At 42.3% G+C, this 144,179-nt stretch overlaps 4 protein-coding genes and 1 non-coding gene across 8 annotated transcripts in view; 2 read left to right on the top strand and 3 right to left on the bottom strand.

Moving 5' to 3' along the window:
- Window positions 1-31,404: 31,404 nt before the first annotated feature.
- Window positions 31,405-51,551, top strand: LOC134579100 (uncharacterized). Its single transcript, XM_063438264.1, has 7 exons — window positions 31,405-32,566; window positions 34,591-34,619; window positions 34,837-34,965; window positions 46,021-46,087; window positions 46,901-47,014; window positions 47,918-48,319; window positions 49,812-51,551. The coding sequence occupies exons 1-7, from the start codon at window positions 31,415-31,417 to the stop codon at window positions 50,778-50,780; spliced, it is 2,862 nt and encodes a 953-aa protein (XP_063294334.1). The 5' UTR covers window positions 31,405-31,414; the 3' UTR covers window positions 50,781-51,551.
- Window positions 51,552-58,986: 7,435 nt separating this feature from the next.
- Window positions 58,987-93,337, top strand: NAALADL1 (N-acetylated alpha-linked acidic dipeptidase like 1). Its single transcript, XM_063438266.1, has 19 exons — window positions 58,987-59,287; window positions 61,324-61,496; window positions 62,280-62,404; window positions 65,378-65,497; window positions 67,727-67,916; window positions 69,458-69,551; window positions 71,863-71,964; window positions 72,841-72,926; window positions 75,718-75,837; window positions 76,490-76,575; window positions 78,084-78,147; window positions 78,275-78,342; window positions 79,054-79,145; window positions 79,364-79,454; window positions 83,304-83,385; window positions 86,348-86,521; window positions 90,203-90,290; window positions 91,275-91,367; window positions 92,382-93,337. Exons 1-19 carry the CDS (start codon window positions 59,094-59,096, stop codon window positions 92,563-92,565), a joined length of 2,226 nt encoding a protein of 741 aa, XP_063294336.1. The 5' UTR covers window positions 58,987-59,093; the 3' UTR covers window positions 92,566-93,337.
- Window positions 93,338-96,466: 3,129 nt separating this feature from the next.
- Window positions 96,467-99,124, bottom strand: SAC3D1 (SAC3 domain containing 1). The gene is made up of 2 exons (XM_063438808.1): window positions 98,495-99,124; window positions 96,467-96,989 (listed from the first exon to the last, which is right to left on the bottom strand). The coding sequence occupies exons 1-2, from the start codon at window positions 99,096-99,098 to the stop codon at window positions 96,475-96,477; spliced, it is 1,119 nt and encodes a 372-aa protein (XP_063294878.1). The 5' UTR covers window positions 99,099-99,124; the 3' UTR covers window positions 96,467-96,474.
- An 11,076-nt stretch (window positions 99,125-110,200) lies between these two features.
- On the bottom strand, window positions 110,201-110,341 carry LOC134579715 (small Cajal body-specific RNA 11). Its single transcript, XR_010086255.1, has one exon. It is a non-coding gene; the product is annotated as a small Cajal body-specific RNA 11 (non-coding RNA).
- Window positions 110,342-126,697: 16,356 nt separating this feature from the next.
- The window catches only part of SNX15 (sorting nexin 15), a 25,401-nt gene continuing 7,919 nt past the window's right edge, over window positions 126,698-144,179 (bottom strand). Inside the window, exons 4-9 of one of the 4 annotated variants that reach the window (XM_063438269.1) lie at window positions 140,879-140,994; window positions 140,471-140,503; window positions 139,845-140,028; window positions 138,412-138,567; window positions 137,522-137,749; window positions 126,698-127,910 (exon numbers count right to left, since the gene is read on the bottom strand). In XM_063438269.1, coding sequence (XP_063294339.1) covers window positions 127,804-127,910; window positions 137,522-137,749; window positions 138,412-138,567; window positions 139,845-140,028; window positions 140,471-140,503; window positions 140,879-140,994 — 824 coding nt within the window. In that variant the 3' untranslated portion in view covers window positions 126,698-127,803. Of the gene's footprint in view, window positions 127,911-137,521; window positions 137,750-138,411; window positions 138,598-139,844; window positions 140,029-140,470; window positions 140,504-140,878; window positions 140,995-144,179 lie in introns of all 4 variants that reach the window. The other 3 variants (XM_063438268.1, XM_063438271.1, XM_063438270.1) reach the window with 3 other exon arrangements.

Below are 144,179 nucleotides of genomic sequence, written 5' to 3'. Positions count from 1 at the left end.
AAAGGCACAAAAAACCAAATAGCATATATAAAAAAAATTGTGTTTAGCCACTCACATTAATTAACAATAATCAACGAGGACAGGTTTTTAGCCTTTATAATAACCAAGTATGCCAAATTAGAAGTTAAAAAATGTTTGCAATAAATATGGATACTTCATGCAATAAATACGGATACTTCATAACCTAAATCTCAAACCTATGGACTAGGTTAAAGGAACACTATAGGGTCATGTACACAAACATGTATTCCTGACCCTATAGTGTTAAAACCACCATCTAGACACCCTGGCCCCAATAAATATAGCAAAATCTTACTTTTATTAAAGTCTGCAGCTGCTGGCTCTGCCTCTGATCTGCCTGCTTGGCTGACATCAGAAGTGATTCTCTGAGCCAATATCAATGTTTTCCCATAGGATTGGCTGAGCTTGTCAAGGAGACAGATCAGGGGAAGAACCAGCCCTGGAAAATCACCTAATAGAGATGCAGTGAATGAGGAAAGTTCAGTGTCTTCCTGCAGAGGGTGGAGGCACTGAATGGCAGCCCCAGGAAGCCCCTCTAACACCCGTCTGAGGAGTGGCAAGTGGAGGTATCCCTAGGCTGTAATGTAAACACTGCCTTTTATCTGGAAAAAAAACGTGTTTACGGCAAAAAGTCAGAAGGGAATGATTAAACTCACCAGAACAAATACGGATAAGCTGTAGTTGTTCTGGTGACTATAGTGTCCCTTTAAAGTTGACTATTTAAAAAGAAAAATAAATAATGCCTTTCGATAGAATAATACAAATTTTGATGTAGCCTTTGTTTTATAAAATGCAGAATAAGAAATAACTGTAAATAAAGAGCTTTAGCAATATTAAAACCACACAAAAAATATGTTTTACATATTATGCAAACACATGTGGCATACATGATAGAGACAATAGCATCATTTGACAACATAAACTTGTTTTTAACTGATATGGAGATTAAGTTCCAATTAGTCCTAAATTGTTAAGCATCGCCTTGTAACCACCTGCTGAACCACTTTTACAAATCAGTCAAACACCAACTGCATTTACACACACCAATTCTGTCCCTTGAAGAAATTTGTTCCAGAAGGAACCTTAACATCATATTACTTCTACGCTATATCAGCTGCTGTTGTCAGAGGACAAACCAACCTCCTTTAAGTTTCAATTGTTATTGGAAGTCTTGAAGTATAAGAAAACACTGTTGAGGCATTTACTAACAGCAGCCTGTTCTCTAATCCTGGCATTTTGGAGGCAACCTATCAAGATTGGCTCCAGAGAGTTGAGGAAATTGGCAGGTGGAGGAGGGAGTAGCTGAAAAAAACACAAGGAAGTCTGGAGAACATGGATGTTCTACCTGAGCATGACAGAATAGGTGGTGAGGTTGCCCGGGGCTTGTGTTGATGTGACACGGGCAGATGGAGAGCTCCTGTGTGAGGGAGATGGAGTCTGAGAGCGGTAGCAGCTCCTACTGTCTGTCTTCCCTCTACCCCTTTTATTACTTTTCCTCCTCCCTCATTTTTACCCTCACTCCCTATACACCTTCTTTTTACCGCTTTCCTCTCTTACATTTTCCCTTCTACCTCTTAGTGCTGTTGCCCATTGTGCTACATCTCCTTTTTACCTGCCTGTATAATGTGCCTGATTTAAGCTGCAGCTTCTGGAGGATGTGGGGATTTACACTGGAGCTTTTTTCCATCAACGGGTCGTTAATAGCTTACCATGTGAAGTTGTGATCTGGGATGGCCAGACCTTTGACCAAGTGATAATCATTAGAACACCATAATTCTTGAACTGGGATGAAACAATTTGAAAAGGCCATGAATGTGGGTATTGTGTTCACCTTAGATTAGAGGCTCCTTAGTATAGACAATACATATATCTACTGCTTTCCAATGGTGGAATTCTATGTTCTGTTTAATGTGTCTTTGCTACAATGGAAAGCTTATAGAACCTTACAGTAAAATTTGTGAATACCAAGGTTATTTTATTTGGTCCTTCTTATTAGTGTTATTATGGCACACCGGACCCTGAACACCTTATACCATGTACAACAAGCATGTTAAACTCAAAGTCTAGCACGGGCCAAATAAACAAGGTTTAAGTTTATTTGGGCCGCAAAAAATCAACTTACATTTTCATACAAATTTCATTGTTTTATCAGTTATCAATGCGAGGAGCCAGCAAAGCCCACGTCTGGTCCGCTCGGCAACCAGGCTCTGCACCCGCATTGATTTAATTAATGTCTGGAAATCTGATGGACATCCCATTCGTGGTTGAGGCCACAAAGTGCCCAAGTTTGTAAAGTAGAAATCATTTCTCTTTCTCTCTCTAGGTCCAAGCCCACATTTCTCAATACCCATTAACGAAAAAAATAAATAAAAGATAATTCTTCTTCTGCATATTGTGGTTTATTTAGCTATTTCAGACTTTATATTAGAGAAGTATTCTGCTAGCCTAGTTTTTATTTTTTTGCTTCGTTTGTCCCACATACTGTTTCAAACACCTACTACAGGTCAATGTATATATATATATATATATATATATATATATATATATATATATATCCTTCTGTAGAGCAGTTGGTAAAATCTCAAATTTCATATTCTTTACCTGTCACTGTTTATGTAAAATGTTACTCCTATTAACTAACCTGTCCAAACTAAAGACAGGAAATTGGTAAACTCAGGTGTTCATTCCTATTGGAATTTTCCCTTTTTTTTCATTCTCAACTAATAAGGTTATCTGATTTAATAGAACAATCTTGATCCAATAATAAGGCTCTACATTTGTATTTTGCTATTTCATACCGCTTATTTGTCAGATTGATGGAGTAACATGTTTGATGTCAACACATCAAATCTTTAGCTTATTGTTCAAAAATCTCTACTGTCCAGCAGTTTCTTCTAGGGATGTGCATGGGGAAAAAAATCGGTTCGGTTCGGCATTCCGAAATTCGGGACTTCGGATGATCTCTTGCAGCCGCATAGTAGCTAACTCCCTAATTCCCACGGTATTAGGGAGCTACCTACCAAAAGGCTGAAAGACCTAAATTGGTCTTTCAGTCAAATTTACTAATACTAAGTAAAGATTACTTAGTATTAGTCAATTCTACCCCTAATCGCTATACTGTGAGTAGGGGCATGCATAGTAAACAGTGATCAGCCTGTGGCTGCTCACTGTTAAAAAAAACAAAAACCCATGTGTCCTCCCCTCCCGAAACAATAGGTTCTTTGGAATTTCCCCACGCTGTGTAAAATGACACAGAGCACTCTGATTGGTTGTATTACAAGATAACCAATCAGAGTGCTGTGACAGGTAAATGTAGAGACTTACCTGTCAGTTTCTTCATTTACCTGTCAGAGCACTCTGATTGGATGGCTTAAACCAGCCAATCAGAGTGCTCTGAGCCTAATTGCAGGGCGGGGCAAGGCCCTGGATTTTTTTTGTGCTCTGTTTTTTTCTTTTTTTTTTTAAATTTAAAGTGCGACGGGTATTGTGGCAAACCTAGCCACTTCTGAACTATATTCATTACAGGTTGTCCGTAGGCTGACTGCATAATGTGTACCGTTAAATGTATATGTGTTGTATTATGGCCGTTCGCATGCTGGCAGCCGTATGCTGCCAGCACACAAAGCATTAGTACGACGAAACACGGCTATCCTGGCCGTTCGCCGTACGAATGCGGGCTCCCCAGGTCGACCACACATTCACAGGTCGTGTGGCACCAATTAACCGATTGCAACATTGTTGCAATCGGTAATTAAGGGCTCTCCTAGGTGGCCGTCGTTCGGCTACCGACCATGCGGCGGTCGGCCATCTTGGATCCTTTGTCTCTGCAGCGGTGTTCGGTCGTCGAGAGCCTGGAACTGAAAACGGCTACTCAATGATCCGAACACCGCTGGACTTCCAGAGCGTTCGGGAGTTCCGCGTTCGGTACATTATGTTCCCCATACTTATTCGGTACTTTTAAACTAACTTCAATGTTTAAATGTATTCTGTGCGGCGTTCGGTTAATTCAGCTGGGATCAGAGCGGTATTCTCACGAAGTATGCGCTTCGACCCCAGCTACCTACCGAACGTTCGGTTATTCCAAAGTACCGAATATTGTGTGAAATATGTATTTTAAAGTAAATTGTCAGTTTTGCTGCACGAGGGGATAATCCACTTAATCGTCCATTTTAGTGGGAGTATCCTTCTCGTGCAGCAATGCCTGCTGGGAAAGTCACATTGCATGATGGGAGAAATCCCCTGGATTTACTGTATGGAAACCCCTTGCATGGGGAACTGTATAAATATGCCAGCTGTGAATAAAGCCAGTTAGTTGACTCCCAAACTGTGTTTCGTCCGGTTATTGGGAGGATTGGGGATATTGCCGTGCTTTCTACTCTGACTGTGGATTTCCTGAAGATACCAACGGATATCGTGTACTATTATACTGCATTCCATTACAATTGGTGGCAAGCGACGGGATCCGAACCTTACAGCCGAAAAGCAGCGTTCGTGTAAACTGGAACTACCGAACAAGGAAAGCAAGGGCAATTCGTATGGAGATTGATTATACCATACTGAAACGACAGACTTTAAAAGAGCTACTGGAAGCCAGGGGTAAGATAGCCAGCAACAAATCTAAGGCTGTGCTGATCGCTGAACTGATGGAGGGAGACGGAGCCCGCAGCGCTACACCTCCACCAGCCATGGAAGAGACCCCATTCCAGAAAGAGCTACGAACCAGGTTGGCGTTTCTGCCGCAACCAGTACCTTTGGAAATATTGACCGTGCTGGTATCAGATGTACATGATTATGTGATGACGACCCGCACCCCAGAGACACCGCCTAGGGCAGAGTCTGTTACTGCCTCCACCTATGGACAGGTAAAGCCCAAAGTCCCACATCACGCATTTAAAGCGTTTTGTGAAGAAAAGGACGAGATTGATGGGTATTTACAGGATTTTGAGCGGCTGTGCGATTTGCACGATTTGGAACCCGCAGTATGGGTGCCGCTGCTGGCAGGCAAATTATCGGGTAGGGCAGCTGAAGCCTACCGTGCTGTGCCTCGAGAGGACAGCAAAGATTACCCTAAAGTAAAGAGGGCGATCTTGGAGAGGTATGCTATTACCCCAGAGGCGTACCGGCGCAAGTTCAGGGGCTTGCGCAAACCTGAGAAAGATTCTCACGCAGAGTGGGCGCACAAGCTGGATCAAGCATCACTAGGCTGGATACAGGCCAGCAACGCTACTAATATGGAGGAGTTGCGACAGTTAATGCTGCTGGAACAGTTCTTTAATGGTTTGTCCCCAGAGGCACAAGAATGGGTGAGAGACCGTAAACCACTCACCCTACCCAAGCCGCTAGATTGGCGGATCAGCATTTTGATGCCAGGAGGCATCACGGACCCCAGAATAAGACTCTCCCTCGGATTACCGGGCCACCCAATACTTTTACTCCTACCGGCCCCACCGTACCCCTGCACAGGCCAGCACTGAATTCTCCACCACCCCCCTCCCGATACAACGGCCGGGCTAACATTCAGTGTCACACATGCAAGCAGTGGGGACACATTTCTCGGGAGTGCACCCAAAACCGGAGCCGACAAGCGTGGAATCAGGTGCGACAAAATTTAGCACCAAGGGCTGCTGCGCGCCACTACCAGGTAGCACCCGCCACCCAGGAATTGCTGAGCGCTCAAATCGAGGAGCCTCTAGGGGTGCTCCACGAAGTAATGTCGGTCCGAGCCACCGACAACCGGCAACATCACCGGCAGCTAGTAACCCTGGAGGGGAAGGAGGTACAAGGGCTCCGGGATTCGGGAGCCACTCTAACTTTGATTGCACCACATTTGGTACCAGGCTCAACCCACACTGGCGGCTCAGTGGCAGTACGGGTGGCCGGAGGAGCAGTATACCGGCTACCTACCGCCAAGGTACATTTGGATTGGGGTGTGGGAGAGGGCACTGTGGAAGTGGGGCTTATGCAGAATTTACCTGCAGATGTTGTGCTGGGGAATGACTTGGGCCAGATGACTTCCGCTTTTATTCCCCAGGCTCCATACCAAGAGGCCCACCCCGTAACCACCCGGCAGCAGGCTCGCACCACGGCTACACCGATACACTCTGAGGCTCAGGTAAGAGACCATGACCCCCAACCGACCCCCATGTCCTGGGATACCCCGACTACCTTTGCGACCGAAGTCCAGAGAGACCCCACCCTCCAAATATATAGGGACCGGGCACAAGCGGACCAAGCAGGGCTAGAGGGGGAGCGGTACACGTGGGAAAAAGAGTTATTATACCGGGTCACGGCTAAAGATGTGGGGGGATCTGTCACCCTGACTAACAAACAGCTAGTGGTACCGCAGAAGTATAGGCAGGAGCTGCTTAGAATCGCTCATGATATCCCCTTGTCAGGACACCTAGGGATGACCCGTACCCGATACCGATTAACGCATGCCTTTTTCTGGCCCGGGATCTCTCAGGATGTGCGCCAGTATTGCACCTCCTGCGACGTCTGCCAGCGAGTAGGTAAACGAGGGGATCGCCACAAGGCCAAGCTATGTCCCCTACCCATTATCGCAGAACCCTTCAGCAGGGTAGCGGTGGATATCGTAGGGCCCCTGCCAAAACCCAGTCCCTCTGGCAAAAGGTACATTTTAACTGTAGTGGACTACGCCACCAGGTACCCCGAAGCTGTGGCCCTCACTAATATCCATGCGGAGACCGTAGCTGAAGCTTTAATGAAAGTGTTTTCCCGGGTAGGGTTTCCCCAAGAGATAATATCGGACCGAGGCACCCAATTTACGGCCGAAGTTACCCAACATATGTGGAAGGTATGTGGCATTAAGCCAATAGTTAATTCCGCCTACCACCCCCAGTCCAATGGACTATGTGAGAGGTTCAACGGGACGCTGAAGCAGATGCTTCGGACGTTCGGGGAGACCCACAAAGACTGGGAGAGGTTCCTACCTCACCTACTCTTTGCGTATAGAGAAGTTCCCCAGGAGTCGACAGGATTCTCACCGTTTGAGTTACTATTTGGGAGGAGGGTGCGGGGACCCTTAAACTTGATTAGGGAACACTGGGAGGGAGAGAGTACTACTAACGAAACCCCTATCGTATCATACGTACTGGAGTTCAGGGACCGTCTGGAGGCGCTAACTCAGGCTGTGCACACCAACCTCCAGGCGGCCCAGAAACGCCAGCGACGCTGGTACGATAGGGGAGCCCGAGACCGCAGCTTTCAGGTGGGACAGAAGGTTTTAATTTTAAAACCCGTCCGCACAGATAAGCTGCAGGCCGTCTGGCAAGGCCCATACCAGGTAGTGGAGCAGCGATGCGACACTACTTATGTGATTGGCCCCTGCTCAGGGGTAGGGAAGAGACGCATGCTCCACGTGAACATGCTCAAACCCTACCATGAGAGGATCGAGGATGTGACGGCAATCTGTGCCTCCTCCTTAGAGGATCAGGAGAACCTACCCTTGCCTGACCTACTAGAACCAGAGGAACCGATAGAGCCCTCCTGGGGAGTTCAGCTGGGGGAGCGGCTAAGCCCCCAGGAGCGTGCCCAAGTACAAGCGCTGATTGTAGCCAAAGGGGCTACCTTCTCCAATTTACCTGGGTACACTCCGCTAGCCACCCACCGAGTGGAAACCCCGGGACAGCTACCTATGCGGCAGGCTCCATATAGGGTTCCAGAATCAGTCCGTACCCATATGAAAGCCGAACTAGATGAAATGTTACAGCTAGGGGTTATCGAACCCTCCGATAGCCCCTTGGCATCGCCGGTAGTCCTGGTACCTAAAAAGGATGGCACCACCCGATTCTGTGTCGACTACCGGAGGCTAAATGACAAAACGGTGTCTGATGCCTACCCGATGCCCCGGATAGACGAGCTGTTAGATAAGATGGCACGGGGCCAGTATCTCACTACCATTGACTTGTGTAAGGGATACTGGCAAATTCCTCTAGCCGGTGACGCCATCCCCAAGTCGGCGTTTGTCACTCCGTTTGGCCTGTACCAGTTCAAGGTCATGCCTTTCGGAATGAAAAACGCTCCGGCTACCTTTCAGCGGATGGTAGATCGGCTACTGGACGTTTTTCAGGAATATGCCTGTGCCTATCTAGATGACATAGCCATCTTTAGCCAGACCTGGGAAGACCACCTCCACCATATAGGGGCGATCCTAGATCGTATTGGGGAGGCTGGGTTAACGTTAAAGCCTAGCAAGTGTCACATAGGTATGGCCGAGGTGCAGTATCTGGGACACCGAGTAGGGTGTGGGCAGCAGAGACCCGAGCCAGCCAAGATTGAGGCCGTAGCAAAGTGGCCTACCCCCAGGACTAAGACTCAAGTGCTGGCGTTCTTAGGGACGGCCGGCTATTACAGGAAGTTTGTTCCCGACTATAGCACACTGGCCAAACCCCTAACGGACCTGACTAAAAAGAACCTTCCCCGACTGGTTGTCTGGGCCCCAGAGTGTGAGCAGGCATTCCAACAACTCAAGACAGCTCTAACTAATGCTCCTGTGTTAACTGCTCCTGATCCAACTAAAAGATTTCTTGTTCACACAGACGCTTCAATGTTTGGATTGGGGGCAGTACTGAGCCAAGTGGGAGCCGATGGCGGAGAACACCCCGTAGCTTACTTAAGCCGCAAGTTGCTGCCTCGTGAAGTGAGCTATGCCGCCATTGAGAAAGAATGCCTGGCCGTGGTGTGGGCCCTTAAAAAGTTACAGCCATATTTGTACGGACAACCTTTTTCCCTACTCACAGATCATAACCCGTTGGTGTGGCTAAACCGTGTATCTGGAGACAATGCCAGGCTGCTGCGCTGGAGTTTGGCGCTGCAGCCCTTTGACTTTACCATCCATTATCGGCCAGGAAAACAAAACGGTAACGCTGACGGGTTATCCAGACAGACTGAACTCGAGAAGTGATCTGTGAGTACTCTCCCGGACATCCCCAAGCCGATCCGTTGGGATCAGACTGTGTATGCCGGCTTGGTTCTGGGGGAGCATTGTGGCAAACCTAGCCACTTCTGAACTATATTCATTACAGGTTGTCCGTAGGCTGACTGCATAATGTGTACCGTTAAATGTATATGTGTTGTATTATGGCCGTTCGCATGCTGGCAGCCGTACGCTGCCAGCACACAAAGCATTAGTACGACGAAACACGGCTATCCTGGCCGTTCGCCGTACGAATGCGGGCTCCCCAGGTCGACCACACATTCACAGGTCGTGTGGCACCAATTAACCGATTGCAACATTGTTGCAATCGGTAATTAAGGGCTCTCCTAGGTGGCCGTCGTTCGGCTACCGACCATGCGGCGGTCGGCCATCTTGGATCCTTTGTCTCTGCAGCGGTGTTCGGTCGTCGAGAGCCTGGAACTGAAAACGGCTACTCAATGATCCGAACACCGCTGGACTTCCAGAGCGTTCGGGAGTTCCGCGTTCGGTACATTATGTTCCCCATACTTATTCGGTACTTTTAAACTAACTTCAATGTTTAAATGTATTCTGTGCGGCGTTCGGTTAATTCAGCTGGGATCAGAGCGGTATTCTCACGAAGTATGCGCTTCGACCCCAGCTACCTACCGAACGTTCGGTTATTCCAAAGTACCGAATATTGTGTGAAATATGTATTTTAAAGTAAATTTTCAGTTTTGCTGCATGAGGGGATAATCCACTTAATCGTCCATTTTAGTGGGAGTATCCTTCTCGTGCAGCAATGCCTGCTGGGAAAGTCACATTGCATGATGGGAGAAATCCCCTGGATTTACTGTATGGAAACCCCTTGCATGGGGAACTGTATAAATATGCCAGCTGTGAATAAAGCCAGTTAGTTGACTCCCAAACTGTGTTTCGTCCGGTTATTGGGAGGATTGGGGATATTGCGTTGCTTTCTACTCTGACTGTGGATTTCCTGAAGATACCAACGGATATCGTGTACTATTATACTGCATTCCGTTACAGGTATTATGGTTTTTTATTTGGCCTTTTTTGGGGCTGAAAAAATAAGATTTTAGAAAAAAGAAGACATCAGAGTACTTGTAGAATAGGAGAAAGAAGGAGCAGAGTGCTCTTAAAAAAGGAGTAGAGTACTTTAAAAAAAAGGAGATAGAAGGAGCAGAGAATTTGTAGAATAGGAGAAAGAATGAGCAGAGTAATTGTAAAAGAGGAGAAAGAAGGAGCAGAGCACTTGTAAAAAAGGAGAAAGAAGGAGCTGAGTACTTGTAGAATAGGAAAAAAGAAGGAGCAGAGTACTTGTAGAATAGGAGAAAGAAATGTTATGGTACTTTTTAGCAGTAAACCAAAATGTTTAAATGTCTATCTGTTCCTGTCCAAATTAAGAAAATTGAATTGCGTATATACGCTGAAGTAATTAAGTCTGACACACGGAGTTCAGGTTAAAATAACTTTGAGAAAATTTATTGGCAAGTGAAGCAAAGCGGGCGCGCATGCCCTTTTAAGAGGCATTTTACGTCATCATTGATTATCAATATATTAGTGAATAAACATCATTAATTGGGTTAATTGTTAAGTGTCTGAATTAGTGTCCACCTATCAGTATAATTAATTGGCTCAAAAACTAAGTGGTTAGTCCCGTGCCCACCCACCAAGAGGTGGTATTCTTTTGGACACGGGTGGGGACAAGGGGGTCTGGAGCGTCATTTTACACGGTCAGTGATCTCAGATCTCGTGGCCAGGTGCAAGGTCTCTTATGAATAGAACATTTCATTACTACTGTGTTCTCATGGCCTTCAAATTATACTATGTTGCGAGTTAGGGGAAAGTCAGCAGTTCCTGAGTTAGTCATGTCTTTATAGAAAATACAGTCTTTGTCCATTGTTAGATGTGCTGGGAAATTCTGTCATGTAATGTAGTTTTAAAATGGAGAAGTTAGGTTATGAGGACAAAATGGAGGAATGAAGAAGTTAGGTTATGAGGACAAAATGGAGGATTTGTCACGGTATGAAGTTAAAATGGAGTTAGTACAATAATTCAATACAAGTACAATAAAGATTTTTAATAATTCTACATCAGTCCCCCCTATGAAATGTTAGATTCTAAGAGATAAAACTTTATTTGTTAGTACCAGAAGACGTGTTAACCCAAAGGCACAGAAACCCCGTGGCCGCTAGCTAGGTGTTAATGCAAAGTGCAAGTCTGTCCCTAGAGCTGACCCTAATAGGCTAACTCATCGTCAGCATGGCTCTCGAACACTTCACTCCCATGGGTGGCCCATGATGGCTTGCCCACCACTTCTCCACACGGGGTCTTTACCATTCACTGACAGATGCTGTCCCTAAGCTGGTCCCTTCCTAGAATTCTCGCACTTTATCAACAAAAGGGATAGTTTGCAGCGGTAAACAGGGTGAGTTGAGATCTTGGAAATCTTGGTCATCAACTTCGAGATGTGTGAAAGTGGGTGCCACTTGGTCAACAGTCTTCATGAGGGATTTTCTCAGGCAAGGGAGGACACAACAAAAGAGAAGAGCAAAGATAAAAAGAAAAATTAGTATTGCCATACCAATATGCATTAAAGCCTTTTGCCATCCTGTCATCCAACCAAACCATCTTTCCCAGGGATCTTTTATCCCAGAATTCCTTTTTAACTCTTCAGAAAGGTCATTTAATTTTTCTATGGCTAATGTAACTTTACCATTAGGGCCTGTGTTTTCTGGGATGTAAGTGCAACATGTCATGGTGTCTGGCAAAATTTTACATACCCCTCCTTTTTCGGCTAGGATCATATCTAGGGCCATTCTATTCTGGAAGGCCATTTGGGATGTGGCCTGCAACTGTTCGGCCAATCCCTGGAGAGCATCTCTGGTATAATTAACAAAACGCTGTTGGTTATAATATATATAATTTATCCAATTTAAATTCTTATTTGTGGTAACTATGGCAAAAAGTGATTCAAATCCTGCAGCAACTTCATCTCTTGCTTTAAATTCATTGGGCACCCCCCTAGGCACCCCAATGGCATCAATATAAACATGAGGGTCAAAACTTCCCTTCACTGGGGCTTCGCGCTTAACCTTAGTGTGTCTGGACTCATGGGTAATGAGGTGTGTGTCAGAGATGATGTGTATGGGCATAATGGCTTTAGCCAAAGTACACTCCCCCCACCACTCCTTGTCCATCCTGGATCTTAGCTGTAAATCCCCACACAACCAGTAAATATCCCCCAATGACCTAGTGTGAAACTGCAACAAGTTCATGGAGATATTTCTGTAGGTAGCACAATACCCCTTGGAGAAGTTACCTAAGAATTTACCAATTCCATCATAATTAGCATAACAAGTGTAATTACCTTTATATACTGTAATACCATCTGGGGGTTTGACATCCTTGGGGTATCAACCATTTTGATCGCATGCAATTTGGTCGCATGCATTTTGGTCGTGACAAATTGGTCGAATTACACTGTTTGTGCATTTTGATCGCATGCAATTTGATCGCATGCATTTTGGTCGTGCCAAATTTGGGTAATATAAGGTGTCAATATCTTAGGGTAAGGGTTAGGGTTAGAGGGTTAGGGTTAGGGTTAGGGTTAGAGGGTTAGGGTTAGGGTTAGGGTTAGGGTTAGGGTGAGGGTTAGGGTTAGGGTTAGGGTGTTAGGGTTAGGGTTAGGGTGTTAGGGTAAGGGTTAGGGTTAGGGTTAGGGTTAGGGGTAGGGTTAGGGTTAGGGTTACAAAACCCGTTACAAAACTACTTCCCTAACTATATTCAACCTTAAAATATGTTCAAAACCAATAAAAAAAAAATATTTTTTGTTATGGTAAAAATGGCGACAAAAATCCATGCAATCACAATGCCATGCGACCAAAATGCATGGCGACCAGATTGCCTCGACCAAAATGCATGCGACCAAAATGCATGCGACCAAAATGCCCTAAACCCATCCTTGGTTAGGAGAGGATACTCCTTTGTCCATGCTATACATATGGACCTGTTGAAATCATAGTGATAGGCAAAAAGGCTCAAAACACATGCTTCTATATCTACTGGCAGGGTTAAAGGCACAGTGCCCAGGTGAGGCTGGGCACCGCCACACACATAACATGCGGTCTTATTATGCTTATTAGCATTATACTTCATCCATTCTAACCATAGATTTACATCATTAAAACCTGTTTCTGCGGCCATGGTATCTTCAAAGGTGGGGTTAGCAATGGCCATCATATCTTGAAAAGTCTGGATGTGTGGTTTTAACGGATTAGGGACCATATGAGTGGCCCCTTGCCACTCAGAAGAGTTGCACATATCTTTAAGGTAGAAATGCCCTAACTTATGGTAGGAACCCTTTTTCCAATACATTCCCATCACATATTGGTCTGCATCTGTTGGACTTGGATGCTCAATATTAAGAATTAATTTCATTGGTGTACCTCCCCCAGGCTTTCTCAAAGTCATTCTCTGGAGAAGGGATCTACCTTGATCATCTACTTTAGATAAGGCACTTTTTGGTTTGTAACCCCAGGCAGGCCCGGCATTCCATCCCGCCGCCCCCCAATGGTCACAATTGTGCCCCCATTGTCTGTCCACTACACAAACATATGGGTCCTTTGAATGAGGGATATCTCTATAGATACTCTGAATTTGTGATGTAGGGAACGGGCATTCTACAATATCACAATAATCAAAGTTATAGGTAGCCACATGGGTACATGATGAATTATACCAAAAGGTGTACCCACTAATATCCTTAGTAATGGCTACCTGCTGGGCTTTAATTAAGCTAATTAAGGAGATTATGTACCAGAGGTACATGCTTGTGCGGTATCTGCTTCCTCTGGGGCAGGAAACTTCTTGCAGTGGGAAGCGTGGATCCAATTTGGCCTGCCGGCCACTTTGACGGAGGTTGCGGTGATCAGGAGAACTTGGAATGAACCGTCAAATCTTGGTTCCAGGGTATTTTTCCACACAAATTTCTTAACCAGAACCCAATCTCCGGGAAGCAGGCTGTGGGTACCTGTATCCAAATCGGGATCTGGAATTGAAGAGAAAACTTGGGCATGTATTTTGTTTAAGGCACTTGCAAGTTCAGTTACATAGTCTACTAAAACATCTGATTGGAGCTGTAACTGTTGCGGGAAATAACAACCTAGTCTGGGTGCTGTCCCAAATAGAATCTCATATGGGGATAGTGAGTGCTTCCCTCTAGGTGTGTGCCTAACGCTGAATAAAGCTATTGACAGGCTTTCTGGCCAGGGCATCTTTGTTTCTTGTGACATTTTTAACATTCTGGCTTTTAAGGTGCCATTCATGCGCTCTACTTTACCACTACTTTGTGGGTGGTAAGGGGTGTGGAAGGCTAGGGTCACCCCTAGAGCAGTCCAAATTTCTTTAGTCACTGTTGCTGTAAAGGCTGGGCCTTGATCACTTTCAATGACTTCTGGAAGTCCGAATCTACATACAATATCTGTAAGTAGACGTTTTGCAGTTGTTTTTGCAGTGATATTAGCCACTGGGTAGGCTTCTGGCCAGCCTGAGAACATGTCCACTATTACTAGTGCATATTCATGAGGCCCACTCTTGGGCATTTGAATATGATCAATCTGAATTCTCTGGAATGGGTACATGGGTTTCGCCAGGTGCTTTGAAGGTACTTTGATTGGTTTCCCTGGATTGCATCTTGCACAAATGACACAGGCCCTACAGAAGCTGTTGATCAATGTTGTGATTCCAGGTGCTTCATAATACTTCTGTATGAGGGCCGCCATTAAATCTTTTGACAGGTGTGCAGGCCCATGTGCCCATTGGACAACTGCTGGATATAAATTTCTTGGAAGGCAGAATTTGAAGTTGTTGTAATATATTCCGTCCTTTAGGATAGCTCCTTTCTTCTTCCATTTCTGGATTTCTTCAGGGGTGATTGCAGCTTGCTGTTCTCGCAAAATTCTTAAATCAGTAGGAAGGGTTTGCAGAGCAAAAACAGGAACTTCTTCTTCTTGTCCGGACACTTCTTCATCCACTTCCTGCAAATCTCTGGCTGCTTGCTTAGCGGCCTGATCAGCCAAATGGTTGCCCTTTGCTTCATCTGTATCCAACTTCCCATGTGCCTTAACTTTCAAAACGGCCACTTCTTCAGGGAGTAGGAGGGCATCCATTAGATCCTTAATTGCAGAGCTATGTTTAACTGGTGTACCGGCGGTGGTAAGGAATCCTCTTGTCTTCCAAATAAGGCCGAAGTCATGTGCCACACCCAGAGCATATCTTGAATCTGTATAGATGTTGGCACGTTTTCCTTCGGAAATTTTGCATGCTGAAGTCAGAGCTTGCGCAGACATTGCTGGCGGTAAAGATGATGATTTGATAACTTCATCTGTTGTGGTTACGGCATATCCTGTATGGTATCTTCCTTCTTCATCAGCATATCTTGAGCCGTCCACAAACAGGGGAAAATCTGGATCTGGTAATGGGTTCTCATGCACAGTTGGTAAGTGCACTGTCTCCATTTTCATCTGTTCAAAACAGTCATGAGGTGTTTCTGGGTCATAATCATTCACTATGACCAGATCTTGGAATTCTTTTTCCAGGAAATGGCGTGGCCATGCTTCCAGAAGGTCAGTTGTTGGGTATTTGACAATACCATTTTCCTGTAGCTGTGTTTCATCCATGGTGGCCCATAACTTTGCCATGGGCCCAAGATCATTCCATGAACTTGTTTTCAACTTGGTAACAGGAATATGTGGGATAGCAGTATCCCAATGGCGGTAGAGGTAGTTGAGTTCTTGAGGTAGTTGGATCAGAACCATGCTATTGCCTTCAGAGTCACAATAGAAATTTTGAGCAGTGAGCTTCACATCAATCCAGTGGTAAAGCTCATCTTCATGGCAAGGTTCAGGAGTAATGTTTGGCTTGTACCACATGGTACAGAAGGCGTAATCCGGGCCTTCACATAAAGGTGTTTCTTCTTCATGAAATGTTAGGTTTGGATGCATCTTCTTGATGCACCCGCAGAGAAGGTAGATGTAGGTTTCATCCAGGATAAACCCATAGTAGATACCCCCCTCAGGGAGTGGAAGAAGAGTGGATGGGTTAAGAACTTGACATCTTTGTATAGAAATGTTGTCAGGTAGAAGAAGATGACATTGCAGGCGCAAGTGTCTAGCAGGAGACACGTGCTTGAGCTGGACTTGGTTGATAATGGCAGAGATGTCATGAGGGGCCAAAACAACCAGAGGGTGGCCAAGGACCAGGTCTGAAGTTCTTTCAATGAGTTCTCTCGCAGCAAAAACAGCCCTAAGGCATGAAGGAGTCCCTCTGGCCACAATGTCCAGTTCACATGAGAAATATCCAATAGGCCTCTGGCGGCCTCTTAAGTCATTAGTTTGGGTAAGAACCCCTGTTGCATGGCCTTGTCTTTCAGAGACAAACAATTTGAAAGGTTTTGTATAGTCTGGTAGGCCCAAGGCAGGGGCAGAAGCAATTGCACGTTTAAGAGATTTGAAGTTATCCAGAGCTTCATTGGTCAGACAGAATGGGTCTGACTTGAGTGCATCATAGAGAGGTTGCATAAGCAGAGAGGCTTCTGGGATCCATGCTCTGCAGTAAGAAATGAGGCCTAAGAAGGCATGAAGAGATTTTGAAGTCCTTGGAGGTGGGATATCCAGTACTGCTCTTACCCGGTCCCGAGTAAGATGTCTGGTACCTTGGGATAGGCAATGTCCAAGGAAAATTACTGAGGGTTGGCAGAATTGCAGCTTGATAAGTGAAGCTTTGCATCCTTGTTCTGCCAAATAGCAAAGGAGACTAATTGAACACTTTTCAGTAGTGGGTATATCATCTCCACAGAGTAGTAAATCATCCACATACTGAAGCAAAACAACTTCTGGGTGGTCAGCTTGCCATGGGTCAAGGATAGTGCCCATGGCTTTAGCAAATTGACTTGGAGAATTTTGTGCCCCTTGGGGCATGACAGTCCAGGTATACTGTTGCATTTCGTGGGTGAAAGCAAACAGGTACTGACAGGATGGGTCCAGAGGGACACTGAAAAAGGCATTAGCCAGGTCAATGACTGTGAAATACTTTGCAGATGGTGGGACTCCAGAGAGCAGAGTATGAGGATTAGGTACAAGAGGGGTGTCCAGGACAGTGGCTTCATTAACGGCACGGAGATCCTGAACCATCCTGTACTTCTCTGGCTCACCTTTTGGAGTTTTCTTCTTCACAGGAAATAATGGAGTATTACACTCTGATTTACATTTCACTAGAGCACCCTTCTCCAAGAGTGCTTTGATTTGGACAGAAATGGCTGCAGCCTGTGCTGGTTTTAAAGGATATTGTGGTTTTCTTGGTAACTTAGCTCCTGGAATAAGCTTTACCACCACAGGGGGAACATTTAGGTGACCTATGTCCTCTGGGCCTGAGGACCATAATTTAGCAGGCACCTGTGATTTTAATATTTCTGGAAAATTGGATCTCGGTTCTGCTGCCTCCCCACGGGATCCCTCTAAATGCAGCATCAGAGGTAAGGAGCACAAGGCTGAGGTGTCTGATTCAGATAGAGGTGTAGACATTTCTACCTGTCCATCTGGAGTGAAGGTGATAGAGGCCTGTAGGCGTGAGAGAACATCAGCACCTAACAGGTTAATTGGGCATGTGGAGGATACCACGAAACGAGCAAGCAGGCTAGAGCCAACTCGTAGTGGAGTTGTTAAAGGGCTGTGTCTTGGCTGGCCATCCACTCCAACACAAGAGACATCAATATTGGACAGAAAAGATGGGTCTGGCAGGTCTTGTTCTCGCAGAACACTACGGGCTGCACCTGTGTCAACAAGAAATGTGGTTGGTTGGCCCTCAATGGGTAAAGTCACTGTAGCAAGTGGCCCCCCCTTATCCCCTGCAGACACTGCCATGACAGGGGTTAATGACACAGGCTTGCCAATTTCCTAATCATCTGGTTCCTCAACTATTGGAACCTGTTGAGTGGCTTTGGGAGCCGGGGCAGGCTTGGACGGCTTTCTGGGCTCTCTTGGCTCTCTTTTAGGCTCTGGGCAGTCACTTCTAAAGTGTCCCTTGGCTCCACAATTGAAGCAATGTCCATCCTCAGGTTTGGTGCCTTTTGGGACAGGGGTGGAGCGGGACACCATGAGAGGGGCTGAGGTGGGTCTTCTCGGGGTCTGGGCAGATTCCAGACCTCTAGCAACTAAAAGTAAAGTATCCAGAGGAACAACCTTATATTCAGGGCGTGCAGCAATGATTCCCTTACGTATGGAGTCTTTAACACCTTGGACAAATGCACCGGACAGCATTTGTGAATGGATTTTGTCAGTAAGATCAAACCCCAAATCTGTAAACATTTGATACAGTCTTGCATGAAACCTTTCCACTGATTCACCTTTATCTTGTATAACATCAGTAAGGCCAGCAGCCTGATCTGCAAGCTTGTCCTTAGCCCATTCTCTTAACTGGTTGCAAAAAGTCACTCCGGAGGGGTAATCAACATCACTGGAGAGCAGATCTGTACTGAGGTGGCGGGCCATGCTGGGCCAATATGCATCCCCTGCTTTAATTGCACAAATGCACAGCAAATCACGCCATGCGGCGGAATAAGTCTTTTGAATTTGAACTATCCCTCGGTAAAAAGGCATAGGCTGCTTTTCTGGGTCAGGGAGTGCCTTCATTAAAGCACTAGCTTGAGTGGGGTTAAAGGCAACATACTTAGGAGGGGCCCGTTCTCCCCGACCCTTGTGTCCGAAGGGATCATCGATAGAACGATGAGCTGAAGCTCCTACGGCTTCCGATGAGACCTGGGATACCCTGTCATCCTCTTCCTCATCTATTCCTACGATTTGGGCCCTCCTGCATGAGGGGCCCGCTTGAGGTGTCAGGACCGGGGGTTGAGAGGGAGCCCCAGACGCAGGGGTGGCTAGCGAATCATAGCCTAGGTAGTCACCGGGGAGTACCGGCATCAGGGCTGAATGACTGGGGGCCGCCATATTGGGGGCGTGAAAGGAAGCTGCATTGGGGTTAAGGGAAGAAGTGGCGGCCATGTTTGATGAAGGCACATCCGGGGCAGACTGTGCCGTACTGGGCATGACCGGAACCTGGGGAGTGGCTTGGGGAAGGTGGTGCGGATAATTTGGATAGGGCAGGGCCATGGGATACGGGAATGGGTATGGCCAGGCTGGGGAGGGCAGGAGAGTTGGGTGGGGATTTACAGTTAAGGAGGTGGGATATTGGACTGGGGTGGAGACGGTTACGGGAGGGGACGGAGAGGGATTGGTAGGGGTGGGTGCAGAAGGAGGAGCCGGAGCAAGGGTGGAGGAGGTAGTTAGCTGGGCGGATGAAGAGGGGAGGGGATTATTAACGGAGAGAGAATGCAGGGAAGAAATGGCAGATGAAATGTTAGGGTTAGGTACAGGAGGTAGCGTAGGGATGGATGTGGATGATGGGAATGTTAGAGACGGGGAAGGGGAAAAGAAAGATCCATCAGAATTCAGGACCGGGCAGACAGGGGAGGTGATGGGATGGGCTTCGGGAGGATTGGGAGTGGGGAACATAGTCAGCTGGTTATCACCTATTGCTGACTGAACCTTGGGAATGGACAATCCCTGGGCGCCATTTTGGGGCGCTGGCTGAGGAAACACCCCAGCAACACAATTATTATGATACACAAACAATTTCACACCTTTGTGATTTATTTCTTCCTCAACCCAACCTTCTTGCTGAATAGCCTTCGCTACTCTGTACCATGCTTCAGCAGTCTTTAATAAATCATTATCTGTAAGCTTGCCTTTCTTCTCTGTCAGTAATCTACGCCAGCTTTCTGGTTGTAATCTACCACATGAAGGCACAGCAATTTTACACACTTTCGCAATTCTTTCAACACCTTTAACCATTTCCTCTCCCTCTCTGTCCTCAACTAAATCACATGCGAGCCAGCCCCTACCGGGCTTACTCAATTCCTGTCCCATATTCCCCCTCCCCCCTATACCAGCGTCCTAGATATAGGGATAGAAAAGGAAAAAGGAACAAGAGCGTCTACAATGCTCGACTGCCACTCAAGGAAAAGGGTGGGGGGTCCCTCCCTCAAGTGCGTCTTCCCAAAACGTAGACTAGTCACTGAATCCGCCTACCCGAGGTGGTAGACACGGATTGGAGCGAGGTGAGAAGTGTGTGACCAATCACTTCTCTATCAAGAGAAATAGGAGTGGATAGAATAATAATATAGGAAGTGTAGAAAAGGGAAAAGGCAAGGAAAAAATCCTTAGAGACAGACACAGGAGTTTAAATAACTCCTAATTACACAAACAAGACAACAGTACAATTGAAATACAGTGCATGCATCACAGTTCAAATAAAATCAACAGTAAACCTTTCCTTTACTCGTGTGCTTACTCCAAAGTCACCTCCCTCAACCCCGTAGTGCCCCTATAAAACCCACTTATAGGTCTCACTACCACGTGGTGCGGGAGACAAGCAATGCCTGCCTGAATCCCCCCGCCACAAATAAAAGAAAATTGGAATTCCACCAGCCTCAGCGCTCGAAGCTGTGGGTTACCACCTCTCTGCAAGCAGAGTTACGTGCACAATGACGCTAGCTAGGCTATCAAGGTGACACAAGAAGGATCACAGGAAATTATGAGTCTACACAAAATCCACAGTTCCAACACTCCTCTTTTTCCTTACAGCCACAGCCACGAGGCTCCTAAAAGAGGTAAACAGGCAAAGAAGTCCCCCAGGAAAACTTCCACAGGTCAACCCCCCTTTTTCCTTACAGCCACAGACCCGTGGCCCCTAAAAGGAGTAAAACAGGCAACAGGACTCCAGGCAAATCCCCCGGGTCCACCCCCCCCTTTAACCCAAAAAGGGGGTAAGCAAGCAAACAGTCAAAACAGAGAACCCCAGGCAAGACCCCTGCAGGTCCACCCCCCTTTATCCCAAAAAGGGGAAAACAGGCAAAACAGAGAACCCCAGGCAAAACCCCCGCAGGCCCACCCCCCTTTATCTCAAAAAGGGGAAAACAGGCGAAACAGAGAACCCCAGGCAAAACCCCCGCAGGTCCACCCCCCTTTATCTCAAAAAGGGGAAACAGGCAAACAATTCAAACACACCCAGGCAACAGATAGACTAAATGCAGGTAAACAAGTGAGTAACGAGGCACCAGGCAAGATTTTACCTGTCTTTGATGTCCTCCCGGGAAGCAGTCACAGACACGTGGACGGGTCAATCAAAGGGGCCGGAACATACCGGTGGCTCTGCAGAAGTCTCTACCGTGTACCTGGAGGTGATCAATCTCCTTTCCTTCCCCCCGGATTCCTCCGTCCAACTGCGTCTTCCTTAGGACAGCTCACCGGCCGGACATAGCCCGATGCCCCACGTTGGGCGCCAAGGTTGTTATGGTACTTTTTAGCAGTAAACCAAAATGTTTAAATGTCTATCTGTTCCTGTCCAAATTAAGAAAATTGAATTGCGTATATACGCTGAAGTAATTAAGTCTGACACACGGAGTTCAGGTTAAAATAACTTCGAGAAAATGTATTGGCAAGTGAAGCAAAGCGGGCGCGCAGGCCCTTTTAAGAGGCATTTTACGTCATCATTGATTATCAATATATTAGTGAATAAACATCATTAATTGGGTTAATTGTTAAGTGTCTGAATTAGTGTCCACCTATCAGTATAATTAATTGGCTCAAAAACTAAGTGGTTAGTCCCGTGCCCACCACCAAGAGGTGGTATTCTTTTGGACACGGGTGGGGACAAGGGGGTCTGGAGTGTCATTTTACACGGTCAGTGATCTCAGATCTCGTGGCCAGGTGCAAGGTCTCTTATGAATAGAACATTTCATTACTACTGTGTTCTCATGGCCTTCAAATTATACTATGTTGCGAGTTAGGGGAAAGTCAGCAGTTCCTGAGTTAGTCATGTCTTTATAGAAAATACAGTCTTTGTCCATTGTTAGATGTGCTGGGAAATTCTGTCATGTAATGTAGTTTTAAAATGGAGAAGTTAGGTTATGAGGACAAAATGGAGGAATGAAGAAGTTAGGTTATGAGGACAAAATGGAGGATTTGTCACGGTATGAAGTTAAAATGGAGTTAGTACAATAATTCAATACAAGTACAATAAAGATTTTTAATAATTCTACATCAGAAGGAGCAGATTATTTGTAGAATAGGAGAAAGAAGGAGCAGAGTACTTGTAGAATAGGAGAAAGAAGGAAATACAAAATATAAGAAGTAAAAGAAGAGACTTGTTGTTGGCTAATAATAATAAGTGGGCTACCTAGCTCAGCCTTCCTGCTTAGTATTGATATAAGGAAGGTAAAATAAAGGAAATGGAGAAAAAGAAAGAAAAAATTGAAAAAAGGAAAAAAGAGGGGGGGGGGTTGAGGAGGGGAGCTGATGCACAAATGAGAAAGCAGGGACAGGCAGAAGCCTGGTGTGTAGAGTGGGTCATGTTTTGGCAAGCTAAGTTTTGTTTACTTATAAAATAAAAGAAAGAAGGAAAATAAATAAATAAAGGAGAAGGAGAGAATAAAGAGAACGAATCACTAGTTAAAGTTAGAAACATAGAAACATAGAATGTGACGGCAGATAAGAACCATTCGGCCCATCTAGTCTGCCCAGTTTTCTAAATACTTTCATTAGTCCCTGGCCTTATCTTATAGTTAGGATAGCCTTATGCCTATCCCATGCATGCTTAAACTCCTTCACTGTGTTAACCTCTACCACTTCAGCTGGCAGGCTATTCCATGCATCCACTACCCTCTCAGTAAAGTAATACTTCCTGATATTATTTTTAAACCTTTGCCCCTCTAATTTAAGACTGTCCTCTTGTTGTGGTAGTTTTTCCTCTTTTAAATATAGTCTCTTCCTTTACTGTGTTGATTCCCTTTATGTAATTTAATTTCAATTTACTTTATTGTTTTCTCATTAAGTTTTATAAAACTAAAAACATTATAAACATGCGTAAAGAAGAAATAAAAAGATACATTTAAGTAAAATAAATTTTAAACACCCCCTTTCTAAAAAATATTCCATACTTGCGCTAAGAATTTTTATCGAAAACTAGTGAGCAGTAAGGAAATCTTTCCACCAAGAAAGATGCATTAGTGGGCAGTAGGTATAAAAAGATTGACTAGGGGGGCGTGGCTTGGCAGCCGAAGAACATGGCCGCTTAAACTTTCCCGCCGCCCGGGTCCCGCCGCCAAAACCGCAACCTACCCGCTACACTGCCGACATGGGGAGACCAAATAGGACCCCACAGACCGGGAAGACCCCAGAGCCCAAAAAGGGACAGCTTACCTCGTCCCTGCGCCAGTTCCTGGTGACCCCTGCAGACCTCGCGACACAGCCGCATGGCGCCGACGGATCAATGGCGTCGGAGGAGTCCGCGCCGTCATCACCGGCATCAGACATGCTCACGGGCGGCACAGAACAGCCCCCGTGGTTAGACCTCCTGAGAGCACTGCCCACCAAAGAAGATCTCCGCTCGGCCACCTCAGAATTGGGAGCTACAATCCGGCAGGACATCCAGGCACTGAGAGCTGACATGCAGGGCCTGTCAGACCGCGTGAGCCACATAGAGGCAGCCTGTGACAGCCTGAGGGAAACACAGAATACACTAGCAGAGGCTGCAGACACCACCTCAGAACAGGTACGTGGCATGGCCCTACATATTGAGGATCTGGACAACAGGGGGCGACGCAATAACTTAAGACTGCGCGGCCTCCCTGAAACTGAGGACTCCCCCCAGCAGCTACAAGAAATCCTCCTGGAAATATTAAATGGGATCCTGGGCCGCGACCGCCTGACACCCATAGAATTTGTAAGAGCTCATAGAGCCCTCCGTCCTAAGGGCACGCCAGATAGCCCACCCAGGGATGTCATATGCTGCCTGGCGAATTTTGCCTTAAAGGAGACTATCCTTAAACAAGCACGAGGCCGGCAATCGCTCACCTACCGGAACCAAGACCTGCAACTCTTTCCAGATTTATCACCGGCTACCCTGACCTACCGACGCGCTCTGAAACCACTCACGAGGGTACTGGTGGCCCAACAGATTCGGCACAGATGGCAGATGCCCACGGGACTGCTTGTCGACACGCCGAGAGGTCCGTTCCTGGTCCGCACACACAGCGACTACATAGCACTGGGCACGGAGCTCCAACTGCCTGCCATCAACATGAGATGGCCTGACCCATTGGACATCTATACCACCGCAAGAAACCCCTACCCGAGACCGGCACTGCCGCAACGCACTAGAGGGGGACGCCAGGAGGCCACTAGGCCCACAGGTACCGCCCGTTAGAGGGCATGACTTTCCCCCCTTCCCCCCCCACAATGCGCCCAACACCAGCCTGACCCCCTCCAGGGCACTAATAGCCCCGTTCCAGGACATAGACACTGTCCCCAGATACGAACTTAGCCAACCTACCAATTGGACATCCCACATTGGCACCCTGTCTCTCCGCCCCACAGAACTGATCCTTATGCCGGGCGGACAGTTGCTGAGCCACACTTCACCTACAGCCAGGCCGCACAGAAGCGCCACCATGGACACGAGGGCCCTGTCTACCCCGATGGCGTTAGGTGTGGCGGTGGATATGGCCCAGGGGACCGTGGTACCTGACAATGTCCGCCAAGGTTGCCACTGGCCCGCTGGGTGCACCTACTGCCCTATGTCTCTGTGGCACACGCGCCCACGCATGCTGCAACTGCCCACCGCTTATGTGCCAGCGCATGCTATAATTATCCACGGCGCTGCATATCACCCGCACGCACAGGTCACAACTACCCCCCCCCCCCCCCGCGCTGCACACCACTGTTTCTGCGCCCGCCATCACTAAAACGGCTCACCGCAGTGCAGGCACCACGGCATAAATGCCCACACCCGCCACAATTGTCTACTGCATTACATTGACCGCTGTAAATGTGCCGGCTGGTGTATAGCCCCATATGCACGCTCGCGCATGCTCAAATCGCCCATTGCATTGTATAGCACATGAGATGTTTTTTCCTAGGAGCTGTTCGCAGGTCCCCCTACTTGTGGGGCTCCCTTTTTGACATGCCCCCCTAGTACCCTGCATTGCTTTATATCTGTACAATATGGTGTTCGCGCCTGCTACTGTTAGACTTGTATACTGCACTACATGAACCAATGTGTATATATTGTGTATTTATGTGAATGTGTATATATATGTGTAGACCTGCCAGGCAAGCTAACGGTACTCCTTGGTGCACATGCCACACTGCGTACACACCCGTACACGCTACTAGCACCATGGGACTGGGTACAACACAAGATATGCCCCTGCATGTCCCACACCTGGCTACTACTTATACCTCAGGTTCGGCGCACGTGCAAGTCCCCAGGGTATAGGGGTTCGCATGCAACATTGGGATAGGTGCCAGACCTCGCTACACCAGGGTACAGTTCTATATGCAATATAGTATGAGCATCCGCGTACACAACCCAGAGACCTGCTGCAACCAGAGCGATGCAACCCACCACCACACAGAAGGGGGAACCCACAAGGGGGTCCGTTAACCGGGATACCCTTCGGGGACACACAGGCTTCCCATACCACTTCCAGGGACGGAGGAATGGCACCACGGGACTACACTGATGCTCAGAGGGGGAATGGGTTGGGGGAGGGGGGATCCACCAATATCCTAACCACCCGCACTGTAGAAAGGAGGTCACACCCTAGGTAGGCTAGTGCATCTTCCCTTCAGATAGGACAACGTCGGGACCCGGGGGCGAGTCCCTGCAGACACACAACAGGTTACAGTTACAGCCGGGAACCCGGCCATACCCTGGGAAACTCGCCCCGGGGGCGCGACAGCAATTTTCACAGGTTTAAGTTACACCCGTTGGTGTTTGTTTTGATACACAACCGCCGCTGTTGGCGAGTTGACAAGGCGCCTTCCACTCCCCGTGAGGTCGGTGTCTACTGTATAGGGGGGCCATCCCCCACTCCGGTCTCCGGGCCGGGGGATCTCTACCCCCCTGACACCGGTGCCTCTGCTCCACTGCGCGGAGATATCCGCTCCCCTGCTCAGCCCTGCGTCCCCCGGACCGGGCTCTACCTACCTAGACCATCACCCGCCCTCACTGACCGGGGCGACTTAGACACCCGTGGGACTTGACATTATGGCGACACCCGCACCCAAATACGCACCGGCCCCACTCACCTTCTTATCCCTAAACGCAAAGGGCTTAAACTCCCCCGAAAAGAGGTCACACGCTCTACACCTCTGTCGGAAAACCAGAGCCCATGTGGTCTACCTCCAAGAAACCCACTTTAAAACCAACGCCGCCCCGAAACTCTGCAACCATATATACACCCAAGGCTTCTACAGCAATAACCCGGAGGGGAAATCTAGGGGGACGGCAATACTCCTACACAAATCCATACCCTTCGTAGCTGACTCGACCATGACTGATAACTGGGGCAGATACGTATTCGTTAGGGGCAAAATCCTGGACGAAACCTACACCTTTGCCAACATCTACGCCCCAAACACGCGACAGGACAGATTCCTCCGGGACGTACTCCGGGCCCTTCACGATTTCACGACGGGCTGTCTGGTCCTGGGTGGGGACTTCAACATCGCTCTACACCCGACGATGGACGCATCCAGGGGCCACTCATCGACACCCCCCCCCACACTGCTTAAAATTCGTAAACTTCTCCACCAGTACAGGCTTACAGATTGTTGGAGGGCGACACACCCGACAGCCAGGGACTACACCTTCTATTCGACCCCGAATGACTGCTACACACGCATCGACTACTTCTTTCTGCCATACTACTATCTACCCAGACTGCGGGACGCTGCCATAGGGGGGACAATGTGGTCCGACCACGCACCACTCACGATCCAACTCACATCGCCACTACACAAACCCAAAACCACGACATGGCGGCTCCACGAAAACCTCCTATCCAACCCACAGGTGGCCCAAGACGTACAACAAGCCCTGACAAACTACTTCGCCGAGAACCTACCACAGGACACATCCCCCCTCTTGACTTGGGAGGCCCACAAGTGTGTGATGAGAGGAATTCTCATCTCACACTCCTCTGCCCTGAAGAAGGCACGGGACCACACGATCCAAGAACTAACTGCCAGGATAGGGACCCTAACACAGGCCCACAAGCAAACACTAGACGACACACTTCTCGGGGAACTTACAGCAGCCCGTGAAGAACTAGCACGGACCCTGCGACAATCGTACACTAGGGCTCTCCAGCGCACTAAATCGTTCTTCTACACAGAGGGAGATAAGTGCGGCAGGTTGTTGGCCAGAATGATTAACAAAAAACGCTCCACGACATATATTGCACGCATGCGCGACGCCGCAGGCCAACTACACCACATGCCAGATCAAATCGCCACAGCCGTAACCCGCTTCTACACGGAACTTTACGCGATCCCCCCCCACACCCCTCGGGCGGACCCTAACGTGGGAACGACCCGCATGAACGCATACCTCTCTAAATACACCAAATCTAAACTCTCCACAGACGCAGCGGAGGCTCTGGAAGCGCCCCTGACAGAAGGGGAACTGGCCCTAGCCATTAAATCCTCAAAGACCGGCACAAGCCCAGGCCCTGACGGCCTCCCCCTCAAATACTATAAAACCTTCCTGGCCACATTGTCCCCCCAATTTATCTCGGCCTTCAACTCTATAACAGAGGGAAATACTATCCCCCAGCAAACACTAGCGGCCAATATTGTCCTGCTGCCAAAGGAGGGGGGAGATACCGAACGGTGCACGGGCTACCGACCGATATCGTTACTCAACTGCGACCTACGCCTATTCGCCAAAATACTAGCTACAAGGTTGAACCCACACATACCAGACTTAATCTCACCTGACCAAGTGGGATTCGTCCCCCACAGGGAAGCCCGGGACAACACGGTCCGGGCCCTCTCCCTGATCCACCACGCACAGCGCACCTCGGAGAGCCTTCTCCTTCTCTCTACGGACGCAGAGAAGGCCTTCGACAGGGTGGCGTGGGACTACCTGTTCTCAGTACTGGAGCATGTTGGCATGGGGACCCACATGCGCCAGTGGATAGAGGCCCTCTACTCGTCCCCCACGGCCAGGGTGTGCATAAATGGGGTCTATACAGACGCATTCCCGGTCAGGAATGGCACCAGGCAGGGCTGCCCTCTGTCGCCGCTTTTGTTCATCCTGGCCTTGGAGCCCTTCCTACAAGCGGTAAGGGACAACCCAGATATCTCGGGGGTGGCGGTGGAGGCAGACCACCACAAAATCGCAGCATATGCGGATGATATGCTATTTTTTATAACAAACCCAGAAATCTCCCTCCCAAACCTCATGGCAGAGTTTAAGACATACGGCCACATCGCCAACCTCAAGATCAATTACGCTAAATCCTCTATTCTTAACATTGGCTTCCCCCAGAAGAGGGCAGACCAAATCCGACGAAATTTCCCCTTCCAATGGCAGGACACCGCTATTAAATACCTGGGGGTGAAGCTCACGGACGACCTATCCAAACTCTACCATATGAACTTCACCCCACTGATGGCAACATTACGGAAGAACCTGACAGAATGGGCCACACCTCACTTCTCCTGGCTCGGCAGGGTGGCCATTGCCAAAATGAACATCCTCCCACGGGTACTTTACCTATTCCAGACACTGCCACTCCAACTCCCTACCACCTTCTTCTCCGCACTCCGCACCCTCCTCATTAAATTTATCTGGAAGGGTACCAAACCCAGACTCAAGTATACACAACTCACACTCCCCAAAACAGCAGGAGGCCTGGCCGTTCCTGATTTTAAACTATATTACCAAGCATGCCACATGCAACGGGCCCTGGAATGGGCAAAAGAGGGAATTAGCAAACCCTGGAAGGCCATCGAAACACACCACGCAGGCAGGCCCCTTTCAGCCCTCCTGTGGCTGGACCCATCGATTGGTAGGCGGCTAGTTCGCCAACAGCCCTTCACCACCGCCACCCTAACCGTATGGCACTCACAAGCGAGGAAACTACGCCTCTCCTCCTTCCCGTCCCCGCTACTACCTCTGGCGTACAATCCGGAGTTCGAACCGGGGGTAAGACCGGGGAGCCTCCGCTGCGTCCTCCCTCAAACCATACCCAGACTCCGAGACATGACCGCCAATGGGAAAATTGTGTCCCTACAGACGCTCACGGGCACACCCACCCAGCCTTTCATGACAACATTTAGATACACCCAAATTAGGAACTACATCACCGCTATACCACAACATCCCGACATATATAGGGACCTCACGCCATTCGAACAGCTATGCCAAGACCCGGAGCCCATGCCCCATAGTATTTCGTACCTCTACTCCATGCTACAACGGCAACAGGGACACCCCCCACCTCCCTTCATGTCCAAATGGGAGACTGCCGTAGGGGAAACACTTACCGAGACCCAGTGGCACAAGATCTGCGACCTAGTGCACCATTGCGCAATCGCTAGCAAAACCCAGGAAACGGCCTATAAGGTTCTCACACAATGGTACCTGACCCCAGAACGCTTACAGAGAATGCATTTGGACGCGGACGGCCTCTGCTGGAGGTGCAAGAGAGGGGAAGGATCCTTTCTTCACATATGGTGGGAATGCCCACTCATAGTACCGTTCTGGGAGAAAATAGCTGCCATGGTGGCCATGTTCACTGACAAGGTCCCACCCTTCCAGCCCGCCCCATACCTCCTACACCACACGACAACCTCCACATCACGTTACAAACGCTCCCTGACCATCCGAATTCTTAATGTCGCAAAACACCTAATACCTTTGTACTGGAAAAAAGACACAACCCCAACACTCTCCCTATGGTTTACCAGAATGGAGGAGTTACGAGTCACAGAGGAGATCTGGTATTCAGCCCAAGACCGAACGCAGACATACTTAGACACATGGACACCATGGTTGGCACGGGTGGGTACAGAGGCATTCCGGACTATGCACTTGACCATGGGGGGAGGAACAGACAATCCCCAGGAGAGGACGCTGGGAGACTAGCGGGACGATCCACACCTGGCCCAAACCGTGATGCCTCACTCCCGCCCCACGTCAAAAGGGGGTGGGGCGCTGTCCGGGGGACCCGGGGGGCGGTGCCTGGGCCGACCCCGCGGGGGTGTGCGGGGAAGGCTAGGCGCCTGCTGGGGTGCGACCACATGCGGAGCCCGGGGCGGCCTGCAGCCCCGCTAGCGAGGGGGGTGGAAGTGCGCCAGTTTTGTGAGCTATAGAGCTAATGAGTTTGGAAGGAGTCGTAGGATACCCCTTAGGTTATCCCCATCAGCACAACCTACACCGCTGGGCAGAACCGAACCATACTAAGGTAGGGGGCCAACACCCCACAACACTGCCATCCAGGACCATAGACACAGGGTCACTGGAGGGCTGCACGTCCTGAAGGGACCCTATACAACAGATGGCCACACGCCTCACTACTGCCTAGAGGCTACAGGGTGGGCAGGGGGAAAAGACAAACAAAACACAACAGTGGGGCATGCAAAACCACCCAACGTAGAAATGGTGCATATTGAATATAACAGAGTACGAAACACCACCGGGTAACACCGGACCTGCGAGTCCATAATACACATGCTATTTACTCAAGAAAGCGACCTGCGAGTCGCCCAGACACGTACGACATCATATGCCTTCCGATGAGTCCACGTTTCTCTTTTACATGTTGCAAAACCAACAAAAACGAAAGGTTCAATAAGAAGATATTTACAAAAAAAAAAAAAAAAAAGAGTACTAAACACCATGTAACACCGGACCTGCGAGTCCACAATACACATACTATTTACTCATGAAAGCGACCTGCGAGTTGCCCAGACACGTACGTCATGACATGCCTTACAATGTATAAGCTTCTGTGAATGACCAGAGGGACCTGCGAGTCCACGTTTCTCTCTTCCATGTTGCAAGTCCAACAAAAATGAAAAGTTTAATAAAAAGATATTTACAAAAAAATAAAAAGATTGACTACCCCAGGACTAGATAGTTTATATAAGGGCCTACATTATACAAAGAAAGTATGACTGGAAGTTCAATCATATAGAGCACGTTTGAGGCATTACATAACCAGACTGTGAACAAGTTTATGCTTTGTTGGAGGATTGATTAAATGTCACACAGGATATTCGTGGCCAGTTGCATTTCCTGTCTGTTGTGTATAGTATAATGGATTTCTTTTTTGGATTAGCTCTGCCCTGAGCTTTATTAACTGAACCAGTCAATAGTTTTCAATCTGTATCAGGGTATATATTCGATCCAATTGTCCTGATCTCATTCTCTACGTCAATGGTGTTGTATTCCCTCAACTGAAAAAAAAACCTTCCAACTGGAGGAGGAATATTTCTGGATATTTTTTGTTGTTGATGGCACAGTGAAATCAGAGGACATTCTGAGATAATGAACACACAAAGAGAATCCAGAATAATCCGACTGTCAGAAACAAAGACTTCTTGGGAGGATCAAGGTAGCTTGGAAGTAGCAGCTGGAAAGCTAGAGGTTATGGAGAAGTTCTTCACTCCTTTGCCCCACTCTGCTTCTTGTAGATTAGCCAAAGAGGAAAGAAAAGAAAGATCAAGCTGGAATGGAATGCAAGATCCATACAATGTAGAATCTTTCTCCTCTTCCTCACCTTCATCGTCTTCATCACAATGGTCATCAGAATCAAACTTTGAGGGCCAAGCAAGATTTTCAGGGTACCATTCTCGTGCTCCCCATTCCCGCTCTTGCAACGATCTCACTGTAGGCAGAATGAGGAAAAATGATTATGAAAAGAGGGATTTGGATGTGAAACAAAAAGCTTCTCTAGATTTGAAGGCACTTGAAAGAGATAATAAAGGCACGTCTTCTACAAGACTCAACAGAGTTGGGTCTTTGAAAAAGAAGAGTCATTCGGAACATGTAAAACATTTGGAGCCTACTGATAACCGGGTAAGAGAAGATAAAAAAATCTTAAAAGATGGGGGTCGACGAGCCAAATCTATGGAAACTCTGGCACAAAAAGAAACAGGGAAAAAACAAGGAAAAGAGAAAACTAAGGTTATTGAGCAGAAGAAACGGTTCTCTCGATTCCTTGATGAAATAACAATACAGGTATTGAGTCCATCAAACCTTAATTCCTTGGGGGTAAAGGAAGGGAAAGCTGCTGGTGCACGAGAGCCATGGAAGAACTCGAGCACAGACAGCTCTGGATCCAGAGGGAAAATAAGCCAGCATACTGCTGCTACAGAGCATCAAGAGTCAAGGAGGAAAGGAAAGGGAAAAGTAGAGACTTCAACTAGACCAAAGGTTGGTGTGGACACACCTAGGTCACGAAGAAGCAGGGAAATGAGTACTAGTCCTGACTCTGCCTCATCCACAGCCTGGAATAGAGTTAGGGTGGACCGAAGTCCTGCCCCATCTGCCTCAAAATCACCACCAAGAAAAAGTAAAGTCTGCGACTCACACAGAGGTTTACAGGGCAGGGAAGTAAAGAGCAAAAGTAGATTTGACCAGATGGAAAGGGAGCGTAATGAAGATTGTGCAACTGGAAAAGTAATAATACAAGGATGGGTAAGCTAAACACACCATAGGATATACGCACTGTCAGGGACGTCACTTCCCTCAACACTGCACTTCCACATAGACATGCTTCAAGTGTAGAAAGTGCATCATAAATTTGTTTTTGTCATTATCATTCCTCAGCAGTGTTCTGGCCAATTCAATAGTCAATTCAATAGTCAAACAGAATTAATTTAGTGCCTGAAACCTTGCTGTGTGTTGTGTTTTTGGCAAAGCTGTGTTGCGTGTTTGGGTCGGGTGACTGTGCCTGTAAGTGAAAATCGTGGATGTACATAGATGACTATGTTGGATGACTGTCTACAGGGGGGGTGAGTGTTTGTGCATATAGAGTGACTGAGTGAGTGAGCTAGTACACCAAAAACATTAACGGATTTATTTAACCAATCATTGTTAACAGGAGTAGTCCCAGAAGATTGGTTGGAAGTTAGCAAATGTTTTGCCCATTCACAAGAAAGGTAGTAGGGGGAGGAGTCAGGCAACTATAGGCCAGTTAGCCTTACTTCAGTAGTGGGTAAAGTAATGGAAACCAGGTTAAAGGATAGGATTGTTGAACATCTAAAATCACATGGATTTCAAGATCAGAGACAACATGGGTTTACTTCAGAGAGATTATGCCTAACTAATCTCATTGATTTTTTTGATTGGGTAACTAAAATAATAGATCAGGGTGGTGCAGTAGACATTGCTTACCTAGATTTCAGTAAGGCTTTTGACACTGTTGCACATAGAAGGCTTATCTATAAATTGCAATCTTTAAGTTTGGATTCCAATGTTGTTGAATGGGTAAGGCAGTGGCTGAGTGACAGGCAACAGAGGGTTGTAGTCAATGGAGTATATTCGAAGCATGTTCTTGTTACCAATGGGGTACCTCAGGGATCTGTACTTGGACCCATTCTCTTTCATATTTTTATAAGTGATATTAAAGTCTTGATGCTAAGGTATGTCTTTTTGCTGATGATACTAAGATATGCAACAGGGTTGATATTCAAGGAGGGATAAGTCAAATGGCAAATGATTTAGGTAAACTAGAAAAATGGTCAGAGTTGTGGCAACTGACATTTAATGTGGATAAGTGCAAGATAATGCATCTTGGACGTAAAAACCCAAGGGCAGAGTATAGAATATTTGATAGAGTCCTAACCTCAACATCTGAGGAAAGGGATTTAGGGGTGATTATTTCAGATGACTTAAAGGTAGGCAGTCATTGTAATAGAGCAGCAGAAAATGCTAGCAGAATGCTTGGTTGTATAGGGAGAGGTATTAGCAGTAGAAAGAGGGAAGTGGCGAGACCTCACTTGGAGTATTGTACACAGTACTGGAGATCGTATCTCCAGAACACTGGTGAGACCTCACTTGGAGTATTGTACGCAGTACTGGAGACCGTATCTCCAGAAGGATATTGATACTTTAGAGAGAGTTCAGGGAAGGGCTACTAAACTGGTTCATGGATTACAGGATAAAACTTATAAGGGAAGGTTAAAAGATCTTAACATGTATAGCTTGGAGGAAAGACGAGATAGGGTGGATATAATAGAAACATATAAATACATAAAGGGGATCAACACAGTAAAGGAGGAGACTATATTTAAAAGAAGAAAAACTACCACAACAAGAGGACATAGTCTTAAATTAGAGGGACAAAGGTTTAAAAATAATATCAGGAAGTATTACTTTACTGAGAGGGTAGTGGGTGCATGGAATAGCCTTCCAGCTGAAGTGGTAGAGGTTAACACAGTAAAGGAGTTTAAGCATGCGTGGGATAGGCATACCTATAAGATAAGGTCAGGGACTAATGAGAGTATTTAGAAAATTGGGCAGACTAGATGGGCATATTCTATGTTTCTATGTGTCTATGAATGTCTATCAGGGGGTGCCTGTGACAGGATGACTGTAGAAGTATATCGGTGGCAGGGTGAAAGTAGCGGTTTAACTCTGGCACGGTGACCATGACAGAGTGAGTGTGGAAAGGCTGTGTATCTGTGTCTATTAACTTGCTTTTTTATTTTTCCCCTCAGGATTCCTATGTTGATAAATCCCCAAACTGGTGAGTTATCCTATGAATCATACTATGATCATTTATTTACAATCATTTCTATGCCTTCCATTACATTGTTCCAGGTGGGTTAGTGATGGTCTATTTGTCGCTTTTCTTTTTACCTCTTCACCTATCTCTGCAAACATCCCTCACCAGGTGTTGGTATAAATTTGACACATATAATTCTGTATTCTTCTCTATATCTCTCTTCCTGGATTTTTATTAGTGAGTTGTCCAATGAAATGACTTCCCAAGCATCAATCATACCCCCTCCAGAGTGGTGGCGAGACATGGGGGAAAATGTCACAGCGTTGCCTTCAGTGAACAATGATAATGTCCCAGACAGTTCCAGAAGGTAAGAAGCTTGGTCTAATTAATAGCAATGTACTTAAAGAGGTAAGGGAACGTGTTAGACAGGGTCAGTTAACCAATGGAACAATGTGCGATCGTGAAAATATTGTGGCTATTGACTAATATGTGACTTGTCGGGAATTCAAAGTAATTTCAAACTGAATTTCAATTTTTAGACCAGTGTAGTTGAATTGGAATAATTCTCCAAGTCAACTTTGTTTTCTGTTCCCTCTAATATTGGAAATTCTGTTTGGCTATTTCCCCTTCATTTTGGAAACTCACAGATGCATTTTGGATATTTCTGCTCCTAAAGATTCCTCAGCAAATAAATTATTACATGAACACTCTAACATTATACATATATTCCTGGTGCCTTTAAATAGAGTTTAATATTATTATTTTTTTCGTTTACAAGGTAAAATAATAACATTAAACTCACTTTTCATCCAGTAGCATCCTGGTTTTGCCATGCTTGCTGCTTTCTCTTCTTCTGAGATTATCTGGATGGATGCTCTTGAGTCAGTCAAATGCTTCTCCATAGAGGTACATTAAGGGCCCTTCTGTGCATGCACGGTAATTGCCCAGCTGTACCAATAGGGTTCTCCTCCAGCGTTATAATGCTTGTCTTTGGTGATTATCAATTGCGTTCTTCGTTGTCATGACACTGAATTTAAAAGGATACATATAATGCCCTATTTGGCACTACTCATTGGGTCACCAATTAAATTTTGCAATAAAACCTGCAAACAAAAAGGTTTTTACATACCTGGAATCCAGTGCCGGGCTAAGCTCCCAGAACTGTCTTCCATGACGTCACCAAGGGCCTTGTGAGCTGCAATCCAATGCTTCTCATAGAGAAGCATTGGATTGGACTGTTTCACAAGTTCATAATGCATGCAAGGCAATGCCGCTACAAGGGAGAAGCTCATTATGCCCGTTTCCAGTATGCACTGACAACGACAATGACAGGCATAATTTTTGCACAGGATTAACATTAGGCAGCCCGGAACTAAGTCCAAGGGGTATAATTAGCTGAAGATGTATCTGCTTGTGCAGCATTTAAAGCAGACACGCAGCACATGCAGACTTGTGCCACAATAACCCCGTTTAAAGCAGACGTGGTCATGGTTGTTAGAGTAACACTTTAAAGTGTTAACATTTTTAAAGTCTTTACTAGGAAGTGCCTCGATCAGAAAGCAATTAGAGCCATTAGAGGCACACTGACTGTATAATATAAATATTGCTGTTTATCAGAACATCTAGGCTCCAAGACCACTGCATTACAGTGGAGTAGGTCTGGTGCTTAAAGTGCCCCTTTAATCATCAAAAAATAAATACCATAACCATACCATACCATAACCATAAAGTTTTTACACTCCCGGTTTGACAAAAACACAACAACTGAAGTAATGCCTGGTCTCCTTCCTAATGATTCATATATACCAAACTGCTTGAACTGCAGTGTAAAATAGTATCATTGTTTTATAGATGACTCCATGACTAGAATAAGGTGTAACACACTGTAGAAAATGGATCAATAACCTATCAGGAAACGGATTTTAAAAAAGTAGTATTGAGCGTGAGCAGATAGGGAGATTTCAGAGCAAAGTGACCTAATTACAGTGACGTGTTTAATGGGTTAGATGGGACTTTTTTGTAGGATGACATTGAGGTACAGAAAACTCTTAATTGGCTAAAGGGTATTTTGTCCAGCAGAACATGATAAAGTAATTGTGGCAAATAGCTCCGTGTATACATTGTTATCCAACAGCCCAATAAATGTACAGATTTGCAGATATTAAAAAAAAAAAATGCCTGAGATACAAAAGACGTTTCTAAATTTTGGCTAACACCGAGCTGTGTTTCAGCTGTAGTTGAGTTTGTGATTTTCCTTTCCAAATTAGTTTTTTTAACCTAAATTTTGCAGTTGGATTTTAAATTTAATATATATTTTTTTTTTTTATAATTCTTCATTTTTTTTTTACATTCTTTATTTTGTTCGTGCAGAGGTTAAACATGTGGATTTGCACTGCCACACTGGTGCAACCAGGTTTGTATTTACACTTAATCACATGGCATAATAGAAAAACATTGCACTCTTTTTTTTTTAAACAGATTAGTAAGCAGGATTATGTCTTAGGTTTTATAAAAACAAAGGTTAACAGTTGCTTGGCTCACAGATAGGCTTCACCTAGTAGTCACAATGAGAGTAACGGTCAGGCTAGGACAATACATTACGGAACTGAGCTACACCTTCCAATCCCAGTATCTGACTATACATGGTTATGCATTTAATTTAGTCTTAAATGTGCTACGCTAGGTGAGTGTAAAATCAAATGAATGTCTATGCTGGAGAACATGTTTACATTAAGTCAGAGAGACTAGCTAGGCTTGGGGGTTAAGGCACAGTAAATCGTAAAGGTGAAAGCATCGTTGAGCCTGGTATGTAGCTTAATGTAATAATGGGAGTTACATGCGCCAATAGTGAGTTGTAACACGCTGCCTTCGATCAGTAATGCAAGCCAGTTATACCACTAGATTCTGTACTACGGGATAAGAACTGCACAACATGCTAGGTCAAATCACCCATTCAGCAATGTTTGGCAAGGGAGCTAAGTAAAATTATAAGTAAATGAGCAGAAACAAAACATAATATATCCTTTCTCAACAATGAATTAAGGGTCTTTTATCAGGTATGGCTCGTTGCTCTGTATCTCCTATGGATAATAGGGAGCTCCGGTTATAGGTTTGGGGTGTCCGGTCAGCCGATCCCCAACATCAGCAGAGGTGGTATAAGTGTAGGGAAGCCCCCTCGCTCCGCCTATACCCTCCAGTTTCACAGCCGCTACCTGCATCCCAGCATGGGGCTCTGCTACCTCTAATCCCCAATTTCATGTCGGGCTCGTCTGCTCACATATTTGATGGGATACTGGTGAGTGATCTGGATGGGACCATCGTGTATCCTGAGTTGGTCTGTGGCTTGGGGAGGGCAGGTTGTGTCTCTCACACACAGCCGTTGCAGTCGCGTTGTTTTGCTTGTCGGCGGGAAGTGGCGCCTGCCGCGCCGCCATTTTCTTGCACACTTCGTTTGGTGAGGAGCTTTTCTGAGGTAAGCGTGGGACGGCAATACCAGTGGTAAGTTTACAGCCGGGTCGCGAGCAGCGGCCTGTCGTTCCTCGAGTTTCCTCCAAAAGGCCTTGAATATTTTGTCCAGCCACTTCAGGGTTTCCAACTCATGTTTAGTGTCGGATGGTCCAGTGAGGGGGGAACAGAGGCCATTGTTCGAAGTTTCTGCCAGTGATGGCGGCGGTGGAGCAGCCGTCTCCCTCGCGCCTATCATGCTAGTAGGCCGCGAGCCATGTTTCGGTTTATTTCACGGGGTATGCTGCATATTTGGTATCGGCTTGTTGATCTCGTTGTGACCGCTCCGTTGGTGACCCCTATAGTGCACTTGGGGTTCGTTGGACGTTATTTCAGGTAAAATTGGCCTCCAGGAGCAGGAGCAGGAGCAGCTCTACCTTGCGTCCGCTCAGCTCAACGGTAAGGCCCCGCCCCCGTATAATTCTTTATTTTTGTTGCGCAAGTAAGTACAAAAACATTGACAAATGCTACAACAGTGTAGTATGTATGAATTTCACATGAATTTTCCCATGCGGTGCCGGACCGGGAGATCGGCCTCCTCCCCCAGCTGGCGCGCACCAGGCCCAATGCTGTGAGGAATGCAGCCAGCGGGCTCCAAGTGGGTCTCAGACCATAATATCGATTCCCAGCCCCCTCGTGGGTCAGGTAGGTCGATTTTGGATTCCATTTGCTGGCTTTGTGTGGCTGCATTAAACCCCTTGTTTGCTGAGGAGCTCTGCTATAGCACGTCTGTCCTCCATGCTAGTCAGGCCCCGCTGCACTAAATTTAATATATTTGATAATGGATGGCTTATGAATCCATGATCAAATATATTAAGTTTAAAATCCAACTGCAAAATGTAGGTTAAAAAAACTAATTTGGGAAAGAAAATCACAAACTCAACTACAGCTGATACACAGCTTGGTTTTAGCCCAAATTTAGAAATCCAGTTTTCTCTTTGCTACAATTCTAGTATAATCAATAAGCCCTAGAGTCACATAGATGTTCCTTGCATGCTTGTTCCTTGCCCCACAATATTTCCCATAATGCTTTGGTTTCTAGATATGTCAGTATGAATGCAGGTAAGGTACACGTTTTTCCCAATGGCAACTTCTTAAAACTTGTGAGCAATCAATCGTAAGTACGTGTATTATTAACCAACCAATCTGTACATTTACCAGCCATTCCGCTGTTCACGTTCTAAATTGAATTTAATTTTTCACAACTCACAAATACATATTCGTTAAATATAGAGATAAGTAAACGTGGTATTAAAAATAGATAGCCGGATCTGCCCCCACCTTCCCCGACTCATCCACCCCGACCAGGTGGGCTTCATCCCCACAAGACAGGCAAGCGACAACACCCGGAGAACATTCGACCTCATTTGGCCTGCACAAACAAGACGCATCCCAACCCTCATACTTTCCCTTGACGCCGAAAAGGCTTTCGACAGACTGCTCTGGCAGGGCCGCCATCAGGGGGTGACAACCATGACGGTTGTCACGGGCCCGGCGGCCCTGGGGGGCCCGGACTGCTCTGGCAGTCCCGGGCCCCACTTTCCCTCCCTGCACACATAGATAGCGGATATCGCTATCTATGTGTGCAGGCGCGGGCCCCCGCCCCGGCTTCCCTGTTACCGAAGAGGGGGCCCAGGCAGCACACAGCCTCTTCTCTTCTCCTCTCTGCGAATAAATCTCGCGAGACCCGGTTGCCATGGCAACGCTCCGCGGGTCTCGCGAGATTTGTTGGAGGAGAGAAGAGAAGAAGCTGTGTGCTGCCTGGGCCCCCTCTGCGGTAACAGGGAACCCAGGGGGCCCCACCATGCCACCGGACCACCAGGGATGGAATCTCCCCCCTCCCTGGACAAAGGTAAGCAGGGAGGGGGGAGAAACTATTTAATTAAATGTAATTTATTTTTTTTAAATATGTTAAAATGCCCCTTCCTCCCTCTCCCCCTCCCCCCAGATTGCACATTTACACACACACACACTACATACACTTACACAACACACACACACTACATTCACTGACACAACACACACACACTACATTCACTGACACAACACACACACTGCATACACTGACACAACACACACTACATACACTGACACAACACACACACTGCATACACTGACACAACACACACACACTACATACACTGACACAACACACACACACTACATACACTAACACAACACACACACTACATACACTAACACAACACACACACTACATACACTGACACAACACACACACTGCATACACTGACACAACACACACACTACATACACTGACACAACACACACACTGCATACACTGACACAACACACACACTGCATACACTGACACAACACACACACACTACATACACTGACACAACACACACACTACATACACTGACACAACACACACACTACATACACTGACACAACACACACACTGCATACACTGCCACAACACACACACACACACACTAACACAACACACACACTGCATACACTGACACAACACACACACACACACACACACACACACTGTATACACTAACACAACACACACACTACATACTGACACAACACACACACTAACACAACACACACACTACATACACTGACACAACACACACACTGCATACACCAACACAACACACTCTGCATACACTGACACAACACACAGACACTGCATATATTAACACAACACACACTGCATACACTAACACACTCTGCATACACCAACACAACACACACTGCATACACTGACACAACACACACTGCATACACTAATACAACACACACACTGCATACACTAACACACACACTGCATACATTAACACAACACACACACTGCATACACTATACTGACACACACTCTGCATTCGCTACACATTAACACACTCTGCATTCACTACACTAACACACACTCTGCATCCGCTACACACTAACACACTCTCTGCATTCACTACACATTAACACTCTGCATTCACTACACTAACACACACTCTGCATCCACTACACACTAACACACACTCTGCATTCACTACACATTAACACTCTGCATTCACTACACTAACACACACTCTGCATCCACTACACACTAACACACTCTCTGCATTCACTACACATTAACACACTCTCTGCATTCACTACACTAACACACTCTCTGCATTCACTACACATTAACATACACTCTGCATTCACTACAAATTTACACACACTACATTCATTACACTGACACACTCTGCATTCACTACACCCTAACACACACTCTGCATTTATTACACACTAACACACACTCTGCATTTATTACACACTAACACACACTCTGCATTCACTAAACTATGCACACACTCTGGATTCACTATACTGACACACACTCTGCATTCACTACACTAACATACACTCTGCATCAACTGTACACACAGCATCCGCTACACAAACATCCTGTATTCACAGTACACACACTACATCCACCACAAATTGAAACACTCTGCATTCACTATACACAGACACTGTGTCTAATACACACACTACATCCACTACAGACACTGCATCCACTAAACACATTTCATCTAGTACATACAAACACTACATCCACTACACAAACACACACTACATCACTGTACACACACTACATCCACTACTCAAACACTCTCTGCATTCACTACACATTAACACTCTGCATTCACTACACTAACACACACTCTGCATCCGCTACACACTAACACACCCTCTGCATTCACTACACATTAACACACTGCATTCACTACACTAACACACACTCTGCATCCGCTACACACTAACACACTCTCTGCATTCACTACACATTTACACACACTCTGCATTCACTACACATTTACACACACTCTGCATTCACTACACATTTACACACACTCTGCATTCACTACACATTTACACACACTCTGCATTCACTACACATTTACACACACTCTGCATTCACTGCACTAACACACACTACATTCATTACACTGACACACTCTGCGTTCACTACACACTAACACACACTCTGCATTCATTACACACTAACACACACTCTGCATTCACTAAACTATGCACACACTCTGGATTCACTATACTGACACAAACTCTGCATTAACTGTACACACAGCATCCACTACACAAACATCCTGTATTCACAGTACACACACTACATCCACCACAAATTGAAACACTCTGCATTCACTATACACAGACACTGCGTCTAATACACACACTACATCCACTACAGACACTGCATCCACTAAACACATTTCATCTAGTACATACAAACACTACATCCACTACACAAACACACACTACATCACTGTACACACACTACATCCACTACTCAAACATACTCTGTGTTCACTATACACACTGCATCCGCTACACAAACACACTCTGCATTCACTGCACAAACAGTATCTAATACACACAAACACTACATCCATTACACACATTCTAATTCACTTCCACTATACACACCACATTCAGTCCCGCATCATTGTCAGCGGACTAGGTAGGGCGTGGGCGGGCCCGGGAGGGAGGGGGCGGGGGGGGGGCCCAGACCTTGTGCTTTGTCAGGGGCCCCAAAATTTCTGATGGCAGCCCTGTGCTCTGGCCCTACCTGTTCGCCACACTCGAAAAATTTAGCTTCCCCGCGGGCTTCATAGGTGCACTAAAAATCCTATACGCTACACCACAGGCTAACCTCTTACTGCCACTTACACAACCCCCGGCTTTCACGATACATAATGGCACAGCCTTGGCGTGCCGCGCCAAGGCTGTCCCCTATCCCCAATCCTATTCGCCCTATCCCTAGAACCGCTTCTCCAAAACCTGAGACACAACCCAGACATAAAAGGCCTTAAAATCAGAGAAGAAGAATACAAAACAGCAGCGTACGCAGACGACCTGCTTATAACAATCACGGAACCAACCGACTCCCTACCCCCGCTCCTACAGGCCTTAGAAGACTATACCCACATATCTGGGTACAAACTCAACATCGAAAAAAAAAAGCTCTACCCCTACACATAGACGCCCACACACTAGAAACGCTCCAACGACAGTACCCCTTCAGGCTAGACACCATCCAAATACAATACCTGGGAGTCAACTTACCGGCGGATTTAACACAATGCTACACACTTAACTACACGCCGACCATACACAAACTCACCCGAGACATACAAACATGGCAAAATATGCAGATTTCATGGCTGGGCAGGCTGGCCTCGGTCAAAATGAATATCCTGCCCAGACTATTATACCTATTTCAAGCGCTGCCAATCCCCATCTCGGTACCGGACTTCAAAAAGCTACAGACCTCTATCGATCAGTTCATATGGTCCAACAGGCGCACACGGATAAAGAGGCAAACCCTGTACGTCCCCAACAGAGCAGGGGGACTGGGCCTACCACACCTCACCAATTATTATCAGGCAGCACAAATCGCGCAAGCCCAAAACCTGCACGCCCCACACGGGGTCAAACGATGGGTAGACCTGGAACACGACACGTTCGGGAGCGACTTCCCCTCCCTATATATTTGGCTACCAAAGGAGGCCAGACCACCCATGCCCAGGACGACCCCAGCTGTAACTAACACCATCAAAGTTTGGGATAAGGTAGTACACAAAAGTGGCCTTATAAACCCATTATCCCCACTAACTCCATTGCTCCGTAACACACAATTCCCGCCAGGGATGACACCCAGAGACTTCTCACGATATGAGGATAACAACCTCACACGCATTTACCGCTTCTTCAACGGTAACCACTTGATACCGTTCACGGACCTACCACAAACAACACCCTTCAGAACTTACGACCACTTTAGATATATCCAAATCAGAAGCTTTCTTGACTCACCGGCAATCAAACAAGCAAGCAACTCCACACTAACCCCCTTTGAGAAACAATGCATGCATGCACCAATCCAGAGGGGCCAAATCTCCACGCTTTATTCCCACATTATCCAGAACATAAAAGAGGGCACCCTATCCTACGTGTCGGCTTGGGAGAGGGACCTAGGACCAGCAGAGGACCCATCAGACTGGGTAGATATCTGGGAGGCCACAGCCACAATCTCTATATGCGTCACCCACAAAGAACAGGCATACAAAACACTAATGAGATGGTACCTCACCCCCCTGAGACTCAAACAGATGGGCAGATTGGAATCAGATGCATGCTGGAAAGGCTGCGGCAACAAGGGGACTTACCTCCACCTATGGTGGGAGTGCACCCCCATAACACGGATCTGGCAACAGATCGCAGCCCTGGTCTCCGACATCCTACACACAGATATCCCACTCAACCCATGGATATGGCTACTATTCAAACCACACGCAGACATTCCCAGAGCACAGAATAAGCTAGTAGCTAAGATAGCCCTAGCAACCAGACGGGCAATAGCAGAAAAATGGGGCAGCCCAGACATACCGACCATGGAGACCATCAAGAGGAAAATTACAGATGCAATAAAAATGGACGAACTGTCCGCGATGGTACATGATACGACAACACAATTCCATAAAATATGGGACCCATGGTTCGACGAATTTCCAATCCCTGCATAATAGGGCGAAACCCCACTCACTCAACAACAGGCGCACCACACCAGGAGACAAACACCAAACACCATCGACCCCCGACTGGGGAACACCCCCCCCCCCCCCCCCCCCCTTGTGTTTTTTTTTGTTTTTTTTTCTCCTCCTCTCTCTTCTCTCTCTCTCTCTAACCCCCTCTGTGCCCCCCGCCTACCTCCACCCCCACCCCTGCCCCCCACCCTACCCATATACCAGAACTCCCAATACCAATGTCAAAGGCCTCACGGTCGGCAGCCACCAGCAAGCAAACACAATGCAACGAGGACCGCAACAGCACAGACCTAGAACCCACGACGGACTACGACTATTGACTAGACGCCCCCACAAATCCAAAGAACACCTAGAAAACAACCCACAATCAGACCGAACAGACAGACTCCCAACACACCAGGAGACCTCAGACTCTAACATTACCCCACCCCCTCCCTCAACCGACCAGACCCCTCGACGCAACCACCAAGTTCCCCCCTACCCGTTAAGACAGGAAACTGATGCACAACAGTCAATATATTGAATTTCTGCAATTACTGTATTCTCTGGAAAGCTAACAGTATAATACTTGTGATATTGTAACAACAGAACGACTTCTGAGAACTAATGTAAACAGAGATCGATTGTATGATTGTATCTTTCTCAATGCATCAATAAAAATAAAGAATTATAAAAAAAAAATAGATAGAAGTGTACCAACGCAAAAAGAGAAAACCAAAATGAAATATTTCAAACCACCAATCACAATCGACATACACAAAATAATTTGTGCCTCCAAAAATATTTTAAAAATACTTAAATAATACGGTACAATGTCTTATGAGACAGGTGCTTTCTTTATTCCATATGTATTCACATAGAACTCTAAATATATAAAATGGAAACAAAACAAAACATAGTGTAAGAGTCACAATAATTTGACAAAAAATATTGACTGCAAATGCCACACTCACAGAAAAGAGACAATTCTGGGCTCTCAGTAACAGTGATGAATCCAATACAAGGGTTGTCTTCCAGCCAGGCAGATGGTTTCAGTCTTAGAATTAGAGAGAGAGACAATATATGATAGTGCAGAATTTACTAAATAGAGCTAACAATTACCAAGTCACATTATTCTGAGCCAACCAGTGGGCTCTACCATATACACACTTAAGTTTGTTTTATTTCCAGATTAGAGATTCTATATATTTGGATTCTATTTGAATACCCCTGAATTAAGAAATATGTTCAATAATATTCAAAATTCTGGGTAGTGACATTTCCTCTTTCAGCAGCAAAGCGACCGCATGACTTGTCATATTTAATTTGTCAATTCCTGTGATTCTCTCCCCCAGGACTAAGGAAAGCTTTCCTGGTAGCAAATCGATTTACGGACAACAAGAGAGTAAATGTCATCCTGATGTAAGTTTTTGCATCAATATAACCATATTTGAGCTGAAGTAACTTATCTTGTAGTTAGTCTGATCCTTTTTGAGTTTGTGCTATATTTTATATATCATCATATGCATCTATGCCAACTAGAGATGTCCCGAACAGTTCGCCGGCGAACATAGCTTGTTCGCGGTTGCCGCGGCGGGCGAACATATGCGATGTTCAGTCCGCCCCCTATTCGTAATGAAGGTGGGAGGTTCTGGGAGGGAGGGTCTGCTGCTGATTGGCTGGAATGTGTCTGCTGACTGTGAGGTACAGGGTCAAAGTTTACTCAATGATGACGAATAGGGGGCGGACCGAGCATCGCATATGTTTGCCTGCCGCAGCGACCGCGAACAAACTATGTTCGCCGGCGAACAGTTCCCGGCGAACTGTTCGGGACATCTCTAATTGCCAACTCCTGAAAACCAACATGACATTTCGTATAAAATCACCTTCCTCTCCTACGCTGCAGATCTTTTTTTTTTTTTTCTAATGAAATATGTCTGACCTTTACCCTCATAGTCTTTTTTTCTACTTTATATGAACCCTAGTTACAAGTATACACAATAACTGTTGTTTAATATCTGCTCATAGGTAACCGTGCAATGCTGCATCTTTTTACATATTCTCACCCCCTAAAAGGAATTATCTAACACTACATTGAGCCTTAGTTTTTATAACGTTTTATGTCATTCTTATCTGTACAAAGTACAAAACACTTTCTGATTTTTATTAGCCGAAAGATAAACACATACTTATCTTTCTTTGCTCCATTTCCTATGTTTCTTCATGTCTACTTAGACTCAAAATGAGAAATCGGAGACCGACAAGGATTGTCTGAACAAGAAGATCACAGAGCTCCTTGACCATCTAGTACGGGCCCAAAGCACTATCTGCGCCCTAGAGAAACTCAACGTAAGATCCACATAATATCCCCTCAGAACCTCTTTTGGTTTTTCGAGATGTCCTCCCTTTAATCCTGTTTCTCACCCAAAACCCAAAACGGATTCTAGCTTGTGTTGGGACAATTTACTTTGTATATATTGTGTAGACAATTAAAAATCAGGTTAGGATTTAATTATCTAGTTCCATTAAACACTGCCTGAATATTATGGAGTGGCAAGCTGGATAGCTGTTTCGAAATAATGAAACTATCATGAGACACTATATGTGCGTTTTTTGGTTTTTTTTATAGCCAACTTAGATAGTGACGTGGAACCATTTGAACCCATACAGAACTTTGCCAGATAACTGAGATCCCATCATTTTAATGTCAAATCTGAAAACAAGAGGTGGGAGTCTGGGTTTATAAACTACAATCTCCTTGTTGTTATTGCATCCCTTTTTTTTTGATGATTTTCTTTTTTATGTTACACCTTAGGAAGGCAGACCAGTGATGCTTCTTATTGTATTCATAGAGACTTTGTGTAATTTTACTGGCCTAGCTAAATCAACAGTATTTACAGTTGGCAGGTCCCTTATTTTTAATTTTCTTATCATAAAATAAACATAGTCCACAATAAAATGAAAGTGTAAATATATGGCATATAAAACATCTCTCCCGGTGTTTGCTACATTTTTGATTGAAAAATACTTAAAACAAACACTTTTCATGGTGCAACTTACTAAGGAAAAATGGACAAAACCATTAATAAAGTATAATATGTTGAGAACTTGGATACGGAAATATCCGCAATTCCAATGTTCGTCTAAAAACCATAATAAAGAGTATGTTTTGGCATCTTACAGAAAGAGGTGAATTAAGAGAAAGAAGAAATTAGATAAGAGTTAGAGAAACTGTTGCTTGCTATTTTCCAGGTATCCTCCTTGCTTCACCATCTTCCACCAGATATGTTGGAGTCTGTGAAGGCTTCGCCTCTACCACTTGATGTTAGCAGCCAGACTGAAGGCTTGAAGGACCCCAATACATCAACTGGCATCTCTGCCGAAACTCATTTCCCAGATACTGAAGGTGGTGATTCAACGTATACTACAACAAACAATATGGATAAAGCATCCGTACTACCACGGCCCACTGCTTTTACCCCATGGAGTCCTAAAAAGCAGAAATCTTTCCCTGCTCTTCACACATTATATACTTCTACTGAGAGCGAGTGCAGCTTAGAAGATTTCCTTCCTACATGCAAATTTCTCTGCCCTCGATTCCCGAACCTGGGAGAAAGTTTTTCTGATGAGAGAAAGGATGGAGGAAGCTTGGATGTAAGATTGGTTTGCTTCAGTTAATGTTGGCTAGAAAGAGAGTTTTGTGAGGGCAAAAGAACGAAAGGTTTGAAAGCATGACTGATACAGAATTAAGAAAAGTCATCATCTCGCACAGTGGTTCTTAATCCCATGGATAGGACCCAAACTTGGATCTGCAAGTTATTTTACTTTTGGTTGAAATAGACATGTCTCACTTAACTGCCTGCAATACAAAGGTGACTGTATTAGCTCTTTCTTCCTGAGAGACTGGGAAGAAAAAGTGTCTGTAGAATTATTTTTAATTTAATTGTGAAGACCCAAATCCACCTGGTATGCACAATGAGCAGCTCTGCCAATGGCCACAAGCAATTGTAGGAAAAAAAGTCCAGCAAAATCCCAACTTCAATAAGATGATCCTTTATTTAAAGTGCCAGATGAATGGGTGACAAACAAGGCCTTTTAACAATGGAGATTTGATAAAGGCGTTGTTTGGCTAAAACGTCAAGCATTCATTTGGCACCTTAAAGAAAGGATCACCTTTTTGAAGTTGTTTTTTGAAGACTAGGTCAAAGAGGTAATTTTTGCATATAAAGTGTTTATTAACATTTTCATTTGGTTGTCAGCCTAATGGCATTTATGTAATTAAGGCCCCTGTCGACAAAAGGTTAAAGGTGCATGCTATGCAACATAGCAACTACAGTACACGATACAGTTGCTTGTGGGATATCTTGGGTTTGCGTCAACTTACCGAAAAAAGGTTTGACACAGAAATGGGGACAGCTCCAAGGTTTGCTGGCACCATGAATGACCACTACAGTGCCCCTTTAAGAACTACTGTCCTATCACTTCAGATACCTCAAATTACAGCTGGCATTGTCCACAGACAAAAGTACTGTCTCGGGATAATGGAGACTGCATCCAATCACAGCTGGAATGCTAAAGCTTGACTGACATATGTGAGAAGATGAATGGAATAATGTGTTTGTGACAAAATGAAGATATATGTAGCATAGGTATAAGAAGATAAAACAATAGAGGGAATTAATTCAAACACGTGAAGAAAGAGATGGAGTTTAATATTGTAGATGCATTATGTTAAATGGCAGAGCTATGCATGTTGACACATGCAATGTATTGCAAATGTAGTTAAATACAGCATATGATAAGTACATGAGAGATAGATTCTGGTCACTCAACTGAGTGGGAGGGTTGAAAGATATTTAAAGGAACACTCCAAACACCATATCCACTGCAGGACTGTCCTGGTACTTTCCAATGTAATAAGTCAAACTGGGTTCAGGGTTTGGCTCAGGAGATCTAATGGAAGCTCCAACACAGGAGGTTATAGTTCTCCTGAGAGGAGGTGGAGAGTGGTGTCTAAAGCAACTCAGGTAAAAAGTCAAATAGTTCATAAGGAACAGCTAGCTCTTAAAGTTTTTGTATTCTAAAACAGGAACTTGTATTTAGAATTTCATTTAGAAAATTATAACTATTTTTTCTCTCTCCCTAGGCTGCTGAAACCACTGCAGAAAAGAGGATATCTGTGTCTACAAAATCAACTTTGCCATTCCAGAACCTTCTTCCCACTCACCGTCTTCCACACCATAAAAATCACATCAGGCCCAGTAGCTCTGAAAGCTCTGGGGATGACCTTCATTTTAGTTGTGCTCAGATTCCATCTCAGGATGCTGCTTTGGACTACCTATCTGCTCAAAACATACTAGACACACTTTTAGGTTTGACCTCATCCCCCGAACAATTTCCTTTTACCCATATCAAAAACATAGGGGCAATATCCATTCCTGATCTTCCATCAATTAGTCATACTACACGAGCTGACTTCCAATTTTCAAAGGATTTTGACTTTCCAAAACTAAATTCTAAACAACCATTCCATCCTTCAGTAAATGAAGGCAACTTACACAGTTCTGAAATAAGTTCTCCTAATAGTTCGATGAATTCCATGCTTCGACCTAAAGATGATCCAGGTCATAGACTCCAGCAAAGTGACTATACTGTACCCCCACTTCCATCCAAAAGGTCCTCACTTCCAAAGGGATTTGGAAGTAATTTCCTAAATCCTGCAGAGGAAACTCGGTATTGTCCTGCAGGAAAACAAGAAGGCTCAGCTCATCACAAATCAGATTGCCATAGATCACCAAATTCTGTCTGTACCCAAATACCTGGGCACGTGTCAGATCATCTCAATACCCATTGTGCACCAAGTGGTATACGAAGTCCAGCAGCAAGTGGACCAATTGCAAGTAGCAGGGAGAGTCATACCTTTTCTAAAACTCACAAGTTAGAAGGAGGCTTAGAAAGGAAACCTCGGAAAGAGAGAACAGTTCACTTCCAGACACTGAACAGTGAGGGGCAAACCAGAGACGGACAGTTAACACTAAAGTCCAAGTTTATGACTACTGTGGTTGGAAATCAGGAATTTGGAGATAGTGCTTCATTGGATTCAACCCTACTTTGAAGAGTGTCTCATCAGAAATAAATATGGAACTTTCAAGCTGTAATAAAAAAAAACAAAAAAAAAAACAACAACATCCAAAGAAAACTAAGAAGAATAAAATTATAACACTGAAATCTTCAGATTGGTATGCCTCTATCGCAACATATGATGACATTTGTAATTATACGTGCCAACTGAAGTTGAGTTCAGGGCCTATATATACATACAACTTTCTATGGAGCAGGTTGTTCATAAATATTATGCAGATTTTTGTGATCATTATTAGAAACTTGAATTTTACTATAAGCAGATTGAAATGTATTAAACGTTTGGATTTTTATTCACTCTTCTATATGACGAAGCATAAAATGTCAGCTCACCGTGGACAGTAAACCATAAACACTATGTGGATTTTTGTGTCAGTGATATTTAGTACGTCAAATAGAAAGGCAACATTTGAGCATTCCAAGGATTTTGTTGACGTGGTAGCTGTGTTCTGTATGCTATAGGTTTATTGTTAGTGTTACTAAATTATTTGTTGACTAAGGAGTCACAAAATCTGAATATGCATGCTATTTTCAAAAAAAAATTATCTTGTTAATTCCAAATTAAAGGTTACATTTACATACACGCATTGACCCATAACGTCTATATTTACTCTAACCATCCCTTTAATGACATACCTTTAGGATCAAAAATTAGAAAAGACAATATGCAAAGAAATTTGTATTCATATTGGATAATGTATAACACAATATGTAAAAGTAACAGTAAAATCTTAACACAACCTTAGACCAGTATGGTTGTCATTGTTTTATGCAGTCACTTCTTTCTCCTAAATATCGTGATGTCTGGAAAATAAAATAAAATGTACAAATCCACACTGCAATTCCCAAGTGGAGCTCCTCCATCTTGATTCAATCATTTTTATAAGATCTGCCCTTTAATGTCATTAAATATAGTACGGTCGGGGATAAGGAGAAAAATAAACAATAATTTTCACCTCCTAGAATACACTTTGTGCCCTGACTGTGCCAGGGGAGAACAGGATTGTGATGTCATTTGCTAAATACGTTATATACACTTTAAATGACATTCTAACTATTAAAATGGTTGTTACTATTTGTTTTTTGTTTTTTTTTTTTATGTCAATCTTTCTTTTATTAGAGGCAAATAAGATGGGATACAGAAGAGAAATTGGGGGAAACGGTCAAATGAATTACAATATAGGGTCAGTACAGCAAGATTAAATGACATTTCCTGAATTGCGGTGCCTCAATTTTTAAATTTTTGTCGTTAAAACCTTAGTTAGGAAATACAGGCTAAGGATCATAAGATCCGGTAGGTAACATGCTAACATATTAGAGGTCCTACAGTTGATTTCACATGTGTAGACGAGAGGCTCACAGTTTAAGTATAATAGGAACAGGATAATGTTACATGCGAATAATACACTCTGTTTAAGTGAATAAGCTTTGTATAGAATAAAGAAGCAGGTTCAATAATTCCCTGATGCATAGGTTTAGGTCAAACAGTAGGAGTGCGCTAACACAATAAACGATGTAGGGTCAGAGATTACAGGCTACTAATTAAACAGGGTTGAGCTAGTTGTTTTTTTTTTTAGTATATACACCCTTCTATATATATATGAGTGTGTGAAGATTGGATTAGCCATATTAGTCCAGTAGACAAGATGCCAAACTACCAGATTATTGCAGTATTAGGATCAGGTCTGAAGCAATACTGCAAGATTGGAAAACTCCTGAAAGCTTGTCTTTGAAATGTTATGTTAGTCCAATAAAAAAAGGTATCATTGGATACTGCAATACTCTGAGATTTTGGCATCTTATATATATTTATGCCATTTTTTTTGGTATATACACCCTTCTGTATATATACCTAAATACCCAAAAAAAAATAGTAACAACCATTTTATATATATATATATATATATACAGATGAAAGCTTGGCACTCTCCTCCACAAAAAATATCTCTATCTCTCACATGCCTGGGTGCAAATCGCTGGCGTCAAATATATAAACAAAAAATAAAAAAATCAAGATGCACTCACAGGTATTGTAGAAAAACTGGTGCTTTATTAATTCATTTGTAGTGTACAAAAATCAATCGTCGTTTCGAGCCTGCCGGGTCTTTTTCAAGATCAAGATTTTTAATTTTTTTGTATATATATATATATATATGTAGTTTTCTAAGAAGAGGGTGCAGTGTATGTTTTTGCCGCTTTAAATTTAAAAAATACTGTAAACTTACACAAACTGAATCTCTGAGCATAGCCTATGTCGTCTACTCTTTCTAGCACCTAGCGGACCAATCTGCGGTGTGCGTTTACACCAGGGGTAGTCAACCTGGTCCCTACCGCCCACTAGTGGTGGTGGTGGGTTCTGCAGAAAATGACCAGTGGGCCTCTATGGCCATGGACCAAGGCTGGCAGGGGAGATCCTTTCATCTCCCCTGCCAGCCCATGCATAGCCTTGCTGTAAGTCCTCTCTGGCTGGTGAGGAGATCAAAGATCTCCCTCACTTGCCCGCTGGCACTTAGTTCCAGCAGAGGGAGGGAAGGGCCTGGGAGGCTCTGTGTTCCTCCCGCGAGCAGGCTGGTCGGAGCATTACCGCGTGTTACCATGGCAACACTCTGATACAGTGCTGTGCTCACAGGAGGACAGGAGAGTCAGCCTGCAGCTGGAGGAACATGCCACCACCGCCCCACCAGGGCTTGCAGCATTATGTTCCCCCTCCCTGATAAAAGGTAAGAAGATGGGAGAAGAAGACATTAAGATAGAGTTTTACATCTCACCCACCTACACACAGCATTGACCATATGCACCCTTTACACACACTACAAACCTCGCACATACTACACTCCTCAGTCACACTACATTCCTCACACAAACACTACACCCCTCTCACACACACACACTCCACACCTCACACAGACTTCCACCACTCACACGCACTACCCCCTCACACACACTCCCCCCCCCCCCCCTGCACTTCACCCACGCACTGCTCCCCTCACCCATCAGACTGGCGCTATAAAATTAGTTACTGTGGCACTGGTGGGCAGTAAGAAAATGTTATCATTAACAAAAATACAAAAGTGGGCGGTAGGTATTAAAATGTTGACTATCCCTGGTTTACACGGATCACGACAGGTGGAACCTGTGTGCAGAGTATCTTGATTTTGTGTTTCAGCCTATTCATGCCATCATACCCATACTTGCATGTCATATGTCAAACACAGACAATGTATGTTGTAATTGCATCTGTATGTATACAGTATGTGATGGAATGCATACAGTCATTGGCTTAATGTTATGACTGCATTCTATCCGCTAAAGTGTGAATTGTCAGGTATTCAAAGAGAATTTGACATTATATACAAATATATGAAACATTTAAAAATTCTGCAGTTGAGTTTTGGTTTAGTTTGGCTATCTTGCGCTATAATTTGACATTTCTGACAATTTACACTTTAGTGAATAAACCTGACAGACCTCTTTCCCAGCAGAGCTAGCAGTAGTCCTTCCAAGGTCAATCAATGTTTTGCCATTAAGCTCAGCAGTAGTAACATGTGTTCATCAGCTGCCAACTAAAAGCAGTGAACACCCATTAGAGAAAAATGCAATTTCAATTAAGTGTTTTTTGAATACGTGTACATATGTAACCTGCACAAGAGTTTATTTCACATAAACCTCACAAACGGTAACATAAACAGTGCAACAGTCTCTTATTTTGGGAACCCTGGCAATAGGGATTATGGGAGTTATATGCACATCCTTCTTGGTCATGGAATGCTTTTGAAGTTGCCTCCTAGATCCCCGGACTAGCAACCCTGGGATGTCTAATCTTGCGCACAAGGAGACTGGAGACTTGCTTTTTATTTTGGAAATGTGAGATCTGCCTGAACTAAAAGTAATATTGAACAAGTCATTTTTTTGGTGTAAAGTATACCAAATGAGAAGATATTATTGGGGGGGAAGGTGGGGAGAAGAAGAAACCAAGGAAAGGGTACCACACCTAACTGATACATGGCCCTGACCGACGTGAGAACCTGTGCACAGCTGAGTGATGCAACCACTATACCACTACCATAGGTCTCTCCTCTCAGTACCTAACGGTCCTGGTTATGCCTCCTAAACGACCTTATACTGTGTCATTCTTACCCCATGCACAAATAAGTAATGTAATGTACCTCCAGATGCAATTATGTCAAATACGATGTACTATTTCTCACTCTGATCCAGGACCCCCCTTCCTGAAAATCTCAAAGTGTAAACCACTGTGCCACTCTACTAACTGTCTGTATCTTGGTTTACAATGCATGTTTTTTCCTTATTCTGAGAAAAATAAAGAATGGGAAAAAAAAAAAAAGAAATAGAAGAAAAAGCAGTAAGTTTTACATTTGGGAAGAGAACGTAGATCTGGGCCACAGTTTGAATCTGCAAGATATGAAATAGTCACTAACCTCCTCTGGCAACGAGACTTTGCAGCCATAAATAAAACCATCCCCATGTGCATTTATAAACTGCATATTTCAAAAATATAAAAAACACTTTCAGAAGGAGGCCCAAGCACAAAGAAAGCAATATTAAAGATTGGTATAGACAATGCTAAAGCTACCTCTGGCATTTCATGTGTTATGGACAGAGTCCCCCATATTACTCAACTAGACCAGGGTAGACATCCGTGACCCAGAGCAAAATAATATGAATGTGGTATTGAGCAGTTCATAACAGCGGAAGATCATTTTTTTATTTTATTTTTTCATTTAAAAATTTAGCAGCTTAGGCCTGTTGCAATATATGTGACTGAAGTTTCCCCTCCAATGTTATTCTGGCCTTGAGTGGAAATTTTTCCAAGTATTACCGTTTAGCCTTTACAAATAAATAAACATTTTTTAAAAACCACACCAAAAATTAAAATATAAATAAAAAATCCAGTAGTTAGAAATAATCTAGATATTTTAACCAAGATGGCGGGAGAGTAAACATATGAGATATGGGAAGAGTGGAGAAATGAACATGCTCTTTGGCTTCTGGGTGACCCTTCCCCATATCATGATCAGCAAGTTGTACATTCTATTGCCATGTGCACAACTCTGGATATTGTCATAAAACCTTACAGATATATATTTTTTTATTTTAAACATTTATATGGAGCATTGGGCCTAGTGTAAGATAATGAAAAGCTTTGTTTTTTTTTATTTCCAATACTTGGCTTTTATTTTATTTTTGCTTGTGTTTAATTGTTTATTTTTTTTTCAATCATTTAAAAAAAAAAAACATTTTTAGGTTTGCTTCACTAGTAGCAGTGTGTTTTACTATTTAAAAAAATGCTATAATCTTATTTTCCTAATTATACTCACTAAGTCGCCCTGATTTTATAACAAAAAAATAATTTTATAACAAAAATACTGCTATTCTTAATGGTTAGAGAGAATGGATCCGAAACGACAATAGCGACAACAGAAGCCCCCTACTGAGGGATATGGTATCACCCTCGTGGGACCCTCTGTCCCCCCCCCCCTTTTTATCCCTCCCCCCTTCCCCTATGCCTATTTTCTTCTTCTTACTCGTCTCTTTCTGTTACTAATTTTTTGTTTCTTTCACTATTCCTCTCTTAGCTTGAGCTTTCTTCTCTTTTTCATTAGAGCCGCCCCCCTGATTTCAGGGGAGGGCAGCCTTTTTTTATTTTTAATATTTACCAGACATGATTGAAAGGTTTGAAGGAACAGATAAGCCCTCGGGCTGATCGAAAAGGACTCCATAGGTCATTGACAAACCTGCTCCATATTTCAATAAATTAAAATTACCCTCGATAGGAGGCAAGCCACAAAAGGTCCAGGAATGGGTGTGTGTTATACCACTCGGTCTGTATTGTTCAAATTGAGTATTTTTTCGTGAACTGTATCTCAGTTGGCTTCTGCGAAAGCTCAACAGTTAATGTATACTTGCTTTGTCTATCGAGTAAAAATAAAGAATTTAAAAAAAATACAAAAAATACTGCTATTCTTTTCTTCCATTCCCTCTTTAAAGGCACAAATAACAACCTATTATGGTGCTAGGAGGCCCAAGGGCACTCTCTTACCTTAAGGTAAGTGCTACAGTGTTCTTTTAAACTCAAAACAAGTCCTGACCTATACTGAACCTTACAAAAGTAAAATGTTTCTTCAGTCTGTTAATAAGTGACAAGCCAAGATAGTTACTGTTCAAGGTATATTGAGAAACCACTTTGTTTAAAGGGACACTCCAGTCACCATAACAACTTCATCTAAATGAAAGTGCACTCTTACCTTCTGCCTTCTGCCACCTGGGGGACCTGTTTATCAGCGCTGGAGGCAAACTTTGGAGTTTGAGAACACATTTAAATCCCCCTGACACCATAACAACGTCATTTAGATTGTTGTTACGGTGACTAGAGTTGTCCTTTAAGTAGCACTAGAGTTTAAAACCACTACTGACCCTCCAGTTTTTTTGAACTGTATTTACACATTGACTCTCCAAAGTATTAAGTGCCATTTGTCCTTCTATATTTATTTTACCTCTTTCTGCTTCTATTCATAATGACTAATGGACTATTAGTTTCTTCCATTATTTTCCACTTCCCTCTGTAATTAATCAATAAAGGAGTCATTGAAATGTGGAGAGTAGACTAAGGATATATGTATATTATACTTTAAGGGACACTATAGGCACTAAAACAACTTCAGCTTAATGAAGCAGTTTTGGTGTATAGATCATTCCCCTGCAGTCTCAAGACTCAATTCTCTACCATTTAGGAGTTAAATCACTTTGTTTATACAGCCCTAGGCACACCTCCCTGCATGTGTTACACAACCTTCCCAAACACTTCCTGTAAAGAGACCTCTTATGTTTGCACTTCCTTTATTTCACATTATGTTTAAATTAGAATTTATTATATCCTGCTCTGTTAATGGCCTTATAGACTCTGCAGGTCTGTGTGTGATTAAAGTTCAATTTACAGATCAGGGGATACAACCTTCTAAAGCAAGTTAACATCTGACTGAAAATAATAAAAAACATTTTCATGCAGGTTGTGTCAGTTACAGCCAGGGGAGGTGTAACAAGGGCTATAGTACTATTTATATAGCAAAGATAGAGAAGGCAAGAAAGGGGAGGGGTGGCCCTGTATGTGAAGGAGAGCATAAAATCTAGCCTAATAAAAGAGAGGCGAACACAGAGTTGGGTTATGTTAGAATTTGGGACCACAGGCTGCCAAGGACCGCACATCTCTGCTACATGGTGAATAAACTATTTAGCAGCAATGAGGGACCTGGCACTCTTGGACTCCTGGTACCATAACCACTTCCGACCATTGAAGTAGTTATAGTGCTTACACTTTGCCTTACAGTTATTCCAAAACAAAAAGTACATCATGATGGCAGGCAGTTGGGGCTATTTATACGAACGAGCAAGTACTCTCCTATGTGTAGCCTATAAAACTTGCTGTATTCCTCCATTATCTCAGCTGTTTGTTCACATCATGTACATTTTAATTAATTTAGCCCACATCGGTTGATTAGTTAGAAATCATTTCTTTTGGATTCTTTGAACAAACAAAAAGTGAGATTGACAAACGTCAAAAATTTGCATTTGAAAGGGTACAATCAAGTTGTTCACATTTACAGATATGTAATCATTCAGCTTTCAAATAAAAAATCATTAGATGGCCATCTATCTTTATAACACTAAGCCAATTGCTTAACTGAGATAACAACTTTTAACACATTACTACAGGAGTCAGTCAGCACATCTACATAAAATACACCATGTGCCCCTTTAAGACTTATTTATATTTTGGTTAAAACTTAATCTTAAGATTCAAAGGTGGATTCTTGTATTACCCTTAGCATATCTTAATAAATCCTTGCCAGGCTAAACATAAAATGCAATTGTTATATTGCCCTGTCTTTTTTTTTATCAGTGTGCAGATAGTCATCATTATGTAATATAGTAATGTTAATTAATTTCCTCAGATACGATAGACACAGCTGGTTAATTTTAAAATGTGTACTCATGGTCAAGTGTAAATACCTAGCTAATAAACATTAACTGCTCACCTCCAATAAATGCTGTGCTCATTGTATTTCAGCTACATGTGCCATGGGGCAAAGGGCACTGGTTGAGTTTCTATCACAAAGTAAAATATTATTGAGCGTCTTCTTCATAATATGTAACTCAGCTGTTATCAAAGCTTGTATGAAATTCAAGGTCATATAATGATATAGGATTGGTATAAATAGTTTGGAACCAGAGATGAAAATCTCTTACAGCTTCAGATCATCGAGGAAGGATGAATGTATGGAAAATTGTTGGTGGGGTGTTTGGAGGAGCCGTTATACTGGCCATTGGCTTGCTTATTGGCCACTTTGGCATCTCCAAGAAATCCCCGAAATGGGTGGATGAACTATCTCAGGATATTGATGAAAAATTCATCAAGGAGTTTATCAAAGAAGTGGATAACAAGGAGATAGAAAATAATTTGAAGTAAGAAAGACTGTGACATACTTTGAAACCAAACTGTTTATATGCTGAAGCAAGATTACTGACTGCACCAGAAGGATGACCTCTTCTCAGCACAGTGATCATATTTTTTTATTTGTCCTTTCTTGGTGACTAATGGATCTAGCATGACATAGTGTGAAGACAGGGACATTTGAAGGGTGTTCTCTTTAATAATTTGTTTCATTGAAAATGATTGACAAAGGCACACTAAAGGTTTCTTATTCATTAAATTTGGAATTGTAGAGAATTGGCAAAAGAAGTACAAAGGTTGCGAAAAAATAGCTAAATTGGAAGTAATCTCGATTTTTCCATCTTGGTTATTTTGTCATAACATTTGCAATTCTCTTGTCAATCCTCCACGATTCCTTGCTAAGTAAATAAACCCATGTGTCTTAATTCACAATTGATAGAGTTTGAGATCTGAGAGAATGGACTACTTACAGCAGATTTAATGCAGACAGAATAATAAGGCTCTTGCATGATGTAATACTAACTAATACACCGCTGCCATATTTTCCCATTTTCCATCTGCTATCACAAAGATGCCTGTTGCAATTCATTCTGCATGCGTAAGGAGACCTGTAGAGGAACCTAAAATCTTGATGGACATTGTTGAGTAATCCACAGGTTCAACAGCATAGACACATAAAATATAAGCGTGTTTGAACGAGGAACTCAACAAAAATACGTATAAGCCAATAGGCAGTGATCATGTATAAAAATACCTGTTGAACCTGTGCAACATTCAACATTGAGTCATTATAAAAGATGTCAGAACTCTACCACGGTGTACCAGGTTAGTCACAGTTTATTCTTTACTCTGGAGGGCCACACCACTCATTACATTGAAGTTTTGGGAGATATTCAATAGACCCGCCATTTTGAACTTTTGCATGTGGAACAGTACACAAGTAGAGTGGCTCCAGGTGGGTTTATCTGATAGGACCTGCTGAATGAGCTGAACAGGAATATGGAAGTAATAAGGAGGGAGAGATTCAGGTCTAGTGCTCATCCCTTCTCACGCACCTCTGGGTTCTAACATGCAAACAGGTAAGTCACCATGGGGGAGGGGGGGGGGGTGAAGTGCCCAGGTGCCCCTTCGTCCCATTGAAAGTAGTGTACTTTTACCTGGTGTCAGCTGGTAGTGACTCCATGCCTCCAATATGAGTGCCAGAGACTGGAAGTTCCTAAACTGGAATTCAGTTAACTATCCTGAGCTAATCCCTGCAATCCAGGGCTTAGCTGATTGGCTCAGAGAATCAGTTTATAACTTTCATTTAATGAGCTAAACTCTGCAGCTGAAGTGGCAATGGTGCCTGGTGTGTTAATTTAATAGTATAGTAATACTGTTACAAACAAATGTCTAGAAAGGTGTACATAAAAACCAAATCATTGCATTATTTTTTTGTAGAAATCCATTTGGATACTTTCATATTAGAATACATAGAGAAATATAATAAGTAGTGGCGTAACTAGGGATCATTTTTATTATTTTTTGTGTGGTTTTTTTTATGTGGTTTATTCTTGGCCCACCCAGCCTCCCTAACTTTGGAAGAGCTGGTGTGGGTCCTTTTCCTGGAAGCTTTGATCTTCATGCTGTTCCCCACTGCTCCCTTGCAGGCCAGAGCTGGAGTGATTTCATATCCCAGCTCCAGGAATCACTGCACTAGGCACAGGGCACGCAATGGAGCAGGCAGGAAGATCAAGAACATCTTGCTAACTCGCCGCCACCTTTATTTTCCCTGGACACTGTGTTTTTCAGCAGAGTAGATACCTGCCAGCCATACTAGTAGATGTAGCATGATCCTATTGCAGATTTTTTTAAGGATAAAATGATCTGACTTTGTTATAATAAGAAAGTCATAGATCTGGCAAGATCTGGCTGTGTTTATAAGAAACATGCTGGGATCAATTTTTACCTGCACCTTGTCTGGAATGTCACGTTACTATCTGGCCACACTCTAAGACTTATGTCCACTCCTAGTTTGATTTAATGTTACTCTACATTTTTTCGACAGGGTACTTTCAAAGAGACCTCACATGGCCACAACTGACGGAGATACAGCGTTAGTAAAATGGATTCTCCAGCGATGGACGGACAAAGACTCTGGGCTAGATGAAGCTAAGGAGGAGATATATGATGTCTATTTATCCTTTCCTGACAAAAATAATCCAAACAACATTAAAGTGTGTAAGTTATTAATTTGTTGCATTTTATAGGTTCTATATCTATTATTTCAGTTACTGTCAATATCTTATAAGATGTCAAGATTCAAACGCAGGTATACCATCACCATGCATAAACGTGATTGTGATTTGTTAGATTTTTGTTATTTTTTTTGCAAATTATGTATTATTAGTATAATTATAACGTACTAAAAAATTATACGTTGGACTAATAGGGGTAGGCAACCTTTAGCACTACAGATGTTGTAGACTACATCTGCCATAATGTTCATGGTATAGTAATATTACAAGAAACATTAGACGGAAGACCTCAGTATATAACATTTAGACAGGACAGGAAGTATTAAATGTATTTAAAAGTTCAGGAATGTTGCAGAAAATGTAAAGAATTGATACATTTAACCAGTTGTACCTGAAGTAGTTGCCACTTTATTATAATTGTTTTAAACAATTTCCAGGTGTATGTGCAATGTAAAATGTTCATAACTTGGAAGGAAAGAAACAAGACAGTATTTAAAGTAGATATAAAAAAAATAGATGATTTCTGTCACTCGGTAAATTGACTCCTCTGTTTGCTTGTGTGGGTACCCTAATTTGCATTATACAAAAACTGAAGAGGAACTCTGCTTAAAGTCCATTTTGATTTTTTCTGTTTTCTTTATTTTACCATTCTTGCTTATAAGTTGTTTTTATTCTTTTAACTGTTTTTATCGGTCAGTATCATGGATACATTTTATCCTGTACCTTGAAGGTTATATCACTGTCATGCTTCTTATTTTTTTCACAGTAACACCCACTGGTGCAAGTGTATTTACATCCCGCTTAACAGAAGAAAATCTCAATGAAAATGATCAATCAGATCCCGAAGTAACTAAACCTTATGCTGCTTATGCACCAAAGGGAAACCCTAAGGTAATTACTATATAGTGAATTTAAAGTTGCATTATTTACTAGCATTCCATGTAATGTCCGCTCGAAATTAGGATTGAGTTGCAATTAAAACTTTGCCAGGAAAAGGTTGATGTTTCATAAACAATACATTTGAAATATGAACATGCAGCAGGAAGTAAAGTCCATCAGATGAGACACCAGTGTTGACCCGTATCATGGAGCAGATAATTGTTAGGAACAAAGACTGGAAATTGTCAACATCTCAGGTGTGTGATGGTAGTGGTCCTCCATGCAACGGAGCAGAATTATGGATATCCCAAAATTGCAGAAAGACGTGAGTCTCCGCCACTGATGTCAGTTTATACCTGCGGCCTCCACTGTTGACTAATAAAGATCGGGGTGTTCCCCACTGATAGGGAATGTTTCTTGTAATTGTCTAGATACTGTCTTTAAGGATGGAAGCCACTGTACGGTGGAGCGACACTGGTCATAAAAAAACAAAAACATGAGAATGTTGCTAAAGAATAAAAGGAGTTTGCCCTTTCACCGCATTTAAATAAATATCTTTATCAGTGTCTGTCTTGAAGATCATTAAAAAATCCTGCAGCACTTACAGTTGAGCATTTGGAGGTCTGGGAAGGTGATATAGCCCATTTAATGTGAGACCTTTGTCTTGCTTGGGTGGTAGAAGCGTACGTAGATAATAAACATTCTATACATTGCAGAAGTTCCCCCAGGTCAGTGGAATCAGGTATGCCTCTTACTTTTATATTTTGTTGACTCTGTCCTCAAGCTGTTCCACCTTGAGGTTAAGAAAGTACAGGTTTTACGCAACTCATATTTGAATTGTAATGGAGTCTTCCTTTATGTGGACCCCTTGAATAACATCTTCACTGGGGTTTGCCTTGAGAACTATCATTTCTGTGGCAAGGAAAGCCTTGATTCCTACCATTAAAGTGGAAATGCCCCATTTTGAGGCAAAATAAGACTAATTTCTCATTGTGGTTTGTATTAGGCTGCACCTCAGTCAGGATTTTCTTTCTGACATATCTAGGCTGTCGTCAGCTATGGTTGACATGAAACCTTGCAGGGAATCCATTTTCAGGTCAGCCATTTATGGCCTAGTTGACTAGGAAAGAAGGAGGCCAATAGCCAATGTTATTGACTTCTGCTTCTATGAGTCTGAGGCTTACAAGACCATCTCCCCCCATATTCTTCCCAGGCATCAGTTGCTTGGTCTGTACCCAATTAGTAGCAATAAGAACTAAACATTTTCAAGTAAGCACGCGGAGCTCTCAGGAAATGCGTTTGGTTTTAATAGTTTTCATTTTTTTAAATTCTTTATTTTTGCAATAACAAACATCAAGAAAGCAGAACATTTGAATAGAGGCATAGACAAGAGCCCAAAGTTTACATTTTACATGGAATAAAATATTATGCAATTATACAATTATTCAGTAGTACCATACCTCAATCAAATACGTAAACGGAGTAATGCCTCAATATAATAATAGGAAAATATAATGCCAAAGATTTTTAGGAGGAACATCTGCCTCGGCATTAACATTAGTGAAAATACTGTTCCGTTGTGTGATTTGCATTTTAATATCTGACACTTTAAGGTATTCAAACCCCCACATAAAAGAGAGTTGAGCCCCTGATAAAAATCATAGGACTCACCTCTGCATAATGGGCACTGCATACTGTGACAGTAAGATGGAGAATAGGAGGCAAGAGAAAACATAGGTAAACAGAGAAAAAGAGTCTGTGAAAGCTCAATAGATGGCATAGTGAGCGTCAATCAGACTGTGGGTGCTGCAAGAGACTACCTTGAAGCGGGACATCTCAACTGTCTGGTTTAGGCACCATCTTCAGGAACAAAAGAGGCAGGCACAAAGTTTTTAAACTCTTTAATGGGGTGGCTGGCTAGCAAGTTTTGGCCAGTCACCACATGGTTATCCCTCTCAATACCCTCTGGTAGCAATACAAACATATAAACTGGAGACACAAACAAACAGAGAGGGTGGGAGGACCTCAGGAGAGAGCAGGATACAAGAAGAAAGACAGAAGGCAGAGAGGTCCCTCCCACTAGATAGACTCCTGGCCAAGGAGAAGACCCCTTAATTTTGAAATTAACCACAGCTTGTCTCAGGTCTCAACTACAGGGTCAAGCAAAGAGCACTCTAAAAGGAGTCTGTGACCACTGGGCAGCTGAACTGACACTCTGCAATGTTCACGATGAACTATTTAAACTGTTCATGACAGATAGTACATTGCTGTCTGTCACAAATATGTGCCATATTCTTTCCTTCCTTGGTGTTGTATGAACATTTTTAAAATACCCTTGCCAATTAACACCTCGATCAAACAGAGTGATGATAATGGCAGAGAGAAAAGGAGAATATTACAAACTTACATTTTACAGGGCCCAGGAGCTGCTGCTGCTGTTGACTTCTCTCTGACCTTTTTTCCAAACTGGCTTCTTGCTTTTCACTCATGCGGGCCTTGTAACCACACCCTCTGATGCTATGAGCCAATGATGCCCCTGAATAGAACTCTATAGCATGCCTCTATTCGTGGGCAGCTGGACCTGCTGCCCAAATTGCAAGTGAATGGAAGTTTCCTGAAATTCCTTTTTACAGTGCACTGGGCATGTGTAAAAGCTATGAAACAGGACAGACTTCTTCAGACAGGCATCAAGTGGGAGGGGCCCTGACAAACTGTATTCCATTACAGAATTAAAGACCACAGAATCTGATACGTACAGTGCTGGTATAGTGAGATATCACATGATAACGATGTATATTGATGCATATTGATATAAAAAGTGGTAATTCTAGTGCCACTGGTATATTGGTTGAACCTGGAGATGAGTGCTTGTAGAGTAGTGTGCAATCTAAAGTAGTGTTATAATTATAATAACTTGTACCTTTTAATAATCAATAGTTGTTTTTGCTACGGTTCCAATTCTGACATGTGTCTTCCATCTATTAGGGGAAGCTGGTATATGCCAATCAAGGTAAAATGAGTGACTTTGAATCTCTGAGTAAAAAGATAAATCTGACAGGAACTATTGCCATTGTACGCTACGGGGGAGCAGGCAGATCCACTAAGGTGAGTCATTATATGAGTATTTCTTTTAGATATGCATTGACATTGAATATACAATAAACACTACACTGTGCCTTACTGCCTTACATTTCACACACCAGAGGGAAAAGTGCGAGGCCGAGGGATTTGGCCTGGACTTCCAAATATATTTACATAATATATTTTTATATATATATATTTTTATATATATTTTTTTTTATAGTTATAATTAAAATTATTCGACCCCCATTGAAAATCAGGTTTATTGTCCAAATGTACAGACTTTCAGCTGTTTGCAATGAACAAATCAAACAAAAGCAATTGAAATAGCTCAACACAACAAATGCTTCAAGCGGTTTCCCCAAATTTAACTGAAAATGCAACTTATAATGACTTTTCCAGTCTCAAAATTATTCAACGACCTAAATAAAATCCCTCGGAACAGCACAAATATGCAAAACAGGTGTTGCCTCAAGCACACCTGATGCAACTAATCAAGGGCTTCATTAGTTGCACCAGGTGTGCTAAGATGGAACACTTGAAATACCTTAACTGGCAAGGGGTTTGTGGAGTGTCACGTTTGACTGCATTTTATAAATATGGCTAAGTCAAAAGAATGGTCCTCAAAGTTAAGAGAAAAGATTATCAAACTTCACAAACAAGGAACAGGATACAAAATGATAGAGAAGGCACTGAATGTTCCTAGAGACACTGTTGGAAGCATAGTTTGCAAGTTCAAGGTTGGAGAAACAGTGGCTACACTAGCTGGACGGGGGAAGGAAGCAATCAATTTCAACAACCAGCTTTCTGAGAAGGCAGTCTTTTGACTGCAAAAGACCTGCAGCAAGAATTGGTGGAAACAGGCTCTGAGGTTTCAGTGAGCACAGTAATGCGTGGACAAAACTCAGAAGGTTTCCATGCCAGAACTCCAAGACATACACCACTACTGACTCAAAAGCACAAGAAAGTCAGCTCCAATATACTTAAAATCATATTTAAAAAAGCCATAGAGGTTTTGGAATATTGTTCTGTGGAGCAGAAAAACAAAACTGGAACCTTTTGGCCCAATGGCTGAGCAGTATGTCTGGAGGAAGAAAAATGAAGCATATGTTGAAAAGAACAATCTGCCCACAGTTAAGTGGGGTGGCTTGGTGATGCTCTGGGGCTGCTTTGCCTCTTTTGGCACTGGAAACCAGCAGCATGTGGAAGGCATGAAGGATTCATCGAAGTATCAGGAAATCCTAGGAGAAAACATCACGCCGTCTATGAGGAAGCTGAACTTGGGCGTCATTGGAATTTCAAACAAGATAATGATCCCAAGCATACCTCAAATTTCACCAAGGCTTGGTTGCAGAAGACCTGTAAAATTCTACAGTGGCCATCACTTTTACCTGACTTGAACCCCACAGAAAATCTCTAGATTTTAGACAAGGTGGCCAGTGGTTACAAACAATCCATTCTGTTCTATAATCCATCCTGTAATTTTAACAGGAGAAACCTTTAATAGAACTCTTAGGTGCCTACCTCACAAGACCAATTATGGAGTTTAAGATCTTGAAGATGTGTATATAGACCCTTACTATCACAACGTTGTAACTCATGAAGTTTGAGAGGAATGCTGTCAATTGCTGTGTCCTTCCGTGGGACAGAGAAAAAAAGTGTCCTGATCTGTAATGAAGTCAACTCCCAGGCAGTCCATGTGTTAACACAGATTCAGACTGTGTTTTGAATAATTTATCAACCACAAAAAAGTTGGGATTCCTGAAGGGTGAAATTTCTCTAATGTTGGGTGGTCTGGATGTCTGGGGCCATGAACCGGATATCACCCGAATAGTGAAATAAAGATTTGCCCAGGGTCCTCAGTCTGGCAAAGATAGCCACCAGAACTCTTGCAAAGGTTTTGGTAGCTGTATTTGCCTAAAACTGGAAATGGTATTTGTTGACTACAAATCTAAGGAAATTAAAGTGAGTCTGAAGAAACAAGCATATGATTACAAGCATCTCTTAGATGTATAAGACAGGAAAAAGACTGTTAATCACATGATCTGGACCTCCTTTTAACGATTAGTCTTTTTTTCCTGGCCTCTCTAAAGTAAGTGGAAAAGTAAACCATTAGTATATGCTGCCTTAGTTATCCAGGAAATACCTTTTGTGTTTGCAGTTACGTTCATTGTGATATCTAGATACAGCATTTCACTATATTGTCAATTTTGATACACAACTCCTGATTAAAACATGTTTTATTATTTGCAGGCAATCAATGCTCACCATTTTGGGGTGGTTGGTCTAATTGTATATACAGACCCCAAAGATATCAACGATGGGAATGCGGACCCCTCACAAACATACCCACATTCTTGGTATATGCCTCCTTCAGGGGTAGAAAGAGGCTCCTACACTGAAGATTTTGGAGACCTGCTCACATTTTTTTCTCCAGCAAAAAGTAAACAAAAAACATATTCTGTTCCCTTTTGCAAACAATTTTCTTTTGCTTGATGCTATTATTTCTTATACCAGTTCTCCATTTTAATACTCCTCATATCCTGCATTTTAGTTCCTGTTCAGAGGAAACTCCTGCAGTTAAAGAAACATTTCAAGCACCATAAGCACTACAGCACATTGTATTGATTATGGTGTCAGGAGTGCCCTGTCCCTCCCTTCCCATAGTAAGTAGTCAAACCATTTAAGAAAAGTTCGACTTCTTACCTAAAGTCCACCGGGCAGCGTTCCCTACCTCTACTATTTTTGACAAAGAACCACACGCACCTAAGCAGGAGAGCAGGGCAGTAGTCACTCTCAGCTACTGAGATAAGCCTTGCACTGCCAGACATAGCTGAAATAGTGAGGTTCTGCCACTCTGTCTGAAGTACAATGCATTTTAAATACTCCGTAGATAGTGTGGAAAACTGCTCAGTGTTTCAAAATACCCAAATTCACATTCAAAAGATTAATGAAAAATACATACGGTAGAGTGCTGGAAATACAATTAATACCCAGATCTAGGAAAGAAACATAAAAAATAATAGTGCAGAAACATATATATATATAAATAAAAATATGACGTTTTGGGAAGCAATATAAAAAAACACTCACCAGTGGACAACTATATGGTGCCTAAGATATCCACTACATACACCGCAGACGGGTCTAGTGATACACACTCGGACCAATTGCTGAAATGTTTTGAAAGCATGATTACTAAACTTTTATGTACTTAACTCAATGCAATATATCTGTTTTTCTCTGTTATTCTGTTATAAATAATATAAAATAAATATAAAAAATATTTTTAAATATTTATTTTACATGTTTATTATTTGCTCCAAAAAAGGATATTGAACATCCAAAAGGCACAAGGCTCATGAGTATACCATTTGGTAGGCATATTGATATTTGGAAATCACCTACATTTTCCCAATGTGCACCTATTGGCTCTAGGCTTGTTTAGAGTGTTTTTATATTCCCTATACTTTAGATAGATAGATAGATAGATAGATAGATAGATGCTTCTGCACCATTATTTTTTATGTTTCATTCCTAGATCTGGATAGTAACTGTAATTCCAGTGCACTTTGAAAACTTCCTTTATACTATGTCAGGCGTGATAGTCAGCCATCCTCTCTGGCACTTGGAGACCATCTAGTCCCATTTTCTAATATGCGTCTTATGCTATGGATGGATGGATAGATGGATGGATGGACAGACGGATGGAGGGTTACTCAACAAATGGAGAATTGTCAAGAATTCTAAATTAATTTTAAATTTAAAACCAAAGTAGCCAAACAGAAAACTTCTCCAAGTCAGCTATGCTTCGGCTACTTTGGTCTTAAATAGGAAATTCACTTTGACTTTGAATTCCCGATAATTAACTTGCAGAAACTTCTCAACTCTTATCATACATCTAACATACCTTTGCCAACTTAACGTCTTTGTCCTTCATATGCCCTAATTGTGTCTCAATAATGAAAAAGCTGTACTTTACAGATTATACCTACAGAATCAACGAGTCCGACATCAAGGGAATTCCACCAATTCCTACTCAGCCAATAGGTTTTGAAGATGCTAAGACACTGATATGGTAAGGAAGGGTTCAATAAAAGCTGCTCTAATATGAATAAAAAAAACAGGAACTTTTATTTTAATGTATTCATATGTCATTCAGCATTTACCGTCATAATTGAGAAAAATACAAATAATTTAAAATTCTAAATATACTTTTACAAAAAAAATGCATTAATAATAGAGTATTTTACTATGAAAGGTGCATTTAGCTTTTCATTAGTGTATGTAGAAACAATTAGAAGAAGGCGGCCTGACATCAGTGGAGATTAAAAAAAACAAAAAACCTAAAACGACAAAAACAGATTTTCATCTACTCTTAAAAAAATAAATACAAATAATAATAATACAAAAAAAAAAAATCACAATTTCAATGTGCACACCAAACTCAATTCATCCAAATAGTTCAAGAAGGGACTTCACTAATAGGTACTACATGAATGGAGTGAGTCAAGTAATATAATCTTTTGCTATATTCTGACTGTCCACTAAGGGATCGATGCTAATCTTTATAATACAAGGTAAAGAGAAGTCAAGCTGGAATTGGCAGGAAGAGCAAGGCTGCACCATTTTACACCCTGTCAAGTGATAAAATTGCTTTATTCCTATTACTAACTCTTACTTATTTGCCAGCCTGTTAAACCAAACACAAAGAGGAAGGGAAGAAAAAGACACCCAACATGCATCACGTTGATTTTTACCAAACGTTTCAACTTAAAGGGACACTATAGGCACCCAAACAATTTTAGCACATTGAAGTGGTCTGGGTGCACTGTCCCAGACCCCTTAACCCTGCAATAGTAATTATTGCAGTTTTTTTATTACTGCAATAATTACTACCCAGGGGTTAACTTTACCAGACAGCCACTAGCGGGACTTCCAGGTCGTAAAGCAACTTTTTGTCACCTGCCGCTGGACGTCCTCATGCGTCCAGCATCACCGAAAACCCCATGGGAAAGCATTATACAATGCTTTCCTATGGGCCTGTCCTAATGTGCTTGCAGCGCTTGCCAGCATGCACATTAGTTCCCCGACATCGGGTAACATCGGGGAAGGAAGAGCCAAGGCGGAGTGACAAAGTGACAAAAGAGTTCTGCGCTGTGGGGGAGGGGGGGGAAACACGAGCGAGGGGGGGCACTATAGGAAGCTACTATAGTGCCAAGAATTTAAGTTTTATATTCCTAGCCTAATATAATACTAATCTTTTATTGAGAATGCAACAAAAGTTATGTTTTAATAGTTTTTTATTTTTTACTGGCAGGTTTCACATATGGTTAGGCTTCCGTTTGGTCCTTTGTAAAGAAGTCATTTGAGGGCTAAAACCCCTCTTGGTGGTTGTTTGTATGTAAACATATACTCAGCCTGCGTTTTTGTAAATAGTCTTGGTGTACTGGCTATGCCCCTGTTGTTAGGGCAGCATAAACAAAGTGATTTAGCTCCTAAACATCAAGGAATTGAGCAAGGAATTAACCTGCTTAATTAAGTTAAAAGTTGTGTTGGTGCTTAGGGTATTCCTTTAAAGAGATACTTCAAGCACCATGACCACTTTAGAGTTTTGATGCGGTGATGGTGCTTGGAGTCTGTATGTGTAATGTGTCTGTATGAAATGCTGCAAATACTGAAATATTGCTGCCGGAGGTGTAACTCCACCTCCAACAACATCATTAGCCAGCCCGGAACAAACATTCCGTCTGACTAATGCCAATTCTGTGCATATTCTTTTCTCAGAGAGTCATTCATTGTAATAACCTACAGTACACACAGTTTCTGTGAAATATACAATTAATATTTTCTCTATTTTCTTTGAGACCCTGAGAGCAGTCTTATTTCTCTACGGATGGATTTGTATAAGCACATGGGCTGAGCAGCATACACTGTAAATGGGAATGGGTTAGGGATATCATTAAATACGAAGGTTTGGGGGATAAAAGAAAATGTTTTTTGCCTCAGCCAGAAAAAAAAAAAAATTTAAAAATGTTTTATCTTTTTTTTTAATTAAGTACAATAAAGATGTGGATTCCTATACCTAAACGGGTAGTTTTGTTACATTCAGTAGATATATTTAAAGCTGCTGTTGTTGTCTTTTGGCCAAGTAGGGTATTCAGGGTTATAACTTATAACAGCCAATATGATATGGACAGCTTGTTGATCAGAGGAGAACTTTGCCACAAATGTATAGCTATGCAACCTGCAAACACATGTTTTTGCCACTGGGCAAAATTCTTGCAATAAGAACATATTAACATATTAACATATTACAAGGTTTGAATAGAACAATTTTATTTAAAGTGAAATGAACATATTTCTGAGTTCCTCTTCTGCTCTCTCAGTCAGCTGGCAGGTGATGATGCACCATCGGACTGGCAAGGGTCTCTCGGGTGCCAATATAAATTAGGACCTGGTTTCCTGGCAGGCGGGATCTACACTAACAAGTATATAATGATATTGTTGTATTAATTCATATTGTCTGTCCAGTTTATTTTGAGATGAAATTGCCACAATACAAAATAGAATGTGCTATAGTGAGCTTTGCCTACACCCTCATGTTTAATTAATTGTTGCACTGTAACTTTTTCCAATAAACAACATTTTGTAGTGTAATATTGGGTAAAATTGACAGCCGCTAGAGGCGCTTCCACGTTTCTCACTGTGGTTTTCACCGTGAGAAGACGCCAATGTCCATAGGGGAATGACTGAATGCGCGCACAGCTCTTGCCGCCATGTGCATTCAGACGATGACGTCCAAAGGAGGAGGAGAGTCCCCAGCGCAGAGGGAACCCCTTCCTCCAACTACAGCCCAGCGGGAGGCTGGCCCATGAGGGTGGGGGCACCCTCAGGGCACTATAGTGCCAGGAAAACGAGTTTGTTTTCCTGGCACTATAGTGGTCCTTTAAGTAACAACACTGAAAATAGAACTATCCAAATCAGAGACACTGGTGGTTTTATTACAGCTAAACAACAATTTTATTCTACATCATCCTCTTTGTCATCACTCTACAGATTAATTATTATTTAAATTGTCTACTCTATGTGTGTAACAGTGTATGTACATGTTTTGCTTTATTTTTGAAGCTAAAAATTAATATTCATAAATATAAAAAAGGTGTATAAAGGGGAATTTGGAAAGCAAAACGATATACGATTGACAGGTTGTCAGATATTCAGAAAGTTTAGATTTTTTTGGTTTTTATTTTTGCGAAGGGTTGCCTTAAATCCCAGCACAGATCATTTTGCGACTTATTTTTATGCATAGAAATTTAACTTTTACTTTTTAGTTTCTATTTAATGTGCATTTATTTCTTCCCTAGCGATGTCCAAGTCAATGTTTACAACTATGCAGAGGTCAGACCATCCGCAAACGTGATGGGCATGATAAGAGGGACTGTAGAACCAGGTGAGTGGCTTGTCAAAAGATTCAATCTGTTTACTTTTTACCTCCATATTATTGAAACCAAGATCATCGCATGTTAAAGTGGCATACTCATCAAAAAATCTCGACTTGATAGAAATATTCAAGTGAAAATAGTCAAATAAAAGCAGCATAGAACTAACAACGAGGGAGATGCATTTCAAAAAAGCAGAATGCAAGGAAGCTATGTCGTTCAATAGAAAAAAAAAACTATACACCAGGCCCTAAAGAGCACACAAAAGGAGCATTTACAATCAACAAACTTTATTCCACAAAAGAAAAAGACAAATAACACGGGGACACAAGGAGCGCCATCAACAGAATGCATGACCCCTTTCTGTTTTGTTAAAAATGTCACATGCCAAAAGTAGATGGTGAACGTTGATAAGGGGTGAATTAAAAAATGGATTGCAAAATGTAGGCCAAAAAAGCTGATTTAGGAATATTCTCCAAAATCAGCTATATCATACAGTTAGGCTGTTTTAGCCTGGATTTGGTTTTCAATTTGCCATCATTAACGGTTTAGTGAATACATCCTATTATGAAGTAAAGTGATGCCGTATTGCTTTACTGAAGCGTGGAGCAGCCATGGTATACCATGATATACAAACAGTACCCATTAATGTTAATATTGTAAGGGATTGGACACATGTTTGGGATGAACATATGGTCTTATGAGAAGGTAAAAAAAAAAACATCTAAATGTGAAGGTTTTAGTCAGGAAGAAAACTGACTGGACAAATTACAGTAAATAAACATAACAATGTTAACATTTCTAACTGGTAAATGTAGGTAGCCTTCCCTTTATTTTAGGAATGAATTTGTTAGTTCTACCTATGCTTCTGAAAAACACCAATTCCATCCTGGAACATCTGTTTAGATATTTACTAAGCACCTATAGATTTCCTACCATAGTTGGACACTCAATAGAAAATTGTCTTCAATGCACAAGGTGATCAGTGTACATCCACAATCTAAGAACTCCAATTTTCGTAGGTGTGGCAGAGCTCCCTGCACCCCGGCTGGGTACCGCCGCCAAGGACCGCTTTCCAGCTGGAACAGGAGAGGGGCTAGCTCTATTTCGTCCCAGGGACTGGACGGCACACAGTCTTGGGAGCTCTAGTCCTTACCAGGACTTTCCCTGCTGAATCCTCTATGAGATGGAACAAGCAGTGATCATAGCCCTTTCCCCTCTCAGTAACCAGACGACACATCGCTCTGGGAGTACAACTGAACTTTATTGGAACACACACGGCTTATATGCCCAGTCCCCTACATGGAGTTTACAATACTAGACAACAGTGGTTTCAATCCCAGGATCCTCTGTGCCGGAAAGATAAGCGTGTGAGGAAACATCTTTAATTTAATTATCCCTCAGGTACAGAAACATCGATAATAGTTCAAAACACCCCACAAACACATCTTACTATTTCAAAAGGGGTTAGTTGAGTGCATGGAAGGGCAGAAGGTTTACAATCTAAATTCCTCTTTGAAGCTAGGACCCAACAGAGCTATTCTGTAAGGTGTGAGAAGTCACCCATAAGTGGCCTGGACGTCTGGGTTTCTGTACAGACCAACCCTCACATCTGCCATAGGTCTTGATTGCCTCTTAGATATGGTAATGATCATTACCTTTCAAGAACAAAAAAAAAACCCTTGTGTTTCAATATCATATCCAAAAGAGACATTAATATCTACCCACAGATTAATACTCAAGCCTCATCTTTATCATATCCAAAATAGGACAAGCACAATCTTCCAATCAAGCCTAAACATGAGTTGCGAACAAGGGGACTCCACAAACAATACATTGTTAGGATAGGCATAAGGCTATCCTAACTATATGATAAGGCCAGAGACTAACGAAAGTATTTAGAAAATTGGACAGACTAGATGGGCCGAATGGTTCTTATCTGCAGTCACATTCTATGTTTCTATGTTTCTATTGTTAATTAGCCCTGACCTGAAAACAATAAGCAGGCAAGTGAGTGGGCACATGTGGGCATGGTACTCAGTGACGGCATTTCGTCACACTAGGTCACCAAATAAACAATTCTCAGACGGAGTAATTGAACTGTGCAATTAACAGCGATGCAGTAATTTTTATCAATTATCATAGACTCAAATGAAAATTCTGCACTGAAATATATCACAATACATTTAAAGGGAAACTATAGTGCCAGGCACTATAGCTCCCCTTTCCCTCCCCCCGTGGTGCAAAAGGTGTTAAAAACCCCTTCTGTCACTTACCTGGGTCCGTTTTCGCCCCTCCCCAGCCGATGTCAGCAGGCGAGGGAGACCTAATGCGCATGCACACAGCTTTCCTATGGGGATTTGGGTGACGTTGGAAGTCCTCATGCATAGCGTAAGGATGTCCAGTGTTAGTTAGGCGACCAAAAGTCGCCTAAAAGCCTGTAAGTCCCTCTAGTTGCAGTTTTAATGATGACACCCCCCTTGTGGGTCCACCATTTTGCTCTCCTCTGTCCATGATGTCTGCCATTTGCATTCACATCTGAAGGCTTCTTTTGGTATTATTTGTAAATTAGCATAGAAAAAGGAATTTGCTTAAGTTTGTACGTACATGCACACATACATAAATAAATAAATAAAAGTGGAAATATATACAAATTGATACTTTGTATTAATTCCTTTAACAATTGACCTACAAATAAATAATGAATCAGAACATTTTAGCTCTGAAACATTTCCATTTTTGTTTGGTAGCCTATTATATATATATTATTGATAAATACGTTGCCATGTGTCTTCATTCCAGACAGATACATAATGTATGGAAATCACAGAGACAGCTGGGTACACGGAGCAATAGATCCGAGCAGTGGTACTGCCGTCATGCTGGAAATTACAAGAATTCTTGGGACTAAGGTCAAACAAGGTAGGTACTATAAAACAGTAGGTTTAGCCCTTTGTGTCTCTGATACCCACTTAATATTTCCGAATCTGGCCAGACAGGTAGAGGCAGGCAATTAGACAGACAGGTCACTTTTAACCATATTATTCTGATGCACTGACACTCCATACAAACACACATCAGCACCATAAAACGTACCCCGAGTCTACACATATGTACACCATTGCAGTCATAATAATATTATATAAAACACATACTCACACAACAAGAGTTTATTAGGGACCCAGCTTCAGAAGTAAAAGGTCATCATGATGGAAAATGTTCATCATGTGTCCTTTAGTGGTTGAAACCTGCTACTGCGTTCCTTTCCAAAGGGTAGAAACATCCGCCATTGTGTTCAAGGTAAGAACATGGAAAACACTTACACCATAACGGAAGTGCCTGGTATCTGGTAATGATAATTCAGTGGCCCGTCTTATTTTTATTAATACCAGATTACACAGAATGGGTGCCAAGCAAAACTGTATTGTGACAGACACACTGTAAATACACTTACCATTATTTGGACAACATAGTTTGGTTGGAAAAAAAATCTCCAATCCAGTTATAGTTTAATTTTAAAAATGTCTATTTGGTATTTCAACAAACAAATAATTGTTTATTTCCCCCCCAAAAGGAAAATGGCGTCCACGAAGAACTATTATTTTTGGTAGCTGGGGAGCTGAAGAGTTTGGTTTGATTGGATCAACTGAATTTGCTGAGGTAAAAAGATTTAGTAAGTTATTTTTCTCAGTAAAATCAACCATATTTTCATATTTAAGACTATATTTAAAAATGATCACTAAATCAGGTTCTTTAAGATAGAGCATAACTATAAATAAATAGATTGTGCTTTCAGAATTGTGTTAAAGGGAGATTCTAGACAGCATAACTAGCACGTACCTCCAACTTTACATTTGTCAAATATTTTTATAATGAGAAAATAATTACGTGGAATAACAAGATGGCGCTGTTCACCAGGACTGAGCACTTCCTAGTACAAACACTGCCCCTATCTCTCTCATTGCAAAGGTAGAGAGGATATGCACACACTATCCGGGGAGTACTCCCATCAGGATGACCCAGACAGGAATGCCACAAACCAAAGAAAGATTCAATAGAACAATGAAGATCGGGGCATTTTCCTATCTCTCTAATGGCTGGTGATTGTGTGTGCCCAGCACCAATGACCACATAGATAGAGGACGGCAGTATTTGGACTACTAAGCGTGTGCTCCCGGGGAACAGAGATGTCAGCTTGTCAGCAAGCCAAATCTTAGAATTAGAAGGTGTTATACACAGCTCTTAGTGACAAGGTGCTAAAAGGGATTTTGTCAGGTTCACAAATTTGTCAAACATAAATGCTTCAGGTTCACGATCATTTTACAAAAATCACTTCAATAAGCTGAAGTAGTTACGGTGCCTACTCTGAAAAACTTAACATTCAACAGAAATCTCTTAGTTGGCCATTGGTTGTACCAAAATATGACGTGTCTGTTCCGCTTTAAGTCATATTATTATAATAAGTTGTTATGCTATTACAAGCTGCTTCCTTTTTCAATAAATATGCCAACACTCGTGTTCCTAATGGGCAGATTTGTATGTTCTCCCACAATGTAATAATTATTTAGGTATTTAGGGTACAAGATGTGTTTTTTTTTCTCTCTCTCTTTAAATCTTCAGGTTTCTTCTTAGAAGGGAAAGCACACTGTATTTTGTAGAAATTTTAGTAAGTGAACAAATAGACACACACCTCCCAACAGTCATGGACTTGGCGGGACAGTCCCAATTTCAGACTCCTGTCCCTGGTATGTGGTACACTATGAAACTGCCACCGTTCTGCATTGAGCGAGCGCAGCATTAGATGTGCTCACAGTGCACACTCAGGTCATTAAGTTCATACTCATATGAACTTCAAATGCACTCTACACCTGTTCCGCCCTGCGTAAGACCAGGCAGACAGGCTGGCACTCGGCCGGGTGTACATTCATGCCAGACTGACACCTACCTTTTTCAGGCTGCTGTTTTGGCGTCTGTAGCGACGCAAGTCGCATCAGTGGCAAGCTTGCCACCCTCCATCCAAAGTCTATTGTATATAGATGGTGTTTGGTTTTGAATTCAAGGTTTAGTAAGTCTACACTAGTTAGACATGATATCTGTATGGAGGCGTGTTTAGAAAAATAATATTGATTTTATATTATTAGATTGCCCTTTGATTTTCTTCCATATAGGAATATTACAGCAAACTGAGAGACAGAACAGCAGCGTATATCAACGTGGACATTTCTGTATTCGGTGAGGATTATTCTATCCTAATCTATTGGAGATGTTTTGTATATTGGGTGGGAAATGTTTAAAGCTTTTGTTTTTAATAAAGTAAGCACGTTATTAAACACTTACTAACTTAGTATTTTTGTTCTAGCCAATGCTACATTAAGGGCTCAGGGAACGCCACCAGTTCAAGGAGTTATATTTGAAGCAGCCAAACAGGTACCTTCTATGATAAGAGCTTTACCTGGGATTTTTTTAGGTTTACCATAACTGGTCATTTTACTAAAGTTATCCCTATTCCATTGCATAGTACATTTTCTGACATGCTTTGTGAACCACATCCTTATGGACATATTTAGATCTATTTTTATTATTTATAAAGCACCAACAAATTCCACAGTGCTGTACAATAGATGGACTGACAAACAAGTATTTGCAACAAGACGAGTTGGACACACAGGAACAGAGGGTTTTGAGGGACCTGCTCAAACGAGCTTACATTCTAGAGCGGGTCGCTTGAGCAGCATCCTCAATACTCTCTGTTCCTGTGCGTCTAACTCGTCTTGTTGAAAATACTTGTTTCTGATTCCACCTATTATACAGCGCTGTGGAATTTGTTGACGCTTTATAGATAATCATATACAAGGTCTTTCTCTCCAAGAATGGACAGCAAAGTAATTTATGGGTTAGGTATGGGTGCTACCGGAGCTGGTTTAATTTTCACTTCCTTTTATAGAACCACTAAAATATCACTCTAGATAATTGCCTTCTAGGAACATATCAGAGCTTTGCATATTTTAAGTAGCAATGCCCATTTTTCTCTTCAAAAGGTGGGGTGGGGGGAGTGGGGTTTAGATCTACCAATCCCTACACAGTTTGGATAAGGATCACAGAACAAACATTCTAAACTTATAACATTTCATTCTGCAGGTGCAGACCCCGGTACCCTCTCTCTCTGTGTATGATAACTGGATTCGTCACTTCAACAGGAGCAGCACAGTTTACAATAAACTCATACCCCAGTAAGACCACACGTTCAGTACAATCATATAAGAACGTCATATTTTCAAAATATTCCTAACTTAAAGACAATTATGTCTATAATGATATAAAATTATTAGAGGGATTGCCAATTGACTGTATGATACATCTACACCAGTAGTTGGTAAAATCAAGTAGGATTTGTAGCAGTTAAATATATTTGCATTTATTATTTTTAATGCATATTTTTTTACAACAGGTTGGGTACACTTGGAGCGGGCAGTGATTACGCACCTTTCCTGCATTATTTGGGCATTAGCTGTATGGATCTTGCTTATACCTATGACAGGGTAATGTAAACATGATATATAAAGACAAAAAAAAACAAGCTTTGCACTCAATCTCCCACTACTCTTCGGCGGCAGCAATGACCATAGTATACATCAACCCCAATACATACAGTAAAAACCAAAGAAAAAAGTTACCTGTGCTCTTTCTCAAATCCCTATGTATATTTAAACAAATGGAGGTTAATTTAGTTACTCTAATGGCCAGAGGGAAATGCCTACCTGATACGTCAAGGCAAACCTGTTAGGTGGGTCCTACATTATACATATATCATATATAAAGAGTACATCAACATTTTAAGATAAATTAGATTTTCTCATGAAAGTGCATGATGGGAATATAGGAAAGAAGTCTGACCTATTTCAATTTGAATCCCTGGCATTGGGATTCAAACAGTATTCAAACCAGGAGATATGTTCAATGATAACTAACACCATCGGTGTTTAAAGGGACTCTCCAGGCAGCCGTTTTTACTCACCTGGTTCCAGCGCCGGGAGCCTCGTGAAGCCGCGCCCCCTATTTCGTCAAAATGAAGAAATAGGCGGGCGTGAGCAGGAAGCAATCAGACGCTTCCATTTGGAAGCGTCATTTCTCCCTTGTACGCATGCGCGGATTTGCCGCACATGCGCGCGGTGTGCATGGCCGTGAGCTGACTGACAGCTCAGCTCGCGTTCTTTGCCCGCCCCCCTCTCCTCTGCTGACAGGCAGGAGAGAGAAGGCGCGCACACAGTGCCTTCTCTCTCCTGCACACGTCAGACGTATTTTAATACGGCTGACGTGTACATGGCCTTTTTAGGGCCATACGTGATAGGAAGTCCCTCTGGTGGCAGTCTGAGTGACGGCCACTGGAGGTATTCCTATCAATCAATGTAAACACTGTATTTTCTCAGAAAATACAGTGTTTACATTAGATTGCCTGCAGGGAGCTATAGATCTCACTTGAACAACTACATTAAGCTGTAGTTGTTCAGGTGACTATAGTGTCCCTTTAATGTGATTTGCTCGGTCAATGTCAACTTCATGATGATTCTGGAGAAGCAATCAACTGATTCTTGGATGGAACAGCGTGTGAAATGTACTGTTGAGCGCCCTTACTGACTGCAAGTTTGTTACGCCAATTATTAGTTTTTAGAAAATGTTTAAACATGTCAATACGTTTAATATATCGTGCTGTAGAATATCATACAGCATGCTTACTGTAGTCCAAACTCCAGATATCTAGGTCCCTACAACTTAGTCCTAGACTTGTGCATGGCGAAATTGTTAGGTCTTTCCAGAGAAAATGTCACAAATTGCAAATTCAGTTTGGGACGGATATTCAGATGTGAAAAAGAAGTTGGCTGAACCGAACACCTCAGTGACGCGAGGGTTAATTATTTGGCAGCTGGCCAGTACTTGCTATCCAACTGCTACATTAGCAAATTTAATAAAATATATATATATATATATATATATATTTTTTTTTTAAACCTGTGGTTCAAAATGACACCCACACTAGAATAAGGGAGATTTTATATCTTCCCCACTCCCACTCATATTCTGTGATTGGAGGGCATGTATGCTAAACAGCAAGCAGCTGGTGTTTTTTTTTCTGTAATAAAAGACTTGCAGTTGGGAAGCCATTGCTGCCCAGTTGCTAATAACATATACTCCCTGTGCCTAACCTGTGGGCATTGGGAGGTGGCATTTTAATGGGGGTGAACAGATCACTGTCTGGGCTCTAAATAGATAATAATAATAATAATAATAATGTGAGTTGGACATAGGGTCCCCCGTGCCTCCACTCGTGGTCAGCTAATGGGGGCGAAAATGAAATGGAATACATTGCTTATCTTGCAAATTTTTACACAAAGTCCAAAATGTTGGTATACAAGCAAAATACAATTTTTCTCACTCACAATAAGAGTGACAAAAATAGATAAATAAATATTGTCAAATACCCTGCGTGTAGGTATTTATCATGACCCCTGAAAATGGTAAACTAATTCAAAACATATATTTAGATGTGAACATTATGCCCACATACAGTACAGTTAAATCATATTTTTCCTCAAATAAATGAACTTAAAATGTGCAATAGCAATCTTTCTGAATCGCTGGAATGCTAATGTAATGCTAACAGTGAACTATGAAAGCTCATTTACTCCTCTTCCTCTTTGACTGCAAGAAATGGTATAACCCATTGAAACTTCCTTTACTGCTTGGAAGCACAGAGGGAGCGGACATGTTCAGGATATTTGTAGACATTATGTTTGTAATGGATTCCTAGCAGAGAATTGTTCCTTTTGTCGAGTATAAATTAAGAGAGTGAGGCTTTTTGGACTAAATTTAATTTTGTTAAATAAACATGTATACATGTATTTGACAGTGGGGGTGGGTGGGTTACAACAGGGGTTGCTCAAAAAATTGCCAACTATTGCCAAACTACAATTCCTATGATACTTTGCTAGCCTTAAAGGGGCACTATACTCACCAGGACCACTACATCCTAATGTAGATTGTTGTTCTGGGGCATATATTATGATCCCTGCAGGGACAGCAATGTAAACGCTGCCTTTTCTGAGAAAAAGCAGTGTTTACGCTGCTGTCTAAGTCCTTCTCAAGTGGCTGACACTGTCACTAGAGGGATTGGCAGGGTTCGGCTCTGCAAGGACCAATATTCAGCATCTCCACTCTCTGCAAATAGATGCTGAATGTTCCTCAAAGAGATTGCATTCATTCAATGAATCACTATGAGATAAGATGTTGATTAGTGGAGCACATGCGCAAATACTTACTGTCACGATTCTGGGAACCAAAACACGCTAACACACACACAGAAAAGGTGCAGTACCGGACCTTAGAGTGGCCGGGCTAAGCACACAAAGAATAGTCAGGAGACAAGCCGAGTAAGGGGAACCAGAAGACAGAATAACGAGAGACAAGTCGAGGTCAAAGGGTAGGACAAAGTCACAAGGTCGGATAAACAAGCCAGAGAGTACGTAACCAGAGAGAAACACAAGTAGAACAGCAATACTAGAAAGCAAAAACCACAACAGGGCAGAGAGAGACAGGAAAGGTAAGTATTTAAACCCATTGCTTAACTCTGATTGGATAATTTCCAATCAGAGTTAACAATCACACGTGGGAGATATCTATACCTCCCACTGTAATTAAGCCACTGTGCCTTTAACGCCGGGTCAGGCGGCTGACCCCGGCGTTTACAAAAATGGGCGGTCTCCCAGCGTGCAGCGTCATGCATGCTGCCGCTGGGGGACGAAGAGGAAGACGCGGGCGGCATCCGAGTCTGGGAGGATGCCGCTTGCCGAGCGCACGAGGAGAAGGGGACCACGGACGGCTGGAGGGTGAGTGCCGCGAGCGGACGGCAGCCTCCCCTCGCAGCCGCCTGCGGGATCCTGACACTTACACTATGGAGAAGCAAGACTGATGAGTTCAGCCGTGGAGGTGAGGCAGTGGTGTAGAAACTAGAACGCTGCGTGATAAAAGGTGAGTAAAACTTGACCGCTAGGTGCCTGGACACCCAAATAGTTTGCTGAAGATTATAGCATTAGGAACACATGTTGGTATTCCAAGCGCTATCGTGTTCCTTTAAGTCAGCCAAAGCATGAAGTGTATTTGGTCTCCTCCCATGTTCTAAGGTCTTTTAGACTTCAACTTCTTTAACTAAATACATTCTACACGTAATTGATATAGTATTATTGTTTTTCTGAATTGTAATTAAAGTGACACCTGCTTGGCTTGTGGTATTGTTGCTCATCTGATTGCAGTAATTGAAACACATGTATGACGCAGAACTTCGAGATCTATTGAATGATAGCAATTTATTTATATCTCCTTTCATTATCTTACAGAGCAAAACATCAGCAAGAATATATCCCGCATATCACACAGCGTTTGACACCTTTGATTATACTGCCAAACATATCGACCCAGGTGACCATTACTGTTTCAATCTACCATGACTTGCAAATAAACAACAACGTTTGCTCCTGAGACTTAGGCATTCACTGCCTTGACTTTGGGCATGATTTATGACAGTCTGCTAGTTGGGTTTTTGAAATTATGGTTTTAAGATTTTTCACTGTATGTAGAAAGGTGGGTGGATGGGACTTGTCCAGTTGTCTTTTGCATGGACTGAAATGTAATCCTCTGACTACATTATGCATATTTTCTCTGCCTACTACTAGCTCAGTCAAAACGCATCAGTCCTTCACCCATCCAATAAAAGGACGGAATACACAGCGTTCACAATTTGTCAATGTATCTATGCATGGTTATACATACACGGAAACAAAAACACATTAACATTCCTAAAATGTAAAAAAAATTTTTTTAAAAAGTGTGTCCATCACCAGACTGTGAGGTTTAAGCCCTCCTAATTAATTGAAGGATGTATAGAATATGCGGTAAATATTAAAACATGATCTTTAATAGTCAAATATATAAAAGAGTATTGACTTATTGGATTCAGATCGTATTAGTTATAAGAAGTTTCGAAAAGAACCAGAGAATGAATAATGGGGTCCACCTAATATAATTCTGAAGGAAAACCTCTAACTGTATGTAGAAGGACAAAAAGTCAATTCTAACTGGACTAATGAAACCCAACCTACTGAGAGGAGATTATAATTAAAAGATCCAACCTGTTCAAGGTGTTTACAAATAAACAGCATATGTACATATAAAAAGTCAGTTCTGTCCAAACTAGTAATACCCAACCTACTGAGAGATGGTGGTAGGTAGAAAGATCCAAACTATAAGGCGGCGATTACAAGTATGTATGTGCCATAGAAGCAAAGTTGAGTTTTGAAAAAAGTTGGGTGCCACTCTGTTGCTGTTCTACTTGGTATTCTCCGACAGCCATTCGTAGCTTACAACTTTTTTCAAAACTCAACTTTGCTTTGCAGATGGACATCTATTTAACACATACCTGCCTCTCTGGTGGGAAACATTTGCCGGCTGGCAAGTATGCAGGGAATAGTCAGTTTATCTTTTAGCTGTGTTACACTAGGGAACAGCCAGTCTGCTCTTCCCCACTAGAGAGGTTTTGTTTGCCCTTGACTGTATCATTACCTTCCCCTATTGCCAGTATATATTTGTGTTACTTTTACTAGGAATTACTGAGATAACTCTAAGGATCCAATATCTTTTAGGTATACGAGCACCATTTATTGGTGAAATACTGACCCCTGGTGGTTAATGTCTAGAACTGCATGCACCACATTAAAACACTAAGTGGTGTCTGTAAGAACTATACAGACTTCAGCGAACCCTTGTGGTCAGTATACATATTACACAAAACAGTGGATTATTGGATAGTATTGGGCTGTACCCTAGTGACAAGACTAGGGATAGTAACTTGGCTGTGTGGATTATATTTGGATAACTAGAAAAGCTAAAATTTCTGTGGAAATTGTGTGAAGTGTTCTTGCCTCCACCAGTAGTCTACAACTGGAGTGGGCGGAGTAACTGTTATTATTTATTTATATAGCACATTTAATTGCAACGTTGTTGCCCAAAGTGCTTCACAGTTACATTAAAACATACAGTTATAAAAACATTAGCAGGTGCAAAAGGCCCTGTCTATGACATCACTTGCTGCTGCAGCCTGGCACAGGTCAGAGTATTTTAGCGGTTGCCATCTTCAAACGGTCGTAATTTAAAAACTATAAATCCTACAGTGAAGAGCTTTATATTGTGAGAATCACAAGACCCAGACCTACATTTTGATGCATAGTATGTCTCTGAGATATTGACAATGAAGGCACAGTCGCAGTTTAGAAATTGCCCTTCAAATGTGAGCTTTGCAGAGTGGAGTTTCAATGAATGTCAATGGACTGCGTGAGTTGCAAACAAATGGTCATATTGTGAAAACTATAAGGACTATGGCTTAGCTGTGGACATTTTTAGTGGCAGCAGGGATAGCTGAACATTTTGATATAAGATTTGTGTAGGTGGGCCTGAAAATGAGGGAGTGGTGGCAGTTTAGAAATCATGTCCTGATTTTTCAGCTTTTGCCAGCTCCCACTCTAGCTTTGCCATTCATTACTATGGGACAAATTTCGCCACAAGAACGACGATATTCCGAGAACCATTCGGCGAAACGTTCCACAAAGTAATAGCAATCCGATCGGGAACAATCTGCACGTTTTGGTATATTTTTGTCTATGTAGTGTAAAAACTGTGGGAGGAGTTAGGGTGGCAAATTTGGCTATAATAAGAATAAGAATCATAATATATATGCAAGATAACATTAAGTGGTCTTGCTATGCAAGAACACTTAATTATCTGATGTTGGCTATTTCTGCTTAATTGGAACGCTTGTAACAGCCAAAGTTTCTTTTATTAAGACTGCTTGTAACCCCCCTAATTTAGCTTGGGTCTTTCTACTTATAACCACCTTTCCGTAGCTTGGGTCTAATTAGTCTAGTTAGGATTGTACTTATACACTTAGTTAGAGGTTTTCCTTTAGAATTATATTAGCTGGAACTAATTTCCAATGTCTGATCCTTTTTAAATCTTCTTAGAACCAATATGATCCAAAAAAAATCCATATTTTTTTTTTTAATATCTGACTATTACATTTTATGTTTTAATATTTACCACATATTCTTTACATGCTACATACATGGTTTAAATTCAGGGAAAGCTTCTATTTTATACTTTTATGTATCAACATTGTTGGAGCACACATTCTACTGCAGTGATGGCTATCTTTTGACACTTCAGCTCTTGTGGACAATATTTCCCATGAGGCTCAGCTCTCGTAGACTATAGTGCAAATGAGACAGAGCAAACCATTAATATTGTGGGAAATGTACTCCATAGTGCTAAAGGCTAGTCAACTCTTCCCTAGAAAGTATATTGAGTAATTACCCCTTATTGTTCTTTTCAGGATTTACCAGTCACCAGGCAGTAGCCCGTACAGCTGGCAATGTCCTCCTACGTCTTTCAGACAGTCTCGTCCTCCCATTGGCACCAATAGATTACTGGGAAACTCTAGACTCATACTATAATGCTGCAGAATCAAATATGAAAGCTGAACTCAGTAACAGAAAAATACCTCTGGGTAAGAGAAAACTGTGCATTTGATTTATAGATCCGAGTGGAGAACTGCATAAAAAAAAATATGTTTCACATGCAATTTGTTTCTATTCCCATCCCACCATAGCAACTGTAAGGTCAAGTTCCCCATAATTTGTTTCTATAGGACCAGCTATACAGGAGTGTCCAATAGAAGCCTGCTAGACGTTTGTATTATTATTTTATTATTTATAAAGCGCCACCAAATTCCATAGCGTTGTACAATGGGTGGACTAACAGACACGTAATTGTAACCAGACAAGTTGGACGCACATAAACAGAGGGGGATGGGGGCCCTGCTCAGTGAGCTTACATGCTAGAAGGAGTCTGATACAGTGACACAAAGGGTAAAGGTAGAAAAGTTGGTTTCTAGAAAGGCATTAAATGAGGGCTTAGTGGGTCGTTTTTGACAGTTGCAGAAGAGGAATCAGGGTGCAGGGAGGGAAAGCCGTTAACAGTTTCATTGATACGCTTTCCTAAAGGAGTTAGTTTTCAATAATTCTTTTAAGGAATGGAGACTAGAAGACAGTATAGATAGAGCAAACAAGGGGCTGGCTGCACTCACTTTAACATGCTTAAATGGGGTGCTGCTGGGGGCCAATAAGTACAGTAAAAATGAAAATCCAGCGCACTCCCTTATCTACTAAACAGCTACTTTGGTGCTGACCGGTTTTGTTAGCTTTATTAAAAACACCTAATTACAAAAATAATCGGGGTTTAGTTACATTATTTGATCATTCATTGCATAAGCCTGCCACAACATCAATGTACCCCATCTTTGGCAGGTCCTACTCTAATTATCTGCTAAATGAGCTACTCACTTGGGGAAATCCTTCCATCTCGAGTTCTCTGCAGTATAACAGAATTAACATACTTGGGATACAGTTGGCACTGCCCCCTGCCTACTCTTAGCTGGAACGTCTCAGCACTGAGCTAAGCCCTGCAGTGCAGGACGTAACTCATTGGCAGAGTGTGATCAGCTGACACTCTAAGCCAATGAGCTTGCCCTGCATTGCAGGGCTTAGTTTAGGAGAGTGAACAAAAACTCCTAGCCGGAGCTCCCAGCACTTCAGAAGGATGAGAGAAGGAGTTGCTAAATTGTTTTACCACTTACATTGGGGTACTCTGGCACCATAATTATTCATGTCGTTTCGGTACTTGGCATGTTCTTCTAAGGTCATAATTGACTCTCCTAGACAATATTATATTTGTTGAAAGCACTGTGGGATGTATGGCTGCCTATGCTTCCTCGATGAACGATTATTACCTAAACTGCATTTTTCAAGTCCCGATTGTACCCAAAAATTATTGGTTAAACATTGCCAGGTCTGTGAGACTGAAACAACTCCAATAAGCGCTGAATATGTACTAATGTATTAGGGAACCAGAAAATCATCTCTTGCACCCACTCTATTTTTTTTTTATTTTTTTTTATTCTATATTTTTGAAGTGCAGAGTTATAGGTTTCAATAATGACATGTAGCATTAGAAAAAGAATAACAAGGCATAATTATGCTGCACTATTTCTTTTTTTTTTTCTATTAACCAAGAGAGAAAAGAAATAAGAGAAATACAGACTAAATAGCTATCTGAATAAGCATGTCAAGTCCTGGGATAAGAGAAGAAAATCAAAGGATGCACAGGCTGTACATATTGACATGCTAATTGAGATCAGGCTAGGCAAGTAATGGTTAGGCCAAGAGGGTTGCCAGTGGAAGAAAAGTAGAAAATATAAACAACCATGGATTGTAGGAGCGGACAATGGAATGGAGTATAAAACCACTAAGGGTAAGAGAAAAACATGGGAGAGAAACATCATGATAGACATAGTATGAATGCATCAGCTCTGTATACTAGAAGCTTTACTCTGAGTAGAACACTCTGTATGTCAACATGTCTCCAGGGTCAGTCACCCTATGCCACAGATAGGCCAGGATCACGTGTACAGTTCCTCGCCAGAACCAATGTTTATTCCATATTCATCAAAACTCTGCAGGACGTCACACTACGGAAGATGAGTTAGGTCGCCAATCCCTGCATCCTTAGACCTTTGGCTCCAGGTCGTAAAGGGCGCTTGTGCCCTGTGTCAGTCTGTCCCACATCTCCCAGTGCTGGAATCTCTATTCGTAGAGGGCGCTAAGACTGGGTCACCCCCATGGGTGTGTGGACAGCTGCCTGGCCTAGATGGGGAACAGCTGGCGTGTTCAGGTTTCTTGGGTAGCAGGAGGAGCAGGTACCTTGCGTCGGCTGTCGATTCTACGCCAGAACTCCTGGAAGAATGCATCAAATCTGGCGGTAAGTGAGATCCTCCACTCCTGGTCCACAGGATGCGTTTGGTTGAGCTGGGGCTCCAGAGTGTTGGCCATTTTGGTCACGGCCCACGGTTCACAATGTTGCTGTCGAGGCAATTGCACCTTTGCTTCAGTGAGCCCCAGTGGGGACCTGCATATCCAAATGGGGGGGGTAACGGGGCAACAAGTAGTTGGCGTTGAGGTGCCGGCTCAGCGTCGTGAAATCGCCTGCCTCTCCACTCTGCCAACACAGCAGGCTCAATAGGCCGCAATAGAAAACAGGAGTACTGCTCGTCAAGAGTCCTCGTTCCAAACTCAGTTATGAGCTGTAGACGGTAAGATCAGTCTTGCTTCAGCTTAGAGTCAATTCTTCAATTTCATGTGTTGGAAGCAGGAAAATGGTCATGTGAAAAGACTCAGTGACTTTGACAAGGGCCAAATAGAGATGCCTACATGACTGGGTCAGATCATCTCCAAAACGGCAAGTCTTGTGGTGTGGTGCAAGGAAGAACAACCAGTGAAATGTTTGTGCAGAAAGGTGTAAACACACAGTGGACTGCCGTTTTCTGCGTAGTTGCAGACCAGGCAGAGTGCCCACAATGACCCTGTCCACTGCCAAAAACACTTTCAATGTGTCAATTGCCTGGGTTAGAGATGGCAGCAGGATTCACTATGGACAGAAGGTAGGCCAACAGAGGCAGTGTCATGCTCTGGGCACTGTTAGGCTGGGAAACCTTGGGTTCTGGCATTCATTTGGATGTTACTTTGACACGTACCACCTACCTGGAGATTGTTGTAGACCACGTACAGCCCTCATGGCTATGGTGTTCCCTGATGGCAGTTGCCTCTTTCAGCAGGATAATGCACCCTGCAAAAATTGTTCAGGAATGGTTCGAGGAACATGACAAAGAGTTCAAGGTCTTGCCTTGGCCTCCAAATTCCCCAGATCTCAATCCGATTGAGCATCTGTGGGATGTGCTGGAACAACAAATACGATCCATGGAGGCTCCACTTGGGAAATTGCAGGACTTAAATGATCTGCTGCTTACATCTTGGTGCCAGATACCACAGGACACGTTCAGCTGTCCATGCCTCAACGCATCAGAGTTTTATTGGCAGAAGGGGGTGGGGAGGAGGGGGCTACACAATATTAAGCAGGTGGTTTTAATGTTGTGGCTGATCAGTGTATGCTAAGTGCATTGTAATAACATGGCATTCATTAGGGAATATATTATTTGGTTTGGACTTAATGAAATAACCATGAAATAAGTGTAACTTGAAAAATAAGCTTGTGAGAAATAACATCACTTTATTACACATACGCTTGTTTACATACTCTAAGAACACTCTTGCAATATATTTCCTCTGGGTTTCAGAACCGTTGAAAACAGCTGTGGCTAGGTATAAAGCTGCTTCAGAAGATCTAAGAAGAACAATTGAGAATTTGAAAGACACACAGACTACGTAAGTAGGATTCTAAATATCTTAAAGAGTTTCTCCAAGCCCCATGACAAGTCCAGTGATCTGAAGTGGTCAAAGTGCCTGGAGTCTGAATGTGCAGTGTGTCTCTGTGAAAGGCGGTACAAACTGATTTTAACCCCTTTGCTGCTGGAGGTGTAACTTAGGGGGGGTGGGGGGTGAGGCCATTAGCCAGCCTGGAACAAAAGTCCTAGGATAGCTAATAAAGAATTCTGTGCATATTGACTGTTGTCAGTACGAACAGCATGCTGGCTGCCCATATCCCCCCCTCAACCTATATATCCTTTCCTGGCAGCTAGTTGCAAGTGGAGAAGGATAGGGCTTAGGAGAAAACTTGGCCTTGATGTTGAAACATAGGTAAGTTATGCTTTATTTTGTTATTTTTTTAAAGTTGGAGGGGCAGGATAGGAAAGATTACGCCAAACAAAAACAGTGTTTTCTTAGAACGCTGGTCTTTGGTTGGAGTAACACTTATTTTAATGACTGAAACATCCTAAATAAATGGGTTTATTTCACCAACAATATGTAAAAAGGAATATCGTTTGTAATGTAGAAGCGATAAAAGCTATCTACATTATTAAGTTTCTCCTACGATCAATTTGAAGTACATAACCCAAAAAAGTTAAAATTTTCCGAAGATAAATTCATAAAACATAACACCAGAAACAAAACAAAATTGAAACTTGTGGTTCACTTCTTTATTTTATTTCTAGGTGTTACAAATTGGCAGGTTTGAATTCAGGAGTGTAGAAGTGAAACTGGGAGGACGTGTGGCAACGTCCATGATGCAGTTAGCACCACTGAAAACGGAATTGCGGATTTTAGGCTACCATAGTTTAGCTGGACAAATAGAGTTGAAGAAGTTTTTCCTACCATTTGCAATTCCTTCGTCAGTATTCCATAATTCCTGGTTATGTAAATAATGCTGTGTGGAAACGAAATGCTGTAACAGCAATCCTATCTTTTCAGGCCGCTAAAGATTCGGATGATTAACGATCAACTAATGCTGGTAGAACGCGCGTTCATTAATCACTATGCCTTCCAAGATCTACCATATTTCAGGTACAGTGACTTGTTAGGATACAATAAACAAAGATAAATGCATACCAAATATGTAAATATTCTAAATATATACTATAACTATTAAATCTGATCTAATTACATATAGTTACACAGGCAGACAAAAGACCTGTATCCATTAAGCTAAGCCTTTCTCACATCTATTTTTGCGGTTGAGAAGGCACACAAAAAAAAACTAGGAAACAAAAATCCCTCTTGACCCCAAAATGGCAGTCAGATTAATCCTTGGATCAAGAAACTATTACCAGACAAAATAAAAATAATATCCTAGAATATTATTATGTTTTTGCAAGTATGCATCCAGTTGCAATTTAAACATCTGTACAGACTCCGATAAAACCACTTATTTAGGCAGATAATTTCACATCCTTATTATTCTTACCGTTAAAAAAAATAAATAAACAAATAAAAATTTGTTTTGCCTTAGACTAAATCTCCTTTCTTCCAGTTTAAACACGTGACCTTGTGTCCTGTTTGTAAATAGATTTTCAGACAATGGAACATTTAAAGTTTGGTGATGACTAATCTCTATGCCTTTTTAAAACTTTATGGACTTTCCTCAATTTATTATATATTCAAGTTAAAAAGAATAATATTCCATGTTACGTGGTCTTCAGTTCTGTTCCTGGGTGCTACATTTCAGGGGTCTGGCAGGCGAGATCTAATTTCTAAGGGAGTTTTTTTTTATTTTTCTGTGCAAAAACAGGAGGTAGTGAACAACCCAACCATATCATTGCATCTACAAACGGTCATTAAAGAAACAAATGATAGAGATATTTTTTCCTCAGAGAGAGGGTTGTTTGTGATATTTAGTACATTTATATTGCCAGTGGATTTTTTTTATTTTTTTTGCTTAGTTTTTAGAATTTAGGTCATGTGGTTGTTTGCTATAATTTATTGTACGGTATATTTTCTTTAGCTAAAATATATTTGTATTGGAAGTGAAATACAAGGTTCGTGTAGGTTATTGACGAGTTTCTCTTTCTTGTGTTACAGTCATGTTATCTGGGCCCCACGCACTTCCTCCGTGCCTTCCTTCCCAGGCCTTGCAAACGCCTATAGCAAAGCAGTCTCAACAGGTCTATTAGAGGATTGGAATCAAGTCCATCATCATTTGACCATAGTTATCACGGCTATAGATAATGCTGCATCAACCTTGGAAACTGCTGCATCCATTTAAAGAAAGACTGTATTAAATAAGATCGTTTTATAAATCTCTTTTTCTCCATTTACATAACAAGTAACTATACAGGCTGGACATTTTTAAATTAGAGGAGATGGTGATGCACCCAAACAAAATGTCCAAAAACACAGAAAGTAAAAAAAATTTAAGACAAGCTAAATGCAGCCATAACCAATGCGAATTAGCATTTGTCAAAACAACGAAGGATTGAACCAAACGAGGAAAGCTGCCTAAAGAACTTACCTTGGATGCTTTGGAAATCCAACCTGTAGCGGAGACACATTTGTCCCATTATAAAAAGGGGTGTATTTGCTCCTTGTAATCCATCAGTCTGTTCTTGTTTCCTGCCTGAAGTGTACTAAATGTGTACAACTTTACCTACAGACCAAGACATTTATAGAGCAATTTATAAATCGCAAAAGTGAGAGGCGACATAAATAGATTTTAACTACTATGCAGTTAAAATCAAAGTTCAAAGTAAACCAGCAAAATATGGACCAGATAGTACACTTCTCTCCTAAAGAGAAATAAAACCAAGAGGTTGGAAATGAATGAACCACATGGACGGTTGAGATTTATCTGCAATTTCACCGTGACATTTTCCACCCATTTTCATAACAGCTGTCGTTTTCCCCTCCTTTCTAGCACAAACGCTTACATAGGTACCTCATATCTTTTCCCTTTGCACCAAATCATATTTTTTACATGTATTTTATTTCTTTATCTTTGTGGATATATCCAAATCCCCTGTTGTATAAACTAATTTTGTTTAATTCTATTACCTTCTGGGCAACTATGATTTGCAGCAGCAAGGATTGAATCCCAGAATCTACAAAGTCAAATATTGTCCATATCAGATGCAAAATTACCATAACTATTACGTATGGATACAAATAAAATCTATAAAAGTATAAAGTAATGTGTAATAAAGTTATATATCCCAACATTTTTATTTGTGCATTGCTTAAAGTGACATGACAAACAGCATAAGTAATGGTGCAAGGAAGTCGATATTTTCTTTTTGCCCATAGTAAACTTATAACTGCAGAGATTTGCAAAAATCATTGCACTTCTACGCCTGCCCCTTTTATTTACAGAGTAAGAGGGACCCTATTCTTCCTATTTAAGTCGCTGCTTTCGCTAACCAGCTCAGAGAACCTTTACGTTAAAGTTGTATTTGCGGGTGATCAGTCACTCACAGAGGACAGCAGTTTCACAAAACTGAGAATGGAGAGGTTAAATAAGTTGATAGAAGCAGCTGCTATAAACATACAGGTTGATGTACTAAATTCTGAATTGTAGTAAGAATTTTCTGAATAGCAGGTTGGGGGAGGGGCAGGGGAATTCAAGAAAATATTTCAAACCCTGTTAAAGATATCTCAGTTTTATAAATCTCTGGATAATGTATTAAAAGAGGGGGGGGGAGGCGGGGGGGGGGGGGGGGGTACCGCTAAGATGAACTCTATTCTTTTTACACCACTCTAAAAAGTGCTCGATGGGTGAGGGGTATCTTATTTCAATTCTGGTTTATAAAAATGCAGATTTCTATGAGAAATTGGCACTTTTATAATTAAAATTATGAAATTATGTTTCCTTCTTCTGTTAGCCCCACACAGGTAACTGAAGCAGTAGGTGTGCTGCTAGAGCAAGCCTGCCTTCCCTACAGGAGCAATTCATTATGTGTGTATCCACAAGGCTCCATCTTACACGTTTCTCCAGGTTCCTGGTTCCTCGTAGCTTAGAAATTCCAACTCACACAGCCTTTATTAAGTTGCAGCTGATTAAAGGCACACTATTGGGTCAGGAACACAAACATTCCTGACCCTACAGTGTTTACCCACCATTTAGGTGGATTGCTCCCCCCCCACCCCCACCCCATTGGTGACATCATCAGAATAGACTATTTTTAGACAATCCAATGCTTTCCCATAGGTAGAGCATTGATTGGCTGAAATCGGCAAGGAGGCAGGGTGGGGGCGGGGCCAAATGCTGTTTTACCCAATCAGCACCTCCTCATAGAGATGCATTGAATCAATGCATCTCTATGAGGAAAATTAAGCGTCCCCATGCACGGCAGTGCTGCCTACGGTGCAGCACTGAGCCAGGAAGCACCTCCAGTCCCCATCTGAAGTGTGGCCACTTGGTGGTGTCCCAGGGGCAATGTAAACACTGTCTTTTCTCTGAAAAGGCAGTGTTTGTATTAAAATGCCTGCAGACAATGATTATACTCAACAGAACAAATGCATTAAGCTGTAGTTGTTCTAATGACTATAGTGTCCCTTTAAAAAAAGTTTGAGCCAAAATATAGCTGTTTATATACTTTCTGACAAGCACTAAACAGCACTATATTTTTGGAGAGTTCTAGAGCAGTGGTTCCTAACCCAGTCCTCATGTACCCCCCTACCAGTCCAGGATTTAAGGATTAGTCTGTTGTGTCTAAAGTGTTTTTGTATTCTAAAAAACACCTTAGACACTGGATAACTGGGCAATCCCTAAATCCTGGACTGTTAGGGGGTACTTGGGGACTGGGTTGAGAACCACTGTTCTAGAGCATTCTTTTTTTGTTTGGAATTTATTACTGGTGTGGAAATACCCTAGCTCTATACACAGCACCCCACTTCAGTAAGAGTTCTTCCATTCTTTTTTTGTACGTGACTATAGAGCAGAATAGTTAGTTTTGAGCCCCGTACTGGATGGTACAACATAGAACAATCAAAAGGTATTTGGCACAAGGAAGGAAATTAAACCTTTTATTTTCTTAATGATGTTAATGAATAGCGAAATGTTCTTGGTAACAAACACACCTGAATCAAAAAAGTATTTCAATTCAGATGCCTCAGAGTATACAAGAAACCAATGAAAATGTGAGGGACACTAAGCATTATAACCATTACAAGGAGCTGTAGTGATAATGGTCATGAGAATATTGGTGCAATTTCTGTTTTATTATTTTTCTCTCTATTTAACAGATCTTTACATACTTTGTCTGGCCTTACCTGGCAAAAGAACTTATATCTAGCAGTGCTGTAAGAGAATAATCAGAGTGCTCATGCATGTTTACAGAATGTTTCACTTACCTCCACTGCTCGATTTACCCCAGTAATCCCTATAATAGCACATACTGGGATGCGGGAATGAGCAATGACAGTTCCTTTTTTAAAAGTACACTCAGAGCACCACAATCACTGCAGCATGCTTTCACCTCTCTGTCTGAAGTAGAGGAGTTGGGGAGCAGTGCCCAGCAGACACCAAGTAAGAAGTCAAACCGTTCTAAAATGGTTTGATACCAACAATGAGATGTGCCCTGGCACATTACCAACTACAGCGTGTTGTAGTGGTCATGGTGTTTAAAGTGTTCCTTTAATAGTAGGCAACATGGTTGATCAAACTGAGCTATTGTCACCCCGCTCCCTCCAATTGTTTTGCTCAGTAGACAGCGATTGCAGCAGTGCCTGGTACGAAATTAATAGATCAAATAGGATTGCTTTAACTAGCTAATAAAATGTGAGTTGATTTTGTCAATAAGCTTAGCTAAACTGGCCATGAGAGATGCACCTGGACTGTATATGATCCAGTTTCTATTCAGGGGTTATTGATTGAAGTGTTAATTGTCAGGAATTCAAAGTGAATTTAAAATTTTAAGTCAAAATTACCAGTTTGAAAATAAATCTTCAAGTAAGCTATATTTTCAGTTTAGCTATTTTGACTTAAATTTTAAAATCTTGACTATTCACACTTTGTTATAAGTTATACATTTGTGCTTTCATATTCTACGTGGAGGACACATATCCAGCAATCATGCCTGATACATCTCACATCAGGGGGGTTTTGGCTTAGCTCTGGATTTTTCCCATCTCTAATACAAACATTATTAATAAGATTCTACAAAATTTCTCAGTCCAGTTTCTAATACAGAGATTTTAATTGCTTAGATGATCTCGCAAACTCCCCTTCATCCTCTCCCAACATGATCTCGGCCCATGTAAAGTCCCCTTTCTTCCTTTCCACTAGATGACCTTCTTTCCCAGGACCTTCAGGACCCAAATCCTTAAAAGAGGTTTTATAGAAAATTATGGATTGTTGGTCTTCTGGTGCAAGGGACAAGCCTCTCCTTATGCACATCTGCCTGGCCACCTCAATATTGTCAACAACCAGTAGGTATGCAAGAAGATCAAGTGGAAAACGGCAGTTCCGGCTGTTGTAAGCATGCGTTAGAATTCTCAGAGCCCGGTCACGTATTTTTGGCAGATGTCTGTAAAACGCGCAGGTCTGTAGACAGTCAAGCCTACGAAGTAATCGAAACAGTCGTGTCCAGTTACCTTCCAAATGTGCTCTATTTACAGCCAGTGCAATTAGTACCTGCGGGGAATCAACAACACCACGAGGTAGTTTCAGAGCCCGATTTAAAGTGTCCATATTTCCTACAAGATATAAAGCACAAAGGACTGATAATTACTTTATGTTCTGCTTGGATTTTAGCTTAAGCAGTGCAAAAGACAATGAAAAACGAGAAGACGGTCAAGGGCTAAAAAGAAACTTGGAAAATCTTACAGGATGTTTTTCTCAACTTTGATACATCTCTTTTAGTAAATCATAATGACATTTAGTGGAAGGGACACTATAGTCACTAAAACAACTTTAGCTTAATGAAACAGTTTTGTGTATAGATCATGCCTCTGAAGTTTCACTGCTCAGTTCTCTGCCATTTAGGAGTTAAATCACTTTTTTTGAAATGTGTTTTTTTTTTTTTTTTTTTTTTTTTTTTAAATGGTTTTGGTGACTGTAGTGTCCCTTTAACTTTATATCACATTTGCAAGTTACTACAGATAACAGGATACTTCTAGTGGACAAAAGGTCTGCAATTGTGGTATTAGACATTTTAAGTATATGAACTTAAGAAAGACTTAATAGGCTCTGTCACCATCTGGAGAGTTTCACTTACTTGGACCTGTCCCTCACGCACGCTGCCATCTTCATTTGATCATTCCACTGCATCTCCTAGCACTATCTGCCAGGAGCCAACATAAGTACAACGCTAAGGTCTATTGGGAATCATCTATAAGCAATGCCTTTTTCCCCTATAGCAGTAAGAAGTCATGCCTGGGGGCAATGACAAAACTGGATTGCAGTAGCTCCACCTTTTGTCAAGAGTAGGGAATACAGAGAATACAAAGTAGTCTATTTTGTGTTTGTATAACTATTGACTGCGTTGGAACTTCAAACACAGTCAATTTTATCTTTATGTAATACTCATTGTGGGTAGGCAGAGCCACTTTAAGCAATATGAGCACAAGCTAAAACACTAAAACACCAAAACTGCTAGATTGGGCTAGTTATTTTGGTGCTTACAGTATCCCTTTAAATTCATGACATATATATATATATATATATATATATATATATATATATATATATATATATATATATATATAGGATCCAAGTGCCCCGCACTCCCGCACTCAATTTAACCGGTCTTGATCGGTGCAACAGCTCCAGCCACTCCATATATTCCCGAAAGAGTGCACTCAGAGGACTTGTATAAATTTTCAAATAAGTGCTTTAATTCAGCAAATATGTACCAAGTGTACAGATCAAGTCGACGTTTCAGTCCAAACATATACTTAAAGTCCAAAAGTCCGTTTGGACTGAAACGTCGACTTGATCTGTACACTTGGTACATATTTGCTGAATTAAAGCACTTATTTGAAAATTTATACAAGTCCTCTGAGTGCACTCTTTCGGGAATATATATATATATATATATATATATATATATATATATATATATATATATCTCACATGGAATTTACGGTAAATGAATGCTAAAAATAATAATACTGAATGACTAAAAGGCCTCAAAAGGAAGTGTGGCAGCCAAAAAAAAAAAAAATAATTTTTTTTTTAAATAAATATAATGCAGTCTTACCCAAATCATACAGCAGTAACAGGGCTTGAAATTCAGCTTCCCTCTGGCATTTTGGTTCTGTTCTGTAACATTCCATAAGTTCAGCAAAACTTTCCCGCACCTGATTCGCATGCAGCACTTCATCATAGCTCCCCAAAGGCAGCTCTCTCACCAGGTATGGAGAACAGAGAAGAAAACCAAGACTTCCCTCTAAAACAAGGGCACCTGAATGACCTCTGATCCTCTGTACTGTAAGGTCCTGTCTCACTGCCCGTAGGCGATCAAATACAAAAGAATAAGCCTCAGCCAGAGACACCGAATCACTGTCAATAACACGATCCCACACTTCAAAAAGCAGGTATTGTACAGTCTTTAAAAGAACGGATGATGGCCGGAGGTCACGCGGTGAGGACAACTCTTTTCCTGCTGCCGGACGACTGTATTCTTTTACGGTTTTGGCAGGATCAGCAAGTGGTAGCCTTTTAAGTCTTTGTCCCCTACCTGTCCATTGCCCATCTAATATCTCGTATTTATGCAGACGCCCTTGTTGCTCCCGTTGTTTCCTCTCCTTAAATGGGCACATGTCCAGACATTGCCCAACTGGTGAAGCTCTAGACAAATTCATGTTTGTGGACTGGTTTCAAAAGTTACCTAAGTAAAAAAAGCAAAAAAGGTATACGTAAGGACTCATTTTCTTGACCGGTAAATTAAATTAAGAGGAATTTGTTATTCTCATTCAAAGGGACAAAAAAATAAAAAATAAAAGTCACTAGAACTACTACAGCTCAAGGTTGTGATTCTGATGTCTATAGCCTCCCCCAGCAGGTTGAGCACTGTTCAGAGAAAAGGCAGGGTTTACACTGCTGCCTAGTTACACCTTTAGTGGCAGTTACTCAGAATGTCACTAGAGGTGCTTCCTAGTTACTCTAAATGGAGGCCCTAAACGTTCCCCATAGAGATACATTGACTAAATGCAGCTCTACAAGGAGATGCTGATTGCCGTTTTGCTGCACATGCGCAATAGCCTCCTCATGCTTTCCTATGATCTCAGTCGGGAAGGCCAGCACGGTGTGGGGGAAAAAAAAAAAAAAAAAGTTGAACAAAACACTTTTCCAATGTGATAAGAGAGAGGCCGTAACCCAACTAGTTAAACACTATAGCGTCAGGAATACGTGTTTGTATTCCTGATACCATATTGTTCCTTTAAAAATTGCAGTAAAGTAACCTTTAAAAACAATAAAATAAACGAATAAGACTACTTAAATAAGCTGAACTACATGAACTAAACCTGGGCTGTCTAATAAAAAAAAAAAAAACACACACATTGTTGCTCATTAATTAAATTGTGTATTGCAATTTTTATGCCAAAATAGCTGAGCTACTCGAGTTTCTCCAATTCAGTGAATAGCCCTCTAAAGATTAAAACACAATGTGTGCCAACACTATTGTGTTCTACTGCCTCTTTATTTTAAGGGTGGTACTCTAATCTAAAGGGGGAGGTCACATATTCAATTCTTAACTCTATTATAGCAGTGGAAATGCCTCCAGTGACTGTCACTAAAAGGTGGGATTGGCACTGCAATGAAAATATTGTAGTATCTCAGAAACTGTTTTACATCGCAGGACTGAAATGACAGAGACACTGCACCCAGAGAGATGAAGTCGTCTAGCTACCTAAAATGTTCCTTTAAAGGACCACTCTAGGCACCCAGACCACTTCAGCTTAATGAAGTGGTCTGCGTGCCAGGTCCCTCTAGGATTAACCCTTTTTTTATAAACATAGCAGTTTCAGAAAATATAATGGTCCTTTAACTATACACAGATTTGTTGGTTTAACACCTTCCTTATGTATTCTGAATTACAGGGTTTTGCTTTTTCCCCCCACTAAAGTGAGAATTTTAAATTCCCACAATCCACACTTTAGCTAAAAGCCCTATAAGCAACTCCCTGTGTAACACAAACAATCTGTAGCAATTTTGGGCCCAACACCTTCTCATGATGCCCTATCCTCTTATACAATACACATAGGAGCATAGTCAGGCAGGAGTTTGTGTCGTTATAGGATAGCAGTAGATTGGCAATGTTTGCCAGGCAGTATCATAACAAGTTTGTTAAGGTAACATATATAGCGCAGGGCTTCCCAAACGTTTATGGGCAGAGACCCACTTTTGAAAACTATAGTTTTTCAAGATACAGTTGCTTTTAATGCATATTTTAAAAATGAACACCATTGCAATCCGCTTTAGAGGTATATAATTGGCACACCATGGCAATTCGTTTTAAAAGCATACAATTGGCACACCATGGCAAACAGTCTTAGATGCATAATGTTGGCACATGGCAGCTTTAGAGGCATACAATTGGCACACCATGGCAATCAGCTTGTTTTTGATGCATAAAATTGACATATCATGGCAGTTTTAGAGGCATAATTCTGGGAAATCATGGCAGTTTTAGAGGCAGAAACTTGGCACATCATGATAATCTGTTTTAGAGGCATACAACTGCTTAATCACAGATTCAGTCAGAATCAGAAGTGCTGTGTCCGGCTCTTTCATCTTTTCAGGCACCTCATGTTGATTATCCCAGTGGTGAAACTGATGTAGAGAAGGCCCCGGTTCAGTTTTCTGGGCCCCACTCTAGTGCAACTGTGGCTAAAAAGGTAGATCTGCATCTGTCGGAGAACTTTAACAATGCTATGCCAGCCGGGGATCTACCATTTGCCCATCGTTGCAGGGTTATATTTGTTAGCAGTATTTGAGCATTTGTAAGCATATTTTTGTCTAAAGTATGTGTGTGCATGTATGGGTGCATTTGTATGTACTGTTGCCAATGGAATGTAGTGGTGTACTTGTGTGTAATGTTTGCTTCTGAATGCAGGGGTGTTTGTATGTAGTGTTGGGCTTTAAATGCAGGTGTGCTTTTTGTGTGTAGTGTTGGTGTTCGAATCAAGGGGTGTATATAATTTTAGTGTTTTAATACAGGGGTGTGTTTGTATGTAATGTTTGCGTTTGATTGCAGTGTGTATATAAAATATACATATGCACAATGTGTGTTTGAATGTAAGCATGTTTTGTATGTGTGTGAATGTTGGCGTATGAATGCAGGTGTGCATTTGTGTGCAGTGTATACACTTCCACACACATACACACAATGACACCTAGTTTCCCACACACAGATACTCATATACACAGTGTGGGGGCAGGGAGAGAAGGAGTTAGTGTGGGGGGCGGGCATTGTGTGGGGGCTGTGTCCTACCTTTATTAAATTCCCTGGTGGTCCAGTGTGTTAACTCTGCGGTCTGCAACTCTGCCGGGTGCACAGCTGCAGACCTGAAGTCTTGCGAGCTCCCAGAGTGTTGCCATGGTAATGCTCTGGGCGCTTGCGAGACTTCTATCACACGGTCTGCAGCTCTGCACTTGGCAGAGCTGGGCAGACTGATAGGAGGGAGCCCCGCAGCATGCAGGGCAAGCTGCCGGGCCCCCTCCTGGTGTCAGGCTCGCGGTCACGGACCGAGGGCTCGACTAATCAGCCTGCCTCTTAGGTCCCCGGTGGCGTGGGTCAGCGTGACCCACTGGAATCCCCCTGCTATAGCGTCTTACAAATAAACATGTATTGCTGACACTATAGTGTTTATCTAGTTAGATGACTGGCAACCCTCCGATCGTATAGGGAAAGGTGTTTTTATTCACCCTTTTCCTCACGTCAATGTCACCGCAGATGGCTCACCATGCCTTTGTTCATCTATTTTGATGCTCTTAGCCAATGCAATGCTTTCCCAGGGAAAAGCATTGAAGCTATTGCAAGGTGTTCCTAGGCAGCAATGTAAACATTGACTTTTCTCTTAAAAGGCAGCGTTTACAGTGCTCAATCTGCAGGGACAGGCTATAGACACCAGAACCTAGTGGCTCTGGTGACTATAGTGTTGTAATTTAATATCTATTTATCGCACAAACACAGATGCTCACTCTCTTGCTCCACACGCTATTTCCACAGAACTCATTAAAGCAGCTCTGTCACAAAGCAAAAAAAAACACACAAAAAACGCAAGATATGCAAAGACCCCAAAAAAGGGACAGAGCGTCTCTAAGCGCTATCTAACCTAGCACCAATATGCTGGTCATGTTTCCATAACATATAGCACAACATCTGACCTTGGCACTGACTACGTTGCCCTGGATGCCCACTCTGCCAAAAGGGACTCCGCAGGACTAAGATTTGGGACTGCTCCTTTACAATATCTGTAGAGAGAACAGAAAAATATTGATAAATTGCATTATTGTATATCTGTTCACTGCTCAGAATCATCCACCCATACAGCCTTGGTGAGCTGTTTTATGGAATGCACTCTGAATGTAACAATTACTATGTATTTAAATAATGCAAACATGAAGCTAAGTATTAAAGTGACAAGAATTCACTCATCACATTAATAATCCTTAGGAGATAGAGCATTTTATAAATAAGAAACCCACATGGCTGGCCACACAGAGCATGATTCCTCAGGACTCCATGTCACTGCCTCACAGACCAGGCCCCCAGGGATGGATTACAGGACTGGCTGAGTAACATGTCTCTATATAGTTCTCATCACATCCACTCATGCTGTGTGTATCCTCCATCACGTGCGGTGGGCTCACTTCCTGGACTCCAGCTCCCACTGTCCTCTCGGTTACTTCCGCTTTCCTCTTTCCCAGCATGCACTGCACGGTAGGCCTGTCAGATACATAAACATGACCTTTCACGCCTACCCAGCTCGGCCACTTGAACGAGCGGTGACGTAACGGTGGGCGGTCTCTCCCGGAAAAGGGGGCGGTCCTACACGGAGAAGTTTGCCAGGAGGCTCAGTCATTGTTGGGTTTGTGGGTTTCTGCCTTAAAGAGACATTCTCCCTAAAACCATGGCAACCAGGCAATATACTTGCCTCTCGCTAGGTGCCACCATCATCTTCTTTAGTAATTAATTATTTATATATATTTATTATTATTAAAAAAGCTCTCTATATATATATATTTATTATTATTATAAAAAAAAAGTTCTATATATGTATTTATTATTAAAAAAAAAGCTCTATATATGTATTTATTATTTAAAAAAAAGCTCTATATATGTATTTATTATTAAAATGGCTCTATATATGTATTTATTATTTTTTTAAATGGCTCTGTTATCCTGAGGTCTTTGCATGATTTGCTCCCGAAGGTCCAGTGGCCGTGGGGAGCAGCCGAGCAGGGAAAGGTGAGATTTACCTAAGCCTGTACGTCGCGAGCGCCTCTTCCTGTCACTCTTCATCGCCTGGCGCTTCAGATGTCCAGAACCGGTGTCTGCCCTGTACTCTCGCACATGCACAAGAGTACATCATTTAGGTCTATGGACCAACATTGTATTTTTTTTTTTTTTAGTTCCAGCTGCCTCATGCCATGAGTGCAATTTGCATATAACAGGTGTGTCAAAATATGTACTTGCTGGGGAATTGTCTCTGGTGTCCACAGCAATGGAAAACCACAAAACAAGCACAGACGGGGCTATTCACACAGGAATTTGAACGAATAGATAAAATTAAGTGAAAATGACTGGAATGGCAACTCTCATATTTAATAACGCACATTCCAAATGGCATCTCTATGATTTGGTTGGAAGCAGTAGCGGAAATACCGCGGTCGCAGCTGCGATCGGGCCCGTCACTCCAGGGGGCCCGGCCGCCCTGCAGACCCCTGAGACCGGGTGCCCGCTGCCATGTGTTGTGTTGCATTGAAGGGGCCCATCGGTTGGCCCATGCTGTTAGGGCCACCCGATGGAAATTAATTTCCAGGGGGCCCGTTCAGTGCTGCGGCGGTTTAACAGCACGCCTGGGCCCCCTTTGATGAGGTCAGAGACTGGGAGGAAGTGACTGCCCCGGTCACTTCCTCCCAGCAACCCCCAGGAGCCACGCGGGAGGAAGAAAAGAGGCTGCGCCACCACTGGACCCCAGGGAAGTCACTTCCTGCATTTAAAAGGCAGGAAACAGGAGGGTGACTAAAACATGTTGTACATGTGTGTCTGTCTCTGTATATGTGTGTGTGTCTATGTACCTGTATGCATGTGTATCTGTTTGTATGCATTTGTTTGGGGGGGAACATATAGGAGGGGGAGGATAGAGGTATAGAGGGGTGGCAGGGGGGACGTATGGGAGGTGTGGGAGGATAGACGTACGGGGGGGTGGAGGGGTCAGGGCAATTTTTGCACCAGGGCCCGGTGGTTTCTAGTTACGCCACTGGTTGTAAGCGTTCAGTGTCTGCTTTAACATCAGTGCATTTCACATCTGAACCTTATACAAAGCATAGGATTCGGAATGTGTACACTGAATTTAAACTGAAGTCATGTAGCTGAATAAATACCTGCCAAGTGTCCCTATTTACTAGGGAGATTCCCTATTTTGGGCCCAAATCCCTCTGTCCCTCTTTTCCCTCCTATTGTCTCTTTTTTAGAAACTCCGTTGGTGTGTATAACAGCATGCCACAGCAATAATACTCACAGTAATGTGTCTTTAAATTACAATAAATGTGCTTGGAAATTAGTCTGTGTAAATAAGATACATTGTTTTGTTCTAAATCATATTTTAGTTGTATGAATTGTTTAAAGGGACACTGTAAATAAATTCTTTATCTTCGTTTTCTGTGCATAAAGAGTAATCACAACATTGCTCAATGCCATTACCAAAAACACAATTGGTGATGTGGAAAGCAAGGTAGTAAACACACGGCATATATGACAGTAGCACTTTTTGAGTGGGCTAAGCAGTTGTAAGGGTCTGTCCAGCTGTATGTACTGACTTACTAATATGGCTTGAGTGCTGTGTGGCACTGCTTGGGGTAGCCTAACCATGGGGTTCCTGGAGTAGTGCTTTCTGGTACTTGTTCGCTTAATAGGGCTGTCTATTTCTATAAGTGTAGTTAGGAGTCCTCCTGGGCGTCATTTAGAGCATGAGGACGTGTCTAGACGTAGTTTAGTCGGGTTCTGTGACCCTGAGTACGGTCGCTTGTATGACTAGTGTAGTCGTGGCTTGTTTTGGGCTAGCTGGGGCATTTGGGGCGGTGGAGGTAGTGGTCTGTGCCTAGGGGTGTCTATTCTTAGCCCGCGTACCAGGATTATTACTGGTGCTTTGCCTGCTAGTACTCATGCTGGCTTTTCCCGTGTCCCATAGGGGCCCCCGGGGAAAGGGGTTGGGGGGAAATATTGTGTGTCATGTGTCACCGGAATTTGCATTATATGTCTCGTCTGGGTAGGCTCGGAAATTCTTGTCCGTTGGTAGGCATTTTTAAACATTAAACATTAGAAATATTAAAACAAAAAAAACATAAACATTGGTATGCTTGTGTGTAAGCGTCCTCTTTCAGGTCACAGGGCCTTCGTCTGCGCTGCTAGTTGAGTCCTTGGTCGTGTGTTGGGAGTTCCTCCCAACACTTACACCCCTAAATGCAACTGTCCCTCTATTTACATTTGAAATGTTGGGAGGTAGATGGATGCAGATTTGCAAATTATTGTTCATTTTTGCAAGTGAATTATAATTTGAAGTACTGTTTGCTCACTGGTAGGGGTACGTGAGATGAATCCTCTAATATCAGAAAAAGAGTGCAGTTTCTAAGCATGGGGTGCTAAATCCCTGGTACTCTCAAATATAATACCTCGCTTGATAATAAGAACCACCAGATGCAAAAATAAACAAAAGTCAAAAATAATGTCCTACCAGACCACAATAAAATAACCTGCAGGCTCATGTAGCAGACAATAACAACATTAATAGTCCAAAAATGGTCTATACATTTCCTCCAGAATTGGACTTTATGTTGGATGGGGTGGGGGCAAGGGGGTAGACAGTGATCTGTCCACCCACCAGTTAAACCCAATGCCCGGTTATTTTACAAATCCAATTTGCATGGGATAGGCTAGGGCCTTTCTAGCGTCTGGGAAGCTTGCAGTGGGCAGCGGCACATCTTTTAAAACTTGAACAGCCAATTTTCCATGCTATGCAATATAAGTCAAAGCTCTCTGATTGGTTGGCTTAACAGGCAACCGATCAAGCGATTTTGATAAGCTTGCATAGTACGATAATATAAACTCATTAGCCAAAGCATTAAAACTACCTGCCTAATATAGTGTAGGCCCCCTTAACGCTGCAAAATAGCTGTGATGCATCTAGGAATGGACTCCACAAGATTCTCAACGTGTCCAGTGGTATCTGGCACCAAGATATTAGCAGTAGATCCTTTAAGTCCTGCAAGTTGCGAGGTGAAACCTCCATGCATCAGACTTGTAGTTCCAGAACATCACACAGATGCTCAATTGGAGGCCAAGGCAATACCTGAATTTTGTCATGTTCCTCAGACCATTCCAAATTTTTTTTGTAGTGTGGCAGGCGGCATTATCCTGCTGAAAGAGGCCACTGCAAGAAGGGAACACCATTGCCATGAAAGGATGTATGTGTCCTTCAACAATCTCTAGGTAGGTGATATGTGTCAAAGTAACATCCACATGAATGCCAGGACCAAACGTTTCCCAGCAGAACAGTTCACTTCCCCAGAGCATAACATTGCCTCCGTTGGCCTGCCTTCTTCCCATAGTGCATTCTACTGCCATCTCTTCCCCAGGCAAACGACGCATGTCCACCTGGCCGGCCATCCACCTGATCTAAAAGAAAACGGGATTCATCAGACCACGCAAACTTCTTCCATTGCTCCATGATCCAGTTCTGATGTTAATGTCCTAATTGAAGGTGCTTTTGGCGGTGGACAGGGGTCATCATGGGCATTCTGATCGATCTGTTGCTATGCCGCCCCATATACAGCAAACTGCGATGCACTGTGTGTTCTGACACCTTTCTATCCTGGCCAGCAATATGTTTTTCTGCAATCTTAACTACCGTAGCTCTTCTGTGTGATCGGACCAGACAGGCTAGCCTTCGCTTCTCAAATGCATCCATGACTCTGATGCCAGTTCACCGACTGTCTTTGCTTGCGCCACTTTTGGTAGGTACTATCCACTGTATATTGGGAATCCCCACACAAGGCTTGCTGTTTTGGAAATGCTCTGACCCAATCATCTAGCCATCACTCTTTGGCACTGACGTTCAAGCACTAACTGTTCACTTGCTGCTTAATATATCCCATCCCTTGACAGGTGCCATTGTATTGATATAATCAATGTTATTAACTTCACCTATCTGTGATTTTAATGTTGTGACTGATAGTGTATAGATGGTATATTGTACGTGCACCACTGAGCCTATCCTGGCTCCGGTATTTGCTCTTATGTAGTACAATTCCACTATCAATGCCTCAGTAGTCAACAATGTATGATGTGCATTAGACATGTGCAATTTGTTTCGGTCCGAATATGGTACTTCCGAATGTCCGAATTGCTAAAGTTCCGAAGTTCCGAAGTGCTGAAGTGCCGAAGTTCCGAAGATGCCGAATTTCCGAAGTGTCAAACTGCCGAAGTGCTGAACTGCCGAAGTTCCGAAGTGTCAAAGTGCCGAAGTTCCGAAGCACAGTTTTACCTAAGTACTAATATACTTACCCAGTGAAAGAAGAAAATTTTTATATTGTATACAATTTTCAATAAAAAGTATGCAAACAGCCAGGATTCAGCTATAAGCATTTGCAACACTTACAACAATCAAGTAACATACATTCATATAAAATGTAAGTTACTTGGCCAGTCATGTAATAACAGGAATGAATAAGTAGATAACTCCCTAATTCCCACGGTATTAGGGAGCTATCTACTAAAAGGCTGAAAGACATAAATTGGACTTTCAGCCAAATGTACTAATACTAAGTAAAGATTACTTAGTATTAGTATATTATGCCCCTACTCGCTATACCGCGAGTAGGGGCATGTCTATTAAACAGTGAGCAGCCTGTGGCTGCTCACTGTTAAAAAAAAAAAAAAGTCCCCATAATGTCCTCCCCCCTGAGCGGTGGGTGGGGGCCCTAAATTATAATAAGGTGGGGGACCTAATGTCCTCCCCCCTGGCCCCCACCCCTGAGCGGTGGGTGGGGGCCCTAAATACTAAAAAGGGGGGGGACCTAAGGTCCTCCCCCCTGGCCCCCACCCCTGAGCGGCGGGTGGGGGCCCTAAATACTAAAAAGGGGGGGACCTAAGGTCCTCTACCCTGGCCCCCACCCCTGAGCGGCGGGTGGGGGCCCTAAATACTAATAAGGGGGAGACCTAATGTCCTCTCCCCTGGCCCCCACCCCTGAGCAGTGGGTGGGGGCCCTACAGTAAAATAAGGGGGGGGACCTAAGGTCCTCCCCCCTGGCCCCCACCCCTGAGCGGCGGGTGGGGGCCCTAAATACTAAAAAGGGGGGACCTAAGGTCCTCTACCCTGGCCCCCACCCCTGAGCGGCGGGTGGGGGCCCTAAATACTAATAAGGGGGAGACCTAATGTCCTCTCCCCTGGCCCCCACCCCTGAGCAGTGGGTGGGGGCCCTACAGTAAAATAAGGGGGGGACCTAATGTCCTCCCCCTGACCCCCACCCCTGAGCGGCGGGTGGGGGCCCTAAATCCTAAAAAGGGGGGGGGACCTAAGGTCATCATTAGAAATATAAATATATATTCCTAACTCTATAGTGCCTTAGTCACCATTTAGGTGTCCAGGCCAGCGCTGCAGGGTTTAAAAAAGGTGATTTACTTACTTATCAGCCCTCCCAGTGCCGGTTTACTCTGTGCAGCTCCACCTCTTTGGTTGTGATGATCAATGTTGCCAATCCAATACTTTCCTCCTTTCTGCAGAATGGAAATGTTTCAACTGCAGAGTTAATGGAGGAGTGGGGGTTTGGGAGAAGGGGGGGGGGGGTGGCACTAACACATAGATGACATTGTCTGTTTTCATATAGCAGTCCTTTAATTAACTAAACATACCTTATCATCAAATCATTTTAGTACAGTTTGACAACTTTCATGTCCTGTGGCTACAGTCTGCTTCCAGTCTGCAGGAGAATCTGGTTAACTCTCAGAGCTAAGCAGTGCCATGCATGAACACACTAATTGGTTGAGAGAATTCAGCCGATGCAGTAATATTCTTTGTTGTGCTTTCTCAATATATGCACATTAGGCATGTGCATGGGGAAAATTTTCGGTTCGGTTCTGCATTCCGAAATTCGGAATTTTCGCGATTCGGGACTTCGGCAATTCGGCACTTCAACACTTCGGAACTTTGGCAGTTCGGCACTTCAACACTTCGGAACTTTGGCAGTTCGACACTTCGGAAATTCGGCATCTTCGGAACTTCAGCACTTCGGAACTTCGGCATTTCGGGACTTCGGCACTTCTATTGCAGCCGCTTAGTACATAACTCCCTAATTCCCACGGTCTTAGGGAGTTATCTACCAAAAGGCTGAAAGACCTAAATTGGTCTTTCAGACAAATTTACTAATACTAAGTAAAAATGACTTAGTATTAGTAAATTTTGCCCCTACTCGCTATACCGCGAGTAGGGGGATGTCTAGTAAACAATGAGCAGCCTGGGGTTGCTCACTGTTTAAAAAAATAAATTAAAAATAGGCGCCCCTGGCGGGTGGGGGCCCTAAAGTAAAACGATGGGGGGGACCTATTGTCCTCCCCCCGGCCCCCACCCCTGAGCAGTGGGGGGGGGCCCTAAATACTAATAAGGGGGGGACCTAATGTCCTCCCCCCTGGCCCCACCCTGAGCGGCGGGTGGGGGCCCTAAATTGGTATGGGGGACCTAATGTCCTCCCCCCTGGCCCCCACCCCTGAGCAGCAGGTGGGGGCCCTAAATAGTAATGGGAGGGGGGCTAATGTCCTCCCCCCCTGGCCCCCACCCACTGCTCAGGGGTGGGGGCCCTACAGTAAAATAAGGGGGGGACCTAATGTACTCCCCCTGACCCCCACCCCTGAGTGGCGGGTGGGGGCCCTAAATCCTAAAAAGGGGTGGGGGGACCTAATGGTGACTAAGGCACTATAGAGTTAGGAATATATATTTATATTTCTAATGATATAGTGTTTCTTTAAAGGAGTGTTTAAAGGAACACTCCAAGAACCATAACCACTAAAGTATGACGTAGTAGTTATGGTGCCAGGAGTGGCCTGGCATCCACCCTAATGTAAATGATGAAATCATTTAGTAACAATTTGTCTTGTTATCTGGGGTCCACCTGGTGCTACTGCCTGCCCCCTTTAGCAATAAGTATAGACAGAAGCGTACAGGGCCAACACATTGGCTGAAAGTGTTAGGTGATCATTCTAAGCCAATGAGCTAAGCTCTGCACCACCAGACCTAGTCAGTCATAGAGCTTCTGGCTCCAGAGGCAGCAGGGAGTTCCCTGTCGTTGTTACAGTGCTTGAAGTGTTACTTTACATTTTTGTTTATACTCACCAGAACAAATACAATAAGCTGTAGTTGCTCTGGTGATTATAGTGTCCCTTTAAATAATCATTCCCTTCAGGCTTTTTTTCAGTAAAACACTGTTTGTTTGTTTTTTACTGAAAAGTCAGTGTTATTCAGAAAAGTCAGTGTTTACATTACAGCCTAGGGATATCTCCACTGGCCACTCCTCAGATTACTACTACAGATGCTTCCTGGGGCAGTGCTGCACATTTTGTGCCTACACCCTCTGCATTGACACTCTGAACTTTCCTCATAGAGATGCATTGATTCAATACATTTCTTTTTTTTTTTTTTAAAGAATTTTTTTTTTTATTGTGGTTATAAACCTAGAGGTGATGTCACAATTGTATTTTTTTTTATTTTTTTTATTCTTTATTTTTGCGGTCAGCGTTGACCTCTGAGCACATCACAACTGTGGGGCAAAAACATCAATGCTTACATAAATGGTGTAACAATCCCATCAGTATAATAACGACCAATTTTTATATTTGTAGTTGCTGCAAGACCCTGCATGCCGATTGTGTATGCTATAACAGTGAGTTAGGGGAGCTTGTACAATGCTTTGTGTGCCTGCGTCTTGGCATAGTGAGGTGCTGACTGCGTGTTGCGCATAAGGTGATGTAGATTAATTTAGAAATAAACAAATATGTTTAAATGTCTATCTGTTCCTGTCCAAATCTGAGATGATTAAATTGCGTATACGCAGAAGTAAGCTCACACTGACACATGGAGTTCAGGTTAAAAGCACTTCAGAAAATTTAATGCAATCTGGTTGGAAAACAGTTGTGCAGATCTTTTTAAAAGCAAAATGACATCATCATTGAATATCAGATAATAACAAATAAACATCATTAATTGGATTAAACGTTATGTGACTATATCAGTGTCCACCCATCAATATTATTAATTGGCTCAGGGATTTGAGTGACCAGCTAGGTGTCCTCCCACCGGGAGGTGGTATTGTTCTGGACAAGGGTGTGGACAGAAGGCTCAGGCGCCATCTTTCCCAGCATGAGGTTTACTCGGTGGAAAGGGGGGCTTGAGCGTCATTTTACACAGTCAGTGATATCGGGCCTCATGTCCAGGTGCAAGGTCTCTTATGAATAGAACATTTCATTACTACTGTGTTCTCGTGGCCTTCAAATTATACTATGTTGCAAGTTAGGGGAAAGTCAGTAAAGTCAGCAGTTCCTGAGTTAATCATGTCTTTATAGAGAATACAGTCTTTGTCTATTGTATTAGATGTGCTGGGAAATTCTGTCATGTAATGTAGTTTTAAAATGAACAAGTTAGGTTATGAGGACAAAATTGAGGATTGAAGAAGTCAGGTTAGGAGGACAAAATGGAGGATTCACAGTATGCAGTTAAAATGGAGTTAGTACAATAATTCAATACAAGTTCAATAAAGATTTTTAATAATTCTACATCAGTCCCCCCTATGAAATGTTAATATTCTAAGAGATAAACTTTATTAGTTAGTTTCAGAAGACAGGTTAGCCCAAAGGCACAAAACCCTATGAAGTAACGGTTCTTAAAGTCTTCTTAGTTCTTCAGAGGGACATCATAAATAGACAAGCTTACATTACCATATGGACCTGTGTTATCTGGAATATAGGCACAACAAGTCATGGTGACAGGTAAACGTTGTTGGTTGCAATAGATATAATAAATGCAAATCAAAATATTATTATTATTATTAGCAGTGACGGTTGGGAAAATGGACTCAAACTTTCCCTTTACTGCAAAATCATCTGGTACCCCCCTTGGCACACCTATGGCATCAATATATATATATATATATATCAAACTTTCCCTTTAGAGGGGTGCTCCTTTTTATGTTCTGAAGCATGAATGTGGTGTGTCAAGAGTACCTTGTCATGTATTATGTGTATTGACATAATAACCTTGGCTAGGGTGTAGTATTAAACCTGTCCCACGCTACATCAGCGTAGGTGGACTCGGATCATTTAGTCAATATTAATATCACCACAAACTCAGGATGGGCAAATAATCCTGAGGAAGCTTGGCATTTGGATCTCTTCAGCTTCACGAGGTCTCCTTTTGGGGTCCTCGGCTTTCCATCGATGGCAGGTGGTCAGGCATTATTATGGCCATCAAACACCTACTTGCTGGTATCTTTTTATTTAACAAGTCATTTTTTTTTCTTTAGAGTCAAAAGTGTGTCAAAATCAACAAATGTTACTTCTCATGTTGCAGAGATAGAGAGAGTCTTGAATCTGGAACAATGAATCCACTGAGTGATCTCTGCAACTTTCACAATGCACTATTGGATATATGGTCTTGGTTGTCACATTGATGACCGGCTAGGCTTCTGGCCATCCTGACAAAATGTCTATTATAACTAGTGTATATTTGACCCAGTAGCTCTTTGTCACCTGGATTCTTGAAAGGGATATTGAGAGTTAGCTAGGTGCTTAGGATTCTCCTCCTCTTCTGCCTGAGCTGTCCTTGGCACAAATAACACAGGATCGGCAGTGACTGGTGATTAGAGGAGTAATTCTAGGTGCTTTAGAGTATTTAGAGATCAAAGAGTTCATGAGGGTCTTGGATAGGTATAAAGTTCCATGGGCTCACTGCCCAGTACATGTTTTTGGGTAAACAGAGCTTAAGAGCGTTGGAGTACAGCCCGTCTTCAAGGGTTGCCCCTTTCTGTTTTTCCAGCTTTGTATTTCTTCAGGGTCAGTAGCTGCTTTGTCATTCTTTTAGAAGCTTGAGATCTGTAGGTAGGATCTACATGGTGAGTATAGAAGTTTCTTTAGCGGACACCATTCTGTCCACTTCCCTTGGTGCACTTGTGGCTTGGTTGGCAGCTTTTAGTCAGCTGAGTGGTGCTTCTTATCTTCCAGATTGATCCAAAATAATGTGCTGCACCCAGGGCATGTCTTGAGTCAGTGTAGATATTGGCATGTCTTCCTTCAGGCATTTTGTATGCCACTGAGAAGGCTGTCAATTCAGCGTCTTGAGCAGATGTGAGTGAGGAAAGTGAAGGTGCTTGACGTACCTGATCTTCTGTAGCAACAGCAAATCCAGTATGGTACCTTTCCTCTTTATCCGCAAACAGAGTGGAGTCAGGATCTGGTAAAGCTACTTTGTCTTTCTATTCACAGTTCTCTTGCTGACCCCCCTCTGTAGAGATTTGTAAATTGAATGTTCATGTTTTGTTCTAATGAGTCAAGTTCCTTTCATGAGATTTCTGGGGACTTAGTGAAGAAAAAACATGAGGGACAGCCACCTCCCTTACTTCCATGGGAATCTGGGTCAGGGCCGCACTATTTCCTTGAGAGTGCCCAAAACAGTTCTTTCAGTGTGGTATTCCCCCCTGGGAAGTGGCGGAAGAGTGGCCAGAGCAACTTTTCTTCAAAATATAATGTTGTCAGGTAGAGGCAGAGTTGTCTATGGGTGGAGGAAATTGGTAAGGAATAAGAAGGGAGGAAGCATATAAAGGATATAGAGATGGTGGTGGGGAGATGGAAGAATGAGTAGCGGATAGAGTGAGAGGGAAGAAGGTGGAGTAGGAGGAGGAGAAGGAGGAATAGAGGAGAAGTAGGAGGAGAGAGGAGAAGGTGGAGTGGAAGGAGAAAGTGGAGTAGAGGGAGGAGTAGGAGGAGGAGTAGAGGAGAAGTAGGAGGAGAGAGGAGAAGGTGGAGGAGAGGGAGGAGTAGGAGGAGAAAGTGGAGTAGAGGGAGGAGCAGGAAGAAGAAGGAGGAGTAAGAGCAGGAAGAAGGAGTAGGAGGAGGAGAAGGTGGAGTAGAGGGAGGAGTAGGAGGAGGAGTAGAGGAGAAGTAGGAGGAGAGAGGAGAAGGTGGAGGAGAGGGAGGAGTAGGAGGAGAAAGTGGAGTAGAGGGAGGAGCAGGAAGAAGAAGGAGGAGTAAGAGCAGGAAGAAGGAGTAGGAGGAGGAGAAGGTGGAGTAGAGGGAGGAGTAGGAGGAGGAGTAGAGGAGAAGTAGGAGGAGAGAGGAGAAGGTGGAGTAGAGGGAGGAGTAGGAGGAGGAGTAGAGGAGAAGTAGGAGGAGAGAGGAGAAGGTGGAGGAGAGGGAGGAGTAGGAGGAGGAGAAGAGGAGAAGTAGGAGGAGAGAGGAGAAGGTGGAGTAGAGGGAGGGGTAGTAGGAGAAAGTGGGGGACTGCAGATGAAGGGGAGGGATCGGTGGGAGGAATAAGCGGGGGTGGGCAGGTAAGGGAGCAGACAGGTGATGTAGCAATGGAGGATACATCAGAAATCAAGACTAGGTAGAAATGCAATGGAGGCTGCAAATAGCCCATGTACAACAACTATTAACTGGCCCTATGCTTTCCCTAGAGAAAAATAATAAAAGGCTAACATGCTCATCTTGTCTCCACAAGCCTCGAACGTTTCACTCCCATGGGTGGCCCATGATGGCTTGCCCACCACTTCTCCACACGGGGTCTTGTGCCCGCGGAGACAGACGCTATCCCTGACTCTCGTTCTTAATTTAATAATTTATATCTAACATCTCAAAATGTAATTTCTACTTATATCACAAATATACATTATCACAATTTTATGTCTCGCAAATGGGATAAAATTTATTCTACTCTTCACTGATAATGTATTTTTAAAACATACGAAATAGACAAATAACATTGTCTTCTGGAAAATAAATGGAAAAGATAATGGAGATTTTGTTAAGCTTATAAAAGGCTATACATTAATTCACATTTCTTGTTCTCCAGTTTCTGGCTGTTAATGACAATGTACAATGTAATAGAGCAGCAGGGAATGCTAGCAGAATGCTTGGTTGCATAGGGAGAGGTATTAGCAATAGGAAGAGGGAAGTGCGCATGCCATTGTACAGAACACTGGTGAGACCTTACTTAGAGTACTGGATACAGTACTGGAGACCATATCTTCAGAAGGATATGGATACCTTAGAGAGAGTTCAAAGAAGGGCTACTAAACTGGTTCACGGATTGCAGGGTAAAATTCACCAGGAAAGGTTAAAGGATCTTGACAGGTATAGCTTGGTGAAAAGATGATAAAAGCATTTTAAATACATAAAGGGAAACAACACAGTAAAAGTGGAGACTATATTTAAAAGAAGGAAAAACTACCATAACAAGAGGACATAGTCTCAAAAATAGAGGGACAAAGGTTTAAAAAAAAAAAAAAATAATAATATCAGGAAGCATCACATTACTGAGAGGGTAGTGGAAACATGGAATAGCCTTCCAACTGTAGTGGTAGAGGTTAACTGGTAGAAGTGTTTAAGCATGCGTGGGATAGGCATAAGGCTAAGCACTTGCTGCTAGTAACAGATCTAGAATTAATATACTATAATGCCCAAAGTCTCAATTCCTATGCATATGCAATAATAAAATATCTGGGCTTACAACAAAAAAATTATGTTAGTCAGTCTTTTAATCTGGAGGCAAACATTATCCAGTAAAAACATTTTGAAACCAATCCCTAATTGTATTACCATTTGTTCAAGAAATCTTGGTTTATTAGAACTTTCTTTTAGTAAATGTTCTTTAAGATAACCCTTCTTTCAGCATGTTATCAATCTTTGTACACAAAGCTAAAATACACTTGTTACTTATACGTGAAACGATAGACATATATATATTCTATCTACATATTAACCAATACTTGTCACAGACACCTTCCTGACACAGGGAAACTAATAGCAGGATAATCCTAGTAACCGTAACCTTTTTGTTCATAATATATGGGAATTAAGGAAGACAGCATGTCTTTAAGATAGGATGAGCATGACACAATACACGGGCGGATATGACCTCACTAAGGGCAGAGTGAGGGCAAGAGGAGGCGTGGGTACTAAGGACAACCTTCTTTTGTTCTAGGGGCCATTTTCTTGTAGGGCATTTCAGCTGACAAATGAAAGCATTATACATGTAACAGTCCGTGAAGCTTTGAAATAACATGGTGCCAAATAAATAAATAAACTCACGGGATGCAACCAACAATTACCAATTCACTTTTCCTCTTCACAATCTAACGTAACAACTTTGCATATTCCCTCTATCCACATTGCATAGTATTGCAACAAATCACACTTGCCTTTACATTTTTAACTCGTCCAAATAATTCTCTATTCCTGCATCAGATTCACTTTCCTAACCTTCGCAATAAACATTGAGCTACATCCCCCACACGATCCTATCAACTTCAATTGAAATAACAAAATACACAATTAGAATATTTCCGAGCAAAAATTCCATTGCTAAGTCTTATCAGTAATAACTCTACGAAACACAAATCTGAATCTGCAAGCACGCAACCCCCCCTCACAGAAAGCAAGAGAGAGAGGAAGGCGGGGGAAGTGGGAGAGAGAGAGAGACTGCCAGCAGAATCTCTTTAACCATGTCAATGCTGTACAGTAACAAGACAGAAGGATAGCCACGTTACAGTTATTGCAAAAGCAAAGAGACACAAAAGCACAACATTTAATAATATTCTCAGTGAAACTCAATACAAAACCCCCACCCTCTACCAGGGTAATGGCTAATACAAAATACAAAAACAATTATTATGATATACATACATTCTTAACCCTTTGTGATCTAGTTCTTCCTCAGCCCAACCTTCCTGCTGAATTGCATTGCTACTCTGTACCAGTAAGCTTGCTTTCTTCTCTGTCAGTAATCTACCACGTGAAGGCACAGCAATTTTACACACTTTAGCAATCTCTATCTTCAACTAGATCACACGCGCTAGCCAGCCCTTACTGGGCTTGCTTAAATCCTGCCCCATAATCCCTTTTTCCCCTATACCAGCGTCCTAGATATAGGGAGAGAGAAGGAAAACTGAACAGGAACGTCTACAATGCTCGACTGCCACCCGAGAACCGTGGGTCTTTCTCAGGTGCGTCTTCCCAAAACGTAGACTAGTCACTGAATCCGCCTACCCGGGGTGGTAGACACGGATTGGAGCGAGGTGAGAAGTGTGTGACCAATCACTTCCCTTTTAAGAGAAATGGGAGTGGATAGTATAATAATATAGAAAGTGTAGAAAAGATGAAAGGCAAGGAAAATCCTTAGAGACAGACACAGGAGTTCATGAGACTCCTAATTAGACAAACAAGACAACAAAACAATTGAAATACAGTGCATGCATCACAGTTCAAATAAAATCAACAGTAATCCCTTTCCTTTACTCGTGTGCTTACTCCAAAGTCACCTCCCTCAATCCCGTAGTATCTTACTACCAGCGGCCAAGGATAACAGCTAACACCGGTCCGAAATCCATATGCCTCCCTCGACACAGCAGCCCACTAATAGTGTCTGCGCTACCCTCACCCTTGTAGTGCCCCTATAAAAACCCACTTTATAAGTCTCACTACTCCGTGGTGATGAAGACAGCAATGCCTGCCCGAATTCACGCACCACAAATAAAAATTGGAATGGCTCCAGCTCAGCGCTCAAAGCTGGAGGGTACCACCACTCTGCAAGCAGAGTAACGTGCACAGAGAAGCTAGCTAGGCTATCAAAGTGACACCAGAAGGATCCCCAGGAAACTATGAGTCTACACAATCTCCACAGATCCAACACACCTCTTTTTCCCTACAGCCCCAGCCACGAGGCTCCTAAAAGAGTAAAACAGGAAAAGAAGACCCCCAGGAACACATCCACAGGTCAACCCCCCTTTTTCCCTACAACCACAGCACCGTGGTTCCTAAAAGGAGTAAAACAGGCAACAGAAGACCCAGGCAAATCCCCTCAGGTCCACCCCCCTTTATCCCAAAAGGGGTAAAATACAAACAGATAGACAGACAAACTGAAGACCCAGGCAAGTCCCCTCAGGTCCACCCCCCTTTATCCCAAAAAGGGGAAAACAAGCAAGACAGAGAACCCCAGGCAAATCCCCTGCAGGTCCCCACCCCCCCTTTATCTCAAAATGGGGAAACAGGCAAACAATTCAAACACACCCAGGCAACAGATAGACTAAAATGCAGGTAAACAAGTGAGTAACGAGACACCGGGCAAGATATTACCTGTCTTTGATGTCCTCCCGGGAAGCAGTCACAGACACGTGGACGGGTTAATCCAAGGGGCCAGAACATACCGGTGGCTCTGCAGAAGTCTCTACCGTGTACCTGGAGGTGATCAGTCTCCTTTCCTACCCCCAGGATTCCCCCGTCCAACAGCATCTTCCTTAGGACGGCTCACCGGCCAGAGGCCATAGCCCGATGCCCCACGTTGGATGCGCCAAATTGATGTAGATTAATTTAGAAATAAACAAATATGTTTAAATGTCTATCTGTTCCTGTCCAAATCTGAGATGATTAAATTGCGTATACGCAGAAGTAAGCTCACACTGACACATGGAGTTCAGGTTAAAAGCACTTCAGAAAATTTTATGCAATCTGGTTGGAAAACAGTTGTGCAGATCTTTTTAAAAGCAAAATGACATCATCATTGAATATCAGATAATAACAAATAAACATCATTAATTGGATTAAACGTTATGTGACTATATCAGTGTCCACCCATCAATATTATTAATTGGCTCAGGGATTTGAGTGACCAGCTAGGTGTCCTCCCACCGGGAGGTGGTATTGTTCTGGACAAGGGTGTGGACAGAAGGCTCAGGCGCCATCTTTCCCAGCATGAGGTTTACTCGGTGGAAAGGGGGGCTTGAGCGTCATTTTACACAGTCAGTGATATCGGGCCTCATGTCCAGGTGCAAGGTCTCTTATGAATAGAACATTTCATTACTACTGTGTTCTCGTGGCCTTCAAATTATACTATGTTGCAAGTTAGGGGAAAGTCAGTAAAGTCAGCAGTTCCTGAGTTAATCATGTCTTTATAGAGAATACAGTCTTTGTCTATTGTATTAGATGTGCTGGGAAATTCTGTCATGTAATGTAGTTTTAAAATGAACAAGTTAGGTTATGAGGACAAAATGGAGGATTGAAGAAGTCAGGTTAGGAGGACAAAATGGAGGATTCACAGTATGCAGTTAAAATGGAGTTAGTACAATAATTCAATACAAGTTCAATAAAGATTTTTATTAATTCTACATCAAAGGCACTGGTTTGTTTTCAAACAAAAGCTTCGCTAAACTTGTAACTACGGCCGACTCCGGCCAGGAGGGTATATAAAAAGGCTCTGGGTTTAGGCTGTACGTGATAATGAACTTGAACGACAGTAAGGGAGCTACTTGACTAGTTCATTCTAGCTTGTGGTGGGGGTGAACTAGTAGGTTAGTATGCAAGGCAAATGCTTACGGAGCCAGGGAGCGTGAGAGACTTAAAGGTAACGTATAACTATAAAGAAATAAACAATATATAAACAATAGAAACAATATTGCGTTTGGCAGTAGTATCTTCCCCCTTTATGCCTCAGGTAGGCGAGTCATTAGTCCCCGGTGCAGCCCTTCTGGGCACAAAGGGAATGATTCTTTCCACTGTCCAGGATGGCTGTGCGTTCTTCTGGACCGTCTCCGTTGGTAGACCCAGGGCTTGGAGGAACGGTGTTGCCTCCGAGATATGCAGCAGGAGGTGTGTCTTGTCGTTCCTTTCCGCTATCAATCGTTGCAGGCCGCACTTGTACGGAATGGAGTGTTCTCGCAGGAGTTGTGTAACCGGTCTGAACATCCTCCGCCATGTGAGGGTACTTCTGGAAAAGCCTCTATAAAAGACCAGGTGTGCTCCCTCAAAGGGTACCGTGGGAGAACCCTTAACAGCGCCCATGAGGACCCCTCTGTCTGAGTCTTTTGCAAACTTAAGCAATACATCTGTAGTAGACTCTTGGGGTGCCTTGGCCGCCTTAGGCAGACGGAAGCATGTATCCACCAATAGCTGTTTGGCCTGTTTTGGCGGTAGGAGTGTGGATATGAGCCTCCTGCACTAATGGGGCAGTTCAGCATTTGAAATGGTGTCAGGAACACCCCTTATTCTTACGTTTCGTGCTTTGACCCTGTCCTCCATGTTTGCCATATGTGCTGTTAGGTCGTCACATTTTCTTTGTAATGAGCTTAAGGTGGCATCTGTGACAGATTGTGCCAATTTGGTGCTTTCCATGTGTCCCTCCACTGATACCACTCTGTTAGTGAGTGAAGTGATTTCTTCCCGGATGAGGGCCATGTCTGCCTGAAACATATCTTTAATATCCTGCCTCAATGCTTGTATATCTGCCTTGGTGGAGGGAGCAGAATCATTCTCCGCCTGGGAAGCTCGGGGCACAGAGCGTACCTGGGGTGAGGCAGGAAGCTGATCCTGGTGGCTATCGTCGTCCGACGATGCAGAGGAGTAGGACCCCGCCGGCGCCATTTTGGAAGGTGCTAGCCGTGCGATTGGGTTCATATATGCTCCAATATCTCTGGAGCCTGAGCCCGGATCTGCCCGGCACTTCTTATTTTTTTCCCCCATCTGTACAGGAGTCCGGGAACCGTCACTGGACCCTCGCAGGTGCGTTATTAGCCGCAAAAAGCCGCGGTGTTCGGGACCGGCTCTCAGAGCTGCACGGAGAGACGTCTGGCTCGATCAGGCGCTGGCTCCGCCCCCCGATTCAATACATTTCTATGAGGAGATTCCGATTGTCCAGGGCTGTGTTTGACTTGTGCTGGCTCTGCCCCTGAACTGCCTTCTTGATAGTATTGGATTGGCTGAGACTATGTGAAAGCATTGTGAGTGGCACTCACTTCTGATTATGTCAGCAGAGCCAGCAACATCAGACTGGAACAAAAGTAAGATTTACCGGTAACTATATGGGGGGGGAACTGAGTGGGGGGGGAATAAATGGTGGTTTGAACACTATAGGGTCAGGAATATGGTTGTGTTCCTGACCCTATAGTGTTCCTTTAACATGTCATGTTTAATTTTATGTTTACTTATCAATATATTTAACAAATATGTGTTTGCAAGGTGTAAAACAGAAAAATAATTGTAGAAATACATACCTCTTTATCCTTACAAATGGGCGGCTCCTTCTTAGCTCCCTTTCAATTATTAGAAACTCTGTTCTTTGCACATGGCAGTCAGCATCGATAAAGTTTGAGAAGACAAATGTTTCAATTTCTTCTTTTCATTTACATGTTTGTCCTGGCTTTACTTTGCCTCAACTGTTGTAATTTGCTAAATCTATAATATACATGAATATATACATAATATAATTTTTTTTTTTTTTTTTTAAACGAGCATCATAGGAACACATTTTTTATTTCCAATGTTTAGTTCAATGGTGTATGTTCCAGTTAAGTGACAGTTCCCCTTTAAATGAGAGTGAATATGCAGATTAGGACTGGTAAATCTCAAATAATGTGTACTGTCTATTTAATCAGAAAATGAAACAGTTTAATGGGCTAGGTCAGGGAAAGGGTGGGGATAAACTCTATTATGCAATGCATTCAAGAAATGCAAGAGAGCTTTAATACTATGACTTTGACACATTTCTATACTGCTTTGAAGAATTTAAAATGAGCATTTTAGTTGCTATGATTTTTCCATTTCAGAAATAGACATTAGAGGATAACGGTCTATTTACTAATCCAGCTTCTTTGATCATAGTGTATCCATGAAATCTATCCTTTGGGCGTAAGGTTGTCTATACCACAACTAATATAAGGTAACAGACAAAGAAATCTTTTATACTTTTGTACTAATCAAATGCCGGGTTGCATCACATACAGGGGAGCGACTTAATAATACTTAAAAATACAAATTGGTATGTGAGCGCTCCAAAAATAAAATATAATAAAATAGTGACCACTGAAGCACTGTACCTCAATTAATATATCAATGAAAATAAAATAGGACCTAGTAGTAAACCAGGGTTAATATAAATTAATAAGTAGGTAGCCTTAATAATCTTGCCATGTGTCAAAAGTATAAAACATATTTATTAGACATAGACACAATGTGAAAGCAACAAATTCATACCACAAAAATACATATATATCGGCAATATAAGAGTCCAGAGCAAATGTCAGGAAAACAAAAGTTAGGCACAGTGTGGGGCCCCCTAAACACTGGCACATAGGCTACTGGTAAAAAATGTGCACATATAAAAAATATATGAAATATGGAAAAAAGATGAGAAAATGTTGAATGGTCCCCCAGCTCCTGCACTATATCCCTGTCGGGGGGAGCTCATAAACCAACCAGGCTATCGGGTCTGGGCTAAGGGGGCAGCAATGGTGAAAACCCAGAGTACAAAGAATAAATAGATACTCTGGGGATCAGCCAGAGCAACTTACCCTGTTCGCCCGACCTCCGAGCGAGGTAAGGGGAGCACGCCAACCCCTCAACACGAGATGTAAACGAATGAGAGATCCGATCACGACAGCTACCACAAGTCACGGTCGGACCGCAAATGAAGATCCGGAACGGAGGTACAGCACAGAAGAGTAGGTGAAAGACCGTCTATGCGTTTCGTCCTTGCTAGAGGACAAGTCCTCTAGCAAGGACGAAACGCGTAGACGGTCTTTCACCTACTCTTCTGTGCTGTACCTCCGTTCCAGATCTTCATTTGCGGTCTAGCAAGGACGAAGCGCGTAGACGGTCTTTCACCTACTCTTCTGTGCTGTACCTCCGTTCCGGACCTTCATTTGCGGTCCGACCGTGACTTGTGGTAGCTGTCGTGATCGGATCTCTCACTCGTTTACATCTCGTGTTGAGGGGTTGGCGTGCTCCCCTTACCTCGCTCGGAGGTCGGGCGAACAGGGTAAGTTGCTCTGGCTGATCCCCAGAGTATCTATTTATTCTTTGTACTCTGGGTTTTCACCATTGCTGCCCCCTTAGCCCAGACCCGATAGCCTGGTTGGTTTATGAGCTCCCCCCGACAGGGATAGTGCAGGAGCTGGGGGACCATTCAACCTTTTCTCATCTTTTTTCCATATTTCATATATTTTTTATATGTGCACATTTTTTACCAGTAGCCTATGTGCCAGTGTTTAGGGGGCCCCACACTGTGCCTAACTTTTGTTTTCCTGACATTTGCTCTGGACTCTTATATTGCCGATATATATGTATTTTTGTGGTATGAATTTGTTGCTTTCACATTGTGTCTATGTCTAATAAATATGTTTTATACTTTTGACACATGGCAAGATTATTAAGGCTACCTACTTATTAATTTATATTAACCCTGGTTTACTACTAGGTCCTATTTTATTTTCATTGATATATTAATTGAGGTACAGTGCTTCAGTGGTCACTATTTTATTATATTTTATTTTTGGAGCGCTCACATACCAATTTGTATTCATAAGGTTGTCTAAACTAAACCAAATCAAGCACTACCATACATGAAGAATGTTCTGGAGATTTGTCATTTTAATTTGAACGCTATATAGGATCTCCTATCATAAAACAAAAGTGACAACGCATGTTTGAGTTTGCGCTAAGATGATGAAAACTAGACATAGCTAATTACTGAAGTGTGCATTTGCAGAAATTCTAAATTAATTCCACATTTAAGGCCAAAATAGCCAACCAAGAACCACAACTAAATTGAAAAACTGTTTTCTGATGCAATTATGTTTAATTATGAATTGACATAATACAAAACTGCACTGGGCATGGGTTTTCACCATTCCCTGATATTCAACTCATGTGTTCAACAGTACCACAATGCATCACCATAAGAAATTTCAGAAGGGGGGGGGGAGGGTACAGCCTGACCATATAACAAAGCAGACGCGGGTCGCATCGGCTCCTGAGCTTTATCCACATAATCGCTCAAAAATTACTGCTTTTAGCCCTTTACAGATGTCTAATCTGCATCCGGATATTCCTGGGCATCTCTCTGTGCAAGAGGCAATTCTTGACTTGCCGATAGCTCAAGCCGGTGGACGACACTTGCAGCCTAGTCTGGGGTCTCAGCGGCCACCTGTGCATACCTGACTTGGACGGGCCAATCTAGTCCATAAAAGGAGGCCCATACTCGCCCCCCATGGTCCTCCAGTGGGGGTTTTCCAAACCCCACCAAGATTGCACTCACCTCTGTATTGCTCTTGGGTGAATGCAGCACAGGCGTAGAAGCAGTCTACCCAAAATGGCTGACGACAACACAGCTAAACAGCACAATGTACAGGTATCTGTCATCAGCTGGGAAGCTGGCTTTCAAAGTGTGTTTGACTTTATATATGTCAGCGGTTCTGGAGGACACTTTAGGAGAGGCAGAATCATCCTCCACAGCCTACACCTGTGACACCATTTCTGGGCAATGCCGTGGCCAAAGGACCTTGGAGCAGGAGAACTAAGACAGCTCAGGTAACCAAGCGAAGGCCGCGCACCCGAGGGAAACATCACTTCCCAAGATACCAAACCTCATACCTGTCTATGGAGGGTGAAGTCTGTAGCCTGAACCTGTAGGGAAACCGCATACTGCAACAGTATGCGGGACTCACCTCTATCTCCCTGGACTCTGCCTGAGTACAATGGGCATCAGTTGAATAGGCTGCTATCCTGGGGTCTCTCGACCTGACCGTATGTTTGGGCTGTATCTTCTGATTTGTTGCACATGCCACAGTGACTGCTCTGCTGAAGTTCGATATTTGTGTCTCTTCTCTTGAGCCCCTTTACTTATTGTACCTGTACAACAATACTTGGTAGCTTTAGCCTCGTGCGTTACTCTGTTGATTTGGTTTTTCTTTCATTACTTATTTTTATTATTTAATTGCATATCTAATATCTCTTTTATACTTGACTGCAATGTTGTGTCTGATGCTTAGATGTGTTCACGTGTATTTATTTTAAAAAAAAATTAGACATTTCAAGAAGGAGTAGATATTATTGATGCTTTCTTGACATGTGTGTCTGATATAGCTCCTTTATTTCTTTTCTGTACCATACTATGCAATGTCTCAATAAAAGAAAGTTTGCTAAGAATAAATAAAAAAAAAATCTCAGAATTAATGTGTGGATAATCACAGTACTTTTGTTTTATAAATAAAAGTTAATGTTTAAAAAAAGCAAAACAAAAAAAACACCACCACACACATTCTCTCTCTCACTCTTTGGCTTCTTTAAATTACTTAATCACAATATCAGGGGGTATGTCCCCATAAACAAAATCTCCTTGAACTGTTATATTCACATTAGACGACTGAGAGTTTGTTCACTAAAATGTGAACTAAAAAACAAAATAAATAATTCAGACTATAATAATTAACCTGTAACTTAACACTGCTGTTTTGGGTTTAATGTTCCAAATTTGATATTCTATTCACAACAATTTCCTGTTAAAGCTGCTGTGACAACACAGTGGCATTTATAAATATTTAATAAAGATATGATCTTCATAAAATACTCATGTGTCCTGTATTGGAATTTCAATGAAATTTCCAGTAACGATATATAATAACGGAAAATGGTGAACACAGATAAATTAATAGGCGCTCACTATAATACTGAGCAGAGGATGCAAAGCAGGCAGCAGTAAACAGTACAAGGATTCCCAGACCTTGATGATACATACAATGCAAAAAGAGAGAGTAAACCGCGCCCAGGATATATGTACAAATGGTGTTGTAAAACAACAAGCTTGAGTATGTCTGAATCCATGCACAACAAAAATAAAGAATGTCAAAAATAATTTTCAAAGCAAAGGGCCGCCATCAGGGGGTGAAAACCATGACACTGCCTCTCTACACATATATAAAACGATGATCGCTATATATATATATATATATATATATATATATATATATATATGCAGCCGCGGGCCGCCGGCTCCCTATACTTGCAACCATGACACTGCCTCTCTACACATATATAAAACGATGATCGCTATATATATATATATATATATATATATATATATATATATATATATATATATACAGCCGCGGGCCGCCGGCTCCCTATACTTGCAGAGGGGGGCGCAGCGGACTGCAAGTGTACTTACGAATTTGACACATCTATCTGTACCTACTTCACCATTGGAGTTCTCTTCTGCATTTGCTTGTGTGAGTGTAAATGTGAGTGTTAGTGACACATATTTATCCACCACATATACGCTATACCTACAGTATTGCACTATTATTTTGTTATCTTTGAGGTTCATTGTATTCAACATCTGGATACCTATATACGTATAACCATTTGTACATATATCTTGGACGCGGTTTACTCTCTTTTTGGAAAATAGTGAATACTTTGTCTTATGGTAAAGTCAGAGGTTGACAAAGTGTGGAGGTTTTACGGTCATGTTTAGTCAATTTACACAGCTGTTCGCAAGCTATGACTGTGCGAATCAGGGACCTCCTTGAGCAAATTAGTTAGTCTTGAGAGATCCTCTATTGACCTCCGTGTTATACTGCATTAATTGCTGGGGGATGAAAAAAAAAAATTAAAAAAAAATAAATAGATGGCAGTGCCCGTGAGGGAGAGCATGAGATAAGTATAATTCAGCTAGCAAGGATGTCACCTCACAGATTTTTGCTAAATATACAAAGATCCCCCCCGAAAGTGACAGAGACACTTTAAGTAAATAAAACCATTGGATTATTCAGAATACAAGGAACTGTGGAGATGGGCCATGGAATCATACAATTTTGGACAGAGAAGTAAAATTGGAAATAAATCCAACTCATTTATTTTTCCATGTTGGCCTAAAAACTCCCATTCCCGTTCTCTAGAGTTCTCGTTTGTGCTGAACAATCACAAATGCATTGTCTTGATTTTCTATGTGGAAGACCTTCCCCTCTCAGTCATATTTACTCACCTCACAGACTTGTATTGATACAAAGTTATCATTCTACTTTTAAAGACAGAATGCTTCATTTAGCAAACCGGTAAAGTGCATTTAGAAGATGAAAAATTAATTCATGATCATCAATTCTTTCTGTTCTGAACAGTACGATTCACTTGTAAAGGAATGTTTTAATGTGCATTGTCCCAGAATCACTTTCTTTCACCCTGAATTAAAAGTAGGCTAATTTGAACAGACGTCTCTTTTGAACCGGGTAATTTCTCTCATTGTGCTTGGCAGAAGGTTAATCTGTGCTCGCCTTCATGTGCTGTTGGAAAATGTTCTCTGCATGACGCAGATATTCAGATGTTCTCCGTGCAACAGCATCACGCCGAGCAGTGCAAGGGTCATCTGTGAAAAAAAAAATAAAAAAAAATTAACAAAAATTATGAGGAGTTAATCTACTTAAGCCAAAAAATATTATAAATAAATAAATTAAAAATGAAAAGAAAAAACAATGCAACATTTAAAGGAAAAAAATAATAAAAACAGCCTAAATACTGTCACGACATTGTTTAGTGATTATATCCCTACCTCTTACAGTAGACATGAATGTGGCATTGTTAAAATGACAAAGAGCACTCTGATTGGCTTAAACCCACCAATCAGAGTGTTCTTAGTCTAATTGCAGGGCGGGGCAAGGCTTTATAAGCCTTCCCCCGCCCTGTAGCTCAGTCTGCGCGGAGCCCTCCATGGGTGAAGATGGATTTTTTTTGCGCTCGGGTTTTTTCTTCTGTTTTTTTTTTTTTGCGCTCGGGTTTTTTATTTTATTTTAAGTTCGACGGGTATGATGGCTTTTTATTTGGCCTTTTTCTGGGCTGAAAAATGAAGATTTTAGAAAAAAGAAGACGTCAAATGGTAAGTTTAATTTTTTTTTTTTTTTTTTTACAGGTTAGTTATTTTATTACCCCCTCACTATTTTTAGGGTGACGGGGGTAGGTAGGGGTGTCATGGAGTAACACTTCCGGGTTCGGCACTCAGCAGTGAGGAGCCGGACCCCTCCCCCCTCTGACACAGCTCTGACGGTATTTAGGGAGACTGGGCCAGAGAGAGGGTGCTTGGTGATTGATTGTGTGAGCTAACGTGTGAGCTCAGCTACTGGGAGCTACTTCCACCAGACTTACGTCTCCACAAGCTCAGACAAGCCGTTCCAGCCTTGAGAAAATGCAAGGATTGCTGCATGTCATAAAGGATTACTGGAGAACGGATATTTTGCTACTTTACAAGTGGACCATATCTCTGAACTATTGGAGGACTACCCATATTAACCTTAAGTATATATTTCAGCTATTTGTCTGCAATATCATTTATTAATGAACTAATGCTTGCTTACTCAAATCTTTATTGCTACAAGTTACTAATCTCATGAAGGACAACTCCCATCATGCTTATTCACTATGAACTGTTCTTGCTTTGCAAATATCCTTAGCTACTTGATTATTGTTCCTATTGAAGATTATTCTCATGAACTAATGTTACTTAATGCATCTCTGAAGAAATACTTAATAATGAACTTTGTGTTGTAGATTACTTGCACTTCTTCTTATTGGATTATTGCCTAAATGCAATTCATTTAAGTTTAACACTTATTAAAACTTTGGTTGAATCAAGTTACCAGTGATTCTCTCTTTTCTTAAAGCTACAGTATTGATACTTAAGGATTCTCCATTTCTTCACTATTGTAATTAGGGAGATTACAAGCTGCAGTTGAGTTCCAATCCAAATCACCCCTAGTAGTGTAACAAGGGGATAGTTTGATTTGGATGGGGGTGACTAGGGGCTTGGGACCCCTAGTCACCTTGATTGGGGGGGGGGGGATTTTCATTTAGGGCCCCCACCCGCCGCTCAGGGGTGGGGGCCAGGGTGGGACAGTAGGTCCCCCCTTATAGTTTTTTGGGGCCCCCACCCACCGCTCAGTGGTGGGGGCCGGGGGGAGGATGGTAGGTTCCCCCCCCCCCACCATTCTTATCTAGGGCCCCCACCCACCGCTCAGGGGTGGGGGCCGGGAGGAGGACAGTAGGTCACCCCCCCTCTCTTTATTTAGGGCCCCTACCCACTGCTCAGGGGTGGGGGCCGGGGAGGACGGCAGGTCCCCCCCCACCATTCTTAACTAGGGCCCCCACCCACCGCTCAGGGGTGGGGGCCGGGAGGAGGACAGTAGGTCACCCCCCCTCTCTTTATTTAGGGCCCCTACCCACTGCTCAGGGGTGGGGGCCGGGGAGGACGGCAGGTCCCCCCCCACCATTCTTAACTAGGGCCCCCACCCACCGCTCAGGGGTGGGGGGGGAGGAGGACAGTAGGTCGTCCCCCCCCATATCTTTATTTAGGGCCCCCACCCACCGCTCAGGGGTTGGGGCCAGGGGGGAGGACAGTAGGTCCCCCCCCTCCTATCTTTATTTAGGGCCCCCACCCACCGCTCAGGGGTTGGGGCCAGGGGGGAGGACAGTAGGTCCCCCCCCTCCTATCTTTATTTAGGGCCCCCACCCACCGCTCAGGGGTGGGGGCCAGGGGGGGAGGACAGTAGGTTCCCCCCCCCTTATTGTTATTTAGGGGGCCCCCACCAGCCGCGCAAGGGGGGGAGGTTATTAGGCTGCTCACTGCTTACTAGACATGCCCCTACTCGCGGTATAGCGAGTAGGGACATATTATTTACTAATACTAAGTAATCTTTACTTAGTATTAATAAATGTGGCTGAAAGACCAATTTAGGTCTTTCAGCCTTTTAGTAGATAGCTCCCTGATACCGTGGGAATTAGGTAGTTATCTACTAAGCGGCTGCAAGATGCAGCCGCGGCAATGAATAGGATCGGAGTTTCATTCATTAGAATGAAATTGCGATCCGAATAAAGTGCCGAATTGCGTTCTAAAAGAAACAAACATACTGTTCTCATTCAGTTAGAACGCAATTCGGCAGTTTCGTCTAAAATGACAGGAAGCATCGCAGGAACACAGAGGAAAGGTAAGAATTATGGGAAAATTGCTCTGACCAGCGGAAATGAAGCACACTTTGCTCCTCCGCTGGTCAGAGATGGTCAAGCGGAGGAATCCTCCATAAGGCAAAGAGTCCCTACTTTGTCTTATGATTTTAAAGAAAACTAAAGAAGACAGGAAGAAAAGAAGAACAGATCCTGAGAGAGGGGGAGAAGAGGAATAGATTGAGGAAAGGTAAGTTCGGCATGACAGTGCCACTTTAAGCGAGAAGAAACATCTGAGGACTGCTTTTGGGGCACCTCAAGCTTGTTTGTATCATTTCTATGCAGCGCAAAAATAAAAAGAAAAGAAAAAAAAAGAGGTAAAGGAAGTTTTTAGTGTTTTTTTCCCAATTATATACGGCAGGTTGCTTCCACACTGTCATTCTCTGATGTTCTGCCTGTGCATAACATTTAGAACGACAGGTGGATGCGTATTAGGGACTTTAACTTGTGGCTTGGTGAATGGTGTCAGGAACAAGGATTTGGCTTCATTTCTTATGGTAGCTCTGTTTGGAATGGATATAAACTGTACAAAAAAGATGGTTTGCATCTTTCTCAAAAGGGAACAAATGTTCTCAGCGAGATGTTCAGAGGTTTTGCTAGGGTGTATTTAAACTAGAGAAAAAAGATAGTGTAAACCAAAGACCAAAGGTCTAGGTAACACTGGTGAGATACAGATCTCAGTTGTCTGCTAAAATTTATAATCTTTAATTAGGTATACATAACCATGAACAGATAATGAAACATAAAAAATAATAAATAATGAGTAGATAAATAGAAAACCACCCAAATAGTGAAAGAGGAGATCTTAAGGGGCTCAGGGAGTAATGGGAAAGGTATAAGCTTAGAAAAAATATTGCTCTAGATAAAAGGCTGTCATAGTATGTAACACTGCTTGTTGCAGTACCTTTAAGTGTAACACTGTTGAGGCCTTAATGTCTCTATACCTCCATATGAGTACACACTTCTGTGGTTCTGTGCTGCATTCTACAGTCAGTGTGTCATACTAGCGTATCCTTCTCTTACCCGTAACCAGGGGTAAGGATTTGTCTATACTTCAGCTGGTAATACAAGTAGTCACCGGTCTCTCCCACCTATATTTCCTATTAGTGAGGTATATATCTAGAGCAATATTTTTTCTAAGCTTATACCTTTCCCATTACTCCCTGAGCCCCTTAAGATCTCCTCTTTCACTATTTGGGTGGTTTTCTATTTATCTACTCATTATTTATTATTTTTTATGTTTCATTATCTGTTCATGGTTATGTATACCTAATTAAAGATGATAAATTTTAGCAGACAACTGAGATCTGTATCTCACCAGTGTTACCTAGACCTTTGGTCTACACTATCTTTTTTCTCTCTTTCTGTATATAATACAAGGGTTATCCCCTATTGAGATACGATCTGGACACACTTATCTTATCCCCGCAAGGGGGTTATTTTCTTTTCTGTATTTAAACTAGGATGGGGGTGATAAAACATCAATCCAATTGCCCCCCAAAACAAGGACAGAAGGTGCCTGTAGCAAGTGTGTTAAAAAATGATAAGCTTAGAGTCATGTCTACAAATCTAACAAAATAAGGCAGAGAGAGGCTAAGCAAGTTATGAGAGCTTCCAAATCACAGAAGAGAAAATAGCACAGTCAGTAAAAAAGGGGGACAAAACATTTTTTTTTTTAAATACATAAATGAGAAAAGGAAAGTAAAACAAGAATCAGTTTGTTTAAAAATAAAAGTAGTAAGGTATGTAGAAGGGGATAAAGGTCTAGCTGACTGCCTCAATTAATATTTTTGTTCAGTATTTACAGATGAAAATGAAGGAAAGGGGCCTCAATTAGAAAAAAGGACAAATTAATAATTTGTTACATGTGAGTTTACAGAGGAAGAGGTTCTATTTCAACTGTCAAAAGTAAAGCCAAATAAGTCAATGGGACCTGATGGAATACACCCAAAGTTATTAAAGGACCACTATAGCCACCCAGACCACTTCAGCTTAATGAAGTGGTCTGGGTGCCTGGTCCAGTTAGGGTTAACCCTTTTTTCTATAAACATAGCAGTTTCAGAGAAACTGCTATGTTTATAAATGGGTTAATCCAGCCTCTAGTGGCTGCCTCATTGACAGCCTCTAGAGGGCTTGTGTGCTTCTAACTGTGAAAATCACAGTGAGAAGACGCCAGCGTCCATAGGAAAGCATTGTAAAAAAAAATGTCCCCCCCCCAGGTGACTAGGGGTCCACAAACTTCTAGTCACCCCCTCCCCCCCGGAAAAAAAAAAAAATGATCCCCCTTCCTACCCCCCCTCACCCTAAAATTGATGAGGGGGGGACCTTTAACTAACAACCTGTAAAAAAATAAAAAAAAATAAAACCTTACCATTCGATGTTTTCTTTCTTCTAAAATCTTTTTTCAGCCACAAAAAAGGGCAAATAAAAAACCATAATAACAGACGCAATAAAAAAAAACAAAAAAAAAAAAACGGAGCACCAAAAAAAATAAATTAGCCTTCTTCACCCATGGAGGGCTCCGGACAGACTGAGCTCTGCAGGGCGGGGGAAGGCTTATAAAGCCTTGCCCCGCCCTACAATTAGGCTCAGAGCACTCTGACTGGTGGGTTTAAGCCATCCAATCAGAGTGCTCTGACAGGTAAATGAAGAGACTGACAGGTAAGTCTCTACATTTACCTGTCACAGCACTCTGATTGGTTGGTTTGAAATCCACCAATCAGAGTGCTTTGTGTCATTTTACACAGCGTGGGAAAGTTCTTTGGAATTTTCCCACGCTCTGTAATTTGACTCATAACTCTCTGATTGGTTACTTAATCCACCAATCAGAGAGTTATGAGTCAAATTACAGAGCGTGGCAAAATTCCAAAGAACTTTGTTAAATGACACAGAGCACTCTGATTGGTGGATTTCAAACCAACCAGAGTGCTGTGACAGGTAAATGTAGAGACAGGGAAAGGGAAATTCCAAAGAACCTATTGTTCGGGAGGGGGGACCCTATTTTTTTTTTTTTTTTTAACAGTGAACAGCCACAGGCTGCTCACTGTTTACTAGACATGCCCCTACTCGCGGTATAGCGAGTAGGGGCAAAATGTACTAATACTAAGTCATTTTTACTTAGTATTAGTAAATTTGTCTGAAAGACCAATTTAGGTCTTTCAGCCTTTTGGTAGATAAATCCCTAATACCGTAGGAATTAGGGAGTTATTTACTAAGCGGTTGCAAAAGAAGTGCCGAAGTCCTGAAATGTCGAAGTGCCGAAGTTGCCGAATTTCCGAAGTGTTGAAGTGCTGAATTGCGAAAATTCTGAATTTCGGAATGCCGAACCGAACCAAAAATTTTCCCCATGCACATGCCTAATAAAGGGAATCAACACAGTAAAGGAGGAGACTATATTTAAAAGAAGAAAAACTACCACAACAAGAGGACATAGTCTTAAATTAGAGGGGCAAAGGTTTAAAAATAATTTCAGGAAGTATTACTTTACTGAGAGGGGAGTGGACTCATGTAATAGCCCTCAAGCTGAAGTGGTAGAGGTTAACACATTGAAAGAGGCTATCCTAACTATAAGATAAGGCCAGGGACTAATGAAAGTATTTAGAAAATTGGGCAGACTAGATGGGCCGAATGGTTCTTATCTGACGTCACATTACAGGTTTGCCCAAAACTGTTTTATTTTTGAACAATCCCACCATAGATGAAGTAGGGTGTCCACCTCTTCTCCACACCTCCAACAACGGTTATCTATGGCCGGTTTCATTGCGTGCAGGGACTGGGGAGTCCTATACCAATAGGTTAGTAATTTGTATGCAGTCTCCTGCGTTTATCTGGACATTGAGCAGTGTTGTTGAGATATCGCCCATTTTTAAATCTGTTTTTATTTTTGTGGTATATTACAGTAAACATTGTTTTTACACACAAAATGTTATGTTTATTGTTTATGTATTTTATTTATCTAAAGGAACCTCCACATATCCTTGGTGTGGATCATACCAAGCAAGCTGATATCATTGAGCAAAAAGTGTTCTTGAAATTGTAGATTTTATATTTTATATTTTTTTTTTAATAAAGTACTATTGTTTAAAACTTTGAGTACCATATCTCGTTTTATTCCTGTCATATGCCGTTTACATTGTGAACATCTAAAGGGGACAGCTCCAGATTTATTCTTACAGCCCTATCTAAGAGCTGATTGGAAGCGCTCTCCTTGTGAGTGTATTTTATCTTAATTTTACCTAAGACATTGAATGTACTGGATTACACTACTGGTGGTTTCTTTTGTGTTTTATTTCATATGAGACACCAACAACAGAAATCCTCATCTGCACTAGAGTTTTGTCTACTTGAACACGAAGGAAGATAACAGATGGACCTCCAAAAAAAGCACTATCTTCAAAAGGTTCTTATCTCCAAAAAATACCTTTTTTGCTTGGACTCTTTAATATTTCTATATCAAATATTGTGTGTGTGTATATATATATGTATATATATACACACACACACACACACATACACATACCTGTATATGATTATCTAGCATTGCTTAGTTGGCGCAGTCAGATTTTGTTTTTTTATAACTCCCATTTGTCTGATAATTAGTTCAGCGGCAGACAAACAGGAAGGCTGCAGAATGGTATGCAGTATATAGTTATTATTATTTGGTATTTATATAGCACCAACATATTCTGCAGTGTTGTAGAATAGAGGCAATACTGACAAATAATACACACAAATTAATATAGACAGAACAGAAGACCATGCCTGTAAGTATGTGATCATATAAAAATCTAAGAACTATAAAAAAAGATGGTAACATAAAAAACACTGACAAAATATGCAATGTAAAGTAAAATAAAAAGATGAAATAGCATTAAAAATAAATGTATATGGTTGGCCAAGTATTCTAGAAAATGTTTGAATTCCAGTGCATATATAAAACATATACTCGTGCCTGTATTGGATCTCGTTTTGAATACAGTAGGTCTTAAAGAGACATGCGAAGAACCATAATCACTTAAGCTCAGTGTAGTTATGGTGCACCAAAAATCTATGGTCATTCCTTGGGGGTGATGTGAATTTTTAAAATTATTATTATTATTCAAATAGCACACTCCTCAGAATTGTTTCAGTACAGCCTGGATGGTAATAATAAGCTAAAAATAACTAAGTGCTTTTTTATTTTCCATATTTATAGTCTCTTATAATGTTTGATTAAATGTCAACACAGCAATTCTATCAGGGTTATTCAATCCTGACTTCATTGAAAAACTATGTGTATGTTTTAACCCAGGCTGCATAACATATAGCCTGCCACAGAATGTTGTGCAGTCTGCACACTAAGGAGGCCCACCGCGTGGCCTCTACACTTAAAGTCCTTTCCTTAGGGATCTTCTTGTTCATGCTCTATGCGTTTCGTCAATCCGACTTCCTCAGGAGCTTGTCTTCCTTCCTGGTCCTTAGCTTTTAACTCCGTCAATGCGCATGAATTTCCTGGTATGAAATATGGCGCTACGTTCGGTGTGACTCGACACCGGGAAATTTGCGCGCATTGAAGGATTTAAAAGCGAAAGACCAGGAAGACAATCTCCTGAGGAAGTCGAATTGACGAAACGCATAGAGCATGAACAAGAAGATCCCCAAGGAAAGGACTTTAAGTGCAGAGGCCACTCCCGCACCTCCCACACCTCACCCTTCTGTCAGTCCCTACATTGGCTTCCTGTAAGATATAGGAATTTAATTTAAAATTCTGGTTCTAGCTTTCAAATCTCTACATAATGCCGCTCCCACCTATCTATCCTCCCTAATACACAAGTATGTCCCGTCTAGGCCCTTACGCTCTGCTGAAGACTTACGTCTATCTTCTGTCTGTACTCCTACCTCTGATGCTCGCCTTCAAGACTTCTCGAGGGCTGCACTGTTCCTGTGGAACCCCCTTTCCTCCTCTGTTAGATGCTCACCCAGTCTCCACTACTTCAAAAAAAATCATTAAAAACCCACTTCTTCATAAAAGCTTATCAATTAAACTGTTAATAGTCCCTGACTGATTCCTCTCTTGCAACTGTCATTAGTCTAATACTATCCTTACCGTTTGTGTCATTTTACCCCACTCCCTCTAGCATGTAAGCTCATTGAGCAGGGCCCTCAACCCCTCTGTTCCTGTGTCCAACTTGTCTGGTTACAACTACTCGTTTGTTCGTCCACCCACTGTAAAGCGCTACAGAATTTGTTGGCGCTATGTAAATAACAACAACATAATAATAATAAATAATAATAATAATAATAATAATAATAATAATAATAAAAGCCAGGAAGGAAAACCAGAAGCTCCCGAGGAAGTTGGATCGACGAGACACACAGAGCACGAACAAGAAGATCCCTAAGGAACGGACTTTATGGATCTAGTGACTTATTTGCACGTTGGAAAGCTATATTGCACTTTATCCCTGCACTTGACTTTGGATTACCTAATGTGATGTGCTACTAAGATAGAGTATCCTGGCTGCTACTTTATGGGGGACTAAGCCTATTTAGGATATATAAAGCATCTGTTGCACATTTTAAATCAATTTAATCTGCTTTTGCTTATTGTGGTTTCTTGTTTCGAATATATGTATTTTTAGTAATAAATATCTTACACTTGTTCTCAATTACATTCTATTCTCTCTCTTTTTTTTCTCCATACATGAGAATATCTCCCCAAAAAGCGGTTAACTATACAGTGATTGTCGCGCCCTGAATAGATATTTTCTATTTGCTCTGTTTCAGTTTTTAAAGGGGGTTGGGGGTGACCCTATGGTCAGAGGCTAGCCTGCACTTTGTACACTGTGTGTTCCACTCACCTGTTTGAATTTGTGTTCATAATAGAGTCTGACCCAACATGGCTGCTCAGCCACATAAAAATTGACATAAAAAAAAATAATTAAGCTTCATGAATTGTAATATTTAAAAGTAGTCAAAATGTTATGACAGTGGTCCTTCAATTCTCACCTTTGACTCCACTGAGTAAGGTATCCACAGCATTACGATATAGCCTCAATGCTTCTGGGTAATCTCCAGATGACTCCTTTTCCATTGCTCTCTGAACATCCACAGTGGCCAGTGACACATAAGCCCCTCTTTCTTCTATATCAAATGTCCTGGCAGGATCCAGCTCCCCACCTTCACATCCCAGGGACAGCAGATTCAAATCGGTTCCTGATTCTTCAGAGTTCGGTTCTGGAAGTGCAAAGATGATTTATTATATTTAACATATTTCTCAAGTAGGCCCAACAGATTTTCATTATCTCATTCCAAAACCACAGATATATGTTTAAAGGAACCCTATAGCGTTAGGAATACAAATATGTATTGCCAACGCTATAGCCCTTTCCACAGTGTATAAATGGTTAATTACTTACCTTAATCCAGCGCCGGGCTTCCTCGGCACTGGTGACCTCTCCTCCTCCATCGACATCAGCTCCCGAGTAGAGCCGAATGCGCGGCCAGAGGCGTGCACGCATTTAAACCCACCCATAGAAAAGCATTACTCAATGCTTTCCTATGGGGATCTTTCTTGATGCTGGAGGTCCATGAGGACATCCAGCGTCAAATAAGTGCTATTTCCTCCGTGTAAATCATGGAAGCGCCTCTAGTGGCTGTCAGGGAGACAGCCAATAGAGGCTGGATTAACCATGCAGTGTAAACATAGCAGTTTTTGTGAAACTGCTATGTTTTCAGCTGCAGGATTAAAACTAAGGGGTCCTGGCACCCAGACCACTTCATTGAGCTGAAGTGGTCTGGTTCCCTATAGTGGTCCTTTAAGGACATTTTCACATAAGAATAATTAGATCAACAACTGATATGGGTGACCACACAGTAAAAAAGCCACATTTGCTTACCTTTATCCTCTGTAAAGCAGGGGTCAAACATTGCTAGATCATTGGAGGTCAGTGGGTGCTGGGAAGCAGCTGTTGACATGGTCTGTACTCCTTCACCATTTTCTGTCAGAGTTTGCTCATCAGTTACATCAAATAACAGATCGAATGGAGAAGGTTCTGCAGAATGTACAGTGTGTTCGAAGTCATCTAAATGAAATACACATACATTCAACCACAACATTCAGAATTTTTCAGTTACTTTTATTCTCTCCAAAATTCTATTCATGCACATATCTGACACTAATCTACCATAACACAGTACAGAGATAATAGGAAGTCTTGTTTAGACGCGTGTGATACAAGCCACCTGTACCGCAGCTTAGGAGTTGAACATCTAATCAGAATCAGCTGTCTATGGGCAATGCCCATTTTTCTAAATTTATTTTTACCAACAGAAATATAATGAAGTGGTGTACCAGAAGTTAAAAAAAAAATAAGAAAAGAAAAGAAATGCAACCCATCATGCATCAAAATATCTTGCTTTGTAGAAAGAAAAGGTTCACTCCACTGTGAAAGCTGTGTGCCCACACATCCCTTTAAGTTTAAAGGGGGAAACTGGGATTTTTGAAATGTGAATATGTAACAAACACTAAACAGATATGACGAGGGACAGTTTCACTAATGGAAAATACAGCTCATCCATGTGCTAGCACAAACTGTAACACATTTTACTGTGAGCAGGTTGCCCGTACCAACAATGTGCCTTGTTAGAATAGACTGCTTGCAATGCATTTTGGGTTCAATCATTTGCTTGTCAGGGTTTTTTTTTATAAAGTATGCAATTTGGGGAAGTTGAAAGGAAAACTCTGTGTACCAATACAACTTTTATAAATTGTATAGCTTTTGGACTAAATAATGGCCTGTTTATATATTTTTTGTTTGCTCAATTTTGTATAGCTCTTGCTATTTACTTTTACTGTGTTGGTATTGCAAACGTACAGTAAATGTAAAACCCCTGAATGACCAACTTGAAATCTAGGTATGTTTATTGGTTAATTTTTTTTTTATGAACGTGTAAATGCAGGATCTATGCAATGCACTTACAATATAATACATCAATCCCAGCCTGGAGTGTCCCTTTAACTGTACAATGAGATATATACCAAAGGGTTAATGCCCTAGCTTTACTGCTCTAGATTATCCACTATTTAAAAGAATGCAACACAGCTACAAAAATAAAAGGTTACCATGTTAGGAGTCATTTTTTATATCTACATTTTTACAGATTAGGGAAAAAGAGAAACAAATAATTATAATTAATTTTCAAACTACCCCTTTATCTCCTCTGCATCCTTGCACAGATACTAGAATTCCCTATCTCCCAGCATACTCTCTGAACTATACTTCACATGCTTTCAGCATTAATACACCTTAATACCATCTCATTAACGCACCATCACCCACAGTATCCTCAGGTTGCTCTGTCACATTCCCTGTCATCGTATCTTCTAAAACATTAGAAACGTCTTCATTAAACTCAAAAGATGAAGATCGCACTGGCTCTGGGGTAAGAGGTGGAGGCAAAGCAAGAGCATCTGCTGAATGTGTAATGTCTGATTGCACGGTAACATCTCCTCCCTGCAAATAATAAATGAGAAATACTTCAGCTTAACTGTTCTACAACAGGTGAAAAAAAATAATAAATAAAAGGATATGTGGTCCGTCCCAAATATGACCATCATATCTGTCATATGAATGCTAGCCTTTATGCGGTCGCAACATTATGGGAATTGCTGTTCACAAGCCTTGGGACCATATAGGCACCCAGGCCACTTTATCTATGTAAATGGTATGGGTGCAATTCTACTGTCATTTTAGCACTGCAGTGTAAAAACACACCTCTAATGGCCGTCTTTCTGATAGCCACTAGAAGCACTTATGTTGTGATAACAGTCAGAATCTGTTCTCATAAGTCACCTCCTTAGAATGGTCTTCATAGAGAGGTGCATTAAAGGTGCATGGTGTTCGCCGCACATGCGCAAAATTACATTGAACGAGAAGCTGAAGAAGCCATGCTTACAGGATGACATCGCAAGAGGAGTGAGTCTGGATGCTGAAAAAAAGGTAAAAGTTAAACCCCATAAAATAAAACGAAAAATGTGGGGGGTAGATGCGTGAGACAGTGGAGAGAACACCATAGTGTTAGGAATACATGTTTGTATTCCTAACACTATAATGTTCCATTAAAGACCAAATCACTACACATATTTGTGAATTGCAACTCTCATGATGGTCAACCAGACCTGTGGACATTATGACAATTGTAGAACACATACATTATTAAACATCAAGCACCACATGTTTGATCTACAATTTCCATGATAGCCCTTGTCTGTGTGTGCCAGTCGCACAGATTATACCCAAGGCCGGCCCTCCCACCCCAAAATGCTACACTGAAAACAAGTCCTTTACCTAAACGGTATCTTACCCTGAAGAAATCCTTTAACTGTGGGCTGTTATTAAGAGCTGGGATGTGAACGGTAAAATTTAACATAGTCTCTGAGGCTTGCCTCCTTTCTTCAATCACTGGAGCTTCAAAACGCCCTGTGTGTAAGTGATACAATATGATTATTTACATCCCAATCATATCAGTCATATAATCAATACTATTAACAGTCAAGTTATGGTCAGGACTGAGGTCACAAGACTTGGACTGCAGTAGACAAAAAAAAAAAAAAAATAGAACTGGGCTGCACACCTGTTATAGTGCCCATAACAAACAGATTTATTTACCTATTAGGAGTGGCCACATACAACAGAATGCCTTAAAATCACGTATGTCAAATATATGCAAAGACATGTAAGCCATTATTGACACCTAATTAAAGAGCCAGTATTAAAAACACACCTTTTCTTTTTTAGAAATACATGGAGTGCAGAATTATTAGGCAAATTAGTATTTTGACCACATCATCCTCTTTATGCATGTTGTCTTACTCCAAGCTGTATAGGCTCGAAAGCCTACTACCAATTAAGCATATTAGGTGATGTGCATCTCTGTAATGAGAAGGGGTGTGGTCTAATGACATCAACACCCTATATCAGGTGTGCATAATTATTAGGCAACTTCCTTTCCTTTGGCAAAATGGGTCAAAAGAAGGACTTGACAGGCTCAGAAAAGTCAAAAATAGTGAGATATCTTGCAGAGGGATGCAGCACTCTTAAAATTGCAAAGCTTCTGAAGCGTGATCATCGAACAATCAAGTCATTCAAAATAGTCAACAGGGTCGCAAGAAGCGTGTGGAGAAACCAAGGCGCAAAATAACTGCCCATGAACTGAGAAAAGTCAAGCGTGCAGCTGCCAAGATGCCACTTGCCACCAGTTTGGCCATATTTCAGAGCTGCAACATCACTGGAGTGCCCAAAAGCACAAGGTGTGCAATACTCAGAGACATGGCCAAGGTAAGAAAGGCTGAAAGACGACCACCACTGAACAAGACACACAAGCTGAAACGTCAAGACTGGGCCAAGAAATAACTCAAGACTGATTTTTCTAAGGTTTTATGGACTGATGAAATGAGAGTGAGTCTTGATGGGCCAGATGGATGGGCCCGTGGCTGGATTGGTAAAGGGCAGAGAGCTCCAGTCCGACTCAGACGCCAGCAAGGTGGAGGTGGAGTACTGGTTTGGGCTGGTATCATCAAAGATGAGCTTGTGGGGCCTTTTCGGGTTGAGGATGGAGTCAAGCTCAACTCCCAGTCCTACTGCCAGTTTCTGGAAGACACCTTCTTCAAGCAGTGGTACAGGAAGAAGTCTGCATCCTTCAAGAAAAACATGATTTTCATGCAGGACAATGCTCCATCACACGCGTCCAAGTACTGCACAGCGTGGCTGGCAAGAAAGGGTATAAAAGAAGAAAATCTAATGACATTGCCTCCTTGTTCACCTGATCTGAACCCCATTGAGAACCTGTGGTCCATCATCAAATGTGAGATTTACAAGGAGGGAAAACAGTACACCTCTCTGAACAGTGTCTGGGAGGCTGTGGTTGCTGCTGCACGCAATGTTGATGGTGAACAGATCAAAACACTGACAGAATCCATGGATGGCAGGCTTTTGAGTGTCCTTGCAAAGAAAGGTGGCTATATTGGTCACTGATTTGTTTTTGTTTTGTTTTTGAATGTCAGAAATGTATATTTGTGAATGTTGAGATGTTATATTGGTTTCACTGGTAAAAATAAATAATTGAAATGGGTATATATTTGTTTTTTGTTAAGTTGCCTAATAATTATGCACAGTAATAGTCACCTGCACACACAGATATCCCCCTAAAATAGCTATAACTAAAAACAAACTAAAAACTACTTCCAAAAATATTCAGCTTTGATATTAATGAGTTTTTTTGGGTTCATTGAGAACATGGTTGTTGTTCAATAATAAAATTAATCCTCAAAAATACAACTTGCCTAATAATTCTGCACTCCCTGTATAGTGGAGAAAAATAGAACATACTAAATTTGACCATTTATCAATAAACATAATGGCACCTTAAGGTACTCATATTGAAAATTATACAAGCATACAATTGCAGAAAATAAAGTATAAAATATCTCAAAACATCAAAAAAGCTCTGCACATATAGCTTTGCTCCAATTCACACAATTGGCACGAAGCTTTTCTTCTGCTTAACCAGCCTACCTTACCCCTTCTCAATATGCTGTATTATAACTCAGAGCAGCATATGAAAGCCATGATTCAAGTGTGTTTGTGGCTCCAACACAGAGACTTCTCCCTGTGAAGTCTCAGATTGGTAAATGTATATGCTGTGGAAAGAGAAGAGGCCTTGTAAAGGCTGTAAGCTGCAGCTTTTTTACAAGCTATTTTTCATTTACCTCCGATGAAATTGTTAAAAATATTTTTTTAAAAATTAAATGGAATGTCCCTTTAACCCCTTAAGGACACATGACGTGTGTGACACGTCATTATTCCATTTTATTCCAGAAGTTTGGTCCTTAAGGGGTTAAGCCCTCTTGGTCGATTAATGCCCAGGGTAAAGCATGAGCTGAAGCTGAGGCTCAGAAATATGCCAAACTTGGCACTTGTAAAAAAGCATTTGGGCCCTTAGTTTCTGGTGACCAATACCAGCTTTGAACGAGGGTGTCTCATAAATTCCTTATATATCGATATCAGAAGATTAGAGATTGCTTAAATTCCTCTATCCCTGGGAAAACCTTACTTGGTAAGTCAGATGTTTCCTTACAATGTGTGCTACCCCTTGTTGCTGTAGGTAGATTCAGATGGAACCCCCATGTTCCTTCTATTGGACTTCGATCTGGATAGGACATAAATGCTCAGAACATGTAGAAAGTGCCAAATTCAGCACATTTTTTTTTACCCTGGATGGCAGCTCATGCAGTGTGGTCATAAAAAGTGACGCTTTTTCTACCTCCTACTAGAAAAATTTACCCAATACAAAATTTGTACACCTGTGACTCCATGTTTGTCATGAACTTTATAAAATGTCCCTGTGGCATTGGCTTTGTAGATGAGACACTATGAAAATGCAGGATTGTTTTAGCAAGCAAAAATGCATGACTCGAGCCAAAAAGATTGAACATTCATGTTCTGCTCATGTTGTCTCTTCTAATCACTCCACTGCGGGTTTCAAATTATTGATTGTACCCCACAGTTAAGGTGTTGTGGAGAGAGGTTTAAAAATGATCTTTACTTTGGACACCCTTTGGCCAAGAGATCTCAAAGTAACACTGCAGTGTTAAGAATACAAACCT

This window comes from Pelobates fuscus, chromosome 12 (genome assembly GCF_036172605.1).
Source record: "Pelobates fuscus isolate aPelFus1 chromosome 12, aPelFus1.pri, whole genome shotgun sequence".
Taxonomy (NCBI): domain Eukaryota; kingdom Metazoa; phylum Chordata; class Amphibia; order Anura; family Pelobatidae; genus Pelobates; species Pelobates fuscus.
This window is presented reverse-complemented; position numbering and strand designations above follow the sequence as displayed.

Bases quoted from the DNA above. Each gene is read 5' to 3' on its own strand.
- LOC134579100 (XM_063438264.1), top strand. From the start codon at position 31,415: ATGAACACACAAAGAGAATCCAGAATAATCCGACTGTCAGAAACAAAG. The intron at 34,620-34,836 runs GTGAGTTATCCT...GATTTTTATTAG, and splicing joins GTTGATAAATCCCCAAACTG to TGAGTTGTCCAATGAAATGA. The intron at 47,015-47,917 runs GTAAGATCCACA...GCTATTTTCCAG, and splicing joins GCGCCCTAGAGAAACTCAAC to GTATCCTCCTTGCTTCACCA.
- NAALADL1 (XM_063438266.1), top strand. From the start codon at position 59,094: ATGAATGTATGGAAAATTGTTGGTGGGGTGTTTGGAGGAGCCGTTATA. The intron at 78,148-78,274 runs GTGAGGATTATT...TTTTTGTTCTAG, and splicing joins CGTGGACATTTCTGTATTCG to CCAATGCTACATTAAGGGCT. The intron at 90,291-91,274 runs GTAAGTAGGATT...CTATCTTTTCAG, and splicing joins TTGAAAGACACACAGACTAC to GCCGCTAAAGATTCGGATGA.
- SAC3D1 (XM_063438808.1), bottom strand. From the start codon at position 99,098: ATGAATTTGTCTAGAGCTTCACCAGTTGGGCAATGTCTGGACATGTGC. The intron at 96,990-98,494 runs GTAAGACTGCAT...TATATCTTGTAG, and splicing joins GTTACTGCTGTATGATTTGG to GAAATATGGACACTTTAAAT.